General features: G+C 44.3%; 1 protein-coding gene across 1 annotated transcript; it reads left to right on the forward strand.

The window, feature by feature from the left end:
* The first annotated feature begins 13,181 nt into the window (after nucleotides 1–13,181).
* Nucleotides 13,182–114,169, forward strand: LNPK (lunapark, ER junction formation factor). The gene is given in 14 exon segments (XM_030210122.1): nucleotides 13,182–13,326; nucleotides 17,661–17,755; nucleotides 20,580–20,621; nucleotides 44,546–44,733; nucleotides 47,973–48,031; nucleotides 62,088–62,128; nucleotides 70,457–70,540; nucleotides 70,628–70,676; nucleotides 77,822–78,043; nucleotides 91,704–91,809; nucleotides 104,353–104,423; nucleotides 112,496–112,515; nucleotides 112,517–112,667; nucleotides 113,263–114,169. Coding segments are annotated over 13 exon segments (1,245 nt in total). The 5' UTR covers nucleotides 13,182–13,326; nucleotides 17,661–17,728; the 3' UTR covers nucleotides 113,448–114,169.
* The last annotated feature ends 30,010 nt before the right edge of the window (nucleotides 114,170–144,179 follow it).

Raw genomic sequence — 144,179 nt, forward strand, 5'->3', positions numbered from 1 at the left:
TCTACCGACTGATTAAGATGAAATTCCAAGATCACCTTGGGCAGAAAAGACAGCACTGTTCGTAGAGACATCTCCCCTCCGAAAAACGGAGAAAGGGGTCCCTGCAAGAGAGTGCCTGGAGCTCAGAAACTCGACGGGCCAAAGTGATAGCCACCAAAAATAAAGCCTTCAGAGTAAGATCCTTCAGGGAAGTCTGACAAAGAGGCTCAAAGGGAGAACGCTGAAGCACTCCAAGCACCAGATTGAGATCCCAGTCAGGGCAGGGAGCCTAGAAGGACGGTCGAAGATGACCCACTCCTTTCAGAAAACAGACCACATCTGGGTGAGCAGCCAGCAAAGAATTGCGCAAGTGCCCTTGGAAGCAGGCCAAGGCCGCCACCTGGACCTTCAAGGACCCCAGCGCTAAGCTCTTGTGCACTCCCTACTGCAGAAAATCAAGGATGCTGCCCACAGAAGCGCTAAAGGGATCCAAACCCCTTTCCGTGCACCAATCTTCAAATATACACCAGACGTGGGCATAGGCCAAAGAAGTACACCGCTTGCGAGCCTGAAGCAGGATAGTAGTAACTGAATCTGAGTAGCCCTTCTTCCTCAAACGAGACCTCTCAAGGGCCAGGCCGTAAGACCAAAGTGGGAGGGATCAACCATGGCTACTGGTCCCTGCTGGAGAAGACCCCTCTCCTGCGGAAGCCGCAGCGGTTGGCCGTCCAGAAGACTGATGAAGTCGGCATACCAAGGACGCCTGTGCCAGTACGAAGCCACCAAAATCACTCTGCCGCGATAGGTTGATACTCTTTTCAGCAGACGGCCCAACATCGGCCAAGGAGGAAAGACATACAGGACTCCCTCTACCGGCCACAGTTGAAATAGGGCATCCAGACCTAACGAATCCTGCTCCCTGCGACAACTGAAGAACTGTGGAACCTTGGCATTGTCCTTCGTGGCCATCAGGTCCATGCAAGGAAGGCCCCAATGCCGCACCACTAGTTGGAATGCCTTGGCAGACAGCTCCCACTCGCCAGGATCCAAAACATGACGACTGAGAAAGTTGGCTTCTACGTTGAGGACCACGGAAATATGGACGGCTGAGAAGTAAGACAGGTGCTGCTCCGCCCAGATCATCAAGAGGCCGGATTCCCTGGCCAAACGTATGCTGCGGGTCCCCCCCCCCTGCCTGTTGATATAAGATACAGACCGCCTGAAGCTCCAGAAAATTGATGGTCCAGCGGGACTCCTGCGGTGACCAGGCTGGCATCCATTGTCACTACCTCCCACTGCAGAATGGGAAAGGACATTCTGAGGGAGTTCTGAGAAAAGATGTCTCTCTGAGTAAGTGAGCATTATTTTGCTCTGTGACTTGGTGACTTAAAGCTTGGGATAGAGGAGAATTTGTAGGTGTATTAGAGGAGTGTGGTAGCCGTGTTAGTCCACTCTTAAGGTTATCAATAGAAATCAAACAAAATAAAACATGGAAAAGAAAATAAGATGATACTTTTTTTATTGGACATAACTTAATACATTTCTTGATTAGCTTTCGAAGGTTGCCCTTCTTCCTCAGATCGGAAATAAGCAAATGTGCTAGCTGACAGTGTATATAAGTGAAAACATTCAAGCATTACTATGACAGTCTGACAGGGTGGGAGGAGGGGGGTGGGTAGGAAGTATGCATGGGGACATCAAAGCATATCATTGATATTCTAACAGGATGGGTGTGGATAGGTGAGGGGAGGGTGATCAACAGAGACATACAGCTTTATGGTTTATAATGGGCTAGGAACCCCAGATCCTTGTTAAGTCCTTTCTGTTGGGTGTTAAAATATTCAATCATTCTGACTTCAAAGGTCTTACGTTCTTGTATGGTTTTAAAGTTACCTTTCAGGATTCTCACTGTGAAGTCACTGGTACAGTGTCCTGGTCCTGTAAAATGTTGACCAACAGGCGTGGGAACCCTGCTGGCACCAGTATTGTTCATATGATGTCTATGTAAATTGAATCTTGTCTTAAGCATCTGGTCTGTTTCTCCAATATAGCATCCTTCGTTACATTTTTTACACTGAATGATATATACCACATTGGAAGATGAGCAAGTGAAAGATCTCTTTATGTTGAATATCTTTCCTTTGTGGATGACTTTGGGGTCCTGTGAAATATTTTGGCATAGTTTGCAACTGGATAAATTACAGGGAAGTGTGCCCTTCTGTTCCTTTTCAGTCTGTGATGGAAGTTTACTTCTGATTAGCTTGTGTTTTAAATTGGGTGGCTGTCGGAAGGCCAGTACTGGTGGGGATGGGAATATCTCTTTCAGTAATTCATCCTCCTGGAGTATAGGTTGTAGATCTCTTATGATTTTCCTCAGTTTTTCCAGCTCTGGATTGTATGTCACTACAAGCGGGATTCTGTCTGTGGATTTTTTCTTTTTGTACTGTAGCAGATTCTCCCTGGGTGTTTTGAGGGAGGAGGCAATATTCTTGGAGATTATTTTGGGGCTGTAGCCTTTCTGTTTGAAGGATTCAGTCAGGCTTTTAAGGTGTCTGTCTCTATCCCCTGGGTCAGAGCAGATACGGTGGTATCTTGTGGCTTGGCTGTAAATGATGGATCTTTTTGTATGTGAAGGATGGAAGCTGGAGTTGTGGAGGTAGCTGCATCTGTCTGTGGGTTTCTTGTATATAGATGTTTGTATACAGCCATCACTGATTGAGACCGTGGTGTCCAAAAAATTGACTTTTTCTGGGGAGTAGTCAATTTTGAATCTGATTGTAGGATGGCATGTATTGAAGGCAGAATAAAATTGTTTCAGAGTTTCTTCACCCTCCGTCCAAATCATAAAAATGTCATCGATGTACCGGTAGTATTTTAGAGGTTTGGTCTGGTGTGTATTCAGAAATGTCTCTTCCAGCTCAGCCATAAAAAGGTTGGCATATTGGGGTGCTGTCCTGGTGCCCATCGCAGTGCCCATTATTTGCAGATAGATATCATTGTTAAAGTGGAAGTAGTTGTGAGTTAAAATGAATTTGATTAATTTTGTAATAGTTTCTGGTGAGTATTGATGGTCCAGTGTGGATTTTTTTAGGAGTCTTCCACATGCAGCTATGCCATCCACATGTGGAATGTTGCTGTATAGTGAATCTTACATCCATCGTGACCAGAAGGGTGTTAGGTGGTAGTTGCTTGATATTTTTCAATTTATTCAGAAAGTCTGTGGTGTCTTGTATGAAGCTGTTAGTTTTGTGTACGAGAGGTTTCAGAATTCCCTCTATGAATCCAGATATTTCTTCCGTGAGTGTGCCAATACCTGATATGATTGGTGTGCCAGGGTTTCCCGGTTTGTGGATCTTGGGTAGCATGTAGAATGTACCCACGGAAGGTTGATTTGGTATGAGTTTCTTCAGGTGAGGTTGCGCTTGTGTAGGAAATGTTTTGATAAGGTCTTTCAGCTGTTTTGTGTAATCCTGTGTGGGGTCCTCAGTTAGTTTCCTGTAGTATTTATTGTCTGAGAGCTGTCTGTGCCCCTCTTCAATGTATTTTTGTATGTCCATAATTAGTGTATTAGGTGTATTAGGTGTATTAGTAAACCTGAAGCTCCATATCTCTCAAATATGCCAAAAGGTAATATAATGGAGCAAGAATAAATGAAAATTTTTTTGTAGTGTGATGCTAACCTGGTGGTAATTTATTTATTTTATTTATTTATTGCATTTGTATCCCACATTTTCCCACCTATTTGCAGGCTCAATGTGGCTTACAGAGTTTGGTTATGACATAGTCATTCCAAGATGTCAGATACAAGTAATCATGTTCAGAGATTAAGTAAGGGAAGAGAGAAGGAAAGTGTTAGGCAGGATAGTGTTAACGGTGGATTTGAATAACTGGGTAGGTTGATGAGGTAGTTTAGTCTGGCTAAGGGTTCTCTTTGTAGGCCTTGTTGAATAGGTGTGTCTTCAAAGATTTGCGGAAATTAGTTATTTCATCAGTAGTTTTCAGGGCCTTAGGTAGTGCATTCCACAACTGTGTACTCATGTAAGAGAAGGTGGTAGCGTGTATCAGCTTGTATTTTAGTCCTTTACAGCTGGGAAAGTGTAAATTGCGAAATTTGTGGGCTGATCTTATAGCATTTCGGGGAGGCAGGTCCACGAGGTTCAACATGTAGATTGGGGCGTCTGCGTGAATGATTTTGTGTACAATCGTGCAGATTTTGAATGCAATGCGTTCCTTGAGTGGGAGCCAATGAAGCTTCTCTCCTACAAATGCACTCGATCTGCAGCCCCTCATTACCTCTCTACCCTCATCTCCCCTTACGTTCCTACCCGGAACCTCCGCTCACAGGACAAATCCCTCCTCTCAGTACCCTTCTCCACCACCGCCAACTCCAGGCTCCGCCCTTTCTGCCTCGCCTCACCCTATGCCTGGAATAAACTCCCTGAGCCCATACGCCAAGCCCCCTCCCTGCCCATCTTCAAATCCTTACTCAAAGCCCACCTCTTCAATGTCGCCTTTGGCACATAACCATTATACCTCCATTCAGGATATCTAGACTGCCCCTACTTGACATTTTGTCCTTTAGATTGTAAGCTCCTTTGAGCAGGGACTGCCCTTCTTTGTTAAACTGTACAGCGCTGCGTAACCCTAGTAGTGCTTTAGAAATGTTAAGTAGTAGTAGTAGTTTTGCACTTTCATATTTGGTTTTTCCAAATATGAGCCTGGCGGCGGTGTTCTGGGCTGTTTGGATCTTTTTGATAGTCTGTTCTTTACAGCCAGCGTACAATGCGTTGCAATAGTCCAGATGGGAAAATTAGGTTCTTACCGTGATAATTTTCTTTCCATTAGTCATAACAGATGCAGCCATTACAGATGGGTTGTGTCCATCAACCAGCAGAGGGAGATAGAGAGCACACTTTTTCAGTGCCTCATACCAGCTTGCTCCACTGCCTCTCTTCAGTATTTGAAGCTTCCAAAGCAGTATGGCAAACCGCAATGGGAATAACATGAGCTTTCCTCACAGCGAACGATGGCCCTACAACAAAGGGCATTAACTCAGAATGGAGGGAATGAAACATCCTCCCGGAGGTCATAAACTCATCCTCCACTGAGACATAACTGGAGGGAATAAACTCATCCTCCCGGAGGGAATAAACTCATCCTCCAAAACATGAAACTGGAGGGAATTAAGTCATCCTCCTTTAATTGAACAAGAATCCTGAAGACTGTTTTCTGACTTTCTCCCAAGGATGGAATCTCCAGGAAACATGAACAGAACCTGAAATAGATTTACAGCAGATAGCAATCAGACAGGGAGGGATCATGGCTGCATCTGCTATGACTAAAGGAAAGAAAATTATCACGGTAAGAACCTAATTTTCCCTTCCTTGTCATCAAGCAGATGCAGCCATTACAGATGGGATGTATCAAAGCAATCCCTAGATAGGGTGGGAACAAGCCACACCATGCGCCAGCACTTGCGCTCCAAAATGTGCGTCCCTCCTGGCAGCCACATCCAGCCTGTAATGTCGGGCAAAAGAGCTTAGAAGCCCATGTTGCTGCACTACAAATCTCTTGAAGAGAGAGTGCTCCAGTTTCAGCCCAAGAAGAGGAAATTCCTCTAGTGGAATGCGCCTTAAAGGCATCAGGCGGAGGCCGGCCGGCAAGCAAATAAGCTGAAAAGATAGATTATTTGAGCCAGCGGGCAATAGTGGCTTTAGACGCTGGAGACCCTCTGCGAGGACCTGATAGCAAAACAAACAGATGATCAGAGGTCCTGAAAGAGTTAGTAACTCGCAGATACTGCAGCAGAGTCCTGCGCACGTCCAACAGGTGCAATTGGCCAAAAAATTCTGGAAACTCCTCCTTGACAAAGGAGGGCAAGAAAATAGGTTGGTTTAGGTGAAACGCTGAAACCACCTTAGGCAAGAAGGAAGGCACAATCCGAACCGTGACCCCGGACTCTGAAAATTGCAGAAAAGGGTCTCTACAGGACAGCACCTGGAGCTCTGACACCCGTCTCGCCGAAGTAATGGCCACTAAAAAGATGGCCTTCAGTGTCAAATCTGTCTCTGAAGCACGCCGAAGCGGTTCAAAGGGAGCACCCTGAAGGGCTTTCAGCACTAGCCCCAGGTTCCAAGCTGGACAAGGTGCACGCACGGGAGGATGGAGCCGAAGCACCCCTCTAAGAAACCATGCCACATCTGGATGAGCAGCTAAAGACACGCCTTCAACCTTGCCACGCAGGGAGGCCAACGCTGCCACTTGCACCCGCAGGGAATTATAGGCCAAGCCTTTTTGTACACCATCCTGCAAAAAGTCCAGAATCGGCGAGACAGGAGCCCGCAGGGGTGTGATCTCTTTGGAAGCACACCAGACTTCAAACTGGCGCCAAATCCTGGCATAAGACACGGAAGTGGAACGCTTGCGGGCTTGCAGGAGAGTGGTAATTACTTTATTGGAATAGCCTTTGTCTCTCAATTGCGACCTCTCAGTCGCCAGGCCATAAGACCAAATCGGCCGGCGTCCTCCATGGTCACCGAACCCTGTGCTGATTCCAGTCTACGGTCTTGAATATCCTTCAGGGCAACACCTCCTTCAACAGGGAGGGTAGTTCTCTTTGTCACAGCTGTGACTAGGGCATCCACTTTAGGCATAGCAAAGCGAGCCATATGCTCCTCACTCAGAGGGTATAATTGCCCCATAGCCCTGGAAACATTCAAAGGTCCCTCGGGGTCAGCCCATTGAGCCGAAATAAGCTCTTGGATGGAGTCATGCAAAGGAAAGGCTCAAGCAGGCTTTTTGGTACTAGCCATCCTAGGATTCACAGAGAAGGCTGTGCCACAGGCAGGGTCCTCAATAGAGAGAGCCTGCAGGGCATCAGAAATAAGTGCTGGCAGCTCATCATGGTGGAAAATCCTCACCGTGGAGGGATCATCCAGATCCTGAGTCACTTCTGCACCAGATTCTGGCTCATACCATGAAGGCCTGCCAGAGTCCTCCGAATCCTCGCAGCCCAACCACGGGGGGGGGGGGGGGGGGGGGGGGGGGGGGAGATGGAGGTGTAGCACTTTCTGAAGGGGAGAGAGCCCTTCTGCGCTTCATATTCTGCCAATTATCAGGGAATAACGCCTCAGAGGGCATACCCAGGCTAGAATCCACCGGGGGGGGGGGGGCATTAGAAGAGGCCCCTGCAGGGCTTTGTGGGAGAGCTCTTTTAAGCATGTAAGCTTTATACATTAATAAGACAAAATCAGGGGAGAAAAACTCACCCTGGGCACCCAGATCTCTGCCGGGGCTAGTAGCTCTCATATCAGCCTCACTCCGAGGCCTCCCCACCGGGCTCAGGACTCTCTGTCTCAGCGGAGGTTGCGCCATGTGGTAAATTCAAAATGGCGTCCGCTGCCAGCTCAGAGCACGAAGAATCGTCGCTCGCCATGCTCGGGCCAGCTCTAACGTCTGTACAGCACGATTTACAGAGCCCCACTGCTGATCTGCGCTTGCCACACTTGGAACAGCGCTTTACTGTCTCCGCAGCCATCGCCAAAAACGGTGGTAAAATTCAAAATGGCGGTTCGCGCCAAATTGCCCCGAACGCAGGCCCACCCCGGAGGAGTCAGAAAACACTCTTACCTCACTGGACTGAGTATCACAGCTCCGGTCCCACAGAAAAAGGTAAGGAAAAACCTCTGTTCCTTTTTTTTTTTTAACGCTGTGAGGAAAGCAGAGGTAAATAGAACTCCGGAGGCTCAGGTGAGTGAGAAAGGCAGGGAAAGGGCGAATCTATGTGCCTGCATCCACTGTTGGTGGGGAAGGACAGGGAAAGCTAAGCAATGTGTCCACGTCCACGGAGGTATGGGTAAGGCAGGGAAAGGGCGAACCTATGTGCCTTTAAAGTGAAGCTGCTATAGCCTCCAACACCCCTGCTAACAACTGGCAAAAGCACAGGAGCAACCTCCAGGCAGATTTTAGATGGAGCTCAGAGAAGCTGCAGCCACTCTGCTAGGGGAGATAGAGAATACTGAAGAGAGGCAGTGGAGCAAGCTGGTATGAGGCACTGAAAAAGTGTGCTCTCTATCTCCCTCTGCTGGTTGATGGACACAACCCATCTGTAATGGCTGCATCTGCTTGATGACAAGGAAGACTTATTACCATAGACTGTATCAGGGTATGGAAGATGTATCTCGGGAAGAAAGGTTTTACTCTTTTGAGTTTCCACATGAAGTGGAACATCTTTTTCGTCGTATTCTTCACGTGGGTATCAACTGTGAGGTGTCGATCAATGGTAACTCCAAGAATTTTCAGGTTTTGTGAGACGGGAAGTGAACAGTATGGTGTGGTTATGGTGGAGTAGTTGTTTGTGTTGTGTTGTGAGGTAAGTACAAGACATTGTGTCTTTTCTGCGTTGAGTTTTAGTTGGAATGCATCTGCCCAGGAGTGCATGATTTGGAGGCTATGGTTGATCTCGTTGGTGATTTCGTTTAGATCATGTTTGAACGGGATGTAAATCGTAACATTGTCTGCGTAATCGGTCATCATGCTGCCTGGTTACTGCCGTCAATGGGTGGCGGTAAGTGCTCCCCGCTGCATGGCCACATGGTAAGTGTTATCTTACCGCATGGCCATTTACTAGGGGCTTTTTACCTACTGCGGAAAAAGGACCCTGGGACATGGAAAAATGGCCCCTGCCACTACCACGGGGCCCTTTTTCCCACAGCTTAGTAAAAGGACCCCTATATGTTTTTGTTCCTAGTCATACATCCAAAGATTATATAATCCTTTCAAGAAAGTCAGTTAACCGTTAACATTGGCTCGGAAAAATACGCCAAATCGCAATGCAAATTAGACATTTGCCCTACTAGTCTAATAAGATCCGCACCCAGACAATTCAAAACAGACCTCACAAACCACGTAAATCACAGGCTTCAAAATGGGCTCTTTCCCACGGATAAAGGAAACATCCTACTTACTCCGCTGCCGAAAGATGCCAAGAAAAGCACAATGGACCTAACCAACTACCGCCCAGTAGCATCTATTCCACTTATAACCAAACTCATAGAGGGCATAGTGACAAAACAACTTACTGAATACTTAAATAAACACTCAATTCTACACGAGTCTCAATCAGGATTTCGGTCAAATCACAGCACCGAAATTGTTCTAGTGTCTGCAATGAACTCATTCAAACAAGCAATTGCAACTGATAACAACATATTCCTCGTACAATTCGACATGTCCAGTGCCTTTGACATGGTTGATCATGGAATACTATTACATATACTAGAATACTTTGGAGTAGGAAGCACAGTTCTCAAATGGTTCAAAGGATTCCTGACCACAAGATCATACCAAGTCACAACGAACGCAGACAGATCACCCCCATGGATACCTGAATGTGGAGTCCCCCAAGGATCCCCCCTTTCACCAACCTTATTCAACCTAATGATGATACCACTAGCCAAACTTCTAGCCAATCAAAACCTCAACCCCTACATATACGCAGATGATGTCACAATTTACATCCCGTTCAAACATGACCTAAATGAAATCACCAACGAGATCAACCAAAGCCTCCAAATAATGCACACCTGGGCAGATGCATTCCAACTAAAACTTAACGCAGAAAAGACACAATGTCTTGTACTCACTTCACAACATAACACAAAAAACTTCTCCACCATAATCACACCATACTGTTCTCTTCCTGTCTCACAAAACTTGAAAATTCTTGGAGTTACCATTGACCAAAACCTCACTCTTGATACCCATGTGAAGAACACGATGAAAAAGATGTTTTACTCCATGTAGAAACTCAAAAGAGTAAAACCTTTCTTCCCGAGATACATCTTCCGTACCCTGGTACAGTCAATGGTAATAAGTCATCTGGACTACTGCAACGCACTGTATGCTGGCTGCAAAGAACAGACTATTAAAAAACTCCAAACAGCCCAGAATACTGCCGCCAGACTCATATTTGGAAAAACGAAATATGAAAGTGCAAAACCCCTAAGAGAGAAACTACACTGGCTCCCACTTAAAGAATGCATCACGTTCAAGATCTCCACGACTGTACACAAAATCATTCACGCAGAGGCCCCAAGCTACATGCTAAACCTTGTGGACCTACCCCCCAGAAACGCCACAAGATTATCCCGCAAATTTCTCAACCTGCACTTCCCCAGCTGTAAAGGACTAAAATACAAGTTGATGCATGCCACTACCTTCTCTTACATGAGCACACAGCTATGGAATGCATTACCTACAGACCTGAAAACAATCAACGAAACAACTATCTTTCGCAAATCTCTGAAGACATACTTCTTCAATAAGGTCTACAATGAGAACCTACAACCTCACTAAGCCACCTCACTAATCCACCTCATCCAACCCACTCAGTTATGAAAGCCCACCTTCTATGCCTACCCTAATTACTCCCTTCTTTCTTCCTTTACTTAATCTCTGCACATTACTAAATGTACCTGATATCCTGGAACGACAATGTTAATAAAACTATGTAAGCCACATTGAGCCTGCAAATAGGTGGGAAAATGTGGGATATCAATAAATAAATAAATAAATAAATAAATAAAACTTATTAGTGGAACAAAACCACATACACATGGTATGGTCACATTTTCAATATGGTAATACTAGAGCCCAACTAAAGAACAGGTTATTTTGAGTTACTCTTCACTGGACCAAACTTGCTTTCCTTGTGCCATCACCATCCAGCTGGATAGGCGGTATCTTAAAATGTGGAGAATGAAGGATTTTTTTTTTTACATTTATATCCCACATTATCACAAGCAAACTCAGGTTCAATGTGGCTTACATTTGAAAATACAGTGAGAGAGAATAACAGAATACAGTTATATCATGGGAGCAGGCAGATGGATATGTCTGAAACATTTAACAAAGTTCAGATTAGCATATATACCCAGCTTGGCATTTAAAAGTCTGTCCTTTAATGAAGCTGCATGTTCAGAAATCATAGACACAAGTATAGTGTCGCGTCCCGCGCTCCTACCTGCTCCTCCGCCGCGGGGGGCGGGAGCCAGCGTCCTCCGCGGCGAGGGGTAGCGGCCCGGAGGCCTCGGCGGGGAGTCAGGGGCCGCCGCAGTGATGGCCGTTCCGGCCGGGACTGCGGCCGCCGGTCTCTCGGTCGCCGGCTGTGGGGGCTATGTTCGCACTGCCGAAGGAGGCGGCGCCGAGGCATGATGGTCGGCGTCTTCTTCCCTCCTGGGCAGGAGGGCCCAGAGCTCCGCCTCTGAGGCGCAGGATTGGGAGGCCAAGTTGGTGGTCCCGCCTGGGAAATCGGACAGAGCCAATCAGAGGGGCTCTGCCGATGCCCAGGGCCGGATTGGTCGGCTGTCCCTGTCTCATTTCCATCTTCCAAAATTCTAGACAGCATATGTACAGATCAGTAGGACCAAAAGCAAGTACAGACAGAAACAACACAGTTTAAACCTAATCGATTCACCTTTGGGTTTAAAAAGCAAAACCATGTAATATAAGGACTGGAGAAACAAATTAAAACAAAGTTTAAAGCAAATGCCCTTAATATGTAATACTTGGTAGCAATAATGAAACAGTGATGAAATATTCACATAGCAAGCACCCAGAGCCAACAGATTTATTTTCCACTGAGCATAATTAAGTTTGTATGAAGTTGGAGACTAATAGTGTGCTGAACTGGACAATGTTGGCTAATTTAGACAACTTCTTAATGAAGGAAGCCCTTCCCTCATTATTCAATAGCCCCCTGTGAAATAGCAGTAATTAGAAAAGGCAAATGTATTTTGTATAATATATCACTGCATTCCACAAAACAAAAGGAGCAAGTTCCCACATGCCATCTTTTTCTTTTGATGTAGGTACAGGACAAAAATATGTAAAATGCTCACAGGTTTCAACCTAATTAATGTTTTTTTCTGGGAGTCATCGTGGATAGGACGTTGAAATCTTCAGCTCAATGTGCTGCGGCGGCTAAGAAGGCGAACAGAATGTTGAGTATTATTAGAAAAGGGATGGAAACCAAGCATGAGGATGTTATAATGCCGTTATATCGCTCCATGGTGCGACCACACCTGGAGTATTGTGTTCAGTTCTGGTCGCCTCATCTCAAAAAAGATATAAAGGAATTGGAGAAGGTGCAGAGAAGGGCGACCAAAATGATAAAAGGGAAGGGACAACTACCCTATGAGGAGAGGTTAAGACGGCTAGGACTCCTTAGCCTGGAGAGAAGGCGGCTGAGAGGTGATATGATAGAGGTTTACAAAATAATGAGCGGGATAGAGTGGACAGATGTGAAGCGTTTGTTTACGCGTTCTAACTATAATAAAACCAGGGGACACAAGATGAAATTAGAATGTGGTAGGTTTAAAACAAATCGGAGAAAGTTTTTCTTTACTCAGCATGTAGTTAGACTCTGGAACTCATTGCCGGAGAAGGTAGTGACGGCAGCTGGTCTTGCTGAGTTTAAAGGGGGTCTGGACAGATTTCTGAAGGAAAAGTCCATTGATCGTTATTAAATTTTGGGTTTTTTGCCAGGTTCTTGGGGCCTGGATTGGCCGCTGTCGGAGACAGAGTGCTGGGCTTGATGGACCTTTGGACTTTTCCCAGCGTGGCAGTGCTTATGTGCTTATTGTTTAGCACCTGATTCTTATAACATGATGTCAGTTTTGGTGGCCCTTTACTTGGTGGAAAACATCTCTGCAGGAATACAGGGAGTCCCTATAACCTGCCCCTCCAAATGACACAATGATTTTTACAATTTAGAACTAATTACTACTCTAACAGATGAAACCAATACTTCCTCTGTGTAGATCCATATGCTGCACAAGACGGCATGTTTGAACATATAAGTGAAATCAAATAAAATCCTACCAGCAATATAGAAGGGCAACCTGGTTAGAGCAGCTCATAGGTTTGCTTGGTTTTGGCTGAGCGGGAATGACGGCTGCATGGAGGAGAAGGAAAGGGCTATTAACCTACTTGGCTTCAGATTTTTGACGTCATGCCGCCCTTGTTCTCAAACTAACCTCCTTCGGCTCATTTCAGCTCTTTGATGTCACGCAGATTCAGGTCATTAAACCTCTTTCAGTTTCTCATAACTCTTCTCGGTATGAGCTTCGCTTCATCAACAAGTACGGCTGCGCTGAATTATTGGAATAGGTAACTCCTCCTCCTCCTTTCATCCCCACGGGATTCTGCAAACCCCGCTCTTTGGACGCAACTTCCTGTTTCTAGCAAAATGAATGCGGGATGTCTCAGAGAAAGAGAAGTTGTGTTGTAGGGCATAGGGGGACACCAGAGAAGGAAAGTTGTGGGATTGTTGGTGAACGACCTCAGGTATGAGTTTGGTGGGGGTTGTTTGAGGAAGAGGTACCGGATCGCGGACAAGGAAGAGAATGGAAGATAGAGGGAGGGGAGCGAGCGATGGCAGACCATGGGAAGGGGAGATCGGTAATCCGATCCCCGAATGCGTGTGAGGGTGTGAAGGCAGCCGAATGTGTGTGACTTACTATCTTTGGGTGTACTAGAGCCTATCGTGTGCTGGAGCCGGCACGCCTTCCCCAAACATACCTTAACAGTCCTGGGGGGTCTAGAGGCCTGTTCGAGGCAGGAAAGATTAGGACCAGGAGCTCCCGATACTTCAAGGCGTATGGCCTCCCGAGTCGCTGCTTCTGCGGAAGTCTCGCGAGACTGCCGCTTTAAGTCTCTGCCATTTTGAAGACACAGCGGCAACGGGCAGGAAAGAGTGGGATTCTTTCCTGCCCCGAAGAGACCCCAGACCCCCAGGGCTGTAAGGTAGGCCCGGGATGGGAAGCAGAGAAGAGGAAGACATGCTGTTCATGCATGGGAGGGAGAGAAGGGAATAAGCGCAGGTGGATGGGGAGGAGGTTGATAACACATTTTGCTCATGGATGGGAGGGAGAGAACGAGACAGGCTGCTCATGGATGGGAGGGAAAGGAAAGGGGGTGGGGGACTCCTGCTCACAGAAATACAACTTTTCTAACTTTGTATTTAGAGGACTATGGAAGAAATTCATTTGTGTTAACTTTTACCATTATTTTAATTGTTTATAGTGGAGTGGAGTAGTAGCCTAGTGGTTAGTGCTAGTGGACTTTGATCCTGGGGAACTGGATTCAATTCCCACTGCAGCTCCTTGTGACTCTGGGCAAGTCACATAATTCTCCATTGCCCCAGGTACAAAATAAATACCTGTATATAATTTGTAAACTGTTTTGAGGCTGTATATCAAATCCCATCCGCTTTCTCTTATAGAATCTGGCTTTTGGGGGGGAGGGGATGGTCTACAGGTTTTGATTGCATGTTTTTGTGGCCCCCTATTTTGTATCACTTGAGGGTCTGTTCTGTATTTACTACTGATGTGAAGGATTCTGTTAGCATGTAGTGTCTGTTTAGGAATCTGTAATAATCCAGTTTCCCAGTAGAGAGTATAGTGATTATGTAGGGTGAGAAATAGAATGGCAGTACATCATCTATATAAATAATTCTCACCTGCAACATTCTGAAGCTCACTCTGTGAGAGGGAAACACTGAAGCCCTGCAGTGTTGGTAGGCTAGGCTGTCAGCAACACTCACTGTCACTCATAGACCCGCCCTCAGCCACGCCCCATCCGCACATAATTCACAACCCCAACGTTCTAAATGAAGCCACCACCGGAAGTTGAAGTATCGAGATATCCGCTTTCCCCATGAGTGTGTGCCTCGACCTCGCTTCACTACATGATGACGACGAGGGCGGAGCACTGACACTCGACGAAACGCCATCTCCCCCTGCCCCTCGGCGGCCATTTTTCCGACAACCCGCATCAAGGAGCGCTAGCAGTGGACAGGTGCCTGGAGGGGGGCTGAAGGACAGCTGGGTCGGTGGCCATGGGTGGCTACAGGGGGCCCGGGGAACAGGAGGCTCGCAGGACAACAAAACCTTGCTAGGGCCCGTTTCATCTCTCACTGAAACGGGCCTTTTTTACTAGTATGTCAGATTTTAATGTCAATACATTTATTGGTAAAAGAGCAGATTGGGATACAACTCCATTTGTTAAATCATGGATGAATAGCAAACATACACCTTCCCCCTATTTGCTAAGCCGCACTAGTGCTTGTGTTGACATTGCCGCTAGTGTGGCTTAGCAAATGGGGGATAGGTTGGCTACAGATACAAGAGTGTGGCAAAAATCAGCCAAATTATTCTGTGAAAATCAATTGGCAATATGGAATTTACCTTACTGTATGTTTTATAATATTACACATATCCTTTGTACCAATAAAATGTATAAAACAGTTTTGTTCGTATAGTGTTTTTTTTTTTGAGCGAGTCTTTTGTTAAACATTTACCAGCACATCACTGACTAGAGCCCCTTAATTTCCATCTTCCATCCTGTCCCCTGCACAGTCTCTGGCAATGTCTTAGCTCCTGTTTCCAACTTTGCTCTGCATCTGGGAACATGGGGTCAGCAGGTCTTTACTGAAAGCCCTGCATGGTGCTTACATCACACAGGAGGAGACTTCAGCAGCAGTCAGAAGAGCTGTTTGCTAGAGAATGACATGGGGGCGAGGACAGATGGGTTGGAGATGAGGAGAGAGAGCCTGTGAGGACTGGGACAAACTTTGTCCCCATGTCACTTACTACTTTGAAGCCTGTTAATGAACTGGACTGTTACTTATGTTTGATGCAGATGACTATTTTTATTTTTTGGAAAAACAAGCAAATATGCTGACCACAGCTAGCAAACTTTGCATGGAGGATCCTGTACATCCTGCTAAGAGGACATATTCTTTTGCAGGAGGGACTGTGGAAGACAGGAGAGCTAGACTGAATCCTGAGATTGTTGATGACTTTTATTCATCCACAAATTAAAAAATCATAACAGTGCTTGATAAGGCTTATTTCTCCCCTCTAGGGCATACAGAACGGGTTGTATTTTGTAGCCCTGGACATTTTAACAGGGTGGATTAGGATTCCTTGGGGTAGTAGAAGTCAGCTATTGTTGGGGTTGGAAGGGTAGAGGGTGGTGGTGGGAGGGTTTATTATAGCTGTTCATTGTTGTTGTTTTCTATTTGTAATTTATATACAACAGTTGCACAGCATATTGTTCCTTTTTATACTTTAATAAAAAGATTTAAATATAAAATCATAAGTGTTCGAGTCTTCTGCAGATGACCCCACTGGGACGGAATGGGGACAGAACCTGTGGGGATGGAGACAGGGCCTGCAGGGGTGGGACGAGGTGGGAGTTGAGACAGAACCCATGGGGACGGGGAGAAATTTTATCCCCGTGTCATTCTCTACTGCTTGCCAACTCTTACTAACAAGAGAATTGAGAGAAGAGGTCAGGTGAATATGATTGGGGGGGGGGGGGGAGGGGAGAAGCAGGGTTAGTGCAGGAGTATTAGGTGCTGTAGGTGAACTTTGAGCTTTATGATCTCCCTATTAATTTTTAGGCCATATGGGGGCTCTCAACAATTATGATCGCCCAAACACCATCCCTTCCAGAATAATCTGGATAAATGGGTAGGTTACAGGGAAGGTGAGCATTTTTCAAATTAACCTCTGTGTATTAGAGTATGTGTGATCATCAGGATATATTGTGTGCTTTGACTGCTGCTCCCCTAGGCCTTGTCCTGTATAAGGGTTAGGTTGGACCAGCCCTGGAGGGATAGGGTAGAGAGGGAAAGAGGAATGGTGGAGGGAGGTAAGACAATGCATAATTTATCCTTACCAAATCAACACTTTAAGATTGAAAATGAAGTAATCTTAAAGCTATTTTATAATGTGTTTTGATCGCTACCTTTTTTTTTTTACTTAATTTTTAAATGTGTGTTTACTGGTATGCCTTGAGAAAGAACTCTGCTGACTATGCTGTGAAACGAAAAAGTTTTAGAACCATTCTTGGAGCATGTTTATTATGTTACATTTTAAAGACTTGATATACTGCCATTAGTTGCAAGAATAACAAAGGGATTTACAGTTCAGCTAATAGGGAGCGAGGTCTTTTATGATTAGTGAATGTTACAGTATGTTGCTTGTGCTCCCAGAGTTCATGGTAGATTTTAGTCATGTTGGCTGGAGGCTCAATGTGCTGGGACTGAATTAGCCATTGGTATTGAAATTGGTGGTAGCTTCTAATTGTTGAAAGATTCAAATGTGCTCTTGGAAAGGGAATGTTATTTATAATAGGATAATGAACTAGCAGGACTGACTTTCTCTCCTAAAATGGAACAATGTTTTTACAGATGAGCAATTTCCTTGGGTAGTGGCTGATGTAATATCTGCTTTTGGGTCATTTGAATATTGCTGCAAGTAGGTGAGGTGAATGGTGAAAAGATGTATAAAGTGGAAAATCTGCAAAGAATATGAAACTTTAATTTTCGGGCTTTTAAATACAGTGAGAAGTTGCCAATCTTAATATTAACACTGTAAACAAATCTTAGCTTAATTATAAATGCACTTAACAACTTCTGTTATCTTCTAGAAACTTGACACTGCAGAAAGAGGAAGACTTAACCAACTTCTTTTTTTTTAAATATGTAACAAATACTGAAATCATCATTTAAAATATTTATCAGTAACACAACTTTAACATAAGTATAGTAGTACATCATGGGGTTTGATTTTTTTTTTTGTATGCTAACAGATATATATATTTTTTTCTAGCTGTGAATTCCATTGGCTGATTTCTATAATCTCCAAATACCTTTCTCTGCTATATAACAGCAAAAATAATGGGTGGACTTGTTTCTCGATGGAGAGTAAGTAATTTTTTCTACAGTGTATAAATCTTTTAGATAGTTTGAAGATTAAGAGGCATAAGGCTGAAATATGTATTTTTCCTCCAACAACTTATAGTGAGGTGTAAAAGTAAACTGCTTATTGACTGTTCTAAACGATCAGTCACATTTAGCCTGACTGTAAATTAACTGTACCAGTCATCCATTTATCTGGCTATTTATAATAGACCAAGTAAACATTGCAAACTAAAATGAAAGCAAGACCTTTTATGACAGATTTCACTATAGTTTGATAATTAAGATTCCATGGCTGTTGTAATATGTTGAGCATTTAGGAAGTCCATGCTGGTAGTATTCAGTATGAAACTAGCTAATGCCCACTGAACTGTTAGCTGTTCTTTTTGCTTATTCTTACCACAACACTCAGCACTTACCCTCACTCCTTGTCCACATCTGACCCAGTTAATCTTCCCCTTCTCTTCACCTCCCCCCAATACCTCTTTAGATGCCTTTGGTCCCGTTTCCTTTTGTAGTTCCTGTGCCACAATGATAACATTGGTTCCCTGTTGGGAGCCTTTGGTGGGAGAGGGGCTGTAGAGGTATAAATGTATACCTCATGCTGTGATCTTTTTAAGGTAAACCATAACTTTTCACATCTAGACTGGTCCAGCAGGATAAGTGGGTTGATTTCACCTAAAAGTAGATGAAAATAGAGATACTGAATTAGACCAGTGACATTGCCTGTGTAAGGGCTGCTTTAGCCTGCAATTTTCCAGTAGCTACCTCCATCAGAAGATGTTGGTTGTTCAGGCTGGTGCAGCAGGTCTCCCTGACTCCCTGAAACACAGGCCACAGCCTATGTCCTCTGTGAATTGTTGGACCTTTTAGCTCCTGAGATTTAGTGTACCGCTCTCACCCCAGGTGAGCACAGAGATTCTTTTGCCATCCACTGTCCTGGGCTGTAGCTTGGTGGGGGGGGGGGGGGGGGGGGAATCCTCTGCAGTGTTCAGAAAAAAGGTTTAAACTTGGCAGTTTTCCTTTATTCCGCCACTTTGTCAAAGGAATTTTTTTTTTTTTTTGAGGAAACTGATAAACCTACTATAGCGCTACTAGAGATACGCAGCGCTGTTCACAAACATGAAGAGACTGTTCCTGCTCGAAAGAGCTTACAATCTAATTGGGACAAACATGCCAAATAAGGGCTAAGGTAATTACTAAGGTGGGAATAATAAAACATACATGAGTACTTTACAAGGGAGTAGGAGTTAAAATCAGCATCAAAAAGGTGGGCTTTTAGCCTAGATTTGAAGACGGCCAGAGATGGAGCTTGAAGGGTTTTTTTTGAGGAGTGGTGTAACTATGGCATGTTTGAAGGCATCAGGAACAGTTGCAGTGGAAAGTGAAAGATTGAGGATATGACAGAAGGGATGACAGTAGGAGAGATAGTGCTAAGTAGATGGGTGGGAATATGATCAGAGGAACAGGTAGTCAGTTTGGAGGAGGAAAGAAAATGTGCAGTTTCCTCTTAGTGATTTCAGAAAAGGAGGTAAGGATTGAGAGAATGGACTGAGGGAAGGAGAGGTGGAGGTGACTTCGTTGAGAATTCAAGGTTAATCATTAAGGTTAATTCAAGGTTTAACATAAGTTCATGGAACTTGTTCCGCCAGTGCCAATATTCTGGTGGGGACTCATTCGTCCATGCACTCAAAATTAGTCTTTTGCTCAGTATGCAAGCTTTACGAATTAGTTGTTATGCACCCCTACTTTGTAATGGAAAACCTTCATATTTGTCTAGGAGTGCTCCAAGGGGAGAGAGCGGTATCCATCTTTACAAAACTTCCAATATTGGAACAATGGGGATTTTTTAAAAAGAAGGCTCCTAACGAGGGCAGTTTCCAAAAAACATTTATTGTGGTAAATGGATTATTTGAAAATTGTCCACGCTCGCGCAGGTTAAGTTTGCTCTGGTGGTTGGAGGATGTGGTTTTTGGGATCTGTTTTGCTTTGAATGCGGTTGGTCTTTTGCTGTTCTCTTAGAAGCTTCCACCTTAGGTGACTCCATACTCTGCCTAATGGCTAGGCTGGCCCTACTAGAATTTGAATAACACTTGTTGGGAAAGGCCACTGAAGAAGCAGTGACACAAGTCCTCTGCAGGTCTCGGGCAGGAAAGAAATGCGGTATCCCCTCAAAGTATTATTTATTGTAAGGCACATTGAACTCGAGTATGTTTGGGATAATGTGGGATATAAATGTTAAAATAAATAAAATGCTGCTTTTGGACTTTGAAGGAAAAAGTATGGCTGAGGCAGCCTTCAAAGCTAGCTTTGACTAGGTTGAAATCCCTCTGTGTTTACAGACATGAAATGTGCACTCCTTGCTGTCTGGCAGGTTCTTGTTGAAGTCTGAAACTACAAAACTAAATGAAAGGCTGTATACCATGTTAAGTGACTAATTTTTTGCCTGCAAGACTGCCTCTTTTGAGAGATCCTTCAGTATCCGCTGATTTTATAGGAAGTAAATGGGTTTATTTTAAGGGGTAAAGGGCATTATTGATCTGTAATATTATGATGCCAGGTGTTTTTCGCTAGCAAAATTAATGAACTTAATTCTACTCCATTGGTCAACCAAATTCCAGAACATTTTCTACAAATTGTACTCTAAATTGTTTTAGCATATATGTTTAAAATACAATTCTGACATGGAAAACCTTTGCAATAAACGGAAGAAGGTAAGAATCAGAAATGGTTTAGGAAAATTTAGGTTTTTTTTAAATGGTACCTTGTAATTTTTTTTAACTTTCTAACGAAGGCTTATTAACATCTTCCTTTCTTACTCACTCAACAGGCAAAACCATCTACAGTTGAAGTTTTAGAGGATATAGATAAGGTATGTTTTTCTGATGACTAGGAAATTTGATGTTGCTGACGTAGAAAGCTATCAAGTCTAGAAAAAAACTAAAATACTTTTCTGAGTTTGTTTAGGAATTCCAAAGCTGTCACATGAGCCTCTTCAGTTATTTTCTAAGTCTGCTCCATCTTGGATCATAACTGCTATAATTTGTGATCAACCTCCTCTGCCAGGATGTACTCAAGGGCTTTAGCAAAGAAACATCTAATGTGTGAAAAAAAAATCTTATACTCTTCTCTATCAGCAGCAGAGCCCAAGACCTTGCTAGTGCTGGTGACTTCTCCAACAGGCAAACTCTGTGGCATGGAGATTGGAATATTTGGATCAAATAAAAATCTTGTCCTGATTTTAGTTCAGGATGCTGTTTGGTGTTTTGATGTTCTGAGGTCATGTTGGCAAGGCTTGAGCTCTGCTTTTGACAAAGAGGATAATGTGTGTGCATTTCTGTCCTCTTCTGTTAGGGGAGAACAGTCCCTTGACATAGAGGGTGTATCGGAAATGGCAGTGATGAGGGTCATGCATGTGACGTTTTCCTCACGCCCACCTTTTTGCCCTTTTTCTCGAAAGAGGTTCTTCATGATGATTAATTAGCCACACATGTAGTGGTGTTATCCAAGTTGAACTTTATTTGATAGACCACATGAGATACAATAGTGGCTAGTTAAAAAAAAATTCTCATGTTTGTGTTTTTATTTTGTAATAAATGTAACCCATGTATGATTTATAGCTAACAGTACATCTTACAAGAGCAAGGCTGGTGCAAGAAAATCAGACTAGCACAGAGTAGCAAGTCAGGGATGCAAGGAAGGAAATTTATGACGTGTCTGAGAAGACACAAGCAATGTTGTCCTTGGGTGGGTTTCTGTCCAGTTGGTCTCGTTTTGAAGCCCAGCAGCAGGAAATTATTGACTTGGGCAGTTTGTAGGCTTTTGGGCAGCTTTTGACAGTCTTTAGTAATTTTCTGGTTTGCCTGCTGGTTTCAGTTTCTAGCGGATATGAATGTGCCCATGGCACTGCCCAAACTAGTTGTGATTGTTGATTGTCATTTTTTTTGAGGGGGGGGGGGGGGACACATTCTCTTATCTCTGTCCCTGCCATCCAGTTGTGTGCCTCTGTTCTCAACCCTAACCCTACCCACCTCTTCTGCCGCCATGCAGGAGCAGCAGCAGCACCACCTTTTCCTCCCTCCCTGCTCCACCAGGCCCTTGCCAGTAGTAAACAAGCAAACAGTGAAGAATCATAGGATGGTGGGTCTTTGCTGGATGCCACTGCTGCTTTCTTCTACAGATGGTCATCAGAAGCAGCAGTGCAGTGGTGTGCAGAGAGCTGATTTCCTTTGTGTCTTCGCTACTTGCTTTTTTTTTTCTATCAGCACAGGCCTGGCAGAGCTGGTAATAAGAGTGAAGAAGGGAGAAAGTTGCTACTGCTACATAGCAGGGGGAGGGGGAGAGTGAAAAGGTGCTGTTGGATGGCAGGGACAGAGGAGATGGACATTGATGGTACAATTCAGGATGGGAGTAAAGAGTGAAACTGGGCAACACTGCGTGGGAGGGGGAGTGAGAGTCAATGCTGAGTGAGAGTGTGTGACAAGGGCAATGTTGGATTGGAAGGGGTGGTGGAGGAGGGGAGAGATGAGGCAGTGCTGGATGGCTGAGTCCCAAAGACTGGGGAATATGAGGAAGGAGAATGGGAGGGCCAGGATGAGGGAAAGAGATGGAAAGCTTTAGGTAGATACCATAAAAAGAGTGAGACTGAAAACTGGATAATATGAATGAATGAATGTAATTGGAATGGTTAGAGAAGAAGGAATAGATCATTGTTGGAGCTGGCTGCTGGATGTATTGGAGGCAGTGAAGTAGGCAGAAGGAGAGAGTTTAAATGAACAGGACACACTTGGAAAGAGTTAAAAGAAGACAAAGCAGTAACCAGAGTCAGGAGCCAGTACAATTAGAAAAATTAAATGTTCAGACAGCAGAGGTAGAAAAATGTTTAATTTAGAATGAAATAATATGGTAGCCATGTTAGTTCACTTTTTAAAGGTTGATGAAAAAAAATAAAAGAAACAGAAAATAAGGTGGTACCTTTTTATTTGATTAGCTTTCGAAGGCTAAAATTTCCTTCCTTAGGTCATGACACTAGTTTATTGGTACTTGCTGAACCATTCTGACTGAGCACAGCGGTTTATAATCTACGTTATTTTAGAAAAGGAAAGGCACTCCATTTAAGATAGGAGAGCAATGCAGTCACACAAGAGGATAAAGGAGGAAAGAGAAGACAGCCGGAGAAATTGGGGGGGAGGGGGAGAGAACACTATCTGGCAGCCTTGATCATTCAGCACCACCAAAGGCCTGCTTGATAAGCCAGAATTTAAGCTCTACTTTAAAACTCTTGAACATGAGATTAGTACGAATAGGGAGGGAAGACTATTATGAAGGGTGTAAAAAAAAGAAAATACTACACCTGGTTGATTCAAAGTGTGCAGACTTAGGACCCAGAAGGACAAGGTGGTGGTTGTTCAAAGAGCAAAGAACCATATTGAGACTGGATAAATAACCAGGGTTACCTGTTCTAAATGCCTTGAAGGTTAACAATGCCACTTTAACCAATGATACTGTTTTAGTAATGGAGTTGTATGATCAGCACGGTGGGCGTGAGAAAGTAATCTAATGGCAGTGTTCTGTAGGGTTTGTGATCTCTTTAGTGCATTACGTGGTAGGCCAGCATATTGCAGTAATGTAGATTGGATGTACAAAATGAGGATAAACAGGTGAAAGCTGTCAAGATCGAAAAGATGACGGATAGCTCGTAATTGTCAAAATTCAAAGAAACTGACTGGATAGATGTGAAATCTGAGGCAGAAAGGAAAGAGAAGCGTCAAGAATGATTCCTAAGTAACAAAAGCTGGTTATCGGTGTGGTCAGTGATCCAAAGAGGGCAAGAGGAGAGGAAGGTGGAGAGAGATTCCCAGAGAACCAGCAGGCAACAGTTTTATCCCTATAGAGCACCAGCTTGTGTTCAGATGTCAGCAGTGAACTCGAGGCATGCCTGGAGAGGAGCAATTAAGGGAGAAAAAGGGTTAGTTTGGTATCTAAGAAGAATGTCGTCTGCATAGAAGTAGCCTGAAATAACTGATGACTGGATGAGAGCCACAAGAGGACTTAGAAATAAATTGAAAAGAAGGTGGAAGTATTGATCCTTGTGGGACACCACAGTGTAGTTCCCTCCTCTCTGTGATTGAATCAGACATAATAACTTGAAAGAAATGGTGAGATAAAGAAATAAACCAAGAAGGAACACAAATATTCCAAGAGAGCATATGTGGGAAAGAAGCAAAGAGTGATTGATAAGATCAAACGAGACAGCCAGGATGATTGTGTTGGTCCAAATGAGTGAAGCTTACTGAGCAACACTGTCATAAGTCTCTGTGCTGAACTGAGATCTAAACCCTGATTGATGAGGATATAATGCTAACACCTTCTCAGAAAAGGATGCAAGTTGGTGGAAAACTACTTTTTCAAGAACTTTATATATATATAGCAGAGGTTAGAAACAGGACAATAATGGTTGGGAACAGTAGTGTACAGAGTTGGTTTCTTCGGAATGGGGTGAACTATGGCCAACTTCTACAGATTGGGGAATTGGCTGCTATTCAGGCAAAGGTTTTACTATGGATAAAGGAGTATCAAGCAAACCTAGTTTGGGGACTTCTAACCAAGCAGAAGGGAGGGGATCAGGACTCAAGCAGCAGATTCATTTGGCTGGTGGGGCTTTGGACATCTCCACTAGTACATGTATGAATTTTTACACCCGGAGGGAGGGGGTGCAGAATTAGAGAACGGAGAGGAAATATATAGTTCTTTCTCCTCCCTGCCCCCCCCAAAAAAAAAAAAATTTTTTTTTTACTTCTAGGTACTAGTCTAAAGGCAGTGGGGGTGGAGAAAGACAGTCACACAGAAAGATGTCTTGTGGTATCCATGCACATTTTGTAGTGAGAGGGGAATGTGAGTGTTGTGCTTTGTGATCATCACAGCACAAGACTGCATGTAGGGAATGGAATGAACTTGTGAAGAAGGTAGGCAGACCAGGGTAGGAAGTCTGATAGGTCATAATAAGAACTTAAATGATATGTTGTAGGAGACGGGTAACCAGCTGACCCCCCCCCCCTCCTTTTTAGATGAGTCAGTTCGTTGAACTTGCTTTTGTGAGTAACTTGACTTCCTTGTTTGTGTCAGTTGCAGATATGTTTCACACCTTGATAGATCAGGTACAGAAATACAAGCAGTTTTGTCACTGAAATATGAATGAGAATTCACAATTTTTTAGTGTTCACAATTGCATTGGAGGACCAGATCAGTTTTCATTGCACTTAAAGATTGTGCTAGAAATCTGTGAATCAAAGGACAGCTGACTATCTAAAAGTACCCAGGATCTTTATAGAGGCCTTTTATACAAATTGGTGACTTTTAATGCTGATGAGACAGACAGGGTGAAGGTGAAGTACTGTCTTTGGGAAAAGATCATTGCCTCGGTTTCCTTGAGTTCAGCTTAAGTTCATGCTTGAATACTTGGTCCACAATGATCTCTACCTTACTTGAAATGTCAGAGAGAGTCTGAGGATCGTCAGATTGAAGAGGAATCAACAGTTGGATATTTTTGTCATATTAATGAATGAAGCCTGTCTGAAGGTGGAATGGCAGGAATTGAGCCCTGAAGCACACAACACTGCAAGGATATATGGTTGAGCATGAGTTGTTCAATGAATTTGAAAGGCCTTTTTGTCTTTAAGAATGGTACCAGAGCAAAAACATTTGTTTGTTTGAAGAACTGGCTATGTCGCTTTCTCTGGTGAACAGGTCAAGGTGGTCACAGGTTAAAATTACAAATGTAAAAACCTGAAAATTTTAACTCCATTTAAAGAACAAAAAAGATACTGTCCCACAAATCGTATACATCTCATGATATCAGTCCAGACTAATTAGTAACTGATTTAGGTGTTAAAGGCCTCCCCCCCCTTATTTACTAAGCCATGTGGCAGCTGCTAGCATGGCTTAGTAAATGGGGGGGGGGGGGGTAAGTGAAAAATGGGTTTTAAGCATAGATTTCAATTTTTTCAGACTTCTTTGTGAAGTGGAACAGGAAGAGCATTTCATAACCTTAGGGGCAAGGAAAAAGAAGGCAGAGGTGTGTGAATTCATGGTGGGCTCATGAATTATAGATATTCATGAAGTGATTGAAGAGAATAACCAAAAACATGAGGAATTAATAAAACTGCTACAAAGGAGGCACGATGCAGTAGTATCGGTCTTAAACTGAATTTGATAGCAGATGGGCAACCAGTATCACCCTGAGAGATGTGGTCAATTGTATTTGCCTTACAGCGGAACCTAGCAGCTATATTCTGCAGTTCCATCTAGTAGTCCAGTTTCCTGAACTTTTGAAAAGAAGTAGGCAGTAACTGATAGGCTAAAGGCTGCAGACACTTCTGAGATCAGTAATACATCTCATTTACGTTCATACTTGTGCAAAGTGCAGTAAACCAACCAAAATCTCTTCCCCCCCCCCTTTTTTTTTTATAATCCTTTTATTTATAATTTTGAAACTTAATACACAGAATAAACTGTTTAAAGAAACTAGAGTATATTTAAATATGAAGCAGGAAAATCAATTAGTGGGAGGCGGAGAAAAGAAAACTGGGAGTAACAAAAAGGACATATATCAAAGAGGCTATTAACACTGAACAAACCTCTTCCTCTACATAGAATCAACACTTGTCAAGCGGAGGTCCTTGATAACTTCATGTCTAAAAAATACTTTTAATTGTTCAGAAGCAAAAAAGGTTTCCATTATGCTCCAAGGATCAGTCCAGACAAGTGGGTTGTGACCATCTGCCAGCAGGTGGAGAAAGAACTCTGAGTTGAGCCTCATAAGCTCCTGCGCTTAGCAACCAAGCCAGCATTCTCTATATCCAGCAGGTGGAATAACAGCCTCCTGTCCTGCTTGCAGGTTCAGTTGAGTTTGGGGTTGAGAATATCCTGTGCCTCAGGTGTAAACCTAGTGGTCTAAGTCCCTCCCTGCTTCCCCATTGCCACTTTCTACCTCTGTGTCGGTCTTCACTTCTCTTTTTTCTTCTCCTTCTCTTTTTTTTTTCCCTGGCTCTATCTTTAAAAAAACAAAGCAGGCATTGCGAGAGGTCACAAGACTGGTGGTTTTCTGTAAGCATATTTATTATTCTCTGTTGAGCCTATTAAGTCTTGTGTTCGCTGTGGGGGTAAGCTCTCAAGTATTGGTTCCTGCACGCTTTGCTTTACTTCTGTGGACATGTCGTTTTTTCCTTTGTCCTGGAGGTACTTCATCTCTGGGAGTTCAGTCTGGCCCCGCTCTGATGGCGGTTTTGGCAGGCTCGACGCCAACAGCTCCTATGCTGTGCAAGGGTTCGGAGGCCATTTGTCAGCGGATTCCTCGCCTGCTTCCATGTCCCAGGATGTTGTTATTTTTTGGGGTAGAAGTCTCTGCCCTGCCGTTTTTGCCTGAATTTGTTCTTTTATTACATCAGACCTTTTCAAAAAGTCAGCTCAAGCTACCTCTCATTCTTCCCCTCACGTTGCTTTTGAGGAGCAGCTTCCTAAGAAACAAAAACTTTCCATTTCACAGGGTTTGGAGAATGTTCCTTTTCAGGACTTGGAGGAGGTTTTTTTCTGTGTATTCCGACTGTCCTAGTTCTTTTGATGGCCCTGATTTGGGCATTTCAGAGACAGGCGGGGGAATGATGATCCTACTGTAGCGAGGCTGTTTTTGAGAGTGGAGTTGCCTCTGTTGATTACAAAATCTATGAAGGCTTTAAACATTTCTTGCCCTGCTTCTCAGTCCTCTGGTCCTGCTCCATCTATTATGTCAGGTATTACGACCTACTGTATCTTTCCATATTCATGAGTCTATTCAGGAGCTTATTGCAGCTTAGTGGGAGACCCCTAATTCTAACCTCTGGCTGGCTTGCGCTATGTCCAAATTATATCCCCTTCTGCTGTCTGATTTAAAGCAGTTCGCTCTGCCTAAGGTGGATGCCCTTATTACTGCGGTTACTAAACGTACCAGTATCCCTGTTGAAGGCAGCACTGCATTAAAGGATATGCATGACCGCAAGTTTGAGCTTCCTTGAAACGTGCCTTTCAACTAGTTGCATTAAATTCTCAGGCAGCAATTTCTTGGAGGAGTGGTTAGTGCAGCCTAGTGGTTAGTGCAGTGGACTTTGATCCTGGGGAACTGAGTTCAATTCCCACTGCAGCTCCTTGTGACTCTGGGCAAGTCACTTAACCCTCTGTTGCCCCTGGTACAAAATAAGTACCTGAACATATGTAAACCGCTTTGAATGTAGTTGCAAAAACCTCAGGCGGTATATCAAGTCCCATTTCCCTTTCTCTTTCTTTTGTAGCCAGGGTTTCTTTATCGTAGATTCAACAATTGTCCACGTTGGACTCGCCTCTAGACTTTCTCCTTACACTAGAGACAGGGTTGTCCTATTTGTCAGACTCTCTTTATGATATTCTCAGAGAGTCGGCTAATGGTATGGCCTTGGCCATTTTGGCGCAACGCTGGCTATGGTTGAGGCATTGGGCCACTGATATGGTATCCAGATCTCATCTTGCAAAGTTGCCGTTTCGGGGGGAAACTACTCTTTGGTGTGGATTTGGAGAAGATTGTTAAAGTACTGGGAGATTGCAAGGTCTAGCGGCTCCCTGAGGACAAGCCTAAGCCTCATCTCCGGGCAGCTAAATCTTGTTTTCGAGAAGCGAGGAGGTATAGACCAGGGAAGGTCTAGTGCTTCAGCTCAAAAACCTCTCTTTCCTCAGACTTTGTCTTCCTTTTGAGGAGGCAAGAAGCCGTTTTCAACTTCCCCAAGAACCTCTCCCTCTTTGCAGCCCTCTCAATGATTGGGTCGAGGTTCACTCCTTGTACATAGACATAGGTTGGCATCTTTCCCGCTTTGACGAGGAGTGGACTACCATTACTGCAGGCCATTCTCCATGGCTATAAGCTAGAATTTTCAAAGCCACTCGCAGATCTTTTCATACTGTTCCCTTATGGCAGCTCTGCAAAGAGTCGGGCAGTGCTAATTACCTTAGCCTCTTTAAGGTGAGTGGGGGGGGGGGGGGGGGGCATTCAGCCTGTTACTCCGGCAGAGAGGAGTATGGGTTGATATTCCATCTATTTTGTCATCCCAAAGAAAAGACTCTCTTTGCCCAGTTCTGGATCTCAGAGGGTGATCAAGTCTCTGAGTGCTGTACTTCCTCATGTTGACTCTTCATTCTGTCATAGCCTCAGTCCAGTCAGGTGAATTTCTCACCTCATTGGACCTCAGGGAGGCTTATTTTCATATCCCAATTTGGCCTCCTCACAGGAGAGTTCTCCAGTTTGCGATCCTGGGAGATCATTTTCAATTCAAGGCCATGCCTTTTGGCTTTGCCACTGTACCTCGAACAATTTCAAAAGTGATGGTGGTGGTGGTGGCAGCCTTTCTTTGCCGGCAAGGAATCCAGGTACGTCCTTACCTGGACAATTTGCTATTTTGATCGCCTTCTTATCAAGAGAGCCTTTGCAGTACACAGTCCTGTTTTTTTTTTTTTTCCTTCTTCTTTCTGATCTGGGTTGGGTGGTGAATTACAGCAAGAGTCAATTTGCCCCCACCCAGATCCTGGAGTTTCTGGTAGTGTTCTTCCTGCCTAAGTATCATCTGCTGAAGCTCAAACAAATTCTCGGGCTTCTCTCTTCTCTGCCAGCAAGCCTGGGATTATGCTCAGGTTCTCGGTTCTGTGGTGGCAACTTTAGATGTTCTGTCTTGGGCGAAGTTCCACATGCCCCCTACAGTTGTCCCTGTTGAGCCGGTGGTCTCTGGGACTGCCATGGATGCCTCAAGTCAGACGGAGTCTGACTTGGTGGCTTTTTCTTGTGTACACTCGGGCAGGGTTGCCATTATAGTCTGCAAGTTGGTGTGTTCTCACCTACGATGCCAGCCTCTTCGGATGGGGAGCCCATTATCTCCACCACTCTGCACAGGGCAGCTGGTTGAGAATGGACGTTTCCTGGTCCACCAATAGATTGGAACTTTGAGCTGCAGGGAAAGCTGTACTAGCCTTTGTGCCTCTTCTTCACCGGAGGCCTGTGCTCGTGCTATTGGACAGTGTCACAGTTGTGTCTTACATCTTTGTTCCTCCTTGTCTATTGATATATCTCTAGCCCAAGAGAATCATAGGATTGGAGATAGTGTCATTTTGTGGATTAAAAACTGGTTATAAGATAGAAAACAGAGTAGGTTTAAATGGTCAATATTCTCAATGGAGAAGGGTAGATAGTGGGGTTCCCCAGGGGTCTGTACTGGGACTGCTGCTTTTTAACGTATTTATAAATGATCTAGCGATAGGAGTAACTCGTGAGGTAATTACATTTGCTGATGACACAAAGTTATTCAAAGTTGTTAAATCGCAAGAGTCTTGTTAAAAATTACAAGACCTTACGAGACTGGGCATTTAAATGGCAGATGTTTAATGTGAGCAAGTGCAAAGTGATGCATGTGGGAAAGAGGAACCCGAATTATAGCTACATAATGTAAGGTTCCACACTAGGAGTCACCGACCAGGAAAGGAATCTGGGCGTCATCGTCGATGATATGTTGAAACCCTTTGCTAAGTGTGCGGCGGGAGCTAAGAAAGCAAATAGAATGTTAGGTATTATTAGGAAAGGAATGGAAAACAAAAATGATGACATTATAATGCCTTTGTATTGCTCCATGGTGCGACCACACCTCGAATGTTGTGTTCAATTCTGGTCCCTGAATCTTAAAGATATAGTAGAATTAGACAAGGTAGAGAAAAGGGCAATGAAAATGATAAAGGGGATGGGATGACTTCTCTATGAGCAAAGGCTAAAGCGGCTAGGGTTCTTCAGCTTGGAGAAAAGACGGCAGAGGGGAGATATGATAGAGGTCTATAAAATGAGTGGAGTGGAACATGTAGACATGAATCGCTTGTTTACTCTTTCCAAAAATAGTAGGACTAGGGGGCATGCAATGAAGCTACAAAGTAGTAAATTTAAAAAGAATATGGAGAAAATATTTCTTCACTCAATGTGTAATTAAACTCTGGAATTCGTTGCCAGAGAATGTAGTAAAAGCAGTTACCTTAGGGGGGTTTAAAAAAGTTTTGGATGTCATCCTAAAGGAAAAGTCCATAGACCATTATTAAAATGGACTTGGGGAAAATCATAAGTACATAAGTAATGCCATACAGGGAAAAGACCAAAGGTCCATCGAGCCCAGCATCCTGTCCCTGACAGCGGCCAATCCAGGTCAAGGGCACCTGGCAAACTACCCAAACATACAAACATTTTATACAAGTTATTCCCGAAATTGTGGATTTTTCCCAAGTCCATTTAGTAGCGGTCTATGGACTTGTCCTTTAGGAAACCGTCCAACCCCCTTTTATACTCTGCAAAGCTAACCGCCTTCACCATGTTCTTCGGCAACGAATTCCAGAGTTTAATTACGCGTTGGGTGAAGAAAGATTTTCTCCTATTTGTTTTAAATTTACTACACTGTAGTTTCATCGCAAGCCCCCCTAGTCCTAGTATTTTTGGAAAGTGTGAACAGACGCTTCACATCCACCTGTTCCACTCCACTCATTATTTTATATACCTCTATCATGTCTCCCCTCAGCCGTCTCTTCTCCAAGCTGAAAAGCCCTAGCCTCCTTAGTCTTTCTTCATAGAGAAGTCGTCCCATCCCCGCTATCATTTTTGTCGCCCTTCGCTGCACCTTTTCCAGTTCTACTATATCTTTCTTGAGATGCGGCGACCAGAATTGAACACAATACTCAAGGTGCGGTCGCACCATGGAGCGATACAACGGCATTATAACATCCTCACATCTATTCTCCATACCTTTCCTAATACCAAACATTCTATTCGCTTTCTTAGCCACCGCAGCACACTGAGCAGAAGGTTTCAGTGTATTATCAATGACAACACCCAGATCCCTTTCTTGGTCCATAACTCCTAACGTGGAACCTTGCATGACGTAGCTATAATTCGGGTTCTTTTTTCCCCCCCATGCATCATCTTGCACTTGTTCACATTAAACGTCATCTGCCATTTAGCCACCCAGTCTCCCGGTCTTGTAAGGTCCTTCTGTAATTTTTCACAATCCTCTCGTGAGTTAAAGACTTTGAATAACTTTGTGTCAGCAGCAAATTTAATTGCCTCGCTGGTTACTCCCATCTCTTAATCATTTATAAATATATTAAAAAGCAGCGGTCCTAGCACTGACCCCTGAGGAACCCCACTAACTACCCTTCTCCATTGTGAATACTGCCCATTTAACCCCACTTTCTGTTTCCTATCTTTCAACCAGTTTTTAATCCACAATAGGACATTTCCTCCTATCCTCCTATCCCATGACCCTCCAATTTCATGAGGTACCTTATCAAATGCCTTTTGAAAATCCAGATACACAATATCAACCGGCTCCCCTTTGTCCTCATGTTTGTTTACTCCTTCAAAGAATTGAAGTAAATTGGTCAGGCAAGATTTCCCCACACTAAAGCCGTGCTGACTTGGTCTCAGTAATCCATGTCCTTGGATGTGCTCTGTAATTTTGTTTTTAATAACAGCCTCTACCATTTTCCCCGGCACCGATGTCAGACTCACCGGTCTATAATTTCCCGGATCTCCCCTGGAACCTTTTTTAAAAATCGGCGTTACATTGGCCACCCTCCAATCTCCCGGTACTACGCCCGATTTTAAGGATAAATTGCATATCACTAACAGAAGCTCCGCAAGCTCATTTTTCAGTTCTATCAGTACGCTAGGATGTATACCATCCGGTTCAGGAGATTTGCTACTCTTCAGTTTGCTGAACTGCCCCATTACATCCTCCAGGTTTACTGTGAATTCAGTAAGTTTCTCTGACTCGTGTGCTTGAAATACCATTTCAGACACTGCTATCCCACCCAAATCTTCCTCGGTGAAGACCGAAGCAAAGAATTTATTCAATCTCTCCGCTACGTCTTTGTCATCCTTGATCACCCCTTTTACCCCTCGGTCGTCCAGCGGCCCAACTGATTCTCTTGCCGGCTTCCTGCTTTTAATATACCGGAAAAATTTTTACTATTTTTTTTTTTTGCCTCTAATGCTATCTTTTTTTCGTAATCCCTTTTGGCCTTCTTTATCTGCGCCTTGCATTTGCTTTGACACTCCTTATGTTGCTTCTTATTATTTTCAGACGGTTCATTCTTCCATTTTCTGAAGGCGTTTCTTTTAGCTCTAGTAGCTTCCTTCACCTCACTTTTCAACCATGCCAGCTGTCTTTTGGACTTCCATCTTTCTTTTGTAATTCGTGGAATATGTTTGGCCTGGGCCTCTAGGATGGTACTTTTGAACAGCATCCACGCCTGTTGTACATTTTTACCCTCTCAGTTGCCCCTCTGTTTGTTTTTTTTTTTTTTTTTTTTAACCGTTCTTCTCATTCTATCATAGTCTCCTTTTTTAAAGTTAAACGCTAACGTATTTGACTTCCTATGTATAGTTACTTCAAGGTTGATATCAAAACTGATCATATTATGATCACTGTTATCAAGTGGCCCCAGTACCATAACGTCCCTCACTAGATCATGCGCTCCACTAAGGACCAAGTCTAGAATTTTTCCTTCTCTCGTCGGCTCCTGCACCAGTTGCTCCATAAAGCTGTCCTTGATTTCATCAAGGAATTGTACCTTTCTAGCGTGTCCCGATGTTACATTTACCCAGTCTATATTTGGGTAATTGAAATCACCCATTATTATCGCATTGTTCATTTTGTTTGTGTCTCTGATTTCTTTTATTATTTCTGCGTCTACCTGCTCATCCTGGCGAGACGGACGGTAGTACACTCCTATCACCATCCTTTTCCCTTTTATACATGGAATTTCAACCCACAGTGATTCAAAGGTGTGATTTGTGTCCTGCTGAATTTGTAATCTATCTGAGTCAAGGCTCTCATTAATATACAGTGCTACTCCTCCACCAGTCCGGTCCAGCCTATCACTACGATATACTTTGTACCCCGGTATGACAGTGTCCCACTGGTTATCCTCCTTCCACCAGGTCTCAGTAATGCCTATTATGTTCAGTTTTTCATTTAGTGCAATATATTCCAACTCTCCCATCTTATTTCTTAGACTCTAGCATTTGCATATAGACATTTCAGAGTGTGTTTGTTGTTCCTATTTGCATGATGCTTAATGCTTGACACTATTGATTTTTCCATCTTTTGTCTGATCTTTAGTTGTATTTAAGGGTCTCTTGTGTAATAATAATCCACTGCTTATTTCTAGGATAAGCAGCATAAAATGTATTGTACTTTTTTGGGATCTTGCCAGGCATTTGTGACCTAGATTGGCCACTGTTGGAAACAGGATGCTGGGTTTGATGGACCTTCGGTCTGTCCCAGTATGGCAATACTTATGTACTTATGGAATTGAGCATTTTGATTTCAGCATCTCGCATAACGGGTTCAATGAACTCGCAAGCGATTCCTCTGTAGAGTGTCTGTGGACCCGGGGGAAAGGTGACTGAATTTCGCCTTAATTCCATAAAGGAGCCTTTTGATTCTGGACCTCATGGCATCCAGACTCAATGCGCAAGTACTCAGATTCTACAGCCGCTTCAGGGAGACTCCCTAGAAATGGATGCACTGGTAATAGAGACCTGCACGGGAAGCAGTTCCTGCAGGGTTCCCCTGGGGATGGAATCCGTTCCTGCAGGGTTCCCCTGGGCATGGAAGCAGTTCCTGGGGGTTCCCGTGGAAGTGTATGCTGCACTTGCACCAGCCTCTCACCTGCCGAGTACCAAAAGTGCTGTCTTCTCCTCCTCCTCCTTGCTTTGACAGCACAGATGCGGAAAGTCTTCCATTAAGGAGGTGGTAGAGACACAAATGGTGATGAAATTCAAAAAGATGTAGGATGAACACAGAGGATCTCTAATGAGAAAATGGACGTTTAAAAAAAAAAAACCCAAACCTTAAATGGCTGCACGGGTGTGGATGTGTCAAGTGATGCCTAGATGGTGACTCCAGTTGTGATGAACTAGGGTCGATACCAGGCAGACTTGTATGGTCTGTGCCTCATATATGGCAATCTGGTTTAGGAATGGCTGGAAAGGGCTTAGACAGCAACTTTAGTGGCTAGAACATGAGGACAGTGCTGGACAAACTTTTATGGTCTGTGTCCCGCAAATGAGAAGATGAATAGGCTGGAGTGGGCTTTGAGGGCAACTCTAGCAGTTGGAACATAAGGATAGGGACAGGCGGACTTCTATGGTTTAAGTCCCAGTCCCAGAAATGCCACAGAAAGACCATAATCAAGTATACCATATCACATTCATTGTTGATTTAATCATGAATTGATAATGAGTGTGACTATTGGGCAGACTGGATGGACAGTTCCAGTTTTATCTGCTGTCATTTACTATGTTGCTATTAATCCTTTCTGCTCCTGGGCTGATGCGCAGACCTGAGCTCTGACATAGGCAAGAACATCAGATGTCACCTGTTCTAATGGCTTGTGCATGTGGTGACCTCTTAGTACACAGTACCAGTGAATCAGAGACAAGTCTTACATGTGCGCACCAGAGTGTTCCAAGTTCTAGCTTCCATTCGTTGCCTGTAGTGCTTCGGCTCAAACTCAAAGAGAGACTGAGAGAGCCGACCAGAATTTTTTTTATGTACCATTAAATTCTTGTGGGACTGGGTGGGGACAGGTTAAATTCTTGCGGGGATGGTTGGGGACGGGTAAGATTTCTGTCCCTGTGCAACTCTCTAACTGGTACAGCCTTGGCCATCAGATGGCCTCTTTTTATGTGTTTTCTCCATGGCCTCTGATGGGAAGGACGTTGTACAAGATTGTGCGTCATCCCGGGAAGGTTGTTCTTGTAGCTCCGGACTGGCCCAGATGTCCTTGGTATGCAGACTTCATCTATCTTCAAATTGCTCCTTGGTTGACTGTTCCTCCACAGACGGGCTTATTGCACCAAGGTCTAGTAGTTATAGAGGATCCCTCCTGCTTTGGTGTTACGGCCTGGCTCTTGAGAGGGTGCGATTGATGAAGAAGGGTTATGCTAAGGGTTTGCTAAGACAGCAAATAGAATGTTAGGTATTATTAGGAAAGGAATGGAAAACAAAAGTGAGGATATTATAATGCCTTTGTATCGGTCCGTGGTGCGACAGCACCTCGAATATTGTGTTCAATTCTGGTCACCGCATCTCAAAAAGGATATAGTGGAATTAGAAAAGGTATGAAGAAAATGATAAAGGGGATGGGACAACTTCTCTATGAGAAAAGGCTGAAGCGTCTAGGGCTCTTCAGCTTGGAGAAGAGATGGCTGAGGGGGAGATATGATAGAGGTCTATAAAATAATGAGTGGAGTGGAACGGGTAGACATGAATCGTTTGTTTACTGTTTCAAAAAATACTAAGACTAGGGGGCATGTGATGAATCTACAAAGTAGTAAATTTAATACCTTATTTTATCATCCTCACTTTAATATTCTCTTATCCAGGGCCGTGCCTAGGGTCTCTGGCGCCCCCCTGCAGACTATCAATTGGCGCCCCCCCCCCCCCCCCGTGAAAATGATCACGCCCCCCCCCATGAAAATGATCGCTCACCACTTGCCACACTGAAAGGAATTGTCAGCAATATTCTTAGAAACAAATTGGTATACATTGCAAAATAAGATAGCAGATGTAAATTCTCAAAGTGGACATATTCCAAATGCTAAAATGAAAATAAAATGATTTTTTTTCTACCTTTGTTGTCTGGTGACTTTCTTTTTTCAATCATGCTGGTCCAGTATCTGATTCTGCTGCTATCTGTCCTCTTAACTCCATTTCCAGGGCTTCCTTTCCATTTATTTCTTTACTTTTCTCCTTTCTTCTTCATTTCTTGCTCTATATCCATTTCCAGCAATTTCTCCTCTCTCCCTGGGTCCTGCCCTCCCATCCATGTCCATTCTTGTCCCTCTCTGCCCTTCCCTCCTCCATCCATAGCCAGCAATCCTCCTCTCTCCCCTCCCCTTCCAGCAATTTGTCCTCTCCCTGGGCCCTGCCCTCCCATCGATGCCTCTCTGCCCTCCCATCTATGCCTCTCTGCCCTTCCCTCCGCGCCCTGGGGCCTTTAAATCTTTTACTTCTGGTCGCAGCAGCGTCAGTGAAAGCGGAGCGCTGCCGACATCTCCCTTCCCTTTGCGCTCTTGGTTCCCTCAGTGTCCGCCTTCTTCTGACGTCAGAAGAAGGCGGGACACTGAGGGAACCAACGAGTGCAAGGGAAGGGAGACGTCGGCAGCAGTGGCGTAGCTAGGGTAGTTGACACCCGGGGCCGGTCATTTTTTTAACACCCCCCCCCCCCCCCCCAAATCCAGTACTAGGCATACCGAGAATACAAAACACGACCTATAGAGCAATTTTACCATACCATAAGCATTCGTTTCTATGAGTCACACAAGGAAAAGGAAAGCATCTTAAGCACTACAGTGAGCACTAGAACATCAATTCACCTATTGTAAAACGAAACCAGACAGAATAGTACAGATCGTCGATCCTGCACAGTCAATGCCAACTGAAAGCCATGTCTTTTTCACAAACACAGATACACCCTAATCCACTATAGAATAAGTAATCATAAACTTTCTATTTAGACAAAAATTAAACTGAACCCCCAATGCCAGACTCTGCATACAATGCAACGCCACAGAAACAGAAAATGTCTCCTAGTACTGTGCAAAATATAAAGACAGCAGATGTAAATTTGAAAAAACTAACAAATACCAATCACCACTTTACAAATTAACAAATAGAAATAAAACAAATACTGAAAATAAAATAATACCATTTTATTGGACTAATACATTTAACTTCCAGAGGCCAAAATCTCCTTCCTCAGGTCAATACAGTATAGTGCTGTTACAGTATCCTATCCTGATCTGAGGAAGGGGGTTTTGTTCTCTGAAAGTTAAGTCAAAATGTATTAAAATTAGTCCAATAAAAAGATTACCTTATTTACATGTTCTATTTATAAACATTTATTAACACAGCTAAAATACTATATCCTAAAGCTTCTGTCTCCCACCCAGTCCCTTCTGCCCATCCGAGTCCCCCTCACCCCATCTGTCTCCCACCCAGTCCCTTCTGCCCATCTGAGTCCCCCTCACCCCATCTGTCTCCCACCCAGTCCCTTCTGCTATCCAAGTGCCCCCACCCTCACCCCATTTGTCTCCACCCAGTCCCTTCTGCTATCCATGTGCCCCCCCACCCTCACCCCATCTGTCTCCCACCCAGTCCCTTCTGCCCATCCGAGTCCCCCTCACCCCATCTGGCTCCCACCCAGTCCCTTCTGCTATCCAAGTGCCCCCCACCCTCACCCTGTCTCCCACCCAGTCCCTTCTGCCCATCCGAGTCCCCCTCACCTCATCTGTCTCCCACCCAGTCCCTTCTGCTATCCAAATGCCCCCCACCCTCACCCCATCTGTCTCCCACCCAGTCCCTTCTGCCCATCCGAGTCCCCCTCACCCCATCTGGCTCCCACCCAGTCCCTTCTGCTATCCAAGTGCCCCCCACCCTCACCCCATCTGTCTCCCACCCAGTCCCTTCTGCCCATCCGAGTCCCCCTCACCCCATCTGTCTCCCACCTAGTCCCTTCTGCTATCCAAGTGCCCCCCACCCTCACCCCATCTGTCTCCCACCCAGTCCCTTCTGCCCATCTGAGTCCCCCTCACCCCATCTGGCTCCCACCCAGTCCCTTCTGCTATCCAAGTGCCCCTCACTCTCACCCCATCTGTCTCCCACCCAGTCCCTTCTGCCCATCCGAGTCCCCCTCACCCCATCTGTGTCCCACCCAGTCCCTTCTGCTATCCAAGTGCCCCCCACCCTCACCCTATCATCTGTCTCCCACCCAGTCCCTTCTGCCCATCCGAGTCCCCCTCACCCCATCTGGCTCCCACCCAGTCCCTTCTGCCCATTCGAGTCCCCCTCACCCCATCTGGCTCCCACCCAGTCCCTTCTGCTATCCAAGTGCCCCCCCACCCTCACCCCATCTGTCTCCCACCCAGTCCCTTCTGCCCATCCGAGTCCCCCTCACCCCATCTTTCTCCCACCCAGTCCCTTCTGCCCATCCGAGTCCCCCTCACCCCATCTGTCTCCCACCCAGTCCCTTCTGCCCATCCGAGTCCCCCTCACCCCATCTGGCTCCCACCCAGTCCCTTCTGCTATCCAAGTGCCCCCCACCCTCACCCCATCTGTCTCCCACCCAGTCCCTTCTGCCCATCCGAGTCCCCCTCACCCCATCTGTCTCCCACCCAGTCCCTTCTGCTATCCAAGTGCCCCCACCCTCACCCCATTTGTCTCCCACCCAGTCCCTTCTGCTATCCATGTGCCCCCCCACCCTCACCCCATCTGTCTCCCACCCAGTCCCTTCTGCCCATCCGAGTCCCCCTCACCCCATCTGGCTCCCACCCAGTCCCTTCTGCTATCCAAGTGCCCCCCACCCTCACCCTGTCTCCCACCCAGTCCCTTCTGCCCATCCGAGTCCCCCTCACCTCATCTGTCTCCCACCCAGTCCCTTCTGCTATCCAAATGCCCCCCACCCTCACCCCATCTGTCTCCCACCCAGTCCCTTCTGCCCATCCGAGTCCCCCTCACCCCATCTGGCTCCCACCCAGTCCCTTCTGCTATCCAAGTGCCCCCCACCCTCACCCCATCTGTCTCCCACCCAGTCCCTTCTGCCCATCCGAGTCCCCCTCACCCCATCTGTCTCCCACCTAGTCCCTTCTGCTATCCAAGTGCCCCCCACCCTCACCCCATCTGTCTCCCACCCAGTCCCTTCTGCCCATCCGAGTCCCCCTCACCCCATCTGGCTCCCACCCAGTCCCTTCTGCTATCCAAGTGCCCCTCACTCTCACCCCATCTGTCTCCCACCCAGTCCCTTCTGCCCATCCGAGTCCCCCTCACCCCATCTGTGTCCCACCCAGTCCCTTCTGCTATCCAAGTGCCCCCCACCCTCACCCTATCATCTGTCTCCCACCCAGTCCCTTCTGCCCATCCGAGTCCCCCTCACCCCATCTGGCTCCCACCCAGTCCCTTCTGCCCATCCGAGTCCCCCTCACCCCATCTGGCTCCCACCCAGTCCCTTCTGCTATCCAAGTGCCCCCCACCCTCACCCCATCTGTCTCCCACCCAGTCCCTTCTGCCCATCCGAGTCCCCCTCACCCCATCTTTCTCCTGCCCATCCGAGTCCCCCTCACCCCATCTGGCTCCCACCCAGTCCCTTCTGCTATCCAAGTGCCCCCCACCCTCACCCCATCTGTCTCCCACCCAGTCCCTTCTGCCCATCCGAGTCCCCCTCACCCCATCTGTCTCCCACCCAGTCCCTTCTGCTATCCAAGTGCCCCCACCCTCACCCCATTTGTCTCCCACCCAGTCCCTTCTGCTATCCATGTGCCCCCCCACCCTCACCCCATCTGTCTCCCACCCAGTCCCTTCTGCCCATCCGAGTCCCCCTCACCCCATCTGGCTCCCACCCAGTCCCTTCTGCTATCCAAGTGCCCCCACCCTCACCCTGTCTCCCACCCAGTCCCTTCTGCCCATCCGAGTCCCCCTCACCTCATCTGTCTCCCACCCAGTCCCTTCTGCTATCCAAATGCCCCCCACCCTCACCCCATCTGTCTCCCACCCAGTCCCTTCTGCCCATCCGAGTCCCCCTCACCCCATCTGGCTCCCACCCAGTCCCTTCTGCTATCCAAGTGCCCCCCACCCTCACCCCATCTGTCTCCCACCCAGTCCCTTCTGCCCATCCGAGTCCCCCTCACCCCATCTGTCTCCCACCCAGTCCCTTCTGCTATCCAAGTGCCCCCCACCCTCACCCCATCTGTCTCCCACCCAGTCCCTTCTGCCCATCCGAGTCCCCCTCACCCCATCTGGCTCCCATCCAGTCCCTTCTGCTATCCAAGTGCCCCTCACTCTCACCCCACCTGTCTCCCACCCAGTCCCTTCTGCCCATCCGAGTCCCCCTCACCCCATCTGTGTCCCACCCAGTCCCTTCTGCTATCCAAGTGCCCCCCACCCTCACCCTATCATCTGTCTCCCACCCAGTCCCTTCTGCCCATCCGAGTCCCCCTCACCCCATCTGTCCCCCACCCTCACCCTGCCTCGTCTTCTCCCTGCCACCCGGTCTTTAAAAATAAATTGCCGACGCGAATAGCGAGCGCAGCACCTCGTGTGCAAGTAAAAGAAGCGGATCCGATCATCTCATTGGGCCTTCCTTCACTGTCCCGCCCTAGAAGAAATAGGAAGTTGCGTCAGAGGAGGGCGGGACAGTGAGGGAAGGCCCAATGAGATGATTGGATCCGCTTCTTTTACTTGCACACGAGGTGCTGCGCTCGCTATTCGCGTCGGCAATTTATTTTTAAAGGGCTGGTGCGGGGGAGGGGCTGCCAGGAAGAAGAGCAGCGGGAGCGGCGGCACCCCCCTTTCTGATGACACTCGGGGCGGACCGCCCCCACCGCCCCGCCCTTGCTGGTCGGCAGCGCTTTCACTGACGCTGCTGCGACCCAGGTGAAATATTTAAAGGCCTTTGCGGCGCGGGGCGAGGGTAAGCACCGCGGCGGCGCCCTCCAGAGGTGGGCGCCCCCCTGCGGCGCTTACCTCGCTTACCGCATCGGCACGGCCCTGCTCTTATCTTTTGTTTGTCCTAATTAGATTCTTCATGATCAAATGTACAGCGCTGCGTACGTCTAGTAGCACTTTAGAAATAAGTAGTAGTAGTTAATACGAATCTGAGAAAAGGTTTCTTCACTCAACGTGTAATTATACTCTGGAATTCGTTGCCAGGTAATATGGTAAAGGCGGTTAGCTTAGCGGGGTTTAGAAAGGGTCTGGACAGCTTCCTAAATGAAAAGTTCATAGACCATTATTAAATTGACTTGGGGAACATCCACTGCTTACTTCTGGGATAAGCAGCATAAAATGTGTTGAGCTTTTTTTGGGATCTTGCCAGGTATTTGTGACCTGGATTGGCCACTGTTGGAAACAGGATGCTGGGCTTGATGGACCTTTGATCTGTCCCAGTTTGGCAATACTTATCTGCTTATGGATGATGATATTACTACCTTCCACTTCTTATGCTAGAGTGTGGACAACGTTTGAGAATTGGTCTACATAGAATGGTATTTCTCCTTTTCGTGCTTCCTTGTCTCAAATGTTATTCTTCCTTCAGGAAGGATTAAAAAAAGGCTTAGCTCTCAATTCTCTCAAGGTTCAGGTGGCAGCGTTGGCTTGTCATAGAGGCAAGATATAGAATGCCTTTGGGTGCTCACCCTGATATAGTGTGATTCCTCAAGAGTCGCTCATCTGCATCCCCCTCTCCGCAGTATTTGTACTCTGGAGTCTTCAAGTGGTTCTTAAGGCTCTTCAGTTCCCTTTGAGCCCCTTCATTCTTCAAAAAAGGCTTGGTTCTCAATTTACTCAAGGTTCAAATGGCAGCGTTGGCTTGTCATAGAGGCAAGATACAGAATGCCTCATTGGCTGCTCACCCTGATATACTGCAATTCCTCAAGAGAGTCACTCATCTGTGTTTCCCCTCTCCGCAGTATTTGTACTCTGGAGACTTCAAGCGGTTCTTAAGGCTCTTCAGTTGGCCCTCTTGAGCCCCCTTCATTTGGCAACTATCAAGGCAACTTTGGCAACTTTAAAGGCAGTATATCTAGTTGCCATTTCATCGGCATGAAGTTTTAGATCTTCAAGCTCTCTCTCTTAATAGGGATCCCTTTCTCTACTTTTCTGACTCGGGAGTTTCTATATGGACCGTTCCGTCCTTTTTCCCCGAAGATTGTGCCTCCTTTTCATCCCAGACTGTGTTTCTTCCTTCTTTTTCCAGGGATGTCTGTCTTGTAGAATATGCTTCTCTGCAGTTTTTGGATGTGAAGCACATAACTTATGCACTGCCTTACCGCTACCAAAGATTTCAGGCTGTCTAATCATTTTTATCCTCTGTGGGACCCCAGAAGGGTTTGCTGGCCTCTAAGCGGCAGTGACCGAAGCAGGCTAGTTCTTCGCCTTATGTTCTGTGGGGTAGATCTGTTCCCATGCATGTCAAGGTCATTCTTCCTGGTCTTTGGCGACTTCTTTGGCAAATTTTAGGGCAGTTTTGTTGGCGAGATCTGTTGGTCAGCGACGTGATTTTCTTATTCCTTTGTTGAGCATTACCGTTTGGATGTGTCTGCTGGAGCAGATGCTTCCTTTGGGGCCACAGTTCTCGCTGTAGGGATACCACAGTCCTTCCCCTCCCCTCTTAAGAATTGCTCATTTGTCTAGACTGATCCTTGGGACATAATGGAAGGATAATTAGTTAATTGCCAGATAATTTTCTTTCCTTTAGTTCCAAAGGATCAGTCCAGAGCTCGTCGTTCTGTGATGGTTTCATTTTTTCCGGATTCTGTGTAGTGTTCGTATTGTTCTGGTTCCGTTATTTCTAAGGCACAAGTTTTGCCTTTTGTTTAATAGTTCTTTTTCTATCTATAGGCAGGATCTTTGAGGCACAACTCTTTAGAGTTCGTTATCTTCCCCTGCTGGCGGATGGTCGCAACCCTTTGTCTGGACTAATCCTTTTGGACTAAAGGAAAGAAAATTATGAGGTAACTAATTTTTCCATACTTGACCCCCACATAATGCACCACACATTTACAAGGATAGCTCAATAAGAAAGATTCCCTGTTCTCGAACTTGTTGACACATAGTTAAAAAAACAAACAAACACCCCCCCCCCCCCCCCCCCCCATTTCTTCTTTCTTGGGTGATCTTTGTAACATCCAGAAACATCCATATATTTTGAGCAAAAAAACAATTCCTGAGATTTTCAAAAATACAAATGGAGAAGTGTGTGTGTGTGTTTTTTTTTTTTTTAGTGTACGCCCTTTGGAGCTTCATATTATAATCTTGAGTTCTAGAGCTTAATTTCAATTGAAAAAGGTGTGTTTTGTGTTTTTTAAAGCATTATTTACCTTCCAGGGGTTTTTTTAATGCCAATATTTTAATTGACCTTTTTTTTTTTTTTGTACCCCACGCTTTCCCACTCATGGCAGGCTCAATGCGGCTTAGGTACTTTTTTGTACCTGGGGCAATGGAGGGTTAAGTGACTTGCCCAGAGTCACAAGGAGCTGCCTGTGCCTGCAGTGGGAATTGAACCCAGTTCCCCAGGACCAAAGGCCACCACTCTAACCACTAGGCCACTCCTCCGCTTTCAGTTTTTTAAAAATTGTCTTGTACCTTTTTGTCTGTGCTGGCCTCTAGAGTATACCTATTTAGATCCTTTAGCCTCAAATGATTTAGAACATCACACCATTTTTGATTGACTGTCTCAAATCTATTTCTAGTAAGCAAGTGTTACTGTAGCTGATCTGTAGAAGATGAATGAAGCCTTGATTTTGGGCATCAAATGTGAAAATTCTTTAGCACAATTTTCAGTTTACTAGTATAGTACCAGACTTTATAATTAAAATGTGTTTTAGAGAAGCCAGTTGAACCATGATGAATTCATAATGAGATACCATTTACAATCATCCTATGGTGTATGGCAGTGGTTCCCAAACCTGGTCCTGGAGACACCCCAGCCAGTCAGGTTTTCAGGATATCCACAATGAATATTCATGAGCGGTTTGCACGTGCTGCCTCCATTGCATGCTAATCTATCTCATGAATATTCATTGTGTATATACTGAAAACCTGACTGACTGGGGTGCCTCCAGGATCAGGCTTAGGAACAATTAGTATATGCGATTCTCATGACTGAACAGCTTTTGTGAGTTGAAACTTTTTTCATGAATTTTTTTTCTTACAGAAAATTCAGGTACTAGAAGAGTTCAGAGAAAAAAACCAAAGGTTAAGAAAGCTATGGGTTGGAAGACTACTTCTATATTCCTCTATATTTTACCTTCTGACCTGCTTAATTGTATATCTGTGGTACTTTCCAGAGGATTGGACAGCAAGAATTATAATGACGCTTCCATTTTTCGCTTTTCCAGTGATGTAAGTAGACCCAAATGAGTTCAATGTCTAGCTTCTGTTTGTTTCAACTTTGCATTGTCAAATTATATGTCGCTGTTCTCCTTAAGGACCTTTTTTTGTTAAAAATAAGACAATTGTTATGAAGGAGCTCTTTTACTAAAGCTTAGTATGTGCTAATGGACACTAGTTTGTTCTAAATGCCACATGGCCATGAGTTAAAAAAAAAAAAAAGGGGGTGTGCAGCATTTGGCGCACACTAATGTCAGTACACACTAAGCTATAAGTTTCTCACATGCAGCAAAAACATGTTTTTAAGGATATTATATATTGAGCAAAAAAGAATCTGCCAAGGCACTTTTATGGGCAGGTAGTAAGGTGAAAAGTTCTCCCTTTTGGGCAAGATGGTGGCCGGTGATGACGTGTAAGGGCTTAGCTCTCACTAATACTCCATATTACTTTTTGTTGGTTCTTGCTTACCTTTTATTAATGGCAAAATGGAAAGGGAAGCCCCGAGTTTCCCCCCAACTCAGCTGGCTTCCTTCAAGAGATGGAGATAACTTACTTTATCCGCCAGAGCATTGCTTCGGGCATTTTGTGTTGTGCAGGGCGAGAGGATGAGCCCTACGCTAGAGAGTGAAGTGTCGCTCAGCCTGGCTGGCCCCTAGAGGAGTACCAATTTGTTCTTCCTTAAGTGGTTAGAGGAAGAGAATTCCATTGAAAAGGAATGGTGAACAAAAAGGCATGATATCTAGTAAGTTCTAGCTGGTCAGCTTTTGGGCTTGGGGGATAACGTCTGTGGAAGTGGATACAGTGACCTCTCTGTTGAGAAAACGTTCTGATAAATCATGTCTGTTTAGATATGTCCTTCACATTTGTTGAAAGACATTCCATCTGAACTGGTAGAATGGCTCACAGTCTTGGTTAACAATTTATTAAAGGAAAGGTTCTTTCCTTTGGAATTAGGACAAATCATTTTAACTCGGAATCCAAAATCAGAAGGAGCAGATTTGACGGCTGTGTCAAATTTTTGACCAGTGGCTAGCGTCCTTTGGATGGCAAAATTAGTGGAGTCAGTAGTAGCATTACAGGTTACATCTTATTTGGAATCTTCTCATTGTGTGATTTTCAATTTGGATTCAGGCTATGCATTACTTTTACTCTTGGTAACTAAAGTTAGGGAATTTCTAAGTCAGGGGGTTCATTCTGTCTTGCTCCAATTTGATATTTCCAGAGCGTTTGATGCAGTGGACCGTGAATTTTTGTTGTGTAAATTGAGCGAGTATGGAATATCTGGAGCAGTTTATAAATGGATAGAAGGTTTAAGAAAAATCATATTGTGTTAAGAAGAATATATTTTCTTTTAGCTGGAGACCAGATTTTGCTGGGATCAGTTTTGGATGCATCAGGTTATTTCTGCTGTTCATATGCAGATGACATTTGTGTTGATCCCTGTAACATCAAATGTTTTGACACTGCAAGCCTCTGTTTTTGACTGCATATCCTTAATTCATTCTTGGTCTAATCAAAGCTTAACACAGCTAAGAAAAAATTACTGTAGTTTTGTAATTGTGTCTTTGGTCCCTTGTAGCATTACAGTTGCTTCAGGAGAACAGTTGTCCTTTGAAAAAATCTTCTAAAGATTTGTGGATTATTTTAGACACCCAATTAATGATGGGATTTCCAATAAATTACTTGAGTAAAAAGATTTTTTTAAATTGCGTCAATTTAGAACAATCAGATCGGTCTCTTTTTCCAGAACACTTTCATATCTGGTGCAGGCTATTTTGTCTCAACTGAACTATTGTAGTGTCCTGTATGTTGGATTAAATTTAAGACTTGTTAATAAGTTGCAGTTGATGCAAAATACTGCAGCTAAAATGATCTATGGTTGTTCCTGCACTGGCTACCAGTTTCTGCACAAATCAGTTTTAAGACTACTTGTACTGTTATTTAAAATCTTACAGAGGAACTGGTCTTCTCTTCTTCCACAGTTAATAGTTTGCCCAGCCTTTTGGAAGAATTCTCGCTTCTACTTGCAGGGGTTTCCATCTGTTAAAGTTAGTTTAAAAAAAAAAAGTTTTAGATGGCTTTTATTTATCAAGCTAGCAAATTATGGAATTCTATACCTGAATGAGTTTGAATGCTTTTTGGTTATTTACAATTTCGTAAAGGATTGAAGACTTATCTTTTTAGTAAATATTTGGGTAAATAATATAGTAGGGCTATCACTATCTTTAACTGTGTGTTTTGAACTTTATATAACCTGCTTAGATTCTTTACTGATTATAGTGGGATATAAATACCCAGAATTGAATAAAATGGAGACTTTTAGATATACAATATTAGATTGCAACCATATACACCTTGGCACTGGTGTTCAGGGCTTCACTCAAATTTCTTTTGGTTCCTTTTCAAATGGTGTAAAGATATCAAGTTCAGTATGAGGTTTCTCTGATTTTCTATGTGGAATAACTTAAGCATGGCTTGGAACACTGGTAGAGTGTGTTAATTCTGCTTTCATATACATGTGGTAAGCTTTTAAGGGTGTATATGTGTAATATAATTTATACACATATTGATATATAACTGCCATCTTTGATCACATATAGGCTTTATAAAATACTGTTTACTATCTTTTCTCTCTAAGTTCTATGAAGTATATTTATGGTATATCTTTGGAGAAAGCTAGTAGACACCTGGTGAAATCTCTTGATAAGATGTGTATATGTGTGTGACCCTTCTAACTGTTCATTTCCACAGCTTGACCTTAATGTCCCTGTCCCAGGTATTTGCCCACAGCTTACCTTGAGCCTAGTATCTCTATCTTTCCACTTGACCCCACTGATATTTGGTACTCCCCATAGTCTTCCATCCCCAGTCCACTCAGCTTCTTGTATGTTCTGCAGTATTGCCCACTCCCCCTGTATAAAAATGTATAGATAAGCTAGATTGTTAAATTAATCTCTTTAAGAACAATAAAATAAAGATTCTTATTTTAGAAAAAAATCAAAACTTTTGTAGGGTGTTCTGTGTTTTGAGAGAGGTATTTTTAAGTTGAACTTATTAAACTGAGCTGACCTTGATAATGTGATTCCTTTGGCAAGGATTGCTGTTGGTATTCTATTTAGCGAGAGGAATACAGATGGCAGTTATACCAGTAGCATGCTAGGTTGTAATACACAAGAGTAAACAGCTTAGAATATTCTTTAATCCTTGGAAAACAGGTTTGATATAGATTTACTATTTTTTTCTCTTTACAGTATTTGGTTTGCAAGGACGCTACTTATTCTATGGTTTTCCAAAAGAATGGAAAGAAATAGTAAGTTTTTTAAAATATATATTTTATATTGAATTGTGAATGGGATTGGTTAAACATATCTTGGTTAACTTGTATATACAAGAGATCTTGTGTAAAATGCATATGGGATAAAGGTGCAGTCTGTCGATTGGTGTTCAGTGCACAATGGATGCGTTTCATCTAGGTACTTTCACAGAAAGCTACTGAAACAAACATGCATGGGCTGGGTCTTAAGTGCTCTTCTTTTTTTTTTTTTTTTTTTTGCTCTAAATGTGTAGGTTGTGTCATGCCCCTCCCCCTTTTAATTTTTAGACCCCTCCCAAAGGTAAAATAGCACACACCTTTTTTAAGGTCCCAGTACAGTAACAACAGTTTTCAGATGTTCTCGCCTTCATTCCACCACATTTCATTCCAGGCCTCCTCTTGTGATGAAGGGGTACCTATTTTCTCCGAGGACAAGCAGGCTGCTTGTTCTCACGACTGGGTTGACGTCCACGGCAGCCCCCACCAACCGGAACAAAACTTTGCGGGCGGTCCCGCACGCAGGGTACGCCCACCGCACATGCGCGGCCGTCTTCCCGCCCGTGCGCGACCGTTCCCGCTCAGTCTTTTCTTTTCCGCGCTGGAGAGAGCCGCGTTCGTCTCTCTGTCAGCCCCGGAAACCGGATCGTGCTTTCGCCGCGAGTTTTTTTTCTCCTTCGTTGTTCTCCGTTTTCTGTTTTATTTTGTTTAAAAAAAAAAAAAAAAACGCAGAACTTTATTTTTCCCTTGTCTTTTAGCGGGGGCGTCTCGTTGCAGCCTTGTGGCCGCGCGGTCGAGTTATTTTCGAGGTGTGAATTTTAGCGCCACCATCAACGACTTTGACTTCGCCGACGCGATTTTTCCGTCGATGTCCTCGAAGGTCCCGAGTGGATTTAAAAAGTGTGGTCGGTGCGGCTGGCATATCTCGCAGACTGACACTCACGCTTGGTGCCTCCAGTGCCTCGGGCCGGAGCACGATACCAAGACGTGCACCTTGTGTCTCGGTCTCCGGAAACGGACACAGGTAGCGAGGCAAGTTCTACGGGACCGTCTTTTTGGAACTTGCGCCGGCCCCTCGACGTCGACTTCGACGGCATCGGTGTCGACGGCCGGATCTTCGGTACCGGTACCGATGTCCACGAAATCGGCACCGATGGCACCGACCCCAGGAGCACAGGTCCCGTCGGCCCGCCGGTCCTCCGGAGACGGCAGGGGTGAGAGGCCGCGTGGGCAATCGGCCCCGGTCACTCCCTCTACCCAGGGCCCTCGGGACCGAACCCTGTCGGACCTGATCCCTCGAGGCCGATCTACTTCCTCCTCTTCTATTCCGCCAAGCGCCGATGACGGGCACCGAAAAAAGGCAAAGAAGCACCATCATCGGTCGCCCACGGCGCATCTGGCTCCCGGCGCCAGGGATGATTCGACGCCGAGGAAGCGGCAGCGCCGAGAGGAGAGGTCCCCCTCGGTGGTAGAGGTATCGTCACGCCAGGGTGCCAGCACTTCGGTGCCGTCTCCTGGACCCGACCAGCTTCCGGCACCGTCACCTCTACCGGCCCCCGCGCCTTTCCCGACTGCGGGCCTAGACGAGTGCCTCCGAGCCATCCTTCCGGGGATCCTGGAGGGGCTGATGTGCCAGACTGTGCCGGCGCCGGGGGTGCTTGCGCCCTCGGCGCCGTTGATGGAGGCGCCGGCGTGCTCTAGCCCGGTGCCGAGGCCTTCGACGCCGCTTGCGGCGCCGGTCTCGACTGCCACGCAGGTGGAGTCCCTGTCGACGTCGATGGAGGGAGCTTCATCCCCGCCGGCGCGGGAGTCCACCGCTCGACGACGCCACCGAGGCCTCGGTGCCTCGACGTCGAGCCGGGCCCGGTTGAGGACTGAGCTGCAGGAGCTCATGTCCGACACCGAGGAAGAGGCCTCGTGGGGGGAGGAGGAGGACCCCAGATATTTCTCCTTAGAGGAGTCTGTTGGCCTTCCCTCCGACCCCACTCCTTCACCGGAGAGAAAGCTCTTGCAACCTGAGAGCCTCTCCTTTGCCTCCTTCGTCAGGGATATGTCTATTTGCATTCCCTTCCCCGTGGTCTCTGTGGATGAGCCGAGGGCTGAGATGCTCGAGGTCCTCGACTATCCATCACCACCTAGAGAGTCCTCCACGGTGCCGTTACACAATGTCCTCAGAGAGACACTGCTTCGGAACTGGTTGAGACCATTATCTAATCCCACCATCCCCAAAAAAGCGGAGTCCCAATACAGGATCCACTCGGACCCAGAGTTAATGCGGCCTCAATTGCCTCATGACTCGGCGGTCGTGGACTCTGCTCTCAAGAGGGCACGGAGTTCGAGGGATACCGCTTCGGCGCCCCCGGGGCGGGAGTCTCGCACTCTGGACTCGTTTGGGAGGAAGGCCTACCAATCTTCCATGCTCGTGACCTGCATCCAGTCTTACCAGCTCTACACGAGCATACACATGCGGAATAATGTAAAGCAACTGGCGGACCTGGTCGACAAGCTCTCCCCGGAGCAGTCCAGACCTTTTCAGGAGGTGGTCAGGCAGCTGAAGGCGTGCAGAAAGTTCCTGTCCAGGGGGATATATGACACCTGTGACGTGGCATCTCGTGCTGCGGCCCAAGGTATAGTGATGTGCAGACTCTCATGGCTGCGTGCCTCTGACCTGGACAACCGCACCCAGCAGAGACTGGCCGATGTCCCTTGCCGGGGGGATAATATTTTTGGTGAGAAGGTCGAGCAGTTGGTGGACCAACTACATCAGCGGGAAACCGCCCTCGACAAGCTCTCCCACCGGGCGCCTTCAGCATCCACCTCAGCAGGTGGACGTTTTTCTCGGGCCAGGCAGGCTGCGCCCTACGCCTATAACAAGCGTAGGTACACCCAGCCAGCCCGAAGGCCTCATCAGGCACAGGGACAGTCCCAGCGCGCTCGTTCCCGTCAACAGCGTGCGCCTAAGCAGCCCCCTGCGCCTCCACAGCAAAAGCCGGGGACGGGCTTTTGACTGGATCCACGGGAACATAGCCGCCATCAAAGTGTCCGTACCGGACGGTCTGCCAGTCGGGGGGAGGTTAAAATTTTTTCACCAAAGGTGGCCTCTTATAACCTCCAACCTGTGGGTTCTCGCCCTCTATTTGGCCTCCCCTCCACCAAATTGTCCTCCGGGAGCCCAATCCTTCAGCTCCCATCACAAGCAGGTACTTGCAGAGGAACTCTCCGCCCTTCTCAGCGCCAATGCGGTCGAGCCCGTACCACCCGGGCAGGAAGGGCAGGGATTCTATTCCAGGTACTTCCTTGTGGAAAAGAAAACAGGGGGGATGCGCCCCATCCTAGACCTGAGAGGCCTGAACAAATACCTGGTCAAAGAGAAGTTCAGGATGCTTTCCTTGGGCACCCTTCTACCAATGATTCAGAAAAACGATTGGCTATGTTCCCTGGATTTAAAGGACGCATACACTCACATCCCGATACTGCCAGCTCACAGACAGTATCTCAGATTCCGCCTGGGCACACGGCACTTTCAGTATTGTGTGCTGCCCTTTGGGCTTGCCTCTGCCCCACGGATGTTCACGAAGTGCCTCGTGGTGGTCGCGGCGTATCTACGCAAGCTGGGAGTGCACGTGTTCCCATATCTCGACGATTGGCTGGTGAAGAACACCTCGGAGGCAGGAGCTCTCCGGTCCATGCAGTGCACTGTTCACCTCCTGGAGCTGCTGGGGTTTGTGATAAATTACCCAAAGTCCCATCTCCAACCAGTCCAATCTCTGGAATTCATAGGAGCTCTGCTGAATAGTCAGACGGCTCAGGCCTTCCTTCCCGAAGCGAGGGCCAACAACCTCCTGTCCCTGGCTTCCCAGACCAGAGCGTCGCAGCAGATCACAGCTTGGCAGATGTTGAGACTCCTAGGTCATATGGCCTCCACAGTTCATGTGACTCCCATGGCTCGTCTTCACATGAGATCTGCTCAATGGACCCTAGCTTCCCAGTGGTGCCAAGCCACCGGGAATCTAGAAGATGCCATCCGCCTCTCCACCAGTTGCCGCACTTCACTGCACTGGTGGACCATTCGGACCAATTTGACCTGGGGACGCCCATTCCAAATTCCTCATCCCACGAAAGTGCTGACGACGGATGCGTCTCTTCTGGGGTGGGGAGCTCATGTCGATGGGCTTCACACCTAAGGACTGTGGTCCCTCCAGGAAAAGGATCTGCAGATCAACCTCCTGGAGCTCCGAGCGGTCTGGAACGCACTGAAGGCTTTCAGAGATCGGCTGTCCTGTCAAATTATCCAAATTCGGACAGACAATCAGGTTGCAATGTATTACATTAACAAGCAGGGGGGCACCGGATCTCGCCCCCTGTGTCAGGAAGCCGTCGGGATGTGGCGTTGGGCTTGCCAGTTCGGCATGCTTCTCCAAGCCACATACCTGGCAGGTGTAAACAACAGTCTGACCGACAGACTGAGCAGAGTCATGCAACCGCACGAGTGGTCACTCCATTCCAGAGTGGTACGCAAGATCTTCCGAGAGTGGGGCACCCCCTCGGTGGACCTTTTCGCCTCTCAGACCAACCACAAGCTGCCTCTGTTCCGTTCCAGACTACAGGCACACGGCAGGCTAGCGTCGGATGCCTTTCTCCTCCATTGGGGGACCGGCCTCCTGTATGCTTATCCTCCCATACCTTTGGTGGGGAAGACCTTACTGAAGCTCAAGCAAGACCACGGCACCATGATTCTGATAGCGCCGTTTTGGCCCCGCCAGATCTGGTTCCCTCTTCTTCTGGAGTTGTCCTCTGAGGAACCGTGGAGATTGGAGTGTTTTCCGACTCTCATCTCGCAGAACGACGGAGCGTTGCTGCACCCCAACCTTCAATCCCTGGCTCTCACGGCCTGGATGTTGAGGGCGTAGACTTCGCTGCGTTGGGTCTGTCTGAGGGTGTCTCCCGGGTCTTGCTTGCCTCTAGGAAGGATTCCACTAAAAAGAGCTACTTTTTCAAGTGGAGGAGGTTTGTCGTTTGGTGTGAGAGCAAGGCCCTAGAACCTCGTTCTTGTCCTGCACAGAACGTGCTTGAATACCTTCTGCACTTAGCAGAGTCTGGCCTCAAGACCAACTCAGTAAGGAATCACCTTAGTGCGATTAGTGCTTACCATTATTGTGTGGAGGGTAAAGCCATCTCTGGAGAGCCTTTAGTCGTTCGATTCATGAGAGGCTTGCTTTTGTCAAGGCCCCCTGTCAAGCCTCCAGCAGTGTCATGGGATCTCAACGTCGTCCTCACCCAGCTGATGAAACCTCCTTTTGAGCCACTGAATTCATGCCATCTGAAGTACTTGACCTGGAAGGTCATTTTCTTGGTGGCAGTTACTTCAGCTCGTAGGGTCAGTGAGCTTCAAGCCCTGGTAGCTCATGCTCCGTATACTAAATTTCATCATAACAGAGTAGTGCTCCGTATTCACCCTAAGTTCCTGCCAAAGGTGGTGTCGGAGTTCCATCTTAACCAGTCAATTGTCTTGCCAACATTCTTTCCAAGACCGCATACCCGCCCTGCTGAACGTTAGTTGCACACATTGGACTGCAAAAGAGCATTGGCCTTCTACTTGGAGCGGACACAGCCCCACAGACAGTCCGCCCAATTGTTTGTTTCTTTCGACCCCAATAGGAAAGGGGTCGCTGTCGGGAAACGCACCATCTCCAATTGGCTAGCAGATTGCATTTCCTTCACTTACGCCCAGGCTGGGCTGGCTCTTGAGGGTCATGTCACGGCTCATAGTGTCAGAGCCATGGCAGCGTCAGTGGCTCACTTGAAGTCAGCCACTATTGAGGAGATTTGCAAGGCTGCGACGTAGTCATCTGTCCACACATTCACATCACACTACTGCCTCCAGCAGGATACCCGACGCGACAGTCGGTTCGGGCAGTCGGTGCTGCAGAATCTGTTTGGGGTTTAAATCCAACTCCACCCTCCAGGACCCGAATTTATTCTGGTCAGGCTGCACTCTCAGTTAGTTGTTCTTCGTAGGTCAATTTCTGTTATACCCTCGCCGTTGCGAGGTTCCATTGACCTGGGTTCTTGTTTTGAGTGAGCCTGAGAGCTAGGGATACCCCAGTCGTGAGAACAAGCAGCCTGCTTGTCCTCGGAGAAAGCGAATGATACATACCTGTAGCAGGTGTTCTCCGAGGACAGCAGGCTGATTGTTCTCACCTACCCTCCCTCCTCCCCTTTGGAGTTGCGTTTTTGATCATTTTTGCTTGTCATTCAACTGAGCGGGAACGATCGCGCACGGGTGGGAAGACGGCCGCGCATGCGCGGTGGGCGTACCCTGTGTGCGGGACCGCCCGCAAAGTTTTGTTCCGGTTGGTGGGGGCTGCCGTGGACGTCAACCCAGTCGTGAGAACAATCAGCCTGCTGTCCTCGGAGAACACCTGCTACAGGTATGTATCATTCGCTATATTTTCAGGAAGCAGCTTGCTGTCTGAGCTGATGCAATAAAGCCTTTTTAATGGCAAAATATATAGGCTTAACCTTTGAAAATATATTTGTTTACCTTTATGCATTGTTACTATCAAGCCATACCTTTTGACAAGGATCTTTTTAAAATTCAAACTGAAAAAGTTAGAACAGGACATGTTTGTTTAACTTATGTGTAGGGCTTCTGACTTTAGGTTTTTTAAATGCTAAAACACTGAACGCTTCCAATACAAAAACTGTTGGATAACACTCATGAACAGGGGTCCTGAAATCCAGTCCTTGAGGTCTGCAACCCAGGTTGGTTTTCAGGATTTCTGCAATGAATATATGAAGTCTCTTTGCATTCACTGCTTCCAGTGACTCGTTTCGAGTACTACCACACTGATCCCCAGGCTTGTCTGGTGTCTCTACCCCAGTTGTTGTGCCCTTTCTGCACTGTCCACTCCTAAGTGACAGAAATGTACCAATTTGTTCTCCGAGGACAAGCAGGCTGCTTGTTCTCACGACTGGGTGACGTCCGCGGCAGCCCCCACCAACCGGAAAAGGCTTCGCGGGACGGTCGGCACGCAGGGCACGCCCACCGCGCATGCGCGGCCGTCTTCCCGCCCGTGCGCGACCGCTCCCGCCAGTTCCTTTTTTTTTCCGCGTCTGGAGAGAGTTGTGCTTTGCCGCTCTCTCTGTTTCAGCCGCCGGATTTTCGATCGCGTTTACGCGGATCGTTGCTTTTTCTCTTAGTTTTTGTTACCGCCGGTTTCTTTTAAAAAAAAAAAAAAAAAAAACCTGAGCGTGTGGAGCACGCGCTCCCTTTTTTCCCTCGTTTCCAGCGGGGACGCCGCGTTGCGGCCTAGTGGCCGCACGGTCGTTTTCTTTTTTCGAGGTGTGATTTCAGCCACCATTGACGACTTTGACTTCGCCGACGCGATTTTTCCGTCGATGTCCTCGAAGGTCCCGAGTGGATTTAAAAAGTGTGGTCGCTGCGGCCGGCCGATCTCGCAGACCGACACCCACGCTTGGTGCCTCCAGTGCCTCGGGCCGGAGCACAATATCAAGTCGTGTTCCCTGTGTCTCGGTCTCCGGAAACGGACTCAGGTTGCGAGGCAAGTTCTGCGGGACCGTCTTTTTGGAACTTGCGCCGGCCCCTCGAGGTCGTCCTCGACAGCATCGGTATCGACGCCCGGTCCTTCGGTACCGGTATCGATGCCCGAGACATAGGCACCGATGGCATCGACCCCAGGAGAACAGGTCCCGTCGGCCCGCCGGCGAGGGTAGAGGTGAGCGGCCGCGTGGGCAGTCGGCCCCGGTCACTCCCTCAGCCCGTGGGCCACGGGACCGAACCCTGTCTGACCCGGCTCCTCGGGACCGAGGGGGATCGTCCTCCTCCTCCTCCATACCGCCCGGCGCCGGTGACGCGCATCGAAAGAAAAACAAGAAGCGTCGTCACTGGTCGCCCTCGGTGCATCCGGACATCGGAGAGGAGGCGACGCCGAAGCGTCATCGTCGAGAGGAGAGGTCCCCGTCGGTTGTGGAGGTACCGACGCGTCAGGGTTCCGGCACCTCGGTGCCGTCTCCTGGCCCCCATCAGCTTCTGGCACCGACACCCTTACCGGCCCCACCGCCTTTCCCGGCAGCGGGCCTGGACGAGTGCCTCACAGCCATCCTTCCGGGGATCCTGGAAGGGCTGATGCGCCAGGCTGTGCCCCTCGGCGCCGATGTCTGTGGCGCCGGCGAGCTCTAGCCCGGCGCCGGGGCCGTCGACACCGCCGCCGCTTGCGGCGCCGGTCTTGACCGCCACGCAGGTGGAGTCCCCGTCGACGTCGATGGAGGGAGCTCCGTCCCCGCCGGCGCGGGAGTCCACCGCTCGACGACACCGAGACCTCGGTGCCTCGACGTTGAGCCGGGCCCGGTTCAGGACTCAGCTACACGAGCTTATGTCCGATACCGAGGATGAGGCCTCGTGGGGGGAAGAAGAGGACCCTAGATATTTCTCCTCAGAGGAGTCTACGAGCCTTCCCTCGGACCCCACGCCTTCACCGGAGAGGAAGCTCTCACCTCCTGAGAGTCTCTCCTTTGCCTCCTTTGTGCGGGATATGTCTATTAGCATTCCCTTTCCCGTGGTCTCTGTGGAAGAGCCGAGGGCCGAGATGCTCGAGGTCCTCGACTATCCATCACCACCTAGAGAGTCCTCCACAGTACCGCTGCACAATGTCCTCAAGGAGACACTGCTTCGGAACTGGGTGCGACCGTTAACTAACCCCACCATTCCCAAGAAAGCAGAGTCCCAGTACAGGATCCACTCTGACCCAGAGTTAATGCGGCCCCAATTGCCCCATGACTCGGCGGTCGTGGATTCTGCTCTCAAGAGGGCACGGAGTTCGAGGGATACCGCCTCGGCGCCCCCGGGGCGGGAGTCTCGCACTCTGGACTCGTTTGGGAGGAAGGCCTACCAATCCTCCATGCTCGTGACCCGCATCCAGTCCTACCTGCTCTATATGAGCATCCACATGCGGACTAATGTGCAACAACTGGCGGACCTGGTCGATAAGCTCCCGCCGGAGCAGTCCAGGCCTTATCAGGAGGTGGTCAGGCAGCTGAAGGCGTGCAGAAAGTTCCTGTCCAGGGGTATCTATGACACCTGTGACGTGGCATCTCGTGCTGCGGCCCAAGGTATAGTGATGCGCAGGCTCTCATGGCTGCGTGCCTCTGACCTGGACAACCGCACCCAGCAGAGACTGGCCGACGTCCCTTGCCGGGGGGATAACATTTTTGGTGAGAAGGTCGAGCAGATGGTGGACCAACTGCATCAGCGGGAAACCGCTCTCGACAAGCTCTCCCACCGGGCGCCTTCAGCATCCACCTCAGCAGGTGGACGTTTTTCCCGGGCCCGGCAGGCTGCACCCTATTCTTTTGCAAAGCGTAGGTACAACCAGCCGGCCCGAAGGCCTCGTCAGGCACAGGGACAGCCACAGCGCGCTCGTTCCCGTCAACAGCGTGCGCCTAAGCAGCCCCCTGCGCCTCCACAGCAAAAGCCGGGGACGGGCTTTTGACTGGATCCATGGGAACATAGCCGCCCTCAAAGTGTCCGTACCGGCCGATCTGCCGGTCGGAGGGAGGTTAAAATTTTTTCACCAAAGGTGGCCTCTCATAACCTCCGACCAGTGGGTTCTCCAAATAGTGCGGTGCGGATACGCCCTGAATTTGGCCTCCCTGCCACCAAATTGTCCTCCGGGAGCTCAATCCTTCAGCTCCCATCACAAGCAGGTACTTGCAGAGGAACTCTCCGCCCTTCTCAGCGCCAATGCGGTCGAGCCCGTACCACCCGGGCAGGAAGGGCAGGGATTCTATTCCAGGTACTTCCTTGTGGAAAAGAAAACAGGGGGGATGCGTCCCATCCTAGACCTGAGAGGCCTGAACAAATTCCTGGTCAAAGAAAAGTTCAGGATGCTTTCCTTGGGCACTCTTCTGCCAATGATTCAGAAAAACGATTGGCTATGTTCCCTGGATTTAAAGGACGCATATACTCACATACCGATACTGCCAGCTCACAGACAGTATCTCAGATTCCGCCTGGGCGCACGGCACTTTCAGTATTGTGTGCTGCCCTTTGGGCTCGCCTCTGCCCCTCGAGTGTTTACCAAGTGCCTCGTGGTGGTGGCGGCCTACCTACGCAAGCTGGGAGTGCACGTGTTCCCATATCTCGACGATTGGCTGGTCAAGAACACCTCGGAGGCGGGAGCCCTCCGGTCTATGCAGTGCACTACTCGACTCCTGGAGCTGCTGGGGTTTGTGATAAATTACCCAAAGTCCCATCTCCAGCCAACGCAGTCTCTGGAATTCATAGGAGCTCTGCTGAATACTCAGACGGCTCAGGCCTTCCTTCCCGAAGCGAGGGCCAACAACCTCCTGTCCCTGGCTTCGCAGACCAGAGCGTCTCAGCAGGTCACAGCTCGGCAGATGTTGAGACTTCTGGGTCATATGGCCTCCACAGTTCATGTGACTCCCATGGCTCGTCTTCACATGAGATCTGCTCAATGGACCCTAGCTTCCCAGTGGTTCCAAGCCACCGGGAATCTAGAAGATGTCATCCGCCTCTCCGCCAGTTGCCGCACTTCACTGCTCTGGTGGACCATCCGGACCAATTTGACCCTGGGACGCCCATTCCAAATTCCACAGCCCACGAAAGTGCTGACGACGGATGCATCTCGCCTGGGGTGGGGAGCTCATGTCGATGGGCTTCACACCCAGGGTCTGTGGTCCCTCCAGGAAAAGGATCTGCAGATCAACCTCCTGGAGCTCCGAGCGATCTGGAACGCACTGAAGGCTTTCAGAGATCGGCTGTCCTGCCAAATTATCCAAATTCGGACAGACAATCAGGTTGCAATGTATTACGTCAACAAGCAGGGGGGCACCGGATCTCGCCCCCTGTGTCAGGAAGCTGCCGGGATGTGGAATTGGGCCTGCCGGTTCGGCATGCTTCTCCAAGCCACATACCTGGCAGGCGTAAACAACAGTCTGGCCGACAGACTGAGCAGAGTCATGCAACCGCACGAGTGGTCGCTTCATTCCAGAGTGGTACGCAAGATCTTCCGAGAGTGGGGCACCCCCTCGGTGGACCTTTTCGCCTCTCAGACCAACCACAAGCTGCCTCTGTTCTGTTCCAGGCTTCAGGCACATGGCAGACTAGCGTCGGATGCCTTTCTCCTTCATTGGGGGACCGGCTCTCCCATACCTTTGGTGGGGAAGACCTTACTGAAGCTCAAGCAAGACCGCGGCACCATGATTCTGGTGGCGCCCTTTTGGCCCCGTCAGATCTGGTTCCCTCTTCTTCTGGAGTTGTCCTCCGAAGAACCGTGGAGATTGGAGTGTTTTCCGACTCTCATCTCGCAGAACGACGGAGCGTTGCTGCACCCCAACCTTCAATCCCTGGCTCTCACGGCCTGGATGTTGAGGGCGTAGACTTCGCTGCGTTGGGTCTGTCTGAGGGTGTCTCCCGGGTCTTGCTTGCCTCTAGGAAGGATTCCAGTAAAAAGAGTTACTTTTTCAAGTGGAGGAGGTTTGTCATGTGGTGTGAGAGCAAGGCCCTAGAACCTCGTTCTTGCCCTGCACAGAACCTGCTTGAATACCTTCTGCACTTATCAGAGTCTGGCCTCAAGACCAACTCAGTAAGGAATCACCTTAGTGCGATTAGTGCTTACCATTATCGTGTGGAAGGTAAAGCCATCTCTGGAGAGCCTTTAGTCGTTCGATTCATGAGAGGCTTGCTTTTGTCAAAGCCCCCTATCAAGCCTCCTACAGTGTCATGGGATCTCAACGTCATCCTCACCCAGCTGATGAAACCTCCTTTTGAGCCACTGAATACCTGCCATCTGAAGTACTTGACCTGGAAGGTCATTTTCTTGGTGGCAGTTACTTCAGCTCGTAGGGTCAGTGAGCTTCAGGCCCTGGTAGCTCACGCTCCATATACCAAATTTCATCACAACAGAGTAGTGCTCCGCACCCACCCAAAGTTCCTGCCGAAGGTGGTGTCGGAGTTCCATCTTAACCAGTCAATTGTCTTGCCAACATTCTTTCCCAGGCCGCATACCCGCCCTGCTGAACGTCAGTTGCACACATTGGACTGCAAGAGAGCATTGGCCTTCTACTTGGAGCGGACACAGCCCCACAGACAGTCCGCCCAATTGTTTATTTCTTTCGACCCTAACAGGCTAGGGGTCGCTGTCGGGAAACGCACCATCTCCAATTGGCTAGCAGATTGCATTTCCTTCACTTATGCCCAGGCTGGGCTGGCTCTTGAGGGTCATGTCACGGCTCATAGTGTCAGAGCCATGGCAGCGTCGGTGGCCCACTTGAAGTCAGCCACTATTGAAGAGATCTGCAAGGCTGCGACGTGGTCATCTGTCCACACATTCACATCACATTACTGCCTCCAGCAGGATACCCGACGCGACAGTCGGTTCGGGCAGTCGGTGCTGCAGAATCTGTTTGGGGTGTAAATCCAACTCCACCCTCCAGGACCCGAATTTATTCTGGTCAGGCTGCACTCTCAGTTAGTTGTTCTTCGTAGGTCAATTTTCTGTTGTACCCTCGCCGTTGCGAGGTTCAATTGACCTGGGTTCTTGTTTTGAGTGAGCCTGAGAGCTAGGGATACCCCAGTCGTGAGAACAAGCAGCCTGCTTGTCCTAGGAGAAAGTGAATGATACATACCTGTAGCAGGTGTTCTCCGAGGACAGCAGGCTGATTGTTCTCACCTACCCTCCCTCCTCCCCTTTGGAGTTGTGTTTCATATTTTATTGCTTGTCATTCAACTGGCGGGAGCGGTCGCGCACGGGCGGGAAGACGGCCGCGCATGCGCGGTGGGCGTGCCCTGCGTGCCGACCGTCCCGCGAAGCCTTTTCCGGTTGGTGGGGGCTGCCGTGGACGTCACCCAGTCGTGAGAACAATCAGCCTGCTGTCCTCGGAGAACACCTGCTACAGGTATGTATCATTCACTATTCTGCTGGAAAAGGTACTCATCAGTAGTACGTGTGGCATGGGAACTAGGGCTGTACTGAGTATTCATACTTGATTTGTATTTGGCCGCATAGTGAACAATCCGGGGCTGTTCTGTGCCAAATCCTACTGAAAAACACTTGGGTTCTGTTTACTAAGCGTGCTGTAGGTGCTCTAACATTTTAGTGTGCGCTAATGATAGACACCTGTTATATTCTTGTGGGTGCCTTTAGCATTAGCGCATGCTAATTTTTAGTGTGTGCTAAAATATTTGCGCAGCTTAGGGCCCTTGCCCTCTGATTTCACATTGTTTCTTCATTTATGTTAAAGCTCAATGCCTATTCATATTCAATATTTGGCTGAATAGTAAAATATGGTATTCAATACATCTCTAATGGGAACACAAATTGGCTCTTTTGAGGATGCAGGCTCTTCAAGATGTTTAATTGGAAAATAGACACCTAAATTTACAACTTAGATTATATCTAAGAGTAGAAACTGTATTTATGTGATTTGATTGAGGGAGGAAATTTTATCAAGGCATTATGATTATAAAAAAAACCAAACCTGTTACCATACCTTGATGATTTTATTTTCATGCCACGGGAGTCACCAAACCTGCAGGTTGCAGATTCTGTATTAAAACAATAGCACACCTGTGATCCTGATGCTATCAGGCCATCACTTAAAGGGGCCATCAGTGGTGTCGAGCACAAGTTGCTCATCCCCCCCACCAAACGAACACACCTCTGTGCCTACCAGCACATGTCACTGGGTGGTGGGGCTGGAGAGTTGCTCCTGTCTGTGCTGTGCTTAGCTTCAAAATGCAGCCATGTCTTATAGCGTTAAGGGTCTGTAATTAGAGAGAGCTAATATTGTAAAGACTGATGTTTGGTTGAAAATTGGCCCTCGTGGCCGACTTTTAACCAAACTGTCAATCTTTACAATTCTTGTTTTCTAACCCTTATATTCTCCTATTGTGAGCCTTTTATTTTCTGTATCAATTTTAAGGGGCACAATAGCATGCTTCATTTCACAATTTGAAACAAGATTGTGGCAGGAATATATATGTGCATACATAATATAACTTCTGTTTTTGTAGATGACGCTTTAGAAGAACTTAAAACTGAGAAGAAGAAAATAGTAAGTAAAAATAAATAAATTTTGGACCAGGCCAGTGACATGCGGGAAATCATGTTTAAATTCCTGAGCTTAATGTTTGTTCTTATTCTGTTCGGAACACAAATTACTCCTGTCACTAGCTTTAAATATTTGGGCATTATCTGGTACTCTGCCCTCTTTCAAGCCTCAAATAGCACATCTATCCAAGATATCTCTCTTTCTTGTTCATCTCTATTTCAATCACAATGACTTTCATTCACTACTAGTTTCTTTTTTTTAGTTTTCGATTGGACTATTGTAACATTGTATATACAGGTTTACCACAGTTGTCATTGAAAAAGCTACAAACACTACCGCAATCAGACTATTATGTCACACCTGCTCGGATCACACAACTCCTCTGCAGTACAGTCTTGATTGTCCAATGTAAATGGGACTGAGCTATTGTTGGATAAGTGAAAAGTCGGATAATATGGAAAACAATGGTAACACCTTAAATGCATGGAAAAAATATTGTATGCATAAAGAACAGGCATAGTAGGGTATCTGTATTTAAAATACAGTATTGTTTATTACTTAATCAGCAGCGTGTGAAGCCAGAAAACAGGAAGAGAACCTGTGCAGTTCTTAATTGCAGTTCGATGTCACTTGGGAGTCATGGGTGTAGGGATGTGCAGACCTTGTGGCTGCATGTCTCTGACCTGGAACCAGCGGTTTAGGAGAGATTGGTAGACAAACCTTGCTGATCTTTTCAGGGACAAGGAAGAGGAGGTTGCTGACCTTATCAAGAAACATACTGATATTACCAGTCCCTGTCTCGGCAGTCTGCATGTGCAGCCTCTCCTAGGAGGTTTACGAGAGGGCCTAGATGGCAACCATACTACTCTAAGGCGTAGGTTTCCGCCACCTTTCCGCTTTGCCTAGAACCTCCAAGTCAGCATTTTCAGCCTCTGCCTCAGAAGGTATTAACAATCAGATGGAGAGCTCATGTAGATGAGCTTCACACCAGCGAACTTGGTCTGCTCAAGAAAAGATTTACCATAGCAACTTCTTCAAGCTCAGGATCATTTGGAATGCTCTAAAGGCTTTAGTTGATCAGCTACAACACCAAATTCTCATTCAATTGAATAACCAGGTTGCAGTGTTCTATACGAACAAGCAGGTGGGTTTGGGATCCTACCCCTTGTGTCAGGAGGCAGTAGACCCTCCTTCAAAGAATGGATCTGGCAGTCTAGAAAAGCCTGGCGGACAGACTGAGCAGGGTTTTGCTACCACACTAGTGGTTTGTCAACATGGGCATAGCCCGCAAGATCTTTCAAAAAGTACAAAGACTAGGGGACACTCAATGAAGTTACATGGAAATGTTTTTATAACAAATGGGATGAAATATTTTTTCACCCAAAGAATAATTAAGCTCTGGAACTCATTACTAGCAGATATAGTAACAACGTTTAGCATTTCTGTGTTTAAAAAAATGTTTGCACGAGTTCCTGTAGGAAAAGTCCTTAGTCTGCTCACTTTGAGAGGTTTGCTGTTGACAGAACGCCCCCCCCCCCACTACTACTACTACTATTTAGCATTTCTATAGCGCTACAAGGCATACGCAGCGCTGTACAAACATAGAAGAAAGACAGTCCCTGCTCAAAGAGCTTACAATCTAATAGACAAAAAATAAATAAAGTAAGCAAATCAAATCAATTAATGTGAACGGGAAGGAAGAGAGGAGGGTAGGTGGAGGCGAGTGGTTACAAGTGGTTACGAGTCAAAAGCAATGTTAAAGAGGTGGGTTTTCAGTCTAGATTTAAAGGTGGCCAAGGATGGGGCAAGACGTAGGGGCTCAGGAAGTTTATTCCAGGCGTAGGGTGCAGCGAGATAGAAGGCGCGAAGTCTGGAGTTGGCAGTAGTGGAGAAGGGAACAGATAAGAAGGATTTATCCATGGAGCGGAGTGCACGGGAAGGGGTGTAGGGAAGGACGAGTGTGGAGAGATACTGGGGAGCAGCAGAGTGAATACATTTATAGGTTAGTAGAAGAAGTTTGAACAGGATGCGAAAACGGATAGGGAGCCAGTGAAGGGTCTTGAGGAGAGGGGTAGTATGAGTAAAGCGACCCTGGCGGAAGATGAGACGGGCAGCAGAGTTTTGAACCGACTGGAGAGGGGAGAGGTGACTAAGTGGGAGGCCAGCAAGAAGCAGATTGCAGTAGTCTAAACGAGAGGTGACAAGGGTGTGGATGAGGGTTTTGGTAGAGTGCTCGGAAAGAAAGGGGCGGATTTTACGGATGTTGTAAAGAAAGAAACGACAGGTCTTGGCGGTCTGCTGGATATGAGCAGAGAAGGAGAGAGAAGAGTCAAAGATGACCCCAAGGTTTCGAGCTGAGGAGACAGGGAGAATGAGAGAGCCATCAACAGAAATAGAAAACGGGGGGAGCGGGGAGGTGGGTTTGGGGGGGAAAATGAGAAGCTCGGTTTTGGTCATATTTAATTTCAGGTGGCGTTGAGACATCCAGGCAGCAATGTCAGACAAGCACGCTGAAACTTTGGTTTGGATGCAAGGTGAGATATCAGGGGTAGAAAGGTAGATTTGGGAGTCATCAGCATAGAGGTGGTAGGAAAAGCCATGGGATGAGATTAATGAACCAAGGGAAGAAGTGTAGATAGAAAAGAGGAGGGGACCAAGAACAGAACCCTGAGGTACGCCGACAGGCAGAGGGATAGAAGTAGAAGAGGATCCACCAGAGTGAACACTAAAGGTGCGGAGGGAGAGGTAGGAAGAGAACCAGGAAAGGACAGAGCCCTGGAATCCAAGTGAGGACAGGGTATCGAGAAGTATGCTGTGATCGACAGTGTCAAAAGCAGCGGAAAGATCAAGAAGAATGAGGATGGAATATTGACCTCTGGATTTAGCCAGTAATAGGTCATTGGAGACTTTAGTAAGCGCAGTTTCGGTTGAGTGGAGAGGGCGAAAACCAGATTGTAATGGGTCAAGAATAGCATGTGAGGAGAGAAAATCAAGCCAGCGGCGGTGAACAGCACGCTCAAGTAATTTGGAGAGAAAAGGAAGGAGGGAGATGGGTCGGTAATTAGAGGGACAAGTAGGGTCAAGTGAAGGCTTCTTAAGGAGAGGTGTGACCACAGCATGTTTAAAGGAAGCAGGGACAGTCCGAGTGGAAAGTGAGAGGTTGAGAATGTGACAGATAAAAGGAATAAGAGTAGGAGAGATGGCATTAAGAAGGTGGGTGGGAATGGGATCAGAGGAACAGGTGGTACATTTTGAGGAAGAAAGGAGAAGTGTAGTTTCCTCAATAGTAACTTCAGGAAAGGAGGAAAGGGAATGAGGGGAAGGAGAGAGAGGGGAACGGACTAGTGGAGGGAGAGCTGGTGAGGTAGAGAAAGCAAGGTTTATCTTTTGAACCTTGTTGTGAAAGAATTCAGCAAGGGTCTGAGGAGATAATGAAGGGGGAGTTGGGGGAGGGGGCACCTTGAGGAGAGAGTTCAATGTGGTGAAGAGAAGTCGAGGATTAGAGCCAAGAGAGTTGGTCAGTTGGATATAATAATCCTGTTTGGCACGTAAAAGAGCAGATTGGAAGGAGGTCAGCATGAACTTAAAGTGTAAGAAATCAGCAAGGGCCCGAGATTTCTGCCAGAGGCGTTCGGCGGAGCGGGTACAGGAACGTAGGTAGCGGATATTAGAAGTCAGCCAAGGTTGGGGTTTTGTACGCCTTACAGGGCGGGTCATCAAAGGTGCAAGAGTATCTAAGGCAGAGGATAGAGTATTGTTGTAAGAAGAAACAGCCTCGTTGACAGACGTGGATGGTGCCACAGTAGAGAAGAGGTTTGAAACATGGGAGGATAGAGATGAAGGGTCAATGTCGTGAAGATTCCTAGATAAATTAGATAGGATAGGACGGGACTGGGAGGGAGGAGATTTAAGTGTGAAAGTTATAAGATGGTGATCAGAGAGGGGAAGATCGGAGGCAAGGAAACTAGAGGGTGAACAGTTGGAGGAGAAGATGAGATCAAGACAGTGACCATTTTGATGAGTGGGGGAGGTGGAGCATAGTTGGAGATTAAAGGACGACGTTAAAGCGAGTAACTTGGAAATATAAGAGTTGGAAGGATCATTAGCAGGAATATTAAAGTCACCAAGGATGAGAGAGGGGGAGGAAGGATCATGGAAGAAGGCAAGCCAGGCATCAAAGTCACTGAGAAAGGATGAAAGGGACTTATCAGGGGGACGATAAATGACCGCTATTCGAAGAGGCAGAGGAGAGAAAAGGCGGATAGAGTGGACTTCAAAGGAGGAAAAACAGTGAGATTGAGGTGGAAGAAGGGGTTGAAATCTGGAGGAGGGAGAGAGAAGTAGTCCAACACCGCCCCCACGGCCAGCAGAGCGAGGAGTATGTGAAAATAGATAACCGCCATGGCACAGGGCTGCGACTGAAGCAGAGTCATCAGGGCAGAGCCAGGTTTCTGTTATGGCGAGCAGATGGAGGTGACGCGAGATAAAGAGGTCCTGGATATAGGGGAGTTTGTTACAGATAGAGCGGGCATTCCATAGGGCGCAAGAGAAGGGCAGAGAAGAGGAGGGGAGTAGAGGAATAGAGATGAGGTTAGAGAGGTCACGGTGAGATCTGTAGAGTTTGGATAATAGTTGGTGAGGAGGGCCAGGATTGGGATTGATGTCACCAGCTGAGAGTAAGAGAAGGAGTAAAAGAGAGCGGAGGAGAGTAGGAGAGGTGTGGCCACGAAGGCGTCGAAGGCGAGAGGTATTTAGGTGGAATGGGGAAGGCAAAATGGAGGGAAGAAAGAGACGGAGATTAAAAGCCAAGAGGGAGGAAGAGGGTAGGAGAGAAGGTGAGGTGATGAAGTCAATGGATGGGAAGTGAGTTCCTGTAGCAGAGAGAGGTAGGGGGTGAGGGAAAAGATTAGGAAGGGACAGAGCTAGGAAGAGAATGTGAATAGGGGCCATAAATGATTAAGGTACTTTAGCAACTGGAAAAAGATTAGATACAAAGAGAAAAATGCCGCGCGGCACCTAGAGCGGAGGCCCTGAGTGGATCGGGGTGGACCTGGGTGTCACCCCGGAGAAGGCTGTAAGGATATGCAGATGAGCTGCAAGTCCTCCACAGCACCTGAAAGGCAGCCGGTGGTAGAGGTGGGTACCTCTCAGCTGAGGAAAGGCTTACCAGGGGTTAGGCTGAAGCCAGCATTCCTCCCCCTGAGGGTCGCCTGATCCTAGCCAAAAAGTACCTGGGAACTCTGGGCACTTGGAGAGAAGGCCCTGGGAAGACCGGAGTGGAACTGGAGTCACCCTGGATACAGCTATGAGGAAATGCAGAAGGGCTGCAAGTCCTCCACAGCACCTGATGGGAGCGCTGGGCACCTAGAGCGGAGGCCCTGAGTGGATCGGAGTGGACCTGGGTGTCACCCCGGAGAAGGCTGTAAGGATATGCAGATGAGCTGCAAGTCCTCCACAGCACCTGAAAGGCAGCCGGTGGTAGAGGTGGGTACCTTTCAGCTGAGGAAAGGCTTACCAGGGGTTAGGCCGAAGCCAGTCAAACCTCCCACCATGTCATGGGATCTCAACATTGTACTCGCCCATCTGATGAAAACTGCTTTTGAGCCACTTGATACCTGTCATCTAAAGTATTTGACCTGGAAAGTTGTGGTTTTGGTGGTGGTCACTTCAGCTTTGAGTCAGTGAGCTTCAGGCCCTAGTAACAGATCCACCTTAACGCTAAGTTTCATCACAATAGAGTAGTTCTCCACACACACCCCAGGTTCCTTCCTAAGGAAGCATCGGAGTTCTATTTGATATAGTCAGTTCTACCAACATTTTTCCTGAAACCATAAGCCCATCCTGGAGAAAGTGTACTGCATACCTTGTGCGGCCTCGCGTTCCGTCTCTCTTCTGCGATTTTGATGACATTAGCTTGAGTAAAGTGAAAGGACTGCACTTTCCTATCTCCAGGCACTTCCAGAGGCTAATATCTGTAATAAAACGAAGAATAGCAACTATTTGAGGTTAGATGTTAAGCAAGGGGCCTGGGAGCTCCGCTCTGTGGCACCCTCTTGCTAGCCTAGCATCACGTGATATCTGCCCATATATTCTTATGGGTGTATCTAGTGTTTGGCGCGCGCTAGCCTAGCATCACATGATGTCTGCCCATATAGTCTTATGGGTGTATCTAGCGTTTAGTGTGCACTAATTATTAGCATGCACTAGCACATAGGTGAAAGACCCTCTAAGCCTTTGAAGTTCACATTCTTCTAGTCAATGTAACTGCATCTAGGAAGGGCACCTTCTATGTATTATACTTTGAGTAAATCAAAGTCCATTGATTGAAACAGTGGCTTCCTAAGATCTAAGGATGGAGCTTAGGGCCCAGAGTACAGAAAGAAGCCATTTCATAAATAAGACAGTGGAAAGAGGAGGAAAGAGCACCGAGATGTACTCCGATTGAGCGTTTGGAGCCCTAAATGTTTCTAAGTAGTACAATATGGTGTCAAAAGAAGACAGTAAAAAAAAAAAAGTCTTGTTCATTCATGAGAACAGATGGAAAAGTTCTTCACAGACACAAGATGACTGAGAGTTGGCTATCTAGCTGCAATTAACTTGCCTTGAATAGGTGTTCGACTTCCATACTAAGAGGGCTGGTGATTTCAGACTGGGATGAAGGAGGCAGCTCTCATTCTAAATGATTAGTGTTTTGAAATGACTTAAGCCCCGTGGATGTAAAGTATAAGCCTGGAGAACAGGGAACTGAATGTGACAAGCCAGGAGGACCTTATGAGAATTGTTAGTTTCTTTAGATCTTTCTTCTGCGTTTGATCTGATTGATTTGTAAGTTGCTTCTTTCTCATCTTGAGAGTATTGGTTTAGCACCTTATGTTCCACTTTCAGTCTCATTACAGTCATATTCCACTGTGGAATCCCTCAATGATCCATTCTTTTGTCTCTTCTCTTCTTTTCATTTTTATTTTTTGTCCCTTGGCTACTCTTATCCAGGATTCAATATCTGGTTTCTTTTCTATACTGATAATTTCATTGACTCCCCCCCCCCCCCTCCCCCCCCCCCCCCCCACTTCAGTCTCCATGGATTTAACTTCTCTCCAGCTATGTTTGATTGCCGTATCAGATTGGCTTATCTCTCATAATGTGATTTTGAATGCATCTAAGACTATTGCGTGTTGGGTTACTGGTTTTCACCCTAATTCTACTGTGAATCCTTTGCTTTTTAATATTCCTATTCAGGCAGTTGACTCTTTTTCCATTACTTGGGAGTACAGAACTGTACACAGTACTCTAAATGGGATTTCAGAAGAGGCTTATACAGAGGCAATATCACTACTATTTTCTGCTGGCCATTCCTCTCCTTATGTACCCAGGCATCCTTCTGACTTCTGCTTTTCTACCTGTTTGGCCACCTTAAGATCATCGGATACGATTAGTCTCAACTCATGTTCCTCTTTCGTGCACAGAAGTACTTCACCCCCTATACTATACTCTTGGGTTTTTGCAGTCCAGATACATAACCCTGCATCTTTTATCATTAAGAGTTGATAAGATAAGTATGATGAACCATTTTAATTAAAATCTTGCATTGGCTTATAAAAGCGAGCTCAATGTAAATCTAATGCTATGATGACATGCTTTAATTATGATCTATAAAATATGCATAAAACTTTACTTTTATATAGTTTCTTGACATTTGGTCTTTCTCTGAGAAGAAATTTTGAGCACTCGATACAGAGGAAGCTTTTTAGCCAAGTAATTTGAATGAGTTCCATGAATGTTTTCCTATTTATTGAGTTTTCACAGCATTTGCAGCAAGCTAATTGCTTCTGCTAATAAATAATCTAAAATCGATGCTGACAGCAGTTAATTGGCATAGAGACTTTATTCTGTACAGCACTTGGCTAACGACCTCCTTTAAATTAATAGCATTAAGTGCTATGAGGAAATAAATCTGAAGAATTGCCTGTCATTTGCTGTCATGTCTAATAACTTCCAATAATGATAGCTGATAGCGTTTTGCACATTCCATTATTGGAGCTGGTGCATGTAATTATTCTTCTCATTATATATAAACAATTAGCAATATTTGATGTTTGCTTGCAATAAAGCTGTAAAGTGCAAGTGGTAGATTAGATGTTAAAATCTACTCATTATATATAGTTTTTATGGTGTATATATTTCATGCCATATTGGTAGCATAGGCAACGTAATGTTGGTGATAAAGTCTGTATGTACTGTGCTCAACATTTCTGTTGCTAGATGCCACTTTTTCAAACTAGTTCCTGTAATTCTTGAATGATTTGATTTATGGAATTCATTTTTTTTTTTTAGCTTGAAGAAGTAATGGAAAAAGAAACCTATAAGACTGCTAAACTGATTCTTGAAAGATTTGATCCGGATGCAAAGAAGACAAAAGTAAGAAACTTCTCATTTATTTTTGCGGCAAATATTATAAATAATAAAGTATTGTATAGATAAAAATGATCATCTTATCTTTTATAGGAACAGGAAATACCATCTGGGCAACCTGCTACTCCAAGACCTGGACAAGGTAAGTTAGTATTTCAAAGAGAAGTTTCATCTAACTTCACAAAAATTATATTTTTCTTGTAATATTACATTTCAGTTGTATGCAATTGAAAAAATATCTTAAAATAGAGGGTTTCTAAAATGCTGGGGATATTTCTCAGCCAGTCATCCAAAATAGTTTGGCTCATATAAATAGGTAGGATGGTCTTCAGAAGTTTTTGTGCAAATGTCTGAATGACTACTGTAGTTCATAGCAGCAGCACTCCTAGTGTCATGAAACACAGCAGAGGGAATTACTTACAGATGTTTTACCTTTGTTCACGTACTGTGCCTAACAGTCTCCGTGTACAAAAACAAAAATTAGATCCAGTATGTTTCCTGGCAAGCTATTGACAGCTTGGATTTGGAGACAGTCCGTTTCACTAACCAGCTGCTTCCGATTACCAGGCCTCCTAAAACATTTGGTGATAATAGTGGATTCTCAGTTGCCAGAAGAATCTAAAAAAGCAAATGAGCAAATCTAGAAATGAAAGAAATGTGGTAATAATATACTCCTCTTGTTAATCTTAATGCTAGGGTTTTGGGTTTTTAAAGACCTTTTTCATCATGCAATACATACACATTTAAACAAAACTTTTTTCAAAACAAACTAAATGACGTTTAGGGGCATTTTCAACATGACGTCTAAATCCAATTTTGGATGTTTTGCAGAAAAAGTCTGAAAATTCAGTAGTGAATGTGGCCATTTTCACACCAGAAAAACATCCAGCTTTTTGTTTCGAAAATAGCCATTTGCTAGATGTTTTTGTGCTCAGTGTGTCTACCTTTAAGGACTGATTTTGAAGGGAAAAATGTACAAAAACAAGCCATTGGAATGTATGAGGGGCCAGCATTCTTAGTAGACTGGCCACATAGACATCTAAGCAGAGCAGTGGTGCACCATAGGGGGCACTGCAGTGGACATTACATAAAAGGTCCCAGTTGCATATCTCACAATTACCCCCTTATATTGTATGGTGAGCTTTCCAAAACCCACCAAAAACCTACTGTATCTGACTATACACCACTGCAATAGCCCTTATGGCTGTAGGTGTCACCTTTATGTGGGTACAGTAGGTTTTTGGTGGTTTTTGGAGAGATCACACATTCTATCACAAGTGTACCAGTTCGGATATGGTCCTCTTCTCCACATTGCACTGCACCGACCACTAGGCTACTCCAGGGACTGGCCATAACATCTGAAGCCCTCATGGAGGATGGTATGTACTGTTTCTTTCACATCTTTTGGGGGTGGGAGGGGGTTGGTGACCACTGGAGGATTAAATGGGGGGGGGGGGGGGAATCATGCCTTAATCCCTTTAGTGTTAATCTGGTCATTTAGGGCACCTTTTGTGATTGAAACAAGTCTAGACCAAACTGTCTTTTAGCCCTTGACGGTTTTGATTTGTTCCAAACATGCCCCCTTGTGATTTGCACACAAGCAATAAATATATTATTCAGTACTGGTAAATATACTGATAGGTGTGCCTGATTTTTAAGTGATGAAACTTATTCTCAAGTGACTCTTCCTTATCCTGATAGACCAATCCAGAAAAGGCTGTGCTCCCCTGCCAACAGATGGTGGAGACAGGAAGCTAGAACTTACGACATCACTGGTATAAAGTTTGTGAACAGTCTGCCTAGAGACAAGGCTGAGGAGCTCTGCGCACTTGTAGTCAAAGGGAAGGAGTGTGGAAATGCATATGAAACTACATCAGTAGCTGTTGCTATGGGAATTTTTGCATAAACAATTTTTTTTACCCTTACAAGTCATATCTTAACTCTTAGGTACAATGCTTAACATACCAGTAAGGCTGACCCCCTCCCCCCCCCCTCATAACATAAGTACATAAGTAATGCCACACTGGGAAGAGACCAAGCCCAGCATCCTGTCCACGACAGCGGCCAATCCAGGCCAAGGGCACCTGGCAAGCTTCCCAAACGTACAAACATTTTATACATGTTATTCCTGGAATTGTGGATTTTTCCCAAGTCCATTTAGTAGCGGTTTATGGACTTGTCCTTTAGGAAACCGTCTAACCCCTTTTTAAACTCTGCCAAGCTAACCGCCTTCACCACGTTCTCCGGCAACGAATTCCAGAGTTTAATTTTGCGTTGGGTGAAGAAAACTTCTCCGATTTGTTTTAAATTTACTACACTGTTGTTTCATCGCATGCCCCCTAGTCCTAGTATTTTTGGAAAGCGTGAACAGACGCTTCACATCCACCTGTTCCACTCCACTCATTATTTTATATACCTCTATCATGTCTCCCCTCAGCCGTCTCTTCTCCAAGCTGAAAAGCTCTAGCCTCCTTAGTCTTTCTTCATAGGGAAGTCGTCCCATCCCCGCTATCATTTTAGTCGCCCTTCGCTGCACCTTTTCCAATTCCACTATATCTTTCTTGAGATTTGGCGACCATAGCTCAGGAATGTCTCTGCTCTTGCCACTTTAAATAAATGTCCCAGGGGCGAATAAACAACTGCAGTCTATTTCGTCTCAAGGCTATAAGGCATGACATCTGGCACATATAGTCCACTTTAGCAAGCACCTATGATCTTGATGGGAGAAAACACTGCTAGTGGGCAGCTGTCACGATATGTAATGCCACTGGGGCAAATTTTCCTGGAAGCTCCTCTGGTTTAATATGAAGCAGTGCACAGCCCATAGATTTTGGTATGGGCAGCCCCAGTATTTCTAAGATCAGGTTGAATACCATGTCCCAGTATCTTACTACCCCCAGACAAAGCCACCAAATATGTACAAATGTTTCCATATCTCCATAGGCCCTCCAGCAAGTATTAGAGACTGCCAGATAGATTTTATGAAGGCAAACTGGAGTGAGATACCAATAGTACAGCATTTTATAACCGTTCTTTACTAAATGACTTGCTGTAGACAGCTTAAGAAAGTGTTTGAATATCCCCTCCCATTCTTTGGTCGTATAGGTAATTCCCCAATTGTCCCTCCCAGAAGGCTATATACTTAATGGGTGGGGCATTCTGCTGTAACCGTGCACGATAAAATCGAGACACACACCCTTGGCCACTATTCTATTAGAGTCTCCGGTTGCACCGGTTCTGATAGGGCACACTTGCTAAGAAAATCTGATACCTACCTATAGTAGAAAAGATCTTGGGGACCTAGGCCAAATTCTTCAGTTAGGTCCACAAAGGGTATTATCTTTCCCCCCTCCACCATTTGGCCCAGATACGTTAGGCCCTGACTTGCCCAGGCTTGGTAGCGGGGATCCTGGGCACCTGTGGGGAACCCCCATGCTACTAGGAAGGGTGTAGCTCGAAAATAACAGCGACCCTTCAGGAGATGCCCCGTGCCTCTAACCAAGCTTCTATAGTGTCTTGCAAGTAGGGGTTGACTATTTTTATCATAGTATGAATCTCTCCCCCCCCCCCCCCCCCCCAGGAGGTCATGGGAGTTGGGTATAGATATCAGAAGACTAAGGAGCATGCTCCGTCTTTACTCATATTTTATGACCCATCTTTATGCCATCCTAAAAAGGATTTAAGCTGAGCCGCAACGTAAATATGATATCGGAAGTGTGGGACTGCCATACCCCCCTTCTTCTTGGGCTGATAAGAGCACCTATCATTGTACCCGAGAGGGCTTATGTCTCCAAATATATTGGAAAACTTTTTTATTAAGAGTACGGAAAAAATTTTTGGGAAGCTGGATAGGAACCGCCATAAATAAATAAAACAGACATGGAAGATTCATTACCTTTACCCCCTGTATCCTTCCCAACCGAGACATTCATATTCTCCCATCTCTCTAAATCAGTCCATATTGTCCTAAGTAGCAAGGGCTAGTTGGCTTCATACAAGGATGCTTTATTCGCTGTTATATTTACCCCAAGATAAATCTTATCGCCACTGTGGCCCATCTGAATGGCAAATAGGCTCGCAACCAGGTGCTCTCCGACTCATCTACTGATATGTTTAGAATTTCAGATTTGGTGGCATTAATTTTAAAGCCTGACACCGTAGTTTGCCAGAGCACACTGGAGAGGGATTCGTGTGGATTTGTAAGGGCCAACAAGATATCATCTGCAAACAATAACTTAGTGTAAACAGATCCACATCGGGTGCCGTGTATGAGCCTATGCTGCTGAATCTGTTGAGCCAATGGCTTCATTGCTATGGTCACAATGTAGTTCAAAATCTTCTGTATACCCCCCTTTAACCTGCAGACAAGCCAGCAGTTTATTATAAATTGAATGGATCCAGCCCAGATAGCGCCCTTGGATGCGTATCTTCGACAGGTTGCCCAACAAAAAAGACCAGGACACCCTGTCAAATGCTTTTTCCGCATCTGTCCCTAATAACAGAGCAGAAGTCTTCTCCGTGACTGACCATATCAGATGGAGGACTCTGCAGATATTGTCAAAGGTTTGGCACCCTTCTATAAACCTCACCTGATCATCTCACACCAGCCGGCCTATATAGTTTTACAGCCGTCTCTCTAATATTTTGGTGAAAATTGTATCCAGAAAGGATAGTGGCCACATTGACTTGGGTCCTTGCCAGGTTTCAAGATAAGAGTAACCCCTGCCATTCGCCAGGAGAGAGGCAGCTCCTCCCCCTCCTGTAAGCTATTGAGGGCCTCTGTCGGGGGCTTCACCAACAGTTGCCTAAAGCATTTGTAAAATCGGTTCGTGTATCTATCAAGGCTGGGAGCCTTTCCCAAGGGTAGGGACTTAATAGCCTTTAGTGTTTCCTCCTCCGATATCGGGGAGGAGAGATGTTCAACCTCACCCGGAGACAGCACTGGTAATTCAGTGTCTTGCACGTACTGGGCAATCTGGTCCTTGTTGCATACCAAGTCTGGTGTATATAACTTCCTATAGAAATCTATAAATATTTGCGGTATTGCCCAAGAGTCTCTGCAGTCATTCCCCTTGGGATCTTTTATGGAAGTAATTCTATTACACAATGCTCTCTTACGCAGTTTAAATGCCCGAAACCTCCCTGCACTATTGCCTAATTCATAGTATTGCTGCTGGGTGACTTGAATCTGTTCATGTATTTCTTCAAGATCTAGGTCTCGGATAGCATTGTGTAACCCCGCTAGCTGGGACAATTGCGACCTTGGACCCATCCCCCGTTTTATGACTTGCTTCCAAATTAGGCAGTTGCTGTCGCAAGGTCTCCTGTTTAATCTCTCACTCTTTATGCTGTGGGCAGTAAGGGAGATGACCTTGCCCCTCAAACACGCCTTTAAACTTTCCCAAAGCATGAAAGGAGAGTCCACCGATCCTGTATTGAGCTGCAGGTACTCTCATATTTCCTTTTCTAAAGTGGAGATATTGCGCAGGTCCAAAAGGAGGCCATCAGCAAAATGCCAGAAGCGTCTACCATAGCAAGTAGAGGCACATTTCAAGGATAAAAAGACTGGGGCATGGTCAGACCACACCCTAGGTTCAATAAAGACCTCAGATCTGTGCTACCAGTTCACGGTTTACCCCCCCCCCCCCCCCCCCCCCCCAGAAATCAGTGTGAGAGTAGGAGTCATGAACAACAGAATAACATGTGCAATCTTGAGGGATAGCAATCACACCGTGGATCCAGTAGATCCTATGTCTCAAAGAGTGTCTGTCTGTAGGCGTTTCCTATCAGTCTTCCCATATTGAACTCTTAGTGTTGAGTTATCAAGCTGAGCATCAAAAGTAAGTTAAAGTCCTCTCCCAAAATAAGGTGACCCTTGGCCCTATTCCTAAGTAAGATATCTATCTCTTCAAAGAAATCTTTTGATCAGAGTTAGGTACATAAAGATTTACCAACTCCTAATGAATCATAACCTTTAATAATAGATACCTCCCTTATTTGTCCCAGATAATATCTTGAACCTGAGGGTTAATATGCTGAGCAATTAAGATACCCATCTCATTAGTTTTAACATGGACACATATACAACAGATACAGAAGTACAGTTTACATACTACAGTCAAAAAAGTTTTGAAAACTTAACATAACTGGAATGCCTTTCATATGCATATTTATTTATTTGTTACATTTGTACCCTGCACTTTCCCACTCATAGCAGGTTCAATGTGGCTTACATAGTAGTAGAAATATAAAGTATACAGTAAATATGCATATGAAAAATTTATGTGCAGAATGTCCATTGCAACCTAAGGACTGGTTTGAGAACCACTGCTCTAAGCATTCAGGACAGCTCATTAAGTTTGCCTGGGAAAGGTTATGTTTCTAATGCAGAGTTTTGCTGGAGATGCTGACGTTAAAAGCCAGCTGTTAACATGCATTTAGTGCCCAGTTTTTCATGTTTTAATTCATTGATTTGTTCAGATATCCAGTGCACTAAAAGACAAACTTGAATGTGTGGGAGGTAACATGCTTCTGTTAACCTCTGGAGCCTAGTGGAAGACCTGATGAGCCACTATGAACCCCCTGTTTTCCCACATACCAGCAAATGGCCCCTATGGGCCAAATAAGCCCCTCCTTTTTTGTTTCTCCCTCTCCTCCATGGATATACTTTACACCTTACATTGTCTAACATCACTGAAGTGAAAGAAGCAAAGTAGCCTCTACCCTTCTCTTCCCTGCCCCATCCATTCTGATGTACTAAATTGTGCTAGCTCATCTTATGCTGGTGGCAGTAGGAGCTGCTTTGATCTACTAGGGCCCTGTTTGATGAATGGAAGTAAGGGAGATTTGATGAAATGGGCTTTGTCCTGTAGGGGCATTTTGTTTTGGTAGGAGGAAAGGAGAAGACTAAAAGGGAGATTCTTGTCCCTACTGAGACCTTTGCTGGCACTTGGGAAAGAGGGTTTCGGGTTTGTGGGCCACATTGGGCCTTCACTATCCCCCCAAAAAGGCTAACATAATCTTAACCTGCTGACAATCTAAAAGCTAAAACTACGCCTCCCTGGGGCATAGTTAAGCCTCTGGGTGAAATGGATTAATGCAGATTTGTGTTAAGACTGCATTATCGTTAGTATGTTGGCCTCTCCAAATGTAAGTTTTCTGTTTGACTGAAAATTATGCATAAACTGTCAAGTAGTATTTTGTACTTTCCTGTATTTCATTTTTTTTAATAGTAAAAGCAGTATAGTATAACAAATTTAAATTTGATATGCTTTGTTTTTCTGCCAGAACTTCGTCAGCGGACTGCAGTTCAAAGAAATACAACTACATCCACTCCTGTAGATCCTAGCCAGGGATCTCTGCAAGCTCCAGTTCTGCTGGCAGGAACTCCTACTCCACAGAGGGACACATCAGCTCCAGGTGGTCCGCCTGAGAGAACTGTTTCACCAGCAGTGCAGTCAAATATATTACCAAGATGTCCTGGATCTCCTGCCACGATGCCTGGAATGGGTAAGCCAAGCACTTACTGTTATTTACAGTTTATATTGTCTATCTCTGGTTACCAATAAAATAAGTCATTTTCAGATCGTATGGAAATAGCATTTCATTTGGAAATAGAGCAGTTATCTGATTAAGCAGGAGTTCCATATTCAATTAGCCATAACTCTTTACAGCTGGCACCTTGTGATACTGAAACCTACTGCCTGAGCTCGTTTAACTGTTATAGCTTCTTTGTGTAAATGGCCATAAAACTTTGCAGCATTCTGTAGTCAACAATATATAACATTCCCAAATGCAGACTATAAAAAGGTATGCTTCAGATTTATATAAATCTGTATCAATGGAAATACTTCCAGATTCTCTTTTTAAACCTATCATTTTAACATGTTAGTAATTTCACAGTGTAAATGGAAGAAACAAAATGGTGTGTGTTTTGCTTGTAATACCATGTAGCTGTTTGTTTTGGGCTATTAGAAATTAGAGCACTTTGCTTGTCACTGTTTAGAAATGTTATACTGGAAGTGCTGCAATTGCTTTTATATATTGGTATATACACATATACAAGTGGTGTTCGTGGGCTAGATAAATTTCATATTATGCTAAACCAGTTAAGTACTTTTTTGGCATAGAAACAGTGCCATTATTTTGCAAGTCGTTAAGTCAAATCCAGACCAGGCTGGTATTTCCTTAGTTGTCATCAGTGAGCTAGTTCTATTTGAAATGAAATTGGTGGTTCAAGCCACTTACCTCAGAGTCTAACTACTGGAAACTAGGATTCCTGTTATGGATGTCAGCCAAAATGGGTGCGGAAACTAGCTTATTTCTACGGTCTGTCAAAGGATGATAGTATATATTAGAAGAACAGATCTGTTATGTAGATCTATTAAGTATTTCAGTTTCTGGTGGTTTACTGGCAGCTTTGATAACCTTCTTAATGGCATTTTAAATAAAAATGCTTCTTGTATAGTAATGCATAGGTAGTGGAGTGGTGTGGGCCACTGGGGCCATTTATTTATTACATTTGTATCCCACATTTTCCCACCTATTTGCAGGCTCAATGTGGCTTGACCAGCTTTTTTTTTTTTTTTTTAAAGCCCCCAAATAGCAACAGAGCAACAGAAACTAAGGAGTTTGATCAGGGATTAAGTAAGGTTGGCTGTTTTGGTTTCACCATCCACAAAGGTATTCTGCTGTTCCTGCACTAGTGATTAGGTTGTAAATGGGACAAAGCTGTTGTATTCCTTAGAAGATATAATTCCACATGAGCTCTCTGGTTTTTTATTTTTCTATTAATTAGACATTTTTTTAGGTACTTTTCAAATTTGACCCCATGTGAGGTCAACTGCCATTTTTGGTGCAGTTTTACCATTTTATAACAGAAGGAGTTGTGCAGGTGCAGATTCTCACACTTCAGATAGTTTTCAGCATTTTTTGAAGGTAAGTGGTGTTTTTTTGTCTTTTGAGGTGCTTTTACATTGGTTTTGGAAAATAGTTCCTGCCTTTTTAAAATCACCTCTTACTTTGTGTGTGTTCACAATTTTTTAAGTCTGCTTACAGTAGTCTTTGTCCTCTCTCCTTCCCCCCTCCCTTTTCTGGAAACATGTATCCTTTTTATTTATTTATTTATTTATTTATTGCATTTGTATCCCACATTTTCCCACCTATTTGCAGGCTCAATGTGGCTTACATAGTTTTGTTAACATTGTCATTCCAGGATATCAGATACAGTTAGTATTGTGCAGAGATTAAGTAGGGAAGAGAGAAGAAGGAGGGAGTGGTTAGGGTAGTTATAGAAGGTGGGCTTTCATAACTGAGTGGGTTGGTGAGGTGGATTATTGAGGTTATCGGTTCTCATTGTAGGCTTTGTTGAAGAAGTATGTCTTCAGAGATTTGCGGAAGATAGTTATTTCGTTGATTGTTTTCACGTCTATAGGTAGTGCGTTCCATAACTGTGTGCTCATGTAAGAGAAGGTAGTGTGATTCGTATCATTAGATCTTTAAAATTGTTTGGTATGTTTTCATTTTTAAAGGAAGGCTGTTTTCCATTGTGAGAGTGGTACAAGATGGCTCTTTTTTTGTCTTCCTGCATGTGTGTTTGTTTGATTTCTGTGGCACTATAGAATGGTTACCTTTTGTGGACACAACTGTGTCTATTTATTAAAGCTTATGTATTTTTTTACACTGCACACTGCCCTGTGAGCTCCTTGTAGGCGATGTTTTGGCTTTTTAAATGCTTTTTACCAGGTAAAACATTTCTTTCTGAAATCACATGGTGACCTTTTCTATTGTGTTTTGCTTCTCTTTCTTTCTTTTTTTTTTTTTTTTTTTAATTCTTATTCATTCTATTTCTCACAATTTAAAAAACAATTACCATTCTAGAAGCTCAGACCATATTTCACGTATTGACACTAATTGACTTTAATTAGAATTATGCTTAGCACAACTTGCTAAGCATATTTGTACGTAAATTCTAATGTGTGCTGGCAAAAAGGGACATGGCCATGGAATGGGTGGATTGTGGGTGTTTCTAAAAATTATGTGCACAGTTTATAGAATATACCCGCTCTGCCAATCACAGCGCGTTTAGCTCTCACTGGTGTCAGCTAAACGCGCTGTGATTGGCTGAGAGGCCGTGGAGGGGCCTCACAATCGTGTTAGCCCTCTCTTCAGCTGCCGATGAGGAAGGGAAAAATGTCTCCAAGGAAGATTTAAAACAGAAGAGCGAGAGTAAAAATTAAGAAGTACGACATCCTTTTTTTTTTTTTTTAAGGGTAAAGGACGTCCCTGACATTTTTTTCTTCAGATTCTTTCCTTTGCCCCAAGGAGAGGTGTAGACCTCCCATTAGATTTTCCACAGTTATGCAATCAGAAAACAGTAATGCATCTCATTACAATACGATTTATACACATTGGGGTACTAATTTGTTCATCTGCATTCCGTTTTCGTTAGCGGCTACCGTGATCGGAAAATGACTCGGAGAAGCATTTAGCGCATGCCACAGTTTACTACTTGCTCGTTAATGGCTCGTTAACTTTAGTGCATCTGGACCTAGGTGACACACAATAACATACTCTCTGCATCTAAAACCACTAATTAGGGAGGGCTGAGCAAGGCTGGCTGTTTAATGATAAGATCATAGCCCATGATGGACATCTACAAGAAGAGAAACTTGCATTTGTATTACCCAAGTGCTACAATGATCATAGACCCTGTGAGTCAACATTTTGTATAGAGGCACCCTTAGTACAAAGGCTCTTATTTCTTTCTGCATTCTTAGACAAGATTTGACAGTGCTGTAACAAAATAAAAATATACACAATACCATTATTTCAAATGTGTATTGTTATGGCTGGAATAGTTTATTTATTTAGATTTTGCTCACACCTTTATGTTAAATATAGCTTGCCTTGAACTCTTTGGGGCTAAGTTGGCTATAAACGCCAGTGAAAATTAGTATGTCTGAGAATCTCAAGTTCTTCTGGCTCTTAAGATGTCCAGCACCTCAGCTTCTGTTAAGAGGGATGCTGGGCTAGATAGACCTTTGGTATAACTAATATGGCAATTCTTATGTGCTTATATTCTCTTAGTGTATTCGTGATTCTCCGAGGACAAGCAGGCTGCTTGTTCTCACGACTGGGTTGAGGTCCACGGCAGCCCCCACCACCGAACAAAAACTTTGCGGGCGGTCCCGCACGCAGGGCACGCCCACCGCGGCCGTCTTCCCGCCCGTGTGCGACCGTTCCCGCTCAGTCTTTTTCGATTCCGCACTGGAGAGAGACATGTTATCGTCTCTCTCTTTGTCAGCCCCGGAAACCGGATCTCGGCCTAGCCGCGAGCTTTTTTTCTCTTTCTTTTCTTTATTTTCTGTGTTAAAAAAAAAAAAAGAAGTTAGTTTGTCCCCGCGTCTTTAGCCGCGGGGGCGCCTCGTTGCGGCCTTGTGGCCGCGCGGGTCGTTTCTTTTTCGGGTGTGCTTTTCACCGCCACCAGCGACGACTTTGACTTCGCCGACGCAATTTTTCCGTCGATGTCCGCGAAGGTCCCGAGCGATTCACAAAAATGTGGTCGGTGCGGCCGGCAGATCTCTCAACCGATACCCCCGCTTGATGCCTCCAGTGCCTTGGCCCGGAGCATAATACCAAGACGTGCACCTTGTGTCTCGGCTTGCGGAAGCGGACACAGGTGTGAGCCAAGTTTCTTCGGACTGGCTTTTAGAACTTGCGCCGGCCTTCGACGGCATCGGGTGTCGACGGCCGGACTTCGGTACCGGGTACCGATGTCGACGAAATCGGCACCGACGATGGCAACCGACCCCAGGAGCACAGTACCATTGGCCCGCCGGACTACCGGCGACGGTGGGGGGTGAGCGACCGCGCGGGCAGTCGGCCCCGGCCACTCCCTCTACCCAGGGCCATCGGTACCGAACCCTGTCAGACCCGATCCCTCGAGGCCGGGGGCGGGGTTCTACCTCCTCTTCATCTCTGCCACTGAGCGCCGATGATGGGCACCGAAAGAAGATAAAAAACATCGTCATCGGTCGGCCACGGCGCACGGGACTACCAGTTCCGGCGCCTCCAGAGATGACTCGACACCGAGGAAGCGGCAGTGCCGAGAGGGGCGTTCCCCCTCGGTCGAAGAGGTGTCGCTGCGTCAGTCCACGGGTGTTTCGGTACCGTCTCCTGGACCCGAGCAGCTTCCCGCACCTGCACCCTAGTGGGCCTTGACGAGTGCCTCCGAGCCATCCTTCCAGGGATTCTGGAAGGGCTGATGCGCCAGGCTTTGCCGGCACCGGGGGTGCTTGCGCCCCCGGCGCCGTTGATGGAGGCGCCGGCGTGCTCTAGCCCGATGCAGAGGCCTCCGACGCCAACGCCGCTTGCGGTGCCGGTGTCGACAGCCACGTAGGTGGAATCCCCGTCGATGGAGGGAGCTTCATCCCCGCCGGCACGGGAGTCCACCGACTCGACGCCACCATCGAGGACATGGGTTCCTCGCAGTCCGAGACTGGCCCGGTTCAGGTCTGAGCTGCAAGAGCTCATGTCCGACACCGAGGAAGAGGCCTTGTGGGGGGAGGAGGAGGACCTCAGATATTTCTCCTCAGAGGAGTCTGAGGGCCTTCCCTCCGACCCCACTCCTTCACCGGAGAGGAAGCTCTCGCCCCCTGAGAGCCTCTCCTTTGCCTCCTTCGTCAGGGACATGTCTATTTGCATTCCCTTCCCCGTGGTCTCTGTGGATGAGCCGAGGGCTGAGATGCTCGAGGTCCTCGACTATCCATCACTACCTAGAGAGTCTTCACAGCTGCCGTTGCACAATGTCCTCAAAGAGACACTGCTTCGGAACTGGCTGAAGCCCTTATCTAACCCACCCTCCCCAGGAAAGCGGGATCCCAATACAGAATCCCACTCTGAACCAGAGTTGATGCGGCCCCAATTGCTTCATGACTCGGCAGTCCGTTGACTCGCTCTCAAGAGGACACGGAGTTCGAAGGATACCGCCTCGGCTCCCCCTTGGCGGGAGTCTCGCACTCTGGACTCGTTTTGGGAGGAAGGCCTACCAATCTTCCATGCTCGTGACCCGCATCCATCGTACCAGCTTACATGAGCATTCACATGCGGAACATGTGAAGCAACGGCGGACCTGGTCGACAAGCTCCCTCCGTAGCAGTCCATGCCTTTTCAGGAGGTGTCAGGCAGCTGAAGGCGTGTAGAAAGTTCCTGTCCAGGGGTATCTATGACACCTGTGATGTGGCAATCTCGAGCTGCGGGCCCAAGGTATAGTGGTGGCGCAGACTCTCCTGGCTGTGTGCCGCTGACCTGGACAACCGCACCCAGCAACGAACTGGCGGATGTCCCTTGCCGGGGGGATAATATCTTTGGCGAGAAGGTCGAGCAGTTGGTGGACCAACTACACCAGCGGGAAACTGCTTCCGTCGACAAGCTCTCCCACCGGGCGCCTTCAGCATCCACCTCAGCAGGTGGACGTTTTTCCCAGGCCAGGCAAGGCTGCACCCTACGCCTACAACAAGCGTAGGTAACACCCAGCCGGCTCGAAGGCCTCCTCAGGCAAAGGGGACAGTCCCAGCGCGCTCGTTCCCGTCAACAGCGTGCGCCTAAGCAGCCCCCTGCGCCTCCACAGCAAAAGCCGGGGATGGGCTTTTGACTGGATCCATGGGAACATAGCCGCCATCAAAGTGTCCGTACCGGACGACCTGCCGGTCGGGTGGAGGTTGAAAGTTTTTCACCAAAGGTGGCCTCTGATAACCTCCGACCAGTGGGTTCTCCAAATAGTGCTGTGCGGATACGCCCTGAATTTGGCCTCCACTCCACCAAATTGCCCACTGGGAGCCCAATCCTTCAGCTCCCATCACAGGCAGGTACTTGCAGAGGAACTCTCCGCCCTTCTTAGCGCCAATGCGGTTGAGCCCGTGCCACCAGGGCAGGAAGGGCAGGGATTCTATTCCAGGTACTTCCTTGTGGAAAAGAAAACAGGGGGGATGCTCCCCATCCTAGACCTGAGAGGCCTGAACAAATACCTGATCAAAGAGAAGTTCAGGATGCTTTCCTTAGGCACCCTTCTACCAATGATTCAGAAAGACGATTGGCTATGTTCCCTGGATTTAAAGGACGCTTATACTCACATCCCGATACTGCCAGCCCACAGACAGTATCTCAGATTCCGCCTGGGGACACGGCACTTTCAGTATTGTGTGCTGCCCTTTGGGCTCGCCTCTGCCCCACGGGTGTTCACGAAGTGCCCCGTGGTGGTCGCGGCGTATCTACCCAAGCTGGGAGTGCACGTGTTCCCGTATCTCGACGATTGGCTGGTCAAGAACACCTCGGAGGCAGGGGCTCTCCGGTCCATGCAGTGCACTATTCACCTCCTGGAGCTGCTGGGGTTTGTGATAAATTATCCAAAATCCCATCTCCAACCAGTCCAATCTCTGGAATTCATAGGAGCTCTGCTGAATTCACAGACGGCTCAGGCCTTTCTTCCCGAGGCGAGGGCCCACAACCTCCTGTCCCTCGCTTCCCAGACCAGAGCGTCTCAGCAGGTCACAGCTCGGCAGATGTTGAGACTCCTGGGTCATATGGCCTCTACAGTTCATGTGACTCCCATGGCTCGTCTTCACATGAGATCTGCTCAATGGACCCTAGCTTCCCAGTGGTGCCAAGCCACCGGGAATCTAGAAGATGTCATCCGCCTGACCCTCAGTTGCCGCAATTCACTGCACTGGTGGACATTTTGGACCAATTTGACCCTGGGACGTCCATTCCAAATTCCGCAGCCTAAGAAGGTGCTGACGACGGATGCATCTCGCCTGGGGTGGGGAGCTCATGTCGATGGGCTTCACATCCAGGGCCTGTGGTCCCTCCAGGAACAGGATCTTCAGATCAACCTCCTGGAGCTCCGAGCGGTCGGAACGCACTGAAGGGCCTTCAGAGATCGGCTGTCCTATCAAATTATCCAAATTCCGGACAGACATCAGGTTGCAATGTATTACATCAACAAGCAGGGGGCACCAGATCTCGGCCACCTGTGTCAGGAAGCCGTCGGATGTGGCGTTGGGCCTGCCAGTTCGGCATGCTTCTTCAAGCGACATGATCTGGCAGTTGTAAACAACAGTCTGGCCGACAGACTGAGCAGAGTCATGCACCGCACGAGTGGTCGCTCCATTCCAGAGTGGTATGCAAGTCTTCCGAGAGGTGGGGCACTCCCTCGGTGGACCTTTTCGCCTCTCAGACCAACCACAAGCTGCCTCTGTTCTGTTCCAGACTACAGGCAGCACACGGCAGACTAGCGCGGATGCCTTTCTCCTCTATTGGGGGGACCGGCCTCCTGTATGCTTATCCTCTCATACCTTGGTGGGGAAGACCTTACTGAAGCTCAAGCAAGACCACGGCACCATGATTCTGAAAGCGCCTTTTTGGCCCCGTCAGATCTGGTTCCCTCTACTTCTGGAGTTGTTCTCCGAAGAAACGTGGAGATTGGAGTGTTTTCCGACCCTCATTTCGCAGAACGACGGAGCGCTTCTGCACCCCAACCTTCAGTCTCTGGCTCTCACGGCCTGGATGTTGAGGGCGTAGACTTTGCTTCGTTGGGTCTGTCTGAGGGTGTCTCCCGCGTCTTGCTTGCCTCTAGAAAGGATTCCACTAAAAAGAGTTACTTTTTAAGTGGAGGAGGTTTTGTCGTTTGGTGTGAGAGCCAGGCCCTAGAACCTCGCTCTTGTCCTGCACGAACCTGCTTGAATACCTTCTGCACTTATCAGAGTCTGGCCTCAAGACCAACTCCGTAAGGAATCACCTTAGTGCGATTAGTGCTTACCATTATCGTGTAGAGGGTAAAGCCATCTCTGGAGAGCCTTAGTCGTTTGATTCATGAGAGGCTTGCTTTTGTCAAGGCCCCCTGTCAAGCCTCCAGCAGTGTCATGGGATCTCAACGTCATCCTCACCCAGCTGATGAAACCTCCTTTTGAGCCACTGAATTCCTGCCATCTGAAGTACTTGACATGGAAGGTCATTTTCTTGGTGGCAGTTACTTCAGCTCATAGAGTCAGTGAGCTGCAAGCCTTGGTAGCTCATGCTCCTTATACCAAATTTCATCATAACAGAGTAGTAATCCGCACTCACCCTAAGTTCCTGCCAAAGGTGGTGTCGGAGTTCCATCTTAACCAGTCAATTGTCTTGCCAACATTCTTTCCCAGACCACATACCCGCCCTGCTGAACGTCAGTTGCACACATTGGACTGCAAGTCTTTTAGCGAGCGTTGGCCTTCCTATCTGGAGCGGACACAGCCCCACAGACAGTCCGCCCAATTGTTTATTTCTTACGACCCCAACAGGAAAGGGGTCGCTGTCGGGAAACGCACCATCTCCAATTGGCTAGCAGATTGCATTTCCTTCACTTACGCCCAGGCTGGGCTGGCTGTTGAGGGTCATGTCACAGCTCATAGTGTTAGAGCCATGGCAGCGGTCAGTGGCCACACTTGAAGTCAGCCACTTTGAAGAGATGTGCAAGGCTGCGACGTGGTCATACTGTCCACACATTCACATCACTTACTGCCTTCCAGCAGGATACCCGACGCGACAGTCGGTCGGGCAGTCCGGTGCTGCAAATCTGTTTGGGGTTTGAATCCAACTCACCCTCCAGGACCCGATTTTGTTCTGTTCAGGCTGCACTCTCAGTTAGTTGTTCTTCGTAGGTCAATTTCCGTTATGCCCTCGCCGTTGCGAGGTTCCATTGACCTGGGTTCTTGTTTTGAGTGAGCCTGAGAGCTAGGGATACCCCAGTCGTGAGAACAAGCAGCCTGCTTGTCCTCGGAGAAAGCGAATGATACATACCTGTAGCAGGTGTTCTCCGAGGACAACAGGCTGATTGTTCTCACCTACCCTCCCTCCTCCCCTTGGGAGTTGCGTTTTTGCCTCATTCTTTTGCTTGTCATTCAACTGAGCGGGAACGGTTGCGCACGGGCGGGAAGACGGCCGCGCATGCGCGGTGGGCGTGCCCTGCGTGCGGGACCGCCCGCGAAGTTTTTGTTCCGGTTGGTGGGGGCTGCCGTGGACGTCAACCCAGTCGTGAGAACAATCAGCCTGCTGTCCTCGGAGAACACCTGCTACAGGTATGTATCATTCGCTTTACTGAACTTTTATTCTGGAGGCATACTTATCCCATATGATTTTCAGGATAGTCATAGTGGATATGCGTGATATATATATATATATATATATATATATATATATATATATATATATATCCGCATTGAGCCTGCCATGAGTGGGAAAGCGCGGGGTACAAATGTAACTAAAATAAAATATATATATATATATATGAGAACCAGTATATGCAAATATGTCTAATGCATATTTATCAAGGCTGTTCTGACAATCAGACCAGTGAGATGTACCTCTAGAACAGAGTTGAAAATCCCTGAACACTGGTACTCATTTTCAAAAAGGAGGGATGCCTCAAAATGCTTAAAAAAAAAAAAAAAAAAACCAAACAAAAAAACAGTTCATGTGCTAAAAATGTCAAATCCTGATTTGGGAAATTCAGAATTTGGGTGTTTCATACAGCAGTTTGTCCAAATAGCAAGAGAGCATGTTATAGGTGTGTTTTGGGCGGAACTCAGGAGAGCCCAAAAGTAGGATGTTATAACAGCGATTTCCAAATGAGAAGAGTGGTGTGGTAGCCACGTTAGTCCACTTTTAAAGGTAATCAATAGAAATCAAAATAAAACATGGAAAAGAAAATAAGATGATACCTTTTTTATTGGACATAACTTAATACATTTCCTGATTAGCTTTCGAAGGTTGCCCTTCTTCGTCAGATCGGAAATAAGCAAATGTGGTAGATGACAGTATATATAAGTAAAACATCCAAGCATTTCATTGACAGTCTATCAGGGTGGGGATGAGTAGGAGGTATGCATGGTAACATCAAAGCATTTTGGACATAGTCTAACAGGATAGGTGAGAGGAGGGTGATAAACATAGCAGTACAACTTTATGGTTTATAATGGGCTAGAAAACCCAGATCTTTGTTAAGTCCTGTCTGTTGGGTGTCAAAATATTCATTCATTCTGACTTCAAAGGTCTTACGTTCCTGTATTGTTTTAAAGTTACCTTTCAGGATTCTTACTATGAAGTCACTGGTACAGTGATCTGGTTTTGTAAAGTGCTGGCCCACAGGGGTGGGAACCTGGCTGGCACCAGTATTGTTCATGTGATATCTATGTAAATTAAATCTTGTCTTTAGCATCTGGCCTGTTTCTCCAATATAGCATCCTTTGTTACATTTTTTACACTGAATGATATATACCACATTGGAAGATGAGCATGTGAAATATTCCTTTATGTTGAATATTTTTCCTTTGTTAATGACTGTGGGGTCCTGTGAAATGTTTTGGCATAGCTTGCAGCTGGATATATTGCAAGGATGTGTGCTCTTCTCTTCTTTTTCAGTCTGTGTTGGGAGTTTACTTCTGATTAGCTTGTGTTTCAAGTTGGGTGGCTGTCGGAAGGCCATTATTGGTGGGGCTGGGAATATCTCTTTCAGTAATTCATCCTCTTGGAGTAGAGGCTGAAGATCTTTTATGATTTTTCTTAATTTTTCCAGCTCTGGATTGTATGTCACTATAAGGGGGATTCTGTCTGTAGCTTTTTTTTTCTTTGTATTGTAGCAGATTTTCCCTGGGTGTTTTGAGGGAGGACGCAATATTTTGGGAGATTTTGGGGTTGTAGCCTTTCCGTTTGAAGGATGCAGTCAGGATTTCAAGATTTCTGTCTCTGTCCCTTGGGTCAGAGCAGATACGGTGGTATCTTGTGGCTTGGCTGTAAATAATGGATCTCTTTGTATGTGAAGGGTGGAAGCTGGAGTTGTGGAGGTAGCTGCATCTGTCTGTGGGTTTCTTGTATATAGATGTTTGTATATAGCCATCACTGATTGAGACCGTGGTGTCCAAAAAATTGACTTTTTCTAGGGAGTAGTCAATTTTGAATCTGATTGTAGGATGGCATGTATTGAAGGAATAGTAAAATTGTTTCAGAGTTTCTTCCCCCTCCGTCCAAATCATAAAAATGTCATCGATATACCGGTAGTATTTTAGAGGTTTGGTCTGGTATGTATTCAGAAATGTCTCTTCTAGCTCAGCCATAAAAAGGTTGGCATATTGGGGTGCTGTCCTGGTACTCATCGCAGTGCCCATTATTTGTAGATTGATGTCATTGTTAAAGCAGAAGTAGTTGTGAGTTAAAATTAAACTTGATTAATTTTGTAATAGTTTCTGGTGAGTATTGATGGTCCAGTGTGGATGTTTTTAGGACTCTCCCACATGCAGCTATGCCGTCCGCATGGGGAATGTTGCTGTATAGTGATTCTACATCCATCGTGACCAGAAGGGTGTTTGATGGTAATTGCTTGATATTTTTCAATTTATTCAGAAAGTCTGTGGTGTCTTGTATGAAGCTGTTCGTTTTGTGCACGAGAGGTTTCAGAATTCCCTCTATGAGTCCAGATATTTCCTCTGTGAGTGTGCCCATACCTGATATGATTTGTCTGCCCGGGTTTCCAGGTTTGTGGATTTTGAGTAGCATATAGAATGTGCCCACAGAAGGTTGGTTTGGTATAAGTTTCTTCAGATGTGGCTGTACTTGTTTAGGAAATGTTCTGATAAGGTCTTTTAGCTGCTTTGTATAATCCTGTGTGGGGTCCTCAGTTAGTTTCCTGTAGTATTTATTGTCTGAGAGCTGTCTGTGCCCCTCTTCAATGAATGATGAGAAATGCCCACGCTTAAACGACATTTTTATCTAGACCTGTTTCAGTCATGTCCAAGTCGTAAAAAGGTGTTCTGAGCATCTGACAACTGGCGGAATTAAGGCATGGCCCCTCCCTCTCCCCTGAAATGGAAACCAAGCTCTGTCAGCTGCAGGTATTATGGCCATGTAATCTAGTGGTAAATGCAGTGGACTGTAAATCAAGGAACATAGGTTTAAATTCTAATAACTCCCCTCGGACTCTGTCCAGGAACAGAAAAATGTTTACTGTACCTAAAGATATAGGACACTTGCAAGCCTGAAGGCTATTGAAGTTTTGTACATTCAGGTACAGTAGGTATTTTTCTGTTTCTGGATAGATCACATTTACAAAAAATTTAGTGGGATTTGAACCTGTTTCCCTTGGTTTATAATCCACTGCACTAACCGCTAGGCTACTCCTCTGTTCTGCACAGATATCTGTGTTGACATTTTCATCATGTTGCCAGACAGACATTCGTGTGCCTTGTTTTCCCCTGTTAATAATTTAAATGTTTCAGTTTGTAAAATGGTTGCTCAGGATGGACGTCTCCAGTGTAAAGATGTTCTTCTATGTATTTTTAAACAGGAAACCTCAACGGTGTTCCTTTTTTGAAAATGGCGAGTTGTAGGTTTGTGCTGGTTGCTTTTTTGGCACTTAGATATCCTTTCAAAAATGTCCATGTGTGTTCTGGTAGATCTAACACGTGTTTAAAGTTGTTTATTGCTTAATGATTTGAGCTTTAAGGGAAGTATTCAGCACACTGTTGGAGAGGGCAAAAAAATATGGAATTGTTTTCCACCATGTTGCCAGACATCCTTGTGCCTTGTTTCTCCCCTGTTAATAATTTAAATGTTTCGGTTTATAAAATGGTTGTTCAAGATGGAAGTCAACAGTGTAAGGATGACCTATGCATTTTCAAACAGGAAACCTCAACGTTGCTTCCTGTTAGAAGATGGCTGAGATTGGGGTTTTGTGCTGGATGCTTTTTTTGGAACTTAACCGTCCTTTCGAAAATGTTTGTGTGTTCTGGGAACTACTTGGCACACTATTAAAGAGAGCAAAATATGGAATTGTTTTCTGCATTCATGATATTTACTTATCTTGCAGAGCTAGTCAGTCAGCTTGTGCTGTGTAAAGTAGTTTTTGATTAGGGTTCAGGTAAGGCCAGAAAATAGCAGGAAGTAAGAAATCGTAGTGATCTTCAGCATGTTGTATTACTTTCCCCCACAAATGGCTTGTGTTTGGATAGTATTGCAAAGTTGAAGACAGTTGAAAAAACATAAAAAATGTGTGTGCACTGTTACTACGTATTATTTGATGTATTACAGCTAGTTATGTCATCAAATAATGTTTAAAAGGGTCATTAAACATTTATTTTTCTAGGTCTTCACCCTCCAGGTCCCCCTCTAGCAAGACCTATTCTTCCACGAGAAAGAGGAGCTTTGGATAGAGTCATTGAGTACTTGGTCGGAGATGGCCCGCAAAATAGGTAGGCAATTTCTGTATCTTACAGCTGAATTCATTTTTTTTTAAATTAGAACTTCTGTTGTGTTGAAGGCCTAAACAATGGTGGTAGGAATAGCAGAAGCCTTTGCATATTTTAATATGTTAGCTTGCAAGGTGATGTACGTGGGAAAGAGGAACCCAAACTAGCTATGTGATGTAAGGCTGCACATTAGGAATCACCGCCCAGGAGAAGGATCTAGGTGTCATCGTTGATATGTTGAAACCCTCTGCTCAGTGTGCAGCGGCAGCTAAGAAAGGAAATAGAATGCTAGGTATTATTAGGAAAGGAATGGAAAACAAAAATGAGAATGTTATAATGCCTTTGTATTGTTCCATGGTGCAACAATTCTGGTCACCACATCTCAAAAATGATATAGTGGCATTAGAAAAGATACAGAGAAGGGCAACAAAAATGATAAAGGGGCTAGAACGAGTTCCCTATGAGCAAAGGCTAAAGTGACTAGGGCTCTTCAGTTTGCAGAAGATGCCTGAGGGAAGATATGATAGAGGTCTATAAAATAATGAGTGGGAAGGGTAGACATGAATTGCTAGTTTACTCTTTCCAATTGCTAGTTTACTCTTTCTAGGACTAGAGGGCACGCATTAAAGCTACTAAGTAATACATTTAAAACAAATCAGAGAAAATATTTTGTCACTGAACATGTAATTAAACTCTGGAATTCATTGCCATAGAATGTAGTAAAAGTAGTTAGCTTCGCAGAATTTAAAAAAGAATTGGATAATTTCCTAAAGGAAATGTCCATAAGCCATTATTAAGATGGACTTTGGAAAATCCACTGATTTCTAGGATAAGCAGCATATAATCTGTTTTTACTGTTCTGGGATCTTGCCAGGTACTTGTGATCTGGATTGGCCACTATTTGGAAGCAGGATACTGGGCTTGATGGACCTTTGGTCTGTCTTAGTATGGTAACATAGTAAATGATGGCAGATAAAGACCTGTACGGTCCATCCAGTCTGCCCAACAAGATAAACTCAACACTTTTTTGTTCTCCTCTCCCTTGGAGATCCTATGTACTTTCCCAAGCTTTCTTGAATTCAGATAGTCTTCATCTCCTCCACCTCCTCCTTAAAGTATTTCCTCAGGTTACTCCTGAGTCTTCCCCTTTCACCTTCATCCTTTGTCCCCTCTTTCCATAGCTACCTTGCAACTGAAAGACTGGCTGCCTGTGCATTTATACCACATCTCTTATCATATTTCCCCTCTCCCTCCTTTCACAGTATACATATTGAGATTTTTGTCTTTCCCCATACGCATTGACAAAGATCACTGACCCTGGGAAAGAGCCAGGGGTTGTATTCCAGGTATTTTCTAATCACAAAAAAGAGGGCGAGGGGTGGGAGTTATCTTATCTGGACCTAAAGGCCCTAAACAAATTTCTGGTCAAGGAGAATTCAGGATGGTTTCCCTGAGGATCCTAATAGCCATTCTTCTTTTTGCAAGAATATAATGTTCTTTGTACTTCACAGTGAGTATAAGCATCTTTTAGCATGAATTTCAGAACTCATAGTTCATTCAAGGGTTAAATGTAAAAGTAATGAGAAATGACTTTATCTTGTGTAAAAAGAAGCATGTGATGTGATAGAGGTCTATAAACATAGTAAATGACAGCAGATAAAGACCTGTACAGTTCATCCAGTCTGCCCAACAAAATACTGAATGGAGTGGAACAGATAAACACAGTTTTTTCTCTTTCAAAACTAGAGACTAGGGGACACTCCATTAAGTTCCGTAGTAGCACAGTTAAAACAAGAGAAAATATTTTTTCCCTGAACGTATAGTTAAGCTCTGGAACTCATTGCTAGAACAAGTAGTAAAAGCAGTTAATGTAGCAGGGTTTAAAAGGTTTGGACAGATTACTAGAGGAGAAGTTCATAACCCATTATTACAGTAAACCTGGGTAAAACCACTGCTTATCCCAGAAGTTAAGTAGAATCTTGCTGCTTTTTGGAACTCTACCAGGTACCAGTGACTGTATACTGGTGCTGGTTAGAAACAGGGTTAGTGGGCTATATGGACCCTTGGTCTGAGCCAGTAGAGCAGCTCTTACGTTTGCTCTGTGTACCTAGCCAAGGTCAGAATGAGTATACGGAGGAAGAATGTATGTAATAGAATGTGTTTGTATCCCTGCTTGAGGCAAGAATCCTTTTTTGTTGCAATTAGTAGAAGCCTTGTTATCTAAAATGCTATAAAATGGATTCTGTTTCCTTGTCTAACCAGAGAAAGAGAGTGGCTGTTACATAGGAATCTGTGTGTTCTGTATAATCATTTCTTGAATTGCACAAACCCATACAAACTTGTATTGGAATTGTCTGTACTCTTCTCGTTGCTGACTTCTGAGGTAACATGGCATTGACACCCCTAGTCATATGAGGTATCTCAGATTCTTTATAAGAAAACATCATTTCCTGGACCTTTAATTCCAGAGATATAAAAAGCCAAACTTTACAAATTTTTCGGACCAAGTTTGCTCCAAGTTTTCTTAATGGAAATCGCTCATGAAGATTTATTTATTATTTTGTTTAATAGAGCGCAAAACGTTGTACAAGATGGCCAAGATTTGTTTCTCTCAACAAAATATTGCCGGAGATACAGTGTCTCAAAGTTGCCGAAATCTCGGAGTCATACCATAGAAGGCTGCAGTATGGGGTCAAACAGATTACTATATCTCAGCAAGTATTGCATTGGCGAACGTAAAACTTTACCAGTGTTCATTGGGGACATGTATGAATGTTCACAGAAAATTTCATCGAAATCCGTGATGGTTGCGCAGTGACCACCAGACCACTTGACATGGAATGACCCTCCTGCAAAACAATTGAGCATCTAAGAAGTCAATATAATTCTACCCATAAGACACAGTAAATTGAAGAGACGGATTCAAAGTTTTATCTATCAATGAAAATCCTCCAGTTGGTCCTTGGTGCCTGTCCAAATAAAAAGTATATCATCCAGAAATCTTCTCCAAAAATATACTGCTTGAAATAGAGATGAAGAATACAGAAAATTTCTTCAAATTCTGCTCATATAGTGGCCACTGAAGGAGCGAGTGAAGCACCCATAGCTGCACCCAACTTTTGTTCATGAAATTTCTATTGAAAGAGAAAGAAATAGTTGTTCTTAGTTACCAATGTGGTTAAACACAATAAAAATTCTGCAGAAATCTGTTGAGGTTCAGATCTAGAAAAAGCGTTCTGTCTAGATAGCTGCATCTTGTGGAATTTGTGTATATAAGGAAACTATATCTAATGTAGCAAAAATAGCATTAAAAGGTAAATCAACATCATACAGCAGATGCAATAAGTGGCTAGTGTGTTGCAAAGAAGATCTTATTCCCATTGCCTTAGGTTTCAAAAAAATCCACAAATTGTGCAAGAGGCTCCAAAACCGAATGTTTATGAATTTTAAGTAAAATAAATAAACTCAAGTTGTACCTGGATAAACTGGTCATAAAGAAATGTTCTTTAGATGTTAACATGCCAGTACGGCTAGCTGTTTGAGCAGTGTTCTTAATCTTTAACTGTAGCTCACGAGTGGATTACCAGATAATTCTTGGTAAGTAGTCTCATCATATAATTTGATGTCTAGCTTCTAGAATATATTGACTAGAATTCTGAATTGTAATAGCCTCATCTTTATCTGCACGTAAAATAAGTCCTTTGTCATTTCATAATTCTTGTAATGCTTGATGTACCTTGGTTGTAAATGTCGCTTTTGAAAAATTCAATTCCATTCTCTTCAAATCTCTAAGCATTAAATTTTGAAAAGTCAGAAGAACTAGATCACCAAGTCCTGGAGGACACCATTTTGACTGCACGCGTGTAATAGATATATCAGGTCCAGGAGGATGAGATGCGAAAAAAAGATGTAATTTACGGATCAACTGGAAAAAGGATGTCCTAGTTTTAAATGGATCATATACACCCTGGTTACAAAATGAAGTCCCAATTCCAAAAGAGTAACTTGGTCATTTGATAACTGTTTACCAGAAAGATTAACAATTACTGATCCTTCATTGCCCATGCCCTGGTAATCGGGCCCCGATCTTCTTGATTGCAAAAGCCTACTGTCCGAGTATTCTGGTTCCGGCCTCGAGTGGCGTTCCAAAAACACTTTCATACTTTTTAGGGGGAGGGGGGTATATTATCTCTGATCAGAATCCCAGATGATTCCTCATACATTTTGCCTATATGTAGAAAACTCTTAATCCTTATGCATTCATGGATATACACTATTGGATTGATATCAGACTCATTTAAATGTCTTAATTTTCATTTTACGAATATTCTCTTTAAGTTGTGTTGAATTCTGTGGACTGTGTCTGCATGTTTATTGTGATCTTCCATTGAGTTGGTTTGCTGAAGTGTACTTATATGTTTACTAGGAAAAAATGCCCATTTCTGAAAGCAATGAAACGGGCGCTAGCAAGGTTTTTCCTCAGTGTGTGTATGTGTGAGACAGTGTGCGTGAGAGTGACTGTATGAGAGAGAGTGAATGTGCGAGTGTGGCGGGCTTGGAGGGGGTTGAGCGTTGGTGGGGGGTACGGCGATCAAACATATAAAGGGCGAGTGACTGTACTCACTCGCAAATGCGCAGTAGAGACTTCCCTCTCTGCCTCGCCCCCGCTTCAATACGTGATGATGGGGACGGGACAGAGAAGGAAGTCTCTACCGGCATGCTGCAGACGTCGGAACCGCTCCCCCTCCCCCGGAGTCGCCGCCGCCGCCCCTCCATCTGGCCCGAGCACTGTGAACTTACATCAGCACGCAGCAGCAGGCACATCAGCAAAACTGCTGTTGGGCTTCCTTCTCTGCCTTTGTCCCGCCCTCGCCGACGTTACGAGGGCGGGACATAGGCAGAGAAGGAAGCCCGCCTCGACGGCAGCTTTGCTGATGTGCCTGCTGCTGCGTGCTGATGTAAGTTTACAGTGCTGCTCGGGCCGGGTGGAGGGGCGGCGGCAGCCCCCCCCCCCCCCCAATTCCAAAAGTAGCCCGTTTTTACGGGCTCAACGGCTAGTACAGAGATAGAGCGTGAGTGTGCATCTATCCATGTCCTGCATCAGAGTGTGTGTGGGGGGGGGGGGGGGGGAGATTGACAGAGGGGGGGAGGGGTGGGTGTGTGACAGATCATGTGTGTCACATAGAGATGGTGTGTGTGTTTGAATGTGAGAGAGTGTGTTGTGAAGTGGTGGGTAGGGGGGAGTATCTGTGTGTGTGTGACTGCATCCTGCCAAGTAACAGCTGCTGTCCCCCGAATTGCCAGTGTGGTTTACCATTCTGTACTTCCTGTGTGCAGAACCCTGGGTCCAGAGACAGTGTTTGTGAAAGTGAGTTCAGTGTGTGTGTATGTTGTGTGTGGGTTTTGTTTTTTTGTGGCTTGCTTTACCTGTTGTGTAGCATCTGGTATCCTTTTGTCTTCCCTCAGTACAATGTAGGGCCAGATGTGACGTTGCTGTTTGCAGCTGCAGCAGAATGCCCTTTCAGGCCCTCTGTGCCACAGCTACAGTGTAGTGGTAGTTGTGCTGGAATGTCATACAGAGAAGGCTGCAGTTGGGAGTAGCGTCGGTCCCAGCCTGCTTGAGGCAGGCTGTTTGGGAGATGGCAGCTGTCGTGGGCAGGTGGATCGGGTTGTGTCAGTGCGAGCTGGTGGGGGAGGGGTGATAGAGGCTGGACGCGTGTTTGGGGGGCGAGAAGCAGCCTTGCCCGGGGGGTGGAGATCGTTATATGTAAGTGAGAACACAGAGGTGTTGAACAGTAGGTGCTGTGTGAGTCCCTGCTCCCGATTCACTGGCAGACACCGTTTGCCTGCCACAGCCGTCACCCACCTCCTTTTCCCCGATGTACATTCGTAGGTGGCGCTGACGGTGGCGGCGCCGACGAACCTGTAACAATGTATGCAGATCGGTCGTGACGTGATCATGGTTGACGCGAGGGCGTGACCGAGAGACATGGTGAGTAGAGAGGCTTCACCACCATGAAGTTACGAACCCTTCACGGAAGTGGGTGGAGCTTGGGGGCTTCATTCAAACATTGGGGTTGCGAATTATGTCCGGATGAGGCGTGGCTGGGGGCGGGTGTATGAGTGAGAATGAGTGGTGCTGACAGGCTACAACAGTACAGGGCTTCAATGTTTCCCTGCCACACTGTGAGCTTCAGAATTGGAGGTGAGAATTATTTATATAGATTAGTTGTGTTAGATCTTCAGGAACAAATCTTTAGTGTAGTTTTAATAGTAAGTAATACTAAGTCACAACTGCATTTATTTAATATAGCATTCCACTTAGAAATAAAGGATGAGTCGAACATAAGTATCTTCAGTGCTTTAGAGATTAGAAGAGCTCTTGGGATCATATGATTCTTCACATATTGTGCCAAAGTATCAACATGTAGCTCTGCTTTAGTTAATCTTTGATAGGTATTCTCTAATATAAGCCAAGATGTAATAGAACTTATTCTCATTATCTTTCTGTACTCATAATATTGTCATTGTACTTTCTCTTGTTAACTTGTTAGTCACATTGAACTGGTTTTAATTCCAGATAATGTGGGATATAAGTACCAATAAATAAATAAAAGATTCTTCACCACTGGTCTCCAGTTGGGAGGATCTCTGTAATAACTTTTGACATCTGAGCATCTGAATACCCCAAAATCTCAGGCTAAGTGTGTGAAATGGAATTGCCCATTTGTGTGCCTAATTAATCCTGCTGTCTATAGAGTACATTTGAGCAGCGTTTCTATCTTGTATGTTAACTGTAACCTTGAAAGACCACATAAGCACCTTGGGTATGCCATACTGAGTCAGGCCAAAGGTCCATTGAGCCCACCATCCTGTCTGATGGTCTCAGTTCAAGTCACAAGTATCCAGTAGAATCCCAAATAATAGGTCCTTAATTGTTATATTCAAAGAAAAGCAGTGGCTTGGCTAATGCAGTCTCACCAGGATCCATACAAAGGCATTATGACTTTCTGTGTTTTGTTCTCCATTCAATTCTAAAGAATTCCTAACATTCAGTTTACTTTTTGGCAGCCACTGCAAATCAGACAGGATCGTTGTGAACTTATAGTTGAGGTTAAGAGTATTTACACTGTGTGCATCATTTTATACTTATTTCCATTAAATTTCATTTGGTGTGTTAGATGCACAGTTCCTTTACCTCTGCTTATGTTTTGACTACTTTGAATGCTTTTGTGCTCAGTGCACCAGCACTTGGAATGGGTATCGAAGTTCTGGATTTTTCTGTCACACAGTGGGCAAGGATGAGTCCTCTGACTTAGCTGAGACATAGCTTAGGATCCAGGCAAGAGACAAAAATCAAAATTAAATGTGCTTCTTTGTATTAAAGCAAATAGTTGGATAAGAGGCAGAAGTTAAACCAGGGGTGTCAAACTGCAGTCATAGAAGGCCACAAATCATGTTTTCAGAATTTACATTCATTGCTTCCATTGTGTGCAAAACATATTCATGACTATTCATTTAAGAATATCCTGAAAATTAGAGTTTTGTGGCCCTCACGGATTGCTGTTTGGTGTCACTGGGTTAAACTCCTTGTAGAATGGGGGAGTTATGTTTTTGTTTCTGCTAGAAATCTATAAATAGTGATCAATCCAAGCAAACTTGTCTGTTCAGGGAATCTTTACCATACAAATCACTATTAAATTTTTATACCAGTTAACGGAAAGAAAAGAGCTTCAGTTATGGCTGAGACCTCAATGGGAACTGCATATTATAGCGTTCTCTGCTCAGCTGCATTCATTTTGTGACATGAGTGGCTAGCCCTGCTGTTGAGAATGAGATGGATTCAGGACTTCCCTTGACGAAGCAGTAGTGAAACGGGCTCCCGTTGAGATTATCCAATAATAAGATAAGTCTCTGTCTCACGCTCAATGATTGAAATATAAGGGTTCTCAATTGGAACTGTTCAGGAAATGAGAATTTTATATATCAATAATTTGGAAGAAATATAAATAATTTGGAAGAAAAAAAATAAAAGAAAAAATATATAATCAATACGGAGGCTTTTTGAGCCAATGATTGAATGCAGCTGAGCAGAGAACGCTATATTCTCACATGTGGGTCGACGTCTGCGCCAGCCCAGGAAACGGCAAATTTTTCCCAGCAAAAAAAAAAAAAGTTGCCAGTCTTCTGCTGCACATGCGCGGACGACTTCCCGCTTGTCGCGTGAGCGTGCCTCTTCAGTTTTCTTTGCCAGGGGACAACCTTTTTGGTGAAAAAGTAGAGAATCTTGTTGATCAGATCAAGAAGCATAATGATGCTATGGATTCTCTCTCCGGGCGTCTTCTGCTACTACCTCCTCATCTAGGAGGTATTTTGGGGGGAAGAGGAGTGCTCCCTATTCTTATCCTAGGAGTAAGTACACTCTTGCTTCTCGACAGCCTTCCCAGGCTCAGCCCCAGCGCGCTCGTTCTCTTCAACAGCGTGCGTCCAAGGCTCGTGCTGCTCCCCAGCAAAAGCAGGGAACGGGCTTTTGACTGGCTCCAGTTAAGCATAGCCTCTGTAAAAGTGTCCATACCGGACGACTTGCCGGTTGGGGGGGGGGAGGTTGATATTTTTTCACCAAAGGTGGCCCCTCATAACCTCCTACCAGTGGGTCCTTTAAATAGTCTGGTCAGGATACACCCTCAATCTGGAATCCAAACCTTCAAATTGCCCACCGGGAGCTCATTCTTACTGTTCCCAGCATAAACAGGTACTTGCAGAGGAACTTTCCGCCCTTCTGAAGGCCCAAGCGGTCGAACCCGTTCCACCAGGGGAAGAAGGGCTGGGATTCTATTCCAGGTACTTCCTTGTGCAGAAAAAGACGGGGGGGGGGGGGGGGGGGGGATGTGTCCCATCCTAGACCTGAGGACCCTGAACAACTTTCTTGTCCTAGAAAAGTTCAGGATGGTTTCCCTGGGCACCCTTCTTCCAATGATTCAAGAAACCGATTGGCTATGCTCTCTGGACTTAAAGGATGCTTGCACACACATTTCGATACTCCCAGCTCACAGGAAGTATCTTTGATTTCGGCTGGGAACACAGCACTTTCAGTACTGTGTGCTGCCCTTTGGTCTGGCGTCTGCGCCCAGAGTGTTCACAAAGTGCCTAGTGGTAGTCGCAGCGTCGCTATGCAGACTGGGAGTGCATGTGTTCCCTTATCTTGACAATTGGCTGGTGAAGAGCACCTCGAAGGCAGGCACTCTACAGTCCATGCGAATGACTATTCAGGTGCTAGAACTACTGGGATTCGTGATCACCAAGTCCCATCTCACCCCAGTTCAAAAGTTGGAATTCATTGGAGCTCTGTTGAACACAGACAACTCGAGCTTATCTTCCCAAGGCAAGGGCAGACAACCTCCTGTCCCTGGTGTCCATAGTTCAAACGTCTCAACAGATCATGGCTCGGCAGATGTTGAGACTCCTGGGGCACATGGCCTCCACATTTCATGTGACTCCCATGGCACGTCTGCACATGAGATCAGTTCAATGGACCCTAGCTTCCCAGTGGTATCAAGCTGCGGGGAGTCTAGAGGATGTAATCCAACTGTCCATTGACTTCCGGAATTCTCTGCAGTGGTGGACGATTCAATCCAATTTGACCTTGGGACATCCATTCCAAATTCTTCAGCCACAAAAAGTGCTGACGATGGATGCATCCCTCCTGGGATGGAGAGCTCATGTAGATGGGCTTCACACTCAAGGAGCCTGGTCCTTTCAGGAAAAAGGTGTTCAGATCAATCTCCTGGAATTGCGAGCAATCTGGAATGCTCTAAAGGCTTTCAAAAATCGGCTGTCCAACCAAATCATTTTGATTCAGACAGACAATCAGGTTGCCATATATTACACCAACAAGCAAGGGGGCACCGGATCTCGCCCTCTGTGTCAGGAAGCCGTCCAGATGTGGCTTTGGGCACACCGTCATGGCATGTTTCTCCAAGCCACATACCTAGCAGGCGTAAACAACAGTCTGGCCGACAGGATGAGCAGGATAATGCAACCTCACGAGTGGTCGCTGAACATGGGCGTAGCCCGCAAGATCTTCCGAGCATGGGGCACCACCTCGGTGGATCTTTTTGCCACTCAATCCAATCACAAGGTCCCTCAGTTCTGTTCCAGGCCCACGACAGACTACCGTCAGATGCCTTTCTCCTTTATTGTTGAACAGGCCTCCTGTATGCATATCCTCCCATACCTCTAGTAGGGAAGACTTTGCTGCGGAACCATGATTCTTATTGCTCCCTTCTGGCAGCATCAGATTTGGTTCCCTCTTCTTCTGGAGTTGTCCTCCGAGGAACCGTGGAGATTGGAATGTTTTCCAACCCTCATCGCCCAGAACGAAGGGTCGCTTTTACATCCCAACCTCCAGTCTCTGGCTCTCACGGCTTGGATATTGAGAACTTAGAATTTGCATCCTTGGGTCTTTCAGAGGGTGTCTCCTGAGTCTTGCTTGCTTCCAGAAAAGATTCCACGAAGAGGTGTTATTCTTTCAAATGGAGGAGGTTTGCCGTCTGGTGTGACAGCAAGGCCCTATCTTTCTTGTCCTACACAGACCCTGCTTGAATACCTTCTACACTTATCAGAGTCTGGTCTCAAGACCAACTCCGTAAGGGTTCAACTTAGTGCAATTAGTGCTTATCGTCGTGTAGAGGGTAAGCCTATCCGGACAGCCTTTAGTTATTCGCTTCATGAGAGGTTTGCTTTTGTCAAAGCCCCTGGTCAAACCTCCACCAGTGTCGTGGGATCTCAACGTCGTCCTCACCCAGCTGATGAAAGCTCCTTTTGAGCCACTGAATTCCTGCCATCTGAAGTACTTGACCTGGAAGGTTGTTTTCTTGGTGGCTGTTACTTCAGCTCGTAGGGTCAGTGAGCTTCAGTCCTTAGTAGTGCATGCACCTTATATCAAGTTTCATCACAACAGAGTAGTCCTCCGCACGCACCCTAAGTTCCTGCCGAAGGTGGTGTCGGAGTTCCATCTCAACTAGTCAATTGTCTTGCCAACATTTTTTCCCTGTCCTCATACCCGCCCTGGCGAAAACAGTTTGCATACCTTGGACTGCAAGAGAGCATTGGCCTTTTATGTGGAGCGGACGAAGCCCTTCAGACAGTCCGCCCAGTTGTTTGTTTCTTTTGATCCCAACAGGAGGAGAGTCGCCATTGGAAAACACACAGTCTCCAATTGGTTAGCAGATTGCATTTCCTTCACTTATGCCCAAGCTGACTCTGGAGGGCCATGTCATGGCTCACAATGTTAGAGCCATGGCTGCGTCAGTGGCTCACTTAAAGTCAGCCTCTATTGAAGAGATTTGCAAGGCTGCAATGTGGTCATGAGTCCACACATTCACATCTCACTACTGCCTTCAGCAGGATACCCGACGTGACAGTCGGTTTGGGCAGTCAGTGCTGCAGAATCTGTTCGGGGTTTAGAATCCAACTCCACCCCCCCCTTCCCCCGACCCATTTTTGTTCTGTTCCAGGCTGCACTGTCAGTTGTTTATTGTTATGTCCTCGCCATTGCGAGGCCCAATTGACCAATGTTCATTGTTTTGAGTGAGACTGGATGCTAGGGATACCCCACATGTGAGAACAAGCAGCCTTCTTGTCCTCGGAGAAAGCGAAGATACCTGTGCAGGTATTCTCCAAGACTGCAGGCTGATAGTTTTCACAGACCCGCCCACCTCCCCTTTTGAGTTGTTACTTTGTTTCTATGATTTTTGATTAAACTGAAGAGGCACTCTTATGTAACTGGCGGGAAGTCATCCGTGCATGCGCAGTGCGCGCTGTTCGCGCGCCAGAAGACTCTGGCAAAACTTTTTATTTTCGCTGGGAAAAATTTGCTGTTTCCTGGGCTGACGCAGACATCGACCCACATGTGAGAACAATTAGCCTGCTGTCCTCGGAGAATACCTGCTACAGGTAAGTATGTTCACTATATGTAGTTCCCATGAATACCTTTGAGGTCTCAGCAATAACTGAGGCTCTTTTTCTTCCATTAACTGGTATACACATTTGGGAGTGATTTGTATGGTAAAGATTCCCTGAATAGACAAGTTTGCTTGGATTGATCACTATTTATAGACTTTTAGTGGAAACTTTTTTCAGTGATCATATTCTTCATTTTCTATTTGATTTTGCTTCTGCTAGGCAATGCAGCAAATTCAAAACAGAAGCGCCAAGGAGACTGGTGTGTGTAGGAAGGGTTGTGCATCAGTTTATACTTCGTTCCGAGCTCTGAGAGAGTTTTTTTCCCAGTCCTGTGCAGAGATATAGCCCATTTGTGTGCCTTACTGTCCTGTTTTTTGACAGAAATCATACTGAACATATGATTTGTATTTATGGTCTACTTATGAATCTGATGCTTATGCCATGTCTTTATATTAATGAATAAATAGAACTCTGTATACTACTGTTAAATGCTGTAACATTGCTAAAACCTTGTTTAGCTAGGACTAGTTTCTTAAACATAGTGTACTACATTTCATATTTTGATTTCTCATTTTACTTCAGGTATGCTCTTATATGCCAGCAATGTTTTTCTCATAATGGCATGGCTCTAAAGGAGGAGTTTGAATATATTGGTAAGATTCTTTAATCTGTTCTGGGTGTAATTTCTGTATGATTTTATGTATATCTGTAACCTCTACAGCCAACTTGAAATGATGATGATTAGTAAATTACCATGTGGAAAGTAGCAAAGTGCGTTAATGTAGCAATAGCTTCATTTATGAGAGACTTCATGGTGTTAAAATAATATGCACCTCTGCAGAGGAAAAGCATCAGATGTTCTGAAGAAGGGAAGTGCAGTAAGAATGCTGGGAATTTCTTTTTAAAATAACCTATGTTTTGGAATGACTTATGTTAACAACGTTTCATTTAACTTTAATATAGTTACACAGGAAGCGAGATCCGGGAGATGAGATTTGATATACCACCTTTCTGTGGTTACAGTCAAAGCAGTTTACATATTATATATAGGTACTTAGTTTGTATCTGGGAAATGGAGTAAATAAATAATGTTATGCTTAACAATAGAGAACACCCCCACGTGTGCCTGATAAAATTAGATGGAACTTTGAGTCAGATTATCCAAAACTTCCAGCTTGTGATCTTTGGACTCCTCTTGGGTGGGTGCAGACGGGTGGGGGGCCAAGGAGGCTTACCCATTTTGATAAAAATTGGATCAGCTTGATTAGCAGATTTAGATTTTGGAAGTAACATCGTTTAGCGGTTCACTAGAACTTCAAGCCTGTCTCCTCTGCAAAACATTATCTTTTTCAAAGGTTTGTTCCACAGAAGAAGTAACTCCTAAAATGAAATCTGGTGTGATAACTGATGGTTTCTTAGAGGTCGCTTGCCTCCATGTTGACCTCCCCCTGATAGCTTATTCCATTTTGTTTTGCTCCTGAACCTGGTGAGATAGGGTTCAGTTGCCACAGTGGTAAACCATCATTCTCACAGTTCACAACGGTGGTTTTAATGTTCTGGGATCTTCCCAGGTACTTGTGACCTGGATTGGCCTGTTGGAGACAGGATACTGGACTTGATTGACCTTCAGTCTGTCCCAGTATGGCAACACTATTTCACAAACACATGAGGAAAATATAGGGCAGATATTCAGTAGCGATATCCATGCAAGTTAGATGCTGAATCTGCTAGCTTAACTTTAGACCCTGAGAATGTGAACACTAATCTTTTAGCACAACTTAGAACATGATTAGATCGTAATGTAATCCCTATTAAAACGAGAGAACCCCACTGAATGAATAATTCAGATGAATAGATATATTTGAATTATTTACTCAACAAAGACTCCCCAGTATAGCCCTCATTTTGCAAGCCCTATTTCCATTTGATGTGTGCATAAACCAACACTTAACATGTTTTTGTAAGATAAACATTTAAGTCTTCATTGTACAAAGCCAGGATATGCACCCATCAAACCCAAATGCGTGCAAATGGCAAGGAGGCATGTTCCTGGACATGTTTTGTGTAGGTCAGTGGCATTGCATGTTTATTCCTCAGTTTAGAAGGGGACTAAATGTCTGTCCTAAAAGATCATTGTGGGGAGTTACTTGCAAACAGCTGCTATTGAGCAGCACTCCATTGGATGGATTGGGGTGGGGTTTCCCTCCTTAATCCCCCAGTGGTTTTTGTTCTCCAAGGTCGCAAAGATAACTGGTTATTTGCCAGCACATACCTGGTTATGTTACCATTGTATAACATGACTACATATGTATAGGCACACAGCTGGTTTATATGCTGGTTTTGAACCCATCTATATTATATATATTTATTTTTCTAAAATGGTTGTTTATTCTGCATTCACTCAGCACATAAATGCTCGTTTCTCCTGTATTTTAGAGCAGGCTGTAGGTTGGCATATCTTAATTCCTACTTTTAAGACCTATCTGAAACCGGGCTGTACAAATCCTTGTGTGTGAAAGTTAATCTTTGAGTAGCAGTAACTTCAGCTAAACATTTCCTCTAACTCTTCATATATCTTGCATCACCATTGATGAATTTTGGTCTTTCTCCCATTCAGAACTAGTTTAGCTTTGTGCATGAACAGCTCACATCAGAACTTACCAGAGCATTTCAGTTGGGTTTAGATTGGGACTTTGACTTGGCTAATTCAAAACACAACATTAACTTTCTTCAGCTATTCTGAAGTAGATGTATTTGAATGTTTAGAGTTGTCTTGCTGCATGACCTTCCAGCTTGTGGATGAAGCTAGAGGAAATGTTTAGCTGAAGTTATTGCTGCTCAAAGATTCACTTTCACACAAGGATATGTTCAGCCCCATCAAGGATGAAAGTTGTTAGGATCTTTGCCACCTTTGCATTAAGGTTCCTGATATGCTCCTGTAGAATGTTCTGATATAAAGCTGATTTTTTTTTTGTGTTCCAGTTAGCTTTTGCCTTTTCAGGAATAGTTCATGGCATATTGCTTGCAGATACAGTAGGTATTTCCGTGTCCTCGGAGGGATTAGAATCTGTTTGTACCTGAGATGATGAAGGGTTAAATGATTTGCTCAAGAAGTGTTGGTGGGAGTTGAACCCCAGCTTCCCTGGTTCTCGGCCTACTGCTCTAACCAATAGGCTGCTATTATGCTCCAGTCCAGAATTCACAGTTCTGTCAATAGTGGCAAGTTGTCTAGGTTCTAATGCAGCAAATGGCCACATCCTAAGGATTGGAGTGTGGCCAGCATAACACCAGAAGGCTCCAGAGGTGATCTGGGAAAATAGACTAATGAACCTGTCTGTACCAGGCAAAATGGTTGAAACTATGCTAAAGAAAACTACTGAATATATACATGCATACTATGCTGTTTGTGGTTAACGTGCAGTCCTTAACAACAGTTTTTAAAATGGAATGGAGGAGTAGCCTAGTGGTTAGAGCAGTAAGTTTGAAACAGAGACCAGGGTTTGAATCCCACTGTCAGTTCTTGTAGCCTTGGGCAAGTCATTTAACCATCCATTGCTCCAGGTACAAAACATTTTTTTAATATTTTGAGCTCACTAGAGACAGAGAAGGTAACCTACAAATAGTATATGTTAACCACTTACAGTTGTACCATAGAAAGGTGGTATATCGGATCTGACCCTTTACCTATTACCTAGAGAACCTGAATGTAGGGCCGATTTAGACAAGAATTGCTAAACTGTCTGGCGCACGCAATCCAGTGGTATCTCTGTGGTAATTCTTGTCTAAATTGGCTTACTGAGCTGTCTCACTTTTGGGCACTACATGAAGCTTTGCAATCTCTTAAGTTTTGCAACTAACCCCTGAAGCAGGCGGGCATACTCACCAAAACATACTCATTCTACAATTCGATATGTCTAGTGCCTTCGACATGGTGGATCATGGAATACTATTACACCTACTAGAGTACTTCGGAATCGGAGGCCCAGTTCTCAAATGGTTTGAAGGATTCCTCACCACCAGATCCTACCAAGTAATAACGAATACGGACAGATCACCACCTTGGAGACCAGAATGCGGAGTGCCCCAAGGATCCCCCCTCTCACCAACTATCTTCAACCTAATGATGACACCACTAGCCAAACTCCTAGCCAACCAAAACCGTAACCCATACATATATGCCGATGATGTTACGATCCATATCCCGTACAAAAGCGACTTAAATGAAATAACCAACGAGATCAACCAGAGTTTCCAGACTATGCACTCTTGGGCGGACTCATTCAAGCTAAAACTCAACGCAGAAAAAACTCAATGTCTAGTTCTCACCTCTCAATACAATACAAACAACTACCCTACCATAACCACACCCTACTGCACACTTCCTATCTCAGAAAATCTGAAAATCCTTGGAGTCACAATTGACCGAAACCTCACTCTCGACACCCACGCGAAGAACACGACGAAAAAAAATGTTCCAATCGATGTGGAAACTCAAAAGAATAAAACCTTTCTTCCCAAGAAACATCTTCCGCACCCTAGTACAGTCACTAGTAATAAGCCACTTGGACTACTGTAAAGCTCTGTACGCAGGCTGCAAAGAACAGACCATCAAGAAACTCCAGACAGCCCAGAACACCGCCGCCAGACTCATTTTTGGAACACCTAAATACGAGTGCGAAACCCCTAAGAGAGAAACTGCACTGGCTCCCGCTCAAGGAACGTATTGAGTTCAAGATCTGCACGACTGTATACAAAATTATTCATGCAGATGCCCCACTCTATATGCTAAACCTAGTGGACCTACCGCCCAGGAATGCCAAAAAATCGGCCCGCAGATTCCTCAACCTGAACTTCCCCAGCTGTAAAGGAATGAAATACAAACAGGCGTATGCTACCACCTTTGCATACAAAAGCACACAATATTGGAACGCACTACCCATGGCCCTGAAAACCATAACCAATCTAACAAGCTTTCGCAAAGCTCTGAAAACACATCTCTTCAACAGAGCCTACAAAAGTCACCCTCAATGAAACATATCATTCCGCAAACTACATAAGGCACCTACAACACCTCTCGCACGACCTTACCTAACACCTTTCCATCTGAATTCCTCTTTCACCTCAGCTTATGATTGACTGTTTTTGTTCTTTCAAATCATGTAACGACGTTTTCATTTTCCATACTCTGTAAGCCACATTGAGCCTGCAAAAATGTGGGAAAATGTGGGGTACAAATACAATAAATAATAACACAGCCTCGTGTTGGGTCTATTGTTGGTGCCTCCACAAAGACCTATGTTTTGCCACTCCCCGTGTGGAAGCCAGTGTGTTATCCTCTACTCTCTTGCTTTCCATTTGACAAAGTACCTCATGAGACTTTTGAGGAAACTAGAAAGTCATGGGATAGGAGGTAATGTCCCCTATTGCAGATTAAAAACTGGTTAAGAGATAGAAAACGGAGAATAGGGTTAAATGGTCAGTATTCTCAATGGAGAAGGAAGGGTAGATAGGATTCCCCAGGGGTCTAGAAATGGTATTAATTAGTGATGTAATTAAATTTGCTGATGGCAAAAGCTATTCAAAGTTGTTAAATCGCAAGAGGATTGTGAAAAGTTGCAAGAGAACGTTTATGAGACTGGGAGCCTGGGCATCCCAAATGGTAGATGACGTTTATGTTCAAGCTTGTTCATTGAATTTTCAGAGATAAGCAAGAAGAAATGCGCAAAGCACATTCTCATACTACATAAAGGAATCAATGTACTAAGATGCCCTGCAGAACCAGAAGCATAACAGAATGCACAACACCCCCAAAATCCTATCCACCCACAAATCCCTCCCCACCCCTCAGCACATAATCATCCTTCAAGTGGTGCTAACAATACTTTCTAAATCCTTTATCAAAACAGAGTGAACTGTTGCTGTTAAGGTACACAAATAAGGTATCCACAGTCTCAGGAAACATCGTTTGACTGGGCATTCCCATGTCTCCACTGAAAAGCGTTCCATTCATTTGAGATCGCCATTGTGTCAAAGTAGGTGGGTCATGCAGGATCTACTGAAGCAGAATACAGTGTTTGGTGATTAGGAAGGCCTTGTGGAGAAATAGGCCAATTAGTCGAGGTCCCTCATGAATGACTATCACATCTTCTATTTGGCTTGCCACAGGACTAATAGTCCATTGACAGTGATATACGCATGCCAGGTGCGTCCAGTTTCCCAAACCTTTTTAATTGAGGGGTACTCCCAAATGCAATGTTTATAAGAAGCAGCTTTCTCTCCACATTTGACACAAGATCCATCCGATGGGCAGCCCATCTTTTGGGCCTGGGTTGGATGAATATGCATTCTCAAAAGGAATTTGTAATGTAGTTCCTGTAATTGCACACTTTCCGTTAAAAGTGGTGCAGATCGAAGGCTAAGGAGAAACTTCATTGAAGCCAAAGTCTGTAATCCAGAGAGCCACCACCCGATAAAGTGGATGTAATGTGAGTGGAGTCAGCAGAGCCTCATAATTATGCCCCACTAGACCCTTGTTCACTGCTAATATGGGCCAGGAGTTGTCAAATGGGGAGTCCTTAAACGCTGTAGGGTGCTTAAGCACCAGAGAGTCTATATAATGTTGCAGGGTAATGGTACCAGTCCGCTGCTAGTAAGGCATAAGCTTTTACACAGTTGTTCAAAAGGTAGGTACTGGACCATTCTCATCCACAGTATCTCTCAACATGACAATGCCTACTTGCCGCCAGTGTGCAGATGCGCTGCCATGGAGCCCAGGCAAGAAAATCAGCATTAGCCATAATCAGGAGATAATTGGAACATTTGACAGGAAAGTGAAAATGCTGTCGAAATTGCCTCCATTCCCAACGCAGGAGACAAAGTCCTGGGGAGTTTCGATGTCAGAGTCTGGACAATAGAAATGAGGGATAAACTTGGTGGTGTTGCTTATCAGGGAGAGCAGCCTATCTTGACTTTCACTCCTGTCCTCCCCCATCTGACATGCATCCAAGGAAGCTGGAGTACATACCATTAAACTTGGCAGATGCAGACCTATTTGGTGATGGGTTTGTTGGTGCCAGTTCTAGTTTGGGATTGGGGAAGATATTAGTGCCTGCTGTTGTGACTTGGGAGTCCTTCGGGGATGTCCTACAAGGCCTGAACTCCTCTTTTCAAATTTAGGGCTACAAAACTAGGTGAAGGGGGGGTGTGTGCTTGTGAGCCTTGAGCAACATGTATGCTTAGAACTCCTCTTCCCGCATCTATAGTTACCTTTATCAAGTACACCAAACCCAATTTTTTTCGCTTTAAACAACATGAAATCTTATCTAAGGCGTTAAGGGGGAGATTTCTATATATGGCACCTAAAAATCGGCACTGAAATAAGTGCCGACTAAGAGTATTCTATAATCTATGCCTAGATTTAGGTGCCGATTGTAGAATACACTTCATTGATATTTCAGCACCTAAATCTAGGCGCATCCATTTACACCAGTGAAAACATGTAAATCCCAGAGTGTAGATTTAGGCATAGTGAGCCATATTCTATAACTACACACATAAACCATGCCCCTTTTTGCCTGTGCACGTTAGACGTTTGGTGCACATCGTTGCAGAATATGCTTAGCAACTTGTGCGCCTAAATTCTAATGAGTGCCAATTAGTGCTCATTGCTCATTAAGTGCTACTATCAGTGCTCATTAGCTTGTTAAGCTTGCTAAGTTATATGCATTGTTATAGAATTGCGCCAATTTGGTGAAGGATCTCTAGGCGCACTATATAGAATCTGGTAAACACTCCAAGCCGGTTCTACCATCTCCCAGCAAACCCAGATTATATCTTCAGGAGGAAGTATCGCTCTCCACTTCATTACAGGAACTTTTACAGGTCAGTGACAATAAGGTTGCACTCTCTAAATTGAAAGAGGAATTTCTTACTATTAAACCATTCTTAATATTAATTCTCACTCACATCACCTTGAGCAAGCAGAGAATGCTTTGGCGCTCACAACACTCATTTGCAATCAGTTCTTAAAATCTTGAGGAAATTATGCAGTTTAGAACGTGACCTGGAAGACCTTAAGAACATAACATAAGACTAGTCATACGGGGTAAGGCCAGAGCAGTTTACAAATAAAACAATGAGAGAAAAAGCTCACAACTCACTGCAGCCATTGCCTCCATCCCGCCACCAAACCAAGCTAATCAAACTCCAAAGGGCCTCTGAGGTGTTTTGTTTTTTAGGCCAGTCTGAACTTAAATGGAGTTTCCAGCCTAAGACAATGAGAAATATCATGCCAGAGTGATGTGTAGAGTCTAAATTTGATTGTAATGGGGGCGGTAAATAATAAGATCATTTTGAGATCATAATATACTAGAAGGGGCAATGCAGTATCAAAGAACTGGGGAAATAAGCAGGTTGGCCAGTATGTAAAACCTGGCTTAAGAATAAAACAAGGATCTTAAATTGTACTCTGTAAGCGATGGGGAACCAAAGATGCTCTACAGCTACTTTGTATTGTTATTGAATATTTTTACTGCTGTAATTGTCAATTGCTCATGTTGATTTGTTCATACTATATACCGCCTTGAGTGAATTCCTTCAAAAAGGCAGTAAATCCTATTAATACATAAAATAATAAAAAGTAGGAAACATGATCAGTCCAATTAGCAAGGCAAATGACGACTTCTGACTGACAACACAATTGGTTATCTTTTTAAACTCTTTTCAGCATTCAGATGTGCATACTGTTTTTTTCCTAAATCCTGCAAGAAAAACTCGACCACAAGCTCCACGACTTCAAGAATTAAGTCTTGAAAAGAGGCCAAGTACAGATTCTCAGATAACGGCTGGTTCTTTACAAACTGGTGGAACAAATTTGCCAGAGAATCAACCTACTAATGGTAAGTTTCATGTTCTATGATCCCAGAAAACATTTACTTAAAGCAAAAGATATGTGTTCATTTTAAACATCAGTCTCTCGCCTTGCTGGTTCCAGATAGGTTGCCCGAGTGTTGGGGTCCCAAATGCCTAACTGGCAAGGTTAACAGGTCACTGTGAAAGCATTGAGAACATAATTGGTTATGTTTCTAAAATTGCAAAGGTAGCCAGTTATGTACAGGTTTTCTAAAAATATATTTCTTTTAATGGGTTTATGCTATAAATGTCCATTCCCCTTTACATCTGCTCTACATCTGCACACTATTTTCTAAAATAGTGAAAATGGAGACACACTGACCAGTATGTCTCAATTCTTACGTCTATGGCCTATCCAAAATGGCCAAGCACATATTTTTTTGCTTAATTTTGTGAATATAATTACTGTGGACCTTTTACAGTTAAGGTGTATAAGTATTGAAAATCCATGGCCATAGTGTCTGAAACTTTCTAGGGTATTACTTTTCAGTGGTAGGGGTGCATTGAATTGAGGTGCAAGGTTTTTTTTTTTTTAGTGTGAGGATGATTTTGCACCAAGTTTCATACACTCTTTGTTTTTAGAATTGTTGGAACAAGAATTGCCACCTGCTGAGACAGATGAGACAAATGAAGAGAAAGTTTCAAGTACTGAAGAGCAGTGGGATGATTTAACTGATGAGAAACAGGAGTCCTCAGAAATGAAAGAAGAAAATTCAGAAGCTGGCACTGTCAATGAGCAAACTGAAAAGTCTTTCATGGAAACATAATGAATGCCTCATGTGTCCTAGTATAAGCTCTTTGTAGCTGTATTTATGCCAATTATTTCTTTTTCAGGTGGGTGTTTTTTATGGCACATTTTAGCATTCACTTAAGCTTCAGTTGTATCGCTGCTAAATGCTAGTTGGTACTGTAAATGTGAAAATGTATTTTTATTTTTAAAGAATTGCACTTCAGAATGTACACTTGGTACGAGCTAAATACAAAATCAAGAGTACTTTTAAATTATACAAGTATAACAAGTATTTTAAATGATAATGCACATGCAGATTCATTTACATGCAGTTGTATTTAGTGAGAGGCTTAATCTGCTTCTGTTAGGAAAACCATTTGTGACTGCATGAGACAACTTTTTGGAAGTGTAATTTTTTGCCACTTAATACTAACTGTATGAATTTTGTCTGCATTTGGGAGCTAATATGTCTAGTTATGCATCCATTTGAAGCAGTACAGAAATTACAATTTGTATGAATTTTTTATATGGAGTGCAGTTACCCAACAGATGTCACCTTCTAATATTGTATTGGAATAGGATATATGTATGGCACCATATGTAAAATTAGCCATATGTTTACATAATAGCGACATAGGATGTGCTTCATATTGTACTTGAATACTGAATATTTATATCTGTACAGTAATAATGCAGGAGTCTATTTTGCACCTTTTTGTGTTTATATTTTGTTTAAAGAAAATAAAGATTTATTATTTAGCATGAATGGAACCCTGCCCTGTTTGTCTACCAGTGCTCCAAAGCTGCCTTGCATGATGCTTTTACAAATTGTAATTACATTTGAGCTTATTTGAATTTTCCAAGGATAAGCAGGCCTACAATTCTCTCATGTGGGTAACACGATCCACATTGCCCAGTTCGTAGTCTATATCGAGTTGAGAAGAGCTTTGTAGAGTGAAAGACTTGCTCTTCTGTGCATGCGTGAGTTTCTTCCTGCCTGCCATGAGAGCGTGGAACCGCCAGTTCTCTTTTTACTGCGGTGGGGAGTGGACACCATTTTTCCTCTGTTCCTCACAGTCTGGTTCAAGAGAGAACTTTGAGTGCTTTTTGGCGGCATTTACACTGTGCTTTTTCTTCTTTTCCAGTGTTCGTTTTTTTTTCCTTTTTCCTTCCCTTATTTTTTAGTTATTTTTTTTTCCTGTTTTTAAGTTTCTTTCCTTTTTCCATGTCACTAGGCTGCATTTAGGCCTCTGCTTCGGTTGGATTCTCCCATTATTTTTTCTTGAGTACTTTACTCATTTTTCGGCACCATCAAGTTTGATTTGGCCATGGAACTTTTTCCTTCCATGTCCATGAAAGTTCCCATTGGCTTTAAGCGCTGTTCCCGGTGCAATAAAACCATCTCTGGTACAGACACCCATTTTTGGATGGAGCCTGATCATAGCCCTTCCAACTGTGTCCTGTGTCTTTGCATGAAGAAGAGGATTCAGTTGGCCAGAGAGGCTCAACAAGAGACCTTTGAAGCTTGGTCCAAAGTGTTGGATGTTGCATCGGCATCGGGAGCATCAGTCTGTATGGCTACTAGACCTGTCGACACTGGGAGCAGTTGTGTATTGAGTAAGTTTCCATCTGCCGCTGTGCAGAGCCCACGGCGTCAACACTAGGAGAACTGCTCCCCGTCTATACAAGAGGCATAGGTGCAGCGGTCTCCATGTAGCCGGGACCAGCCTCCCGTTTCAACCCCAGCAGTTCTGCAGACTGCCTCTGAGCTGACACCCCAGCCTGAGCTGCTGACTGGCTTCATTCAACAGAGTGCATCGGCATCAAGGGTGCTTATGCCTGCCATGCCTCAAGTTGCAGCCCTGCTTGGCCCTCAGCCTGCAGTGAGACCCTGGCATTAACTTCCACCCAAGCCAGCACTCCATCGATGTCAGTGGAGGAATCTTCGCTGGAGTCGATGTGGGAGCCGACTCCTCGATGCTTCTCTCAGGGACATGGCTTCTCTAGGTCGAAGCAGGCTCAGTCTCAGCCTTCTCCAGAGGAGGTTTTGGCTTGGTACCGATGAGGAGTGCTCTTGGGAGTCAGATGATTATCCTCGATTCTTCTCAGAGGAGGAATTTTATGAGATACTATCTGACTCCTCCACAGGAAAGGGGACAGTCTCCTGTAGAGAGCCCTTCCTTCCCCTCTTTTGTTAAGGAAATGGCAACTGCCGTTCCATTTCCTTTGGAGGTGGAGGACGAACCCAAGGCCAAGATGCTCGTGGTCCTCCTGGACTACAAGTCTTTTCCTGGAGAGGCCATGACTGTCCCGCTTCACAAGATCTTACATGATGATCTCATGTGGAATTGGAAGTCCCCTCCGTCTGTCCCCGTACCCCCCCCCCCCCCGAAAATTTTTTTGACACATATACCGGATTCAGAGTACCTCTGGGTTTGATAAGCCTCAGCTGCCTCATCATTCTCTGGTGGTTGAATTCTCCCTCAATAGGGCCAAGAGTTCTAGAGAATATGCTTTGGCACTCTTGGGCAGGGAAGCTAGAAACTTGGACTCTTTTGTGTGCAAGATTTTTCAGGCCTTTATGCTTGTTTCCCGTATTCAATCCTACCAGCTCTTCACGAGCGTGTACTTGCAGGACTCTGTGCACAAGCTGCAAGATTTGGCAGACACACTCCCTCCGGAGCAGGCTGAATCGCTTTGCCAGTTGGCCAAGCATAAGAAGGCATGTCGTAAGTTCTTGGCCAAAGGCGCCTCGGACACTTTTGATCTGGCTTCCAGGATCTTTGCCCAAAGTATAGCAACGCGCAGACTTTCATGTCTGCGTGTCTCTGACTTGGAACCAGCGGTTTAACAGAAGTTGGCAGATGCTTCATGCCGGGGTCTAACCTTTTTGGAGAGAAGGTGGAGGAGGTCGCTGACCAAATCAAGAAACATACTGATACCATCCATTTTTTTTCCTGCTGGGCGCTTTCTGCATCTGCCTCCTCCTGTAGGAGGTATTTTGGCAAGTCTAGGAAGGGTCCCTCTATTTACAGAGACATAGGTACGCTGCCTCCTTTCACCCACCTGAACAAGCTCAATCCCAGCGTGCTCATTCACGTCAACAGCGTACACCTAAGACCCCAGTAGCTCCCCAGCCAAAGCAAGGGACGAGCTTTTGACTTGCTCCAGCAGAGCATAGATGCAGTAATATTGACTGTACTTGGACAACTTGCCGGTCAGGGAGGCTGAAGTTTTCCCACAAAAGGTGGCCCCCATGTAACCTCCGACCGGTGGGTTCTTCAAATAGTCTATCTCGGTTACCCCCTGTATTGGAGACAGAGACCACCAAATTGCCCACCGAGAGATCATCACTTCAGCTCTCAGCATGAGCTAGTACTTGCAGTGGAACTCTCAGCCCTTCTGAAGGCCCAATTGGTCGAGCCCGTTCCACCATAGGAGGAAGGTCAGGGATTCTATTCCAGGTTCTTCCTTTCGCAAAAGGAGGAATGTGTCCCATCCTAGACCTAAGGGTCCTGAACAAAATACTGATCAAAGAAAAGTTCAGCATGGTTTCCCTGTGCACCCTTCTCTCCATGATTCAGGAAAACAGTTGGCTATGCTATCTAGACTTGAAAGATGCTTACAGACACATTCCATTACTTCCAGGTCACAGAAAGTATGTGTGATTTCAGCTGGGAACACACTTCCAGTACCGTGTATTGCCTTTTGGCCTTGCATCAGGTCCCAGGGTTTTTACCAAATGTCTAGTGGTAGTTGCAGCATCACTGCGCAGAGTGGGAGTCCATGTGTTCCCATATCTGTATGATTGGCTGGTGAAGAGCACGTCAAAAGATGGTGCTCGGGAGTCCATGTGCAGGACTATTCGAGTGCTCGAGCTATTAGGGTTTGTTGTAAACTACCCCGTCTCATCTGCACCCTATCCAGCACTTGGAATTCATTGGATCCCTGCTCAATATGCAGAAAGTTTGAACCTTCCTCTGGACTCGAGAGTGGATGCTCTAGTCACACTGGTTTCTTGGTTTTGAACCTCTCAGCAGGTCATGGCTCGGCAGATGTTGAGGTTATTGGGCCACATGGCTTCCACAGTTTGTGACGCCCATAACACGTCTTCATGTGAGAACTGCCCAATGGGACCCTAGCTTCTCAGTGGTACCAAGCCACAGAGGATCTGGAGAATGTCATCCGAGTGTCCCCGGAGCTTGCTTGCTCCCTGTTGTGGTGGACCATTCGATGCAGTTCGACTCTGGAACTTCCATTCCAAATTCCTTAGCCGCAAAAGGTGCTGACAATGGATGCATCTCGCCTGGGGTGGGGAGCTCATGTAGATGGGTTTCACACTCAAGGTGCTTGGTCCGCCTAGGAAACATCTCCAGATCAATCTCCTGGAGCTTTGGGCTATTTGGATGCTCTAAAGGCTTTCAGAGATCACCTGTCTCACCATATTGTACTCAACAGACAATCAGGTTGTGATGTATTACACCGACAAGCGGGAAGGTACCAGATCATGCCTTCTGTGTCAGGAGGTCATTTGGATGTGGCATTGGGCTGTCCAGCATGGTATGCTTCTTTGTGCCACTTATGTGGCAGGTAAAAACAGCCTGACCAACAGACTGAGCAGGGTCATGCAACCGCAGAGTGGTCTCAATGTGGGTGTTGACTGGGAGATCTTCCAAGCACGGGGCACCACCTTGGTGGATCTCTGCTACTCGGATCAGTCACAAAGTCCCTCAGTTCTGTTCTAGGCGTCAGGCCCACAGCAGACTTCCTTCTGCATTGGGGGACAGGTATTTGTTTATGCGTATCCTCCCATGCACCTCATGGAGAAGACTTTGCTGAAACTCAAGCAAGACTACTGGACTATGATTGTGATCGCTCCTTACTGGTACCTCTGAAGAACCGTGAAGATTAGTGTTTTCCAGTCTTCATCACACAGAACAAGGGATCTCTTTTGCATACCAACCTCTAGTCTCTGGCCCTCATGGCCTGGATGTTGAGAGCCTAGAATTTGCTGCTTTGTCTTTTCCTGAGGGTGTCCTCCGGGTCTTGCTGGCTTTCAAGAAAGATTCCACTAAGAGGAGTTACTCTTTTAAGTGGAGGAGGTTTGCTGTCTGTTGTGAGGGCAAGACTCTAGATCCTATTTTATGTCCTACACAGACCCTTTTTGAATACCTTCTACCTCAGTGTGAACATTTAGAGGGTAAGCCCATCTCTGGACAGCTTCTAGTTCGTTTCATGAGAGGTTTGCTTTTGTCAAAGCCCCCTGTCGGACCTCAGTGTTGTTCTCACCTAACTGATGAAAGCTTCTTTCGAGCCAGTGGATTCCTGTCATCTGAAGTACTTGACCTAGAAGGTAATTTTCTTAGTGGCTGTTACTTCAGCTTGCATGGTTAGTAACTGCAGGCCTTAGTGGTGGATGCATTTTATACTAGGTTTCATCACAACAGGGTAGACCTCCACACGCACCCTAAGTTCCTGCCTAAGGTTGTGTCAAAATTCCATCTGAACCAGTCGATTGTCTTGCCAACATTCTTTCCCTGACCTCATGCCCATCCTGGCGAGAGCACCTTGCACACCTTGGACTACAAGCGAGCATTAGCCTTTTACTAGGAGTGGACTAAGCCCCACAGACAGTCCACCCAACTTTTTGTTTCTTTTGATCCCAACAGGTTAGGATTTACCATCGGGAAATGCACAATCTCTAATTGGCTGGCAGATTGCTTTTCTTTCACTTATGCTCAGGCTGGGCTGACCCTAGCGGGTCATGTCAAGGCTCATAATGTCAGACCCATGGCTGCGTCGGTAGCCCACTTGCAGTTAGCGTCCATTGAAGAAATTTGCAAGTCTGCAACATGGTCTTCAGTCCACACATTCACATCTCACTACTGCCTTGAGCAGGATACCTGACACAACAGTCAGTTTGGACAGACAATACTGCAGAATCTGTTTGGGGTCTAGAGTCCAATTCCACCCTCCTAGGCCTGTTCTGTTCCAGGTTGCACCTTCACTCAGTTTGTATATAGTTTCAGGTTGATCCCTGCGTTCTGTCCTTGCAATTGCAAGGCCCAATTGACCATGGTTATTGTTTTTGATGAGCCTGGTTGCTAGGGATTCCTCATGTGAGAATAGTAAACCACTTTGTCCTCAGAGAAAGCGAAGATACTTACTTGTAGCAGGTATTCTCCAGGATAGCAGGCCTTATATATTCTCACAAACCCTCCCACCTCCCCTAGGAGTTGTCCTCTTTTTTTTTTCATATGCTATAGTATTGGACTGGTGGTCCGGCACTCTAGCAGTGAGCGAGAAGGCACTCGCGCATGTGCAGTGGAGCTTGTCTGTTGCTCCACAAAACTTTTCAGTTTGATATCAGCTCTGAACTGGGCAATATGTATCGCATTACCCACATGTGAGAATATAAGGCCTGCTGTCCTCTGAGAATACCTGCTACAGGTAAATATCTTCTCTCTATTTGCTTCAGAAGTTTATCCAGTAGTAACTATTGGATTACTCTGTATAACTCTCAGAAGGAAAACTGCCTTTCATTTAAAGCCATATGTATTGATACAAAAGCAACATACATTCATGGGCCGATATTAAAAGCATTTTAACTGGTCGAGAGGGGCTCCTGGCCCATTAAATCACTTATGCAGGATTATCCACTGATATTCAGTGGTACTTAATTGATTAGTGCTGCTGAATATCATCCCTGTTAAACTGACTATTTTGTAGGTAGTACCGGTGCAAATTGGCTCTTATGCAGTAATTCTGATATTCAGCACTTAACCGCCTAAATTAACCGGACAGATTGGACCATATAAAACTCATTGCTATCTTTACCAACTTTGCGTAGGCAGTTAAGTACTGAATATCTAACTTAACCCCATAAGAGAGTTGGCCACATAAACCAGGATTGTTCGTAGCTGAACATGACCAAGCATTAAATACCTGGGCATTTGGCCAGTGGACGAAGCTGCTGACGTTTGCTAGCAGAATATTTACCCCACTATTTTAAAATTTTGTCAGTTTTTTGCATTTTTATGAACTATGAACATTCAATTTCCAGTTTCTAATGTGAATCACAAATGAGGCACATGATCATTTGTGCCATCCCCCACAGTACCCTACCCTGCTGTGCACCCAGCCCCTGCCTTTCTTTATAACACTGATTAAAGGATCCAGCATATCTTTCCTTCCCCACCCCATTCCAGTCTCACTTGCCCTCACCCAATATTTGTAGCCTTTAATCTCCATTCCCCCACCCCACTACAGTGCAGCATATCTCCTTATTTCTCCCCTTCTCCTTCCCTGTAACTTTAGGGTTTTTGGACTGCCACCTTGAGTCCACAGAGCACTATGAAATAAAAACAATAAAAGCAAATGCCTATATACAAATATAAACACATAATTATATAAACAAATATACAAGCAAAAAAAGCCTGTTTTGGAACAAATGAAATGGGCCCTAGGTAGGCATTTGTCTAAGCATTTTCTCGTCTCTCTCCCCTGCCCTCCCCTCCATGTCCAGCGATTCTCCTCTGCCCTCCCCTCACATCACATCCATGACCAGTGATCCTCCCCTCCGTACCTTAGGTTGCAGCAGCGGCAGGCTCAGCTTGTGTTGCCTCCAGCCTTCCCTTGCCTTCCCTCTGTTTCCCCTCCCTCCTCTGATGTCATTTCATCTTTCCATGAGGGCGGGACACTGAGAGGGAAGGGAACGCTGGAGGCGAGCTGATGTAAGCTCATTAGGATACGATTACGAAGCCAGCCATCTAAGGACACAGATGGACAAATTATTATATAGAGAGATGAGTACAATCATTGAAATATGTGTGGTTGAAAATTTTTTTGAACATATGTTAATATATAATTTATTTATTTATTTATTACATTTGTCCCCCGCTCTTTCCCACACATAGCAGGCTCAATGAGGCTTACATAGTAAAAAGTAAATAGAATTACAAAGTCTTTTTTTTTTTTTTTAATTCTTTATTTATCTTTTTAATCAAATTTACAAGCTTTGATACTTGTGCAAGAAAAACAGATTAATATGGTTACAAAGAAATTTTTCTAACCAGAATAATACAAGAAGGAAAAAAAAATAAAAAGCATCTTGTTTTAGACCACCATAACGGGGGGAGTATGCCGATAACATTAGGAGAAAAGAAACAGGAATATATGATAATGAAGTAAGGCTTAACGGATATTGCCACTGTAATCTTCATTACATTCCCTAAAGCAAATACAAATTGGTTTCAAACATCTTTCATAATATTCTTTTGTGCAATAAATTGTTTTAAGTGATCCGGTACAAAGAAAACATATTTTATGTCCATATATTTTACAATGCATTTGCACGGATAATTTAAATTGAAGGAAGCCCCCAATAACAAAACTGCTGGTCGTAGGGTCAAAAACTCCTTTCTTTGCTTTTGTGTATTTTTGGTAACGTCCGGGAAAACCCATATTTTCCCCCCATAAAAGGGGTTTTGTAAATTTCTTAGAGCCAGTTTCCTCACTAGCTCCAAGTCTTGTTGAAACACAAATGATACCAAGAGGGTTTGCCTGTTAATTATAAAGGTCAGAGATGTTTCCAAAAGTTCTGATACATTTAAATCAGCTTGCGGAGTCTGTAATTCAACATTTGATCTATTTGTTGGTAAGTAATAAATTTTGCTCAATGGTGGAATATTATCCGATGCAAACTTTAAATTTTCCACCAAAAATCTTTTGAAAATATCCATAGGTGAATATACTGATGTTCTGGGAAAGTTTAACAATCGGAGATTCAATCTTCGGTTAAAATTTTCAAAATATTCAAGTCTATTGTGAATCTGTGTATTATCTTGAATCAGTTTTACAGTTGTTTCTTTCAATTTGGTGGAGTCAGTATTCAAAAGACTTATTTGTTCATTGACCTCACTTTTCATTGTAGCAAATGCAGTATTTAAAGTTTGTACCTTTTCAGTCAGGAAATCGATCTTATTTGTTGAAATCCTCATCGTATTATCTAAACGCTGGAGCACTTCCCATATCGTCTCCAGCGTGACCTTTGCGTTCGAGGCCTTTGATGTTAATGGACTCTCCTGAGTAGCAATGAAGCTCTCTGGCTCCGTTGGCATGGAAGCCCCGGGAGGCAAACCGACTTTCTGGCCCAACGGTAGAATGCCTACTCCGACTTCCGGTCTCGGCGTTTCACCCCCGAAGTCGATCGCCGCCGGTTGCAAAGGTGGGCAAATTGTTGGAGGAGACAACGAGGTGTCTATCCCTAAGATTTCGGCGTCTCCTACCGCCGTAATATCAGCAGGGCCTCCAACCTGAACAGTGGAATGTTGCAATAGAAACTGATCAAGCTTCTGCTGGACGGGCGTTGATGTTAGCGCCGACTGGGCCGCCGGTCTAACGGTCCCTTTTCTCTTGGTGTGCGGCATCATGAAGGTAAGAAACCAGGAAAAAATCTTTAATGAGGAAAAAAGAACACCAAGAGAATTTCAAACTCCAGCAGCGTTGAATTAGTCACCCATGCGAACAGATGGTACCGCCGCCATCTTGCTCCGCCCCCCCCCCCCTCCGGTTTGTCCTGGTGAATTACAAAGTCTTCAAGGAGATTATTACAGATTGTAGTAAACGTAGTAATAATGTGGTTAAAGGATAAGTAAATTGAGCATAGAAGGAATTGGGTGTAGAAGGTAAAGAAAATGGGGAGGGTAAGGCGTAGGAAGGATGGGGAGGAAAAGATAGGGGGTAAGCATAAGGAGAATGGGAGACATGGTCTAATGTACAACAGTCATCAGGACAGGAATCATGTGGGTGGGCTTTAGTTAAGTTGGATCATATTTAGATAATACACTAACATGAATAGTGAACCATATCTTCACAAAGTGAAAGCATATATCCTAAGGCAGACTTAGGAGTGCACAACAAGTAGGAAGAGCAAAACCCTGCCTTTTCAATTGTGAGAACCTGTGAAAGCAACTTTAAAGTTATGAACTGAAATCACTAGTGCTGGAATGCTTTTTTAAAAGACAACAATTAAGGAGCCAAGGAACCTACCATTGGGCCCCAGAACATATCGATGACCACAGAACATAACAAATGGTTTATTAAAAATGGAAACTAAAACACCCAAAAATTAAAATGTTTCGATGATTTAAAAAAAAATGTGGGTGTTTTAATTTGTTTTTAATCATTTATGTTCTATGGTCATCGGTGTGTTCTGGGGCCCTGATGGGTTCCTTGGCTCTTTAATTGTATTAAAAAAAAAAAATTCCAGCACTAGTGCTTTCAAATCATAAATTTAAGCTGCTTTCAAAGTTCTCACAAGTGAAAGAGTTCTCTAGGTTCTCATAAGATTTGAGCATTGTTTTGGTAGGTTTTTGCTGTTACAGATATGGCTCACTATTCACATATTAGATGGGTTAATTGTACTTTCATACACTAAATATTATATATTAACATGTTCAAAAAAATTTTCGTCCACATGTATCTCAATCATTTGTATATGATTGCACTCTTATATGTTGAATAATTATATAATTGTGTTTATATTTTGTATATGGTCATTTTGCTTTTATTCTTATTTCATAGTTATCTGTCAACTTCTGAAGAAGGTAGTTGTGCCAAAACATTGCCTGTGTCAAGTCCCATGTATGAATTAAAGGCTTAAGTGAACTAGCCTTATATTTTAATAGAGTTTTATTGTTTGGACTGTATGCTTGTTTGCCTGGTAATTTCCACTGCCTTTTTAAGTCAGCAGGCAACTTATTCCAGCCTGCAACTGCTTCTTGTCTAAAAGCCTTTTTGCCCCACATTGTTTTTTAAACAGTCTTATCTGGTATGGTCAGCAATGACTTCTGAGTAGTACGCAGCAAACATTTAGGAGTATAACGCTGAAGTTGAGTTCCTAGCAAAAAAGGTGTATTTAACTTTAGAACCTTAAAGGTTAACAATAAAATTGTAAAATAGCTTGCTTTCCGATGCAAGTCATATAACACCACCAAAGAACTTAGGTTCTGAGCCCTCTATGGACAGAAATTCTACTCTACCTAAATGGAACTTGGCGTCAGCTGCAACTGAAAAAAAGAGTATGAGGTAAATCCAAAATATCCCTCTCCCCCACACAATCTCTTGGATAAAGTTATTGAAAGTATGAGGTTTGTAACCATAGCTCTGAGGTGGTATTCAGCTGTATCGTGATGTGATTCAGTTTAGTAGAGTCTCTTACCAAGCTCAGTCAATATTTATATTTGATCTATTTTTTGTTCTTGGCAGATAAATTTTAACTTTAAAAATACAATCTTGGAGTACATATTAGGGGCCCTGTTTACTAAGCAGCATTATAGGCGCATGAACATTTTTAACATGCATTAACCATGTACTTACCTACAGGATCCTTACAGGTGACTACATGGTTAGCACTCGTGCTAAGTGTAAGCGCGCTAAACCACTAACGCACCTTAGTAAACAAGGCCCTAGCTTTGATAAACAATGGAAAATTGAACACAAAGGTACTACTGCTTCCTAAGGGGTCCTTTTATAAAGGCACATTAGCGTTTTTAGTGCGTGTGTTAAATATGTGTGCGCTAAATGCTAGAGATGCCCATATAGTCCAATGGGCGTCTCTAGTGTTTAGTGCTCGCTAAAAACGCTAGCGCACCTTTGTAAAAAGACCCCAAAGGTAGCCAAACAGGCAGATAAGGTGACAGCAAAAGCCAAACGGATGCATGGATGAATAGGGAGAGAGCCCCACAGGTAAAAGATAAGGCCCCTCAGTATGTCTCTTCTGGAGATCACACCTTCAGAAAGGTATAAATAGAAAGTTGGCTACTAAAATGGTTAAGGATATATAAGGACAGACTTAAAAATCTAAATATATATACTTTGGGACAAAAATAGTGCCATCTTTAAACCTTTTCACATTTTCTTAAGTATAATTTTATAAACTTATTTATGGACCATGAGTAAATTTTTCATGCATCTGTTGAGATAATTTGTAACCTGCTATTTAAAATTGTGTTTTTGGATGTGATGGTGAATGTAGCCCCCTAATTAAAACTGCCTACAGCTCCTGTAGGCAAGGATTTTTAAAGAGCTTGTTTATATAAGCAAACATAGATAACTTAAGTTTATAAAATTATGTGAACAATCAAATTTTTTTGAGAAGACACTTTTTGTCTGTGATACATTGTGTTATCTACTGGAAAAAAAATAACTATAGTGGGGTTGTTTTAGCTGTAGCTTTTTTCTTTCTATGAAAGTGGACCTGCAAGCCTCTCTTTTATTTATTCTTTAAATACATTGATGAACTGTTTTGCAGGATTTTCCATCACAGCAGCTTATGCCAAATTTAATGGAGCTCATGCAAAAGTTTAATGCAAAGTCTACTTTTACAAACTGACTGCAGAAGTGCATTTTGTGCAAAAAAAAAAAAACCCCACTAGAACGGCTTTTCTGTGTATTCCAGCAGTGTTGTGCTATTTGTTTTTTCTTTTGCATGAGGGGCACTTTTTGCAAAGTCAGTTTGTATTTAGATAACATGCTATCTAAATGGTGTTCCTTCTTTATGCTCTACTGTCACAGGCATGTATTATCATATTTTTGCATACTTTAAATTTCTTTATGAAAGCTTTGGTTAGTGATCTCTGTATTGGACAAAACAAAGATCAGGGCAAGAGAACTGCTGAACACAATAGTTAAGAGGGTTAAGATTCACAAACATAAAAATCTCATTAAAAAGCCCACTTTTCTTCATTGCCTTAGATTCAATGTATGGGCCCTTTTACTAAAAGGTGTTAGGTGCTAATGCACACCTAGCACAGCTTAAAATGGCATATCGCAGGGTACACTCAAGCATCCAGCAACTGCCAAATGGATATGCACTGACCGCATACTAAAGATTTGAGGGGGCATGTGAGTGGGTGGGAGAGTAGGTATTCCTGCACTAAGCACAGCTACATTACTGTGGGTGACAATGCTCATGCGGTAAAATTTGTTTTGGGGGTTTTTTTAATGGCCATGTGCTAATGGCAACATTAGTGCATGAACTAAATCTTCAACTGGAGGGTGAAGAACGGTGAGATTTAACAGCCTAAGTTAAGTGATTATTTAAACTCTTGAAATCTGTTTCACTTTGAATATTTGATACTAGCTTAAGTAGGCTGTATATCACAAAACAGTTTTTTTTGCCTATGATGAAGCAGTCCCAGCACTCAACACAGCTGTGTATGGAAAGGAGCTTCTTGAGGCTTTTTCTTCCTTTAGAAGAAGACATTTTCCTCCAATACTGGGTTTGCTTATTATCTATGGAGTTTTCCTAAATATGTGATTTAACATTAGTGCATGGTCATAAATGCAAAAAGGCTGTTTTTATGATGCAATAAAAATGGCCTTAGCATCTGACAAAATTGTGTAAGGGTGCGCTAAAATCACTTTTTACCACGGGTTAGTGAAAGGACCCCTACAATTGTAAACTCTCCAGAAACGGGAAGTACCTACTGTACCTGAATGTAATTCACCATGAGCTACTGACAGGTGCGAACAAAATCCAAATTAAAAAAAATAAAATAAAATACTGGCCTAATTGTAGATAACAGGTTATATTAAGAATCAAGCGGAACCTGTGAAAAAAGGTGGCTAACAGACGAATGAAAAAAAAAAAAGGGGGGGGAGTGATACTAGAGAAAAATAGACTGAACAAATATGATTATTATTATTAACATTTGTATAGCGCTACATCTGCATATAAATGTAGCTTACCCAGAGATGACACATGCCTCAAGTATGGAAACTTGGGCCTCAAGGCAAACTGACACCTCAGTACTTCAGGGCATCAGGATGCTCTACTCAGTACTGAAAAAAGCATTGAGGAAAACTATGAAAAACTAAGGGGCGGTAGCGTGTACCAATCAGCCCTTCTGCTGGGCCACCACAGGTGCCTGGCAATCGGTCTGAGTTTGGCAAGCACAGCTTCCTGTGGTAGAAAATTATTTTCTAGTATGGGAGGCGTTCCCAATGGTAATTGTCAGCATACCTACATTGCCCTGTGCTGCCCGATTACTACATGAGTAGCATGTGAACCCTTACTGCATAGTAAATAGGAGGCAGAAAAGTCTCAGGCAGTAAACGATCATGGGCTAATTTTATTATTAGTGCACGGCCATGTCATGCTCCAATTTTTTTTAAATGGCCTTTTTCCTGTCAGTAGAAAGTGTCCTAGCACATGCCAATTTCATGTGCTAAAACTAGTACAGGCACTTTTTGCTGCAGCTTAGTAAGAGGGCTTCTAAGAGCACAATAGCTAAAAACCAAGGACCCATTACATTAAAAAGTGAAAACACTCTTACATAAATATTAAAATAATAAATAGAAATAAAACAGAGAAAAGGAAAAAAGATGATAAAAAAGGTATCTTATTTTCTTTTCTATGTTTTTATTTCTATGTATTACCTTTAAAAGTGGGCTAACATGCTACCACACTACTTTACCTAAATATTAAGAAAATGATTAAAAAGTATATAAACTGCATTTAACAATAAACGAAGCTAAAAGCTTAAAAATAAAACGAATTGGTGGTGTCAGAATAATTTGAGCTTCATGTGTTTAGTTAGGCCCCTTTTCTCAAGCCAGGCTAGCGACTGACAGTGCGGTAATGCCAACAAAGCCCATTCACGTTCCCACGCGGATTGATAAAAGGGAGCCTTATTGGTGCTACTCTTTCTTCTCCTGTCCTGCATTTTGACTATTTTAGTGATTTGCGGGGGAGTTGCCTCTTTTGTTTGGTGTTTTTCAGTGATTACTAGTAATATGAAATACAATAATCAGTGTATTGCAGCAGATCCTGGTATTGACCCCTAGCCCTGTCACTCTGCCTGTCTGACCCCTTGCTATCTAAAACATGGATTCTGTTTTCAAGCCTGAAAAAAAAAATTACAGCAATCCATTTTCACTTGTACTGTGGGCAGTTTAAAAATGGGCCGAATAAAACATTGTACTTTCAAACTTGATAATGTATGAGTACAGAACTGTGACCTTTGAGACGTAGTAATACATCAATGTGACATAAGCAGTAAGTGCTGCAATTACCTTTAATACACTTGGGACTGTGTGTTGCATCTTCTAAGCAATCTTTTTAGATGAAGAAAGCTTCTAAATTATACTTTGAGCGGCATTTTAGAAAGGGTGTACAAACCAGAATTGAGCCATGCAGGTTGGGATGTCTCAAGTTCTGCTGGTATTTTAGAACAGGATCATCTGACACAGAGTCTGTTCTAAAAATACATAGAGAAATGGATATTTATGGGCTTTGTGCCATGAACATCCATTTTAGATCCTCCCCACTCCCCCCAAAAGCCCTCTAAAATATCAATGGATCAAAATAGAAAATAAATGGTTTTAATTAAACATTTATCTTTGCTATTTTTGAAGCACAGACCTGTTATTTTCCCAAAACTGTTGCAAAGCCCAGTATTTCTTACCAGATAAAAAAATATATAGTGGAATTAGAAAAGGTACAGAGAAGGGCGATGAAAATGATAAAGGGGATGGGAAGATTTCCCTATGATGAAAGGCTGAAGTGGCTACGGCTCTTCAGCTTGGAGAAAAGACAGCTGAGGGGAGATATGATAGAGGTCTATAAAATAATGAGTGGCGTGAAATGGGTAGATGTGAATCCCTAGTGTACTCATTCCAAAAATACTAGGACTAGGGGACACACGATGAAGCTACAAAGTAGCAAATTTAAAATGAATTGGAGAAATTTTTTCTTCACTCAACATGTAGTTAAACTCTGGAATTCGTTGCCAGGGAATGTAGTAAAAGCAGTTAGCTTAGCGGGTTTTAAAAAAGGTTTGGATGGCTTCCTAAAGGAAAAGTTCATAGACCATTATTAAAATGGACTTGGGGAAAATCCACTGCTTATTTCTAGGATAAGCAGCATAAAATGTATTGTACTTTTTTGGGAATCTTGTCAGGTACTTGTGACCTGGATTGGCCACTGTTAGAAACAGGATGCTGGGCTTGATGGACCTTCGGTCTGTACCTGTATGGCAATACTTATGTACTTATGATTAGCTTTTTTTTTTTTAGGGGGCTAGTAAACAACCATTGGGGAAGTCAGAGACTAACCTCCCCTAACTCCCCTAATCCCGCAAATGGAGCACCGCTCAATAGGAGCACTCTTCTAAAACCTAGATGTCCAAGGTAGCAGATGTAAATCTCCACATTGATCCGTTAGGGCAAGGGTCCTTAAATCCAGTCCTTGACGCCCAGAACCCAGCCTGGTTTTCATGATTTCCACAATGAATATTTATGAAATTTATTTGCATGCAATGGGAAGCAGTGGAAGCAAATAGATCTCATATGTATTCATTGTGTAAATTCTGAAAACCAGGCTGGGTTGTGGACCTCAGGAGCTGGATTGGAGGATCCCAATGTTAGGGCATTAATGCTTATTCCCCTTCTGAAATGAGGAATTAACTTTAAGCCCTTCCTAGTTCTATCCAAAATACACCCAAACCATACTCCCTTGCTATTTGCACATTATTTTTAGACATGTGTATCCCAATTTAGGGGGATAGTAATCAAGGTACATTATGGCAATACTGTGCGCTATTTGTTCCTTAACATGTTTTAAAGGGCACTAACATTTTACTGTAGCACATGTTAATTTAAATTATGAGTTATGTAATAATGAGATGAAAGCACGCTAATACATGCAAAACAGTTCATTACTATGTAAATTTAGTAATATGGTGAACACTGCAAGCTGTCTTATTCCTAGAAAATTCCTATTAAAATAATGCAGCTATTTTTCAATCCCAGGAGCATCAAGCTGCTAAGCCTGCCTTTCCCTATGAATAGTAGCAATATGGATATAATTCCTGGTATGAGTAGAGAGAGAAAAACAAAGAACAGCAGAGGTGACATGAAAGTGAAATCCATACCAAAGGTGACAAACAAACTATTGCTGATCCTTCACTAGACTTGACACAGGCCTGCATCAGGAGTCTGAAAAACATGTGAACAAGGTATCTTTTAGCAACAATGAGCTAAAACAGAACCCAGGACTGAAATGCAGCATATAGCAGCACCTTATTACAATCACCATCAATTCGACACTGGTGGACCATTAGAGTTATTAACATAAGCTGCTGCTATATGCTGTGTTTTGGTTCTGTGTTCTGTTTTAGCTCATTGTTGCTAACAGCTACCTTGTTCATACATTTTTCAGACTCGTGATGCAAGCTAATAGGCCAAAACACGGCCTGTGTTGAGTCATAGTGAAGGATCAGCAATAAAGAGTTTTTTGGCACCTTTGGTGTGGAGGAGTGGCCTAGTGGTTAGGGTGGTGGACTTTGGTCCTGAGGAACTGAGTTCAATTCCCACTTCAGGCACAGGCAGCTCCTTGTGACTCTGAGCAAGTCACTTAACACTCCATTTCCCCAGGTACAAATAAGTACCTGTATACAATATGTAAGCCGCATTGAGCCTGCCATGAGTGGGAAAGCACAGGGTACAAATGTAACAAAAATAAAGTTTCACTTTTGTGTCACCTTGGCTGTTCTCTGTTTGTCTTGATATAGCCATAGAGGGTTGATCTTCTGTTTATCCCCTTTCGTCCCATGTGTAGTGAGAGTACTGATCAAAACCTTACACCTGCAGAAGAGTGGCATCGCTCAGCAATTACACAGAGGCTGCTGTTTCTTCAGGGATGTCAGAGTCCATTTATTCATCATAGCCATCAAAAAGCTTACAGCCATTCAACACTGCTTCAATCCAGTCTTGCCTTGGAGATCCACACGTGTGTAAGAGGAGAAACATCCTCCGTTGGATTAAAATTGCACACTAGAGAGAGGCAACAACAGACCTGGATTGGCCACTGTTGGAAAAAGGATACTGGGTTAGATGGACCATTGGTCTGACCAAGTATGGCGATTCTTAGGTTCTAGAATTTAACTTCAGTCTATTATGTTGTTTTGGACTTTCATGTGCTAATGTTGCCCAGTAGTGTGCAGCCTTTAACAAAAATTAGTATGTGAGCCCTTATTGTTACCTATTTTGTAGACAGTAAGGGCTCATCTGCTAATCCTGCACTAGTCAGTTAGTGCATGGCAATGCTAACATGCTAACTGATTAGTGAAGAAACACCCACTCTGACCCCAGACTCCTCTCCCCTGGCCAAACAGTAAAAAAATATTTTTTAGTGTGTGGGTGGGGCATGCACATTTGAAACGTACCATGGGATGCCTCGGCACAACACGCCGTAAATCCTTTTAAACTACAGTAAGAATGCATTAGTGCTTACTGCAGCTTAGTGAAAGAAACCCTATGTATAGTATCTTTGACCCTGCTTAGAACTGTGGATAGTTGTGGGCTATAAATACATACATTAATATTTTTTGGCCTGCTCAATTTCCATCAAAGACATACCCCATTTGAATCTGGGCATCTACACTTGTAGATAGCGGTATTCTGAGGTTGCCTTTTATGCATGGGTGAGCAAAAATGTTATATATTCAGAGGTGAACTTCAACTGCTGATCATATATGTGTAAATAGCAGATATATAATATAACATTTAAACAAATCCTTTTAAGGTTATACATTGATTTCTCAGCAGTAGTACATATATAGGTGTCTGTGCTGAAAATCTGAATAAATTAAAATGGAGTTCATATTCAAAGTCATGTGACAGCCCCACTGTTATGTCCATGGAATTCTCTCTTGGTATGGCATTATTTAAATATAGGACAGTTGTTTAAATCATTCTACCTCACTGTTGTTTTACAAACGTTTATATCGCTTCACAGCCATCTTTTTCCACATGTAAATCCTATTATTTACATGTGGAGATGCTTCTAAAATAAGGGTCTATACCAACCTTACATCCCTTCTGTTTATATTTATTTACATTTAATATTTTATGGTAAATGTTATATTAATCCTATTTTTATGGTATATTTTATGCTTGACCTGTAAAGGAATTACATTTTATCACTAAAATCATGGTTGACTACTTGCTGTGAGAAAACAATCTCGCCTTTCTATTTTTTAAACTAGGGTTATGAGTCTATAAATCAAATAATAAGAAGGGGGGGGGGGGGTAAATACCTACTTCCATGATGTTTTCAGTGTATCGCAGACTTTACTGTATTTCCAATCTGCAGTGCTGGCTTGTGATGTCAGTCTGCTCTGAACTCTGTGCCTGAAAGACTGTTGCTTTGCTTTGCATCTATAAAAAGTCTCGGTGTTAACAGTGCCAGGGTCACAGCCAACAGTTATTCAACACCCATATCACCCTATTATTTATTTATTTATTTATTTATTTATTTGTAGCATTTATATCCCACATTTCCCCACCTATTTGCAGGCTCAATGTGGCTTACATTGTTCCGTAATGGTGATCACCAATTCCGGAAAAGAGAAAATACATAGCTAAGATGGAGGTGACAGAGTGGATTAAATATTCAGGTGAAGAAAGTTCATTGATGAAGGCAAGACACATCTGGGCCAATGCAGTAATCTTAGGCAAGGAAAAGTTTTTAGTCAGCCCCAGATTACTTGAAGCATTGGAAGCTGGAGGGGAGGAGATATCCAAATGACATCAGAGATACTTGTAGTTTGCCATATCTAAAACAAACAAAAACAAAAAACCGTAAGGTATAGACCAATCACTTATCATGATTTGAAGTACATTTCTGATAAGATTTTGTATAAAAGATACACCTGCAAAAGGAACAAGGCAGCATTCATCAAAAATAACAACACTATATCACAAAGATCAAGAACATCAATAACAGAAGTTTCCTGCCAGCAGCCTGCACGAAGAGAGAACTCGATAACAGACTGAGGTTGTATACCTTTTATTCTAAAGTCTGTGATCAGTCTGGGTTTTAGGGGGCTTCTGCCTTAGGGAGTGTGTGTTATTCCATGTGACTTCTGTAACTTTTGTCATTCTACGTATTTGAATTAGGAACTTCTAATTCTACTTCTGTTTACACTTGTTTTGTATACTTTATTTTGTAAATAACACTTTTCTTTTTTTACATGTTATCCTTATGGCTAATCAGATAATAATAAGAGGGAATTCTAAAACTCTGGGACCATTATTATTATTAGATGTTTCCCCTAGATTCAGCGCCATTATCTACACATCTGTGTCTCTTATTGGTCAGTATGAACTGTTCTAACCTCACAAATCAATCATGGCCTTAAAATTAAGCTGTTTTTAAGCCTCAAAATTTTTAAATGAAAAGCTGCTTTATAGGTTTTAAACATGCACAGATTTATGTATTAGTTTAACCCACAAGCTCTCAATTTTTATGACATGTGGAGGGGCATTTTCGATATGACGTCTAAATGCAACTTTGGACATTTTGTCTTGGCAATGCAATGCTCCCGAGCAGATTCCTTGTCTGCTGAAGTAGGCCCTGTCTCAGGATGCCTTCAGGATGAAAAGTAACTGATCTCTTGCTTTCCTATATATGTGCTTCTAAGGCAACTATATCTAACCAACTCTTTTGATGATCCACACTGCAATTAGTTTACCAAAGAGACAATTGTCTTTTCCCCTCTCTGTTCTTTACAATGCTTTAGTTACTAGCTGTTCAGAATAGTATAACCATTCTCTCTTCTCTTCTCACAGCAAGGACTCTTTAAAAAAAATCTTCTCTTCATAGGATGTCATACAACAGGTTATAATGGTATACCCAAAGATTTAAAAACACACAGAATTTATCAATTTAGCCCATGATATCTCTTCTCCCTAATTTCCCAGCAAAACCAGTACTCACAAGTGCAGATTCCTCAGCAGCAAGGTCCTGTCTTGGCACTACTCCTTATGCTGATTGTTGTACTTTAAAATTTAATACTTAATTTAATACTGTAACTCCTCCACATTATTATTATGAACACCAGCCTAGAGAACACTGATGAAGAAGTGGTGTGGTCATCTTTTTTGGAGCATCATTGCCATTCATTTGAATCATACCTAAAATAGATCTTGGTACTGAAGGAATATTACGGTGATTCAGATGTTTGCTGTATTTTTATTTTACCACCCTCCAGATGTTACAGGAAAAGATTTATTGACTTTTGAACTTGTTGGTTCATATTAAGTTCAAATCACTATTGGGTGACTTCACTACTTGTCCAGAGAATACTGAGGATATTAAGGCTTCTTTTTTGTTTGCTGTGTGCCTTGGTTTTCCAACAAGTAGTTACCTTCCTGACTCAAGAGGGACATTTTCAAAACAACGTCCAAGTCAGAATTGGGGTGTCCTGCTCAAAATGTCCAAAAATTCTGACATCTCATGGTCATTCTCGAATAGGAAAAACATTGGGGTTTTCCTGTTTGTAAATATGTGAGAATATCCAAAATGAAAAACAGTTTTGCAAAATAAAATATGAAAATTATGAATACCAAAAAACCAGGGACAGGACATCTGTCTGTCAACATTTGAATAGAAATAGCCACATAGATGTCCTGCAGAGCAGAGGGACTGCCTCGTGGTCAGTGCAGTGGACTTTAATCCAGGGCACCCAGGTTCATATTCCACTGTAACTGTTACTTTAAATGGTTAGTTCTCCAGAAACAGAGACATTTCTGCTCTAACTGAATGTGCTGGTACCACCTCAATAGGCTTCAGGCTTGCAGGTGTCATAAATATTTAGGTGGAGTAGGTATAGATCTGTTTCTGTAGGGCTCACAATTTAAAGGTTAAAAAAAAGAGTTGAAGTGGGATTTGAATCTGGGTCTCCTGGTTTTATAGTCCACTGAACTGACTACTGGGCTATCCTTCAGACCTGCTTGCTCTTGTGTTCAGAATGTCTATAATCCTGATGATGTCAAGGAACCGAGGGCGTCTTTTACTAACACGCGCTCACGTTTTTAGTGTGCGCTAAAATTGTGGGCACACTAAAAGTTAGAGACGCCCATAGGAATGCATTGGCGTCTCTAATGTTTAGCGCACGTCAAAAACGAGAGCGCCTTAGTAAATACTCGGTCAGGGCACCTCTTTACACCATGGACATGATTGAAACAGGTCTAAATTAGGATGTCCTTCATTTTTTACTTAGACATTTCTTCCCATTCAATTATCACTGTTGAACATCCTACTTTTGGGCCCTCCCTAGTCCCTAACTAAATTATGTTAACCATACAACTGAATGTTGATCTTTATGTCTATTTCTTTTGTGCATGTTATTCATGGTATTTATTTAGACTAAGTTTGTATATAATTGAATAAAAATGTAATAAATAAAATACTTTATTCAGAGATTAAAAAATAATTCATTATTTGATCAGTATTAGTACGGGTGAATCCTACATGTACTGCAAGTGAATAGCTTTTCTAATAAGGTCATGAGTGATTAAAAGGTTTTTATGATACAGAATAAGCAAAACTTTCCTAGGTCATGTCATAAAGGTGGATTCTTGGGCAGCATCTCTGAGCAAAATGTGATGGTTATAAAGTGCATAGTCTAAATATTTTTCTCACAGATAACAATGTCTTTGCTATCTATCTTAAATGCATACTTATCTTTTATTTATGTTTTGAAAATATAGCAGATAAAATACATAAGTGCTCTTGATATTGAGTTTTTCAATATGTGGCTAAAAAGATTGAAATTCTGAGAAACAATTTCAGAAGAAATGAAATAGTATGCCCTCCTGAACCCTTGGGGAAAATAACTTCTCCGTTTGCTTCCAAATATGAAATGGTAAAATAGCATAAGTAAAACAGACATACCAAGCGTGTCAGATTTCTATTTGTACAGATTGGAATGATGTCTTAAAAATATTTTCTACTTATTTTTGTAGATAAACAGTGCAAATAACACTTACAAATTTTCACTGCTGAACTAAGATACTTCACATCAGATTTGTTTATATTGAAACTTGCTTTGAGGCAAAAAAGTTTTAAAATCTTCAGTGGGCACATTTGATAGAAAAATGCAGGGGGTTATTTAAATTTTAGCTACATAAAATATAACATGCTTCAAAGTATCTTTGTTGTACTACATAATGCTGAACTCATTGGCTGAATGCAGAAATTGAATACATTGCATTCTTGTAGGATTATATCCGGATTGGCACTCTCGAGTCACATGAGATTTAACATATATAAATTGCTAGCTCCATATTGGCCGGTGCAGCAGATAAACGGCTGTCTCTTTTTTAAAAAAAGAAATGGCAGTGCGGTAAGTGAACCACTTACCGCTCAGCCATTTCAAGGGAGTGCACTTACTGCCATCCATTAAGCGTATTGAATTTAAGATTTTATGTTTATTTATTTATTACATTTGTATCCCACATTTTCATGCATAGCAGTAGGCTCAATGTGGCTTACAGGTTCCGGAGAGGAGAGTACCAACTCCGGGAATATATACAGAGTGGAAAATAGACTAACAGTAGGTGCAAGGAAGCTTAAAAATAATAATAAGAAGAAGAAGGAATGGCATAAGGAATGTCAAGTCAAATGCAAAGTGCTTGATTTTTAAGTCAATTTTTGGTCTAAATTCTGAAGGAGTAACTAAATTATTGACCTTTTCATCTGTAGAAAGGCCATAGGATTTTTTTTTTTGAGAACTTTGAAACTGGGTTTTCCTTCTTTGAAGAAACTTTCAGTTTAAATCTATTTTCGAAGCCTCTTTTCCATGTGTTGGAGCTACACTATGGAATAAACTTCCTTTTGATCTGAGATTGGTATTTTCTTTTTCCTCTTTTAGGAAACAGTTAAGGACTCATTTGTTTGATTGAAATTTTTGCTAATTTTTTAAAATAGATTTTTGTTTTTAATGTTATTCTCTCAATTACTGAAGTTTCTTTTTAATATGTAAACTGCTTTGAATCCCGTGGGAACATTAGCAATATAGAAAACTCCAATAGAATAGAAAAGAAAGTGCTAGGAACGTCCTGAGTCTGCTTTAATCCCTCCTCAAAATGCCCCGACATGTGCCCTTAGACACACTGCAGATGAATTGCATAGATAAACATCAGCAAAATAGGTTTTGGAAATACCAGTTTGGACATTTGCAATGAAATTCATCCAAAAGCTGCTTTATGGCACTTTTTGGACATTTTTCTCTTTTGAAAATGAGCCCCCTAGTAACCTATGCAATTTTGTAAGTAAATGCTTTGAAAATGAGCCTTATAGTATCTCTGTATTGGACATAGAGACATAGAAAATGATGGCAGATAAAGGCCATATGGCCTGTCTAGTCTGCCCATTTATACCATCTACTATCTCTCTCACTCCTTAAGAGATCCCATGGCTTGCCTCTCACTTTCGTGAATTTAGATATAGTCCTTGTCTCCATCACATCCACTGGGAGATTGTTCCACGCATCCACCAACCTTTCCATAAAGAAATGTTTCCTTAGATTACTTCTGAGTCAATCCCCATTTTAACTTAATCTTATACCTTCTCATTGCAGAGTTTCATTTCAGTTGAGACTCGCCTTCTGTACATTTATGCCACAGACATATTTAAATGTCTCTACCACATCTCCCCTCTCTTGTCCGGCTTTCAAAGTATACATGTATTGAGGTCTATGATTCTGTTCCCATACACTTTGATGGAAACCACTGACCATTTTAGTAGTTGCCCTCTAAATCAACTCATCCTGTTTATATCTTTCTGAAGGAGTGGTCTCTAGAATAGTACATAGTACTCTTACACCCGTGACTAACTATGTTCATTTTGTGTTTAGGAGCCAGAGGAGACGCTTGTCAGCTGAAATTTTGTTCTTGGATGGATTATATTTAAAAAAAAAATTTTCCCCTGAAGCAGCCAGGTCAAGGCGAAACAAGGTTCCCCTGTTGGGATACATTTGGACATTTACTTGTGGACATTTACTTGAGGAATATGAAGAGTCATCTAAGATAAGTACTGTGTATTTATAAACAGCACTTTATTGTCTCCAGTTAAATTGGTATCTTTAAAAAGGTTATCTTGTTTTTGGTATATGAATATTAGTGGGACTAGTGGAGTTTTTTTCAGACCAATGATTAAGAGGAGCCCTCTGTGTTTATGAAAGTTTTAGTGTTCAAACTGAGGTGTTCTCCGAAGAGACTGAGATTTTTTTCTCCACTATTTTTTCATTAAATAACATAAGATATGCCTTGAAATACTTAGGACAATTGTAGAAGCAATTTTTTACAATTTGATATTAAGTTCTACAGATTCCAATACTTGTAGTAATCAAAATCACCCATTATTATTGTGTTCTACAGTTTGGTAACCTCCGTAATTTCTGATAACATTTCTACATCTGTCTGTTCATCCTGTCCAGGTGGATGGTAGTACACTCCTATCACTATCCTTTTCCCCTTTACACATGGAATGTCAATCCTTAGGACTGGAGTGGAGGACTAGCCTAGTGGTTAGAGCACCAGTCTTGCAATCCAGAGGTGGCTGGTTCAAATCCCACTGCTACTCCTTGTGATCTCCAGCAAGTCACTTAATCCTCCATTGCCTCAGGTACAAACCTAGATTGTGAGCCCTCCTGGAACAGAGAAATATCCAGAATACCTGAATGAAACTCACTTAGAGCTACTATTGAAAAAGGTGTGAACAAAATCTAAATAATAAATAGGGATTCAAAGATGTGTTTTGTGTCCTGCAGAATTTTCAATCTATTCGATTCAAGGCCCTCCTTAACATACAATGCTATCCCTCCATCAATGCGATCCACCCAATCAGTGCGATATAATTTGTCCCCTTGTATGACATCATCCCACTGGTTATCCTTCTTCCACCAGGTCTCAGAGATGCCTATTATATCTAACTTTTCATTTAGTGCAATATATTCTAACTCTCCCATCTTATTTCTTCGGCTTCTGGCATTCGCATATAGACATTTTAAATTATGTTTGTTGTTCCTATTTATACCTTGCTCAGCAGGGCCACCAAGGGGGGGCAGGGGGGCAAAATTCCCCAGGCCCGGGCCACCAAGGAGGGCCCGGTGCCTGAATCTCTCGCCCTCTCCTGCTCCCAGGCTGCTGGCGCCGCAGTCCCATCTCCAGCTGCCTACCCTCGACTCCCTTCTGTCTGTCGTCCGACCCCCTGCATTGAAAAAAAAATCTCTAAAGCAGCAGTGCAGGACCTTCTCTGTGAAAGCGGCAGATCGCCTCGGGCAGGCCTTCCCTCACTGTGTCCTGCCCGAGGTGATCTGCTACTTTCGCACAGAAGGCGTTGCGCTGCTGCTTTACAGATTTTTTTTAAAATTTAAATGAAGGGGGTCGGATGGCAGGCAGAAGGGAGCAGAGGGTAGGTAGGTGGAGACTGGGAACTGCGGCACCGGCGGCCTGGGAGCAGGAGAGGGAGGCGACAGCAGTAGCGATTGAGGAGTGGGGGGGCAATCCTTGGGGGGCTGGGGCATCAGCGATCCTGGGGGGGCGTGGCAATCCTGGAGGGGGGCGCGGCCTTGCCCCGGGCCCGGCTCAGGCTTTCGGTGGACCTGTTGCTCAGCAGTTGACAGTGTTAATGTGCAATCTTTTGTCTGCTTTTTATTTAAGGACACCTGTTTACTATGGTCTCTATTGCAACCTTGCTATCAGAATACCCTATCTTCCCTGTTTTGGTGATATCTTTGAAAGATACTTTGTTCAGAACCATGCACTTTTGAATGTCGGCCTTTCCCCAGGTTCTAGTGCAACAGCCTGGTCCCATCCTGGTTAAGGTGGAGCCCATCATCCCAGAATAGGCTCCCCGTTCCCCAGAATGTTGCCCAGTTCCTTACAAATCTAAAACCTCCTCCCTGCACCATCATCTCATCCATACATTGAGACTCCAGAGCTCTTCTTGTCTCTTGTGCCCTGCACGTGGAATGGGAGCACTTTGGAAAATGCTACCCTAGAGGATCTGGATTAGAGCTTTCTATCTAGCATCCTAAATTTGGCTTCCAGAACTTCTCTCTCACTTTTTCCTATTTTATTGGTACCCAAATGTACCAAGATAGCCGGCTCCTCCCCAGTATACTGCTGTTATAGTATATTTGTTCTGACTTAAGGAAGGAGATTTCAGCCTTCAAAACTAGACAAAATATGTAATAACTTAGTCCAATAAAAATATATCTCCTTATTTTCCATTTTCCTTTCACGTGTTAATTTTAAATGTAAAAATTGAAATATGTCAGTTTCACATCTGCTATCTTTATCTTTTGGAGTGGAGGAGTAGCCTAGTGGTTAGTGCAGTGGACTTTGAGCCTGGGGAACTAAGTTCAATTCCCACTACAGCTCCTTGTGACTCTGGGCAAGTCACTTAACCCTTCATTGCCCCTGGTACAAAATAAGTACCTGAATATATGTAAACCGCTTTGAATGTAGTTGCAAAAACCTCAGAAAGATAGTATATCAAGTCCCATTTTATATTTTGCACAGTACAGAAGGATATGTGTCACTTTTCTATTTCTCTGGTGTTGCACTATGTGCAAAGTCTACCTTCTAGGGGGTTCAGCTAAATTTTTGGCTACATATTTCTATTTTTGTTTGTGGTTATTTATTCTGTTCTTGATTAGGGTCTATCTGTATTAGTGTGTGAAAAAGACTGGGTTTTCTGTTAGCACTGAATGTGCAGAATTGATCTGTACTAATCCAGTTTGTTTAGTTTTCCAATAGGCGTATTGATGTTCTAGTGCCCACTACATTGTTGATGGTGCTGCCTTTTCTGAGGATGGCCCTTGTTGTGGAACCATGGAAGTTAATGCTGTTATGGTATGGTATAATTTGCTTTATAGATTCTGAGTGATTTTGTAGGGTTTTGTATTGCTGCACAGTATGCCAGATACAGAATTTGCAGCTCAATGTGAGTTATATTCGGATACAGTAGGTATTTTCCTATCTCTAAAAGGCATACAATCTGTTTGTACAAGAAGCAATGGAAGGTTAAGTGACTTATCCAAGATTTCAAGGAGCAGTAGTGGGATTTGAACTCTAGCTTCCCTGGTGCTCAGACTGCTGCTCTAAGTATTAGATACAGCTAATACATATAAAACATTCTAAACATGTTTAGTAACTCAACAATATACTAAAGGCCAACAGATCTGAAGCCTGGGGCCATTTAGCAACCTACAAAAAAAAAAAAAATCCTCCGAGAGGCAAATCATTTTACAGTTGCTGTTAATCACAAGATTTCTGTTAGTGTTGCTGAACATATTTGCTCACATGGCCATGGCTGTATTAGAGAGCTAGGGCTGATTGGAAGCCAAGTGTTAAAACACTTGCATATATTTCTAGAATACCGCTCTGTTTCAATAGGTTGTATTATTCTGGTACATTATTTTGATTTTTTTTGGCACATAATTCCTGCAGTGTATTCAGTTTGCATATTACTATTAGGAACAGAGGTACTAGGGAGACTGCTGATACAGCTGGTCCAGAGCCACAAAGTGAAAAATTCCTTGCTTACTATGTTCAAAAGTGTCCCATTGTTCTTTTACTGCTGACATATGCGTTACCCCCCACTCCAAAGATTTTAACTTGCTCCATTCCATTGCACTCTGTCACATACCCCACCCTAGCCTTGCCCAATAACCTCACCCTAGCTCTGCCCCATACACTGTAGCCTCCCCAAATAGTTGTCACCGACCACCTATGGTCATTACAATTTCTTAGTTCTCAATTTAGGAAAATATTTTGGGGAAATAATGGAATAATTATCTGAAGATCTCCATATATCATGAAAGTTATTTATTGTGGAGACATGAGCAGAACACCTATGGGGAGATGGAAATGATATTTTTTTTAAATGATATTATTTATGAAGATTTGTATTATTACATTATCCACTTTGAGACTCCTTAGTGGAATTGTAAGCGGTTTATCAAATCACAAACTAAACTACACTAAACATTGCCGAGTTGGACAATTTAGGATAGTAAAGCCAGAAGCATAGCCAGTTTTTGATGGCAGGGGTTCAGACCTTTTGTAAAATGCAAGACTGCAGGTCCAATCTGCATAGGCGCCATTTTATTTAAAATCCATTGGGGGGGAGGCAGCCATTCGCTATACACCCCCCCCCCCCCAACTACACTTCTGAGAAAAGTTGAAGAATTTAAAGGATGTCTAATTGCAAGAGGGAAGTCTTTAATTGCTCTTTTACTTACTTACTTCCCTGTTTTCCACTTTAGAATCAAATACTTAAAGGAACAATTTTTGAGGTTCTTTTACTAAGGTGCGCCGAAAAATGGGCTGCGCTAGTGTAGGCGCATGTTTTGTGTGAGCACAGATCCATTTTTCAGCGCTCCTGTAAAAAAGGCCTTTTGTAAAATTTTTGCCAAAAATGGACGTGCGGCAAAATAAAAATCGATGTGCATCTATTTTGAGTCTGAGACTTTACCGTCAGCCATTGACTTAGCGGTAAGGTCTCACGCGTTAACCATGCGGTAATCATCTATGTGCATAGAATGACGATTACCACCCAGTTTCTGCCGCTCGCCACACCTCTCTGCCGCTTACCAGAAACTATAAATTATAGGCAGGCGGTAACTCCAAACTGACGTGTGTTGGGCGCGCGTAGTGCAGCAGTAAATAGAGCAGGCCATCAAGAGGAAGGGAATTTGAATGGCAAAACACTGATGTTTCATTTACATCTCTGCAGGCTTCATGTGTATATTTTTAAGAACTTAAATTAAGTTTAACAGATCTGTTTAAACAGAATTGAGCTACAATTTAATCCGTAGTCAGGTATTGAAATGTATCTAATGTAGCAAAAATGGCCTAATGTAGGATGAGCTAAAGTGTTCCATTAGTTTTGCCATGTACGAGTTCTAAATATTTTGTGTATTGTTTTGGAGGGGGCATGCCAGGGGCAGAGAGTGGGCATTCTTGTACTAACCATTTAGTGCATCTACATTACCACATACTAACTGGTTAGTGCACAGTTAACTTATGAGCCCCTATCACTTACAAAATAAGTGGCAGTAAGCACTCTTGTGGTAATTTTTCGAAATGACTGCATGCTAATGGCTATAAAATGAAAAAAGGCATTTTTAAGGCTGCCGGAAAATAGCCTTAGCATGTGGGAAAGACCCATGCTAAGGTCAATTTTTACCGCAGCTTAGTAAAAGGACCCCTTAGTACTTAGAACCACTGGAAGTTTAATGTCTTTGAGTATGTCTAAACTATGAAACTAAAATAGTGAAAAAGCTTCATGTATTTTTTTTTTTAGAGAAAAGCAGTGAACATTTTCTGTAGCTCTCATAAAATGTTTCTGTAGATTTCCAGTATCCCGGGAGACCAGGCGTGAATTTATACGACAGGCTGCAAAATAACTGTCAGTAGCCATTTCTAAAGTCTTTAAAAAGCTAAGTAAGAATTTTCTTAAGAAACAGGTGCCTAAAATTTGCTTATACATGTTTTCTTTGAAAAAAAAAGAAACAATTCTTCCTTAAGAAACTGAAAAATCTCTAGAAAAGCATAATGATCAGCAAATTACCAGTGTCCTTGGAATGGCCTAAGCTTTAAAAGGGTAATCTTAAAAACCATGTCCATGGGTACCACAGCACATTACACATAGAAATGGACTCTATAAAAATTGCCTGCCCTATATTTATTTATTTATTTATTTGCATTTGTATCCCACATTTTCCCACCTCTTTGTGGGCTCAGTGTGGCTTACAATAAGATATGAATAATGGAAATACATTTGTTACAACTTGGTTATGGGTTACATTGTACAAGTTATGTGAAACCATCGAAGTATCATTAAGAATATAACAATGGGACATCAACATTGAAACGTTGGAAAGAGACAATGGGAAGCTTAAAGGGC

The sequence above is a fragment of the Microcaecilia unicolor genome, chromosome 7 (genome assembly GCF_901765095.1).
Source record: "Microcaecilia unicolor chromosome 7, aMicUni1.1, whole genome shotgun sequence".
Taxonomy (NCBI): Eukaryota; Metazoa; Chordata; class Amphibia; order Gymnophiona; family Siphonopidae; genus Microcaecilia; species Microcaecilia unicolor.